This window comes from Trachurus trachurus (genome assembly GCF_905171665.1).
Source record: "Trachurus trachurus genome assembly, chromosome: 12".
Classification (NCBI taxonomy): domain Eukaryota; kingdom Metazoa; phylum Chordata; class Actinopteri; order Carangiformes; family Carangidae; genus Trachurus; species Trachurus trachurus.
In genome coordinates, this window is record NC_139908.1 from 8,757,794 (window position 1) to 8,901,972 (window position 144,179).

General features: G+C 41.4%; 4 protein-coding genes across 5 annotated transcripts; 2 read left to right on the plus strand and 2 right to left on the minus strand.

The window, feature by feature from the left end:
* Positions 1–48,773: 48,773 nt before the first annotated feature.
* On the minus strand, positions 48,774–111,906 carry arhgef28a (Rho guanine nucleotide exchange factor (GEF) 28a). Its single transcript, XM_083984273.1, has 36 exons — positions 111,806–111,906; positions 107,138–107,195; positions 97,608–97,752; positions 96,630–97,034; positions 91,804–91,993; positions 89,528–89,729; positions 88,941–89,010; positions 86,026–86,072; positions 85,747–85,843; positions 80,844–80,950; positions 80,413–80,723; positions 79,131–79,317; positions 78,917–79,028; positions 77,303–77,389; positions 75,514–75,556; positions 73,757–73,858; positions 73,145–73,268; positions 71,812–71,947; positions 70,839–70,894; positions 70,662–70,722; positions 70,392–70,518; positions 69,424–69,539; positions 68,108–68,248; positions 66,939–67,189; positions 66,724–66,849; positions 66,075–66,192; positions 65,720–65,974; positions 65,022–65,098; positions 64,666–64,844; positions 63,816–63,907; positions 63,487–63,672; positions 62,097–62,338; positions 61,268–61,315; positions 59,259–59,762; positions 56,285–56,585; positions 48,774–50,897 (listed from the first exon to the last, which is right to left on the minus strand). Exons 2-36 carry the CDS (start codon positions 107,183–107,185, stop codon positions 50,719–50,721), a joined length of 5,472 nt encoding a protein of 1,823 aa, XP_083840399.1. The 5' UTR covers positions 107,186–107,195; positions 111,806–111,906; the 3' UTR covers positions 48,774–50,718.
* Positions 111,907–114,314: 2,408 nt separating this feature from the next.
* On the plus strand, positions 114,315–119,330 carry ankra2 (ankyrin repeat, family A (RFXANK-like), 2). The gene is made up of 9 exons (XM_083982864.1): positions 114,315–114,394; positions 114,643–114,996; positions 115,952–116,110; positions 116,217–116,282; positions 116,683–116,780; positions 116,873–116,998; positions 117,110–117,176; positions 117,298–117,378; positions 117,818–119,330. Exons 2-9 carry the CDS (start codon positions 114,699–114,701, stop codon positions 117,871–117,873), a joined length of 951 nt encoding a protein of 316 aa, XP_083838990.1. The 5' UTR covers positions 114,315–114,394; positions 114,643–114,698; the 3' UTR covers positions 117,874–119,330.
* Positions 119,331–120,229: 899 nt separating this feature from the next.
* On the minus strand, positions 120,230–126,290 carry btf3 (basic transcription factor 3). Of its 2 annotated transcripts, none has more exons than XM_083984126.1 (6): positions 126,169–126,290; positions 124,379–124,447; positions 123,809–123,922; positions 123,512–123,713; positions 121,816–121,872; positions 120,230–120,787 (listed from the first exon to the last, which is right to left on the minus strand). In XM_083984126.1, the coding sequence occupies exons 2-6, from the start codon at positions 124,445–124,447 to the stop codon at positions 120,741–120,743; spliced, it is 489 nt and encodes a 162-aa protein (XP_083840252.1). In that variant the 5' UTR covers positions 126,169–126,290; the 3' UTR covers positions 120,230–120,740. The 2 variants fall into 2 exon arrangements, with proteins under 2 accessions (XP_083840252.1, XP_083840253.1); XM_083984127.1 differs by having other exon boundaries at positions 126,232–126,285.
* Positions 126,291–133,837: 7,547 nt separating this feature from the next.
* On the plus strand, positions 133,838–134,914 carry foxd1 (forkhead box D1; the record flags this gene model as incomplete). The annotated part of the gene is made up of 1 exon (XM_083983347.1): positions 133,838–134,914. One exon carries the CDS (start codon positions 133,838–133,840, stop codon positions 134,912–134,914), a length of 1,077 nt encoding a protein of 358 aa, XP_083839473.1.
* Positions 134,915–144,179: the final 9,265 nt, after the last annotated feature.

The window sequence follows — 144,179 nt, forward strand, 5'->3', positions numbered from 1 at the left end:
TTATAAGCACATGGCTAATTATCAGCTTTCAACCAATCGCACTGTTTTAATGTGTGTGTGTGAAAGTTATTTTCTTTAGTTCATTTTCGTTTCTTTTGGATTTTTTTTACAACAATGTATCAATATAATATTGTTTTCGTTTCATTTCGTTATAAAAATCAATCCCTTTTCTTTGAAACAATGAGATTGAGCAGCTAAAACTCAATAAACTCAACCATGGCTTGTCTTATTGTTAATCTGAACGCACATGTATAAAGGGCAGAGTCAAGGCAGCAGATAAATCACAAAACATCAACGCGTCCGTGAGCGCAGCGCACCTCCTCTTCTCCTGTGAAGAAGAAGAGAAAAAATAACCCCATGGTCCGACCTGACCCAGTTATTTAATGTTTAGGTTTATTTAGAAGAAGTCTGATTATGACTGCTGTTCTGGATCAGATTATTTGCTCATAATTCGGGTTATTTTCAAACAGTGGCCAAACAACAGATCAATTAATTATTATAGACTATATTTTCCATTTTTGCTAAGCGGTTTGTTCTGAATTAAATAAAAGCCTGTCCCATACAGCCGCGTGTGTTACGCCGTGTTTTGTTGATGCTATCATCTTTGCCTTGCGCAGATGATCCTTCATAATTAAAAATAAAAAGTCCAGGCCGGCTGCATGGCTGACGGTGTCACTTTGTATCGGCCGCGTCTTCTATCGAGGGAAAGTTATTTATCCTATGTTTTATCGCCCAGCCCCAAAGTGACACAGACCCGTTCATTCACAAGAAATCATCCAGCTGCACTCTCAAACAAGGTGCGGAGTGAGAAATCTGCGGCACTACTGCACAGTAGGCTACTGTAGTTGGCTCATTTTAAAAACACATTTTGGAGATGACGAGACAGATGACCGAAAAAAGAGAGTGAGACGTGGGCTATAGTCTACTGTAGCTGCCGTCGTTACATTTTGTCATTGAAAAACTAGGCTACTATATTATTTACTGTCTGCAGCTAGTTCTCCTTTCATCCTCTTGTATTCTGTATCATGAACAGCGCCACTCCTAATCGCGGCGATATGTGATACATAATCATCAAGTCATAAAGCAAGACAGGCTTTATCATATTACAATAGTTTCTGTGATTTAGGCAGTGTATACAGTAGTTAGTTCTAGTTTAATAGCCTAGAGTTTAAGCTGTGGATTACTGCACAGATCACTGAGTCATCCGCCTGTCGTCCTCCGTTCTCACAGATGCCACCTGGCGGTTGTTTTGGCACATTGAGGCTTTTCATTAAAACCTCTTGTCTCGCCAAAGAAAAAAAATGCATGAGTCTTGTGCCGTCTCGCGTGGACCACGCGTGAAGTCCGCAAATTTGAACCAGTAACATCTGTAACTATTGTGTTACTTTTTTTAAATAAAATGCTCAAATATATAAAATTACTTGGACTCGCCCCCCTAACCCCGTTTATCTGGAACTAACCAACTCACTCAGTATTATACGGCTTTTTTCCGACTCATTGATAGACTGAAAAAAATATATAACGAATACTTTAATGGGTAAGGAAAGGCAAGTAACGGCGCATTTTATTGTCAGTAATGGTAATGGCGTTATAACAGGGGGAAAAGTATAACTTTTTTGATTACTCGTTAGTGGAAAAGTGGCGCTGTTAGTAATGGCGTTATTCCCATCACTGATTGGGTTACAGCTTGCCAGTTTATCTTAAAGATGACCAGGGTTGGGGAGTAACGGATTACATGTAACGGCGTTACGTAATTAAATTACAAATTATGAGTAACTGTATTCCGTTATAGTTACAGTTTAAATATGTGTATTTTGATTACAGTTACTTTCTTTAATAACGGATTACTTGCAGGGATTACTTTACTGCATTGAACGCCGGCCGCACGGGCAGCGGGCTGCACTGTGCGGGTGAAGGTGGCACTACGGCACGCGCGCAGGTACGCTGCAAATCAATGCGCGACTCGCGAGCATGCCACACGAGCCGAGATGGCAGAGGACGGGACCGGGGACGGGACACATGAGGCCCAGGAGGGGGACAAAAATGCTTTTGTGGGTTGGAAATTCAAAGAACATTTTGCCTACAAGCCTGGCCAAGACGGCCGAAACATTACAGTGCAGTGCAAACTCTGCCTCCCGTCCACGAAGCTGCTGTCTTTTTCGAGGGACTCCACATCCAATTTGAAAAAGCATCTAGAGGTAAGTTGGCTAATTAGCGTTAGCTACTGTAGTTGGTCGACTGATGTGGCTAAATTTTAACCGTTTGGGTGGGGACTGACAAAACAACGGGCAACTATAAATCGAGCTCCGCTGGTTGAGAGTTCTCACATGCGGAAAGAGAACGTCCTGCTGGCGGGCAGTTTCCGTAAACTCATGGGCTAACATGGCTATCTCTGCTGAAGTCTTCTTCATGTTGGTAGTGGCGCTATCGGGTGTGCGGGGGTCTCTGGCAAACAAAATGAAAGAACTGAGTCATATCACGTTTTTAAAGTGATTATGGTGTCATAATGTTTATTTAATGAGCATGTGGCGTAATAGCAGGGTCACGCTATTACCAAAACGAAACCGACTTCAGCAGTGAGTGAGTTTACATGTACAGTAGTTAAGTCCAAATTTACCTACATATAGTTGTGAATTTAACATTAGCTTTTGTCATTACTTTATTTTCAAAATATCATCCATGTTGCCTCTTTTACATTGGGTATTTTTTACAAGGACGTTCTGCATAAATGTTAGGCCTAGAGGCTGAGAGGCTGTAGTTTGGATATGCAGAGCAGAGAAAGCTGCTCTATTTTAATATAGCCTACTCATTTTATGTACTTAGCTGTTTTTAAAAAAATCATTTAATATATTACTGGGTGATCAATACATTTTTTCTGTGTTGTGACCAATTCAAAGTTAAAACACATATTTATTATGGCCTTACAGACTTTAAAGGAGCCACTGTAGCCTACTCTTAGAGTATAACAAGTGGCAAAATTAATGATGATGAATGATGAGGGAAAGCACATTTGGAAGAATTAAAAACAATCAACTGGTGGTGGAGTTGGACCTCTCCTATTGTACATGCCAGCAGCCTACCATATTGTCCATAAATATATTGGCACCACTAGGTTGGTTCTTACCATATGATATGGCTGATGAACATATTAGGATTAATATCATGTTCATCAGCAGCACTGGGCAAATTATTCAACATTATTATTTCTCAGCCATTAAAATGTACCTTATCAACTGATTATGATTTATTTTTTTCACTTGTGTTATTTATTTGTATTTATTTTCAGAGAAAGCACCCCAAAGCCATGCAGAGGACAGCAGCTAAAAGGACTCCTGATGACAGTGACAAAGGCAGCACCACTGCCAGTACAACTTTTGGACCTCATCAGAAACAAGCAAAGCTCATCACAGCAGCTGCCACCGCTACCCAGAGCAAAGTTAATGCACTGATTTTTGACTTTGTAATTGGCAGTGCACAACCCTTCTCATTAGTAGAGGATCCAGACTTCCGTAGGCTGATAGAAGGAATCAGTGGTGGGAAAACGCCCATGTGTAGGAAGACTTTAATGCAGCACATTGACAAAGCGTTCCAGACCATGAAAGGATCAATAATCAGAAAACTCCATGGGATTCATACAGTATGCACGACAGCAGATATATGGACTGCCCACCATAGGAGTTATTTAGGGATCACTTGTCACTGGATTGAGCCAGAGACATTAGAGAGGAAATCGGCAGCACTGGTATGTGAAAGAATAAGAGGACGCCACACATTTGATGTCATTGCAACAAAAATTAGTGAGGTACATGGTGAGTTTCAAATCCAGGGCAAAGTCTCAGCAACAGTCACTGACAATGGAAGCAATTTTGTCAAAGCTTTCAGAGAATATGGAGCACCGGATGTAGAAGAGGACACAGATGATGTGCAATTTGCAGATGTTGCTGCAATTCTTGATGATGTCCAGGAGGAGCAAGATGTGAACTTTTATTTGCCCCCACACCAGCGATGCGCAGCTCATACTCTTAACCTCATAGCGACAAATGATCTGGATAAGGCTGCATCACAAGGTCCCAGCCGGAAATTGTACAGAAGTGCCATGTCAAAATGTTCTGCTATTTGGAACAAAGCTCACCGCTCACCAGTTGCAGCTGAAGTGATCGAAGACATCGCCAACATGAGGTGTGTTGTCCCCTCGGTGACCAGATGGAGCTCCGAGTATCAAGCTATTGAAAAGGTCATGAGTCTCTCTGAAGCCCAGCTGATTGAAGTCTGTGACCGTCTCAATGTGCCCAAACTACACCCTCAAGAGATTGTGTTTTTGAAGGAGTACAGTGTAGTTCTGAAACCACTTGCCTACTCAATCAACCTTCTCCAGGGCGAAAAGAACTGTTTCCTTGGCTTTTTGATACCCACACTTCTCAGCCTGAAGGGAAAATTAATGGAGAAAGTTACTAGGGGTGTGACTGTGTACACGTGTAAACGTTTACACGGAATGAAACTGTAAACGTTTAGTAAAAAATCCCTAAACGATACACGCAATTATTATTTTTTTTTATTTTTTTACATAGCGTACATTTTGGGGGGCTGGGTGAAAAATAGTCCCTCACACTGTCTTAATTTAGAGAAAACTATGATTTAATAAAAATTATGCTGTGACGCGCTTCCCTCCTCCAGACAAAATGTGCGTGAGTGAGTTTTTTTTTCCTTTCTTTTTTTTTTTTTGCGAGCGAGTGTGATGGCGCCGCCACCGAGTAAACGCCGGGTCAGACATTGCTTTTCTGGTTGCCAAAAAATATTCTATGCAAATATAGCCTCCCTAAACACAAACAAATAACCTTAAAAGAATTGAAAGGGGTGTCTCGAGACATTGAAGACGGCCGAGGACTGTCCATTCCTCTCATCCGCACTTCAGCACCTGTCCTGGGCTGCACAGTGTCGGCTCGGCTCGCTCTTCGTTTTAAATGACTTACTCCTTTTAAAAGTAGCTTAAACAATTTACTGTTCTGATCACTCATACGTGTGTATGGTTAGGCTATACGGTGCATTATTATTAGTTATACTTCAAAAATAAAGGACGGTGGAGCGAGCCAAGCTGTAGCCCAGGACAGGTGCTGAAGTGTGGGAGAGGAGGGAGAGACTGGGCTCCGCGGGGCTCTGGCAACTTGCAGCGGATCAGGAAGGGTGGAGGTCAGCGACACGGGGGGGGGGGGGTACGGGGGTACGGTGGTCGACTCTGAACGCTCACCGGGCAGATATCTCCAGTTACGGTGCGGTGCGTGTCGGGGGGAGGGGGGCGGGACGAATCCGCCGTCCGGTGTAACACCGGCACGGTGGCTGCAGTGTCACCGGCTGCGCATATCAGACTAAACAAAAATAAGGATAGCATTATTTTTGTTTAGTCTGATATGCGCAGCCGGTGACACTGCATAGGTACATTTACCTGGTGGAGAATCCATCATCCTCCACCGCTTGCAACCAATATTTCCGGTGTTATGGCTCAACTGGTTTCTGATTAAAAGCCCCATTTTGTAGTTTTTTGATCTTAAAATAATGTTTCTGAACTCGTTGAAGTGGTAGAAATGTACCTGTAACTTTCCTGTGCGGGAACACCGTCCTGGTACCGCAGCTCCGCTGAGCTCCACAGCTGAGCTCCAGCCCACTGAGCCCAGGCTCCCTGCTCCTCTCACCCACAAACCAGAGCCCTTAGCTGGGCTGCACGGTGACCAGCTGCCCCCCCCTCCCCCCGGAGCTTTGCTACGCACCGCTACCGACGGCAACGATGACGGCGGTCCGATAGCAGCGGGACCCGGCGGCGGCGGCGATGGTAACCCGGCGGGACCGCCGCCACCGGACACGGCAACAGTACCGCCCGCGGCGGCAGCAACACGGTAACGGGGGTCGGGACCGACCGCGACGAGGACGATGTTGTTATTGTATTTTCAGAGTGTTTTCCATTAGTTCGTAACTTTAACATGACAGGCTTTGTCATAGTGTGCAGTGTTGTGCAGAGTGAGAGTAGTGTGGCGCTGACTGTCTGTAGATTGGCGGAACAGGTTCACTCACAGAAGCATATTGGCTGCATGTGAACTGCGGCTTGATTTGTGAATATGTGACAAATCTGCGGACGGAAGTGCAGCACAGCTGTTGTTCGGTACGGTAACCAGTTAAATCAGACACCAGTTGGGCCATAACACCGGTATTTTTGAAGCAGCAGCCAGGGGGGCGTTCCATACGGCCCGTGACGTCACATGAAAGCTATCGGTCCTGAAGCGTGTACACGTGTACACGAAAAAAAATGCACAGTGTACACGTGTACATATTTTCGTACACGTTCACATCCCTAAAAGTTACACAGGCACAGTTCTCTGCACATATAATCACAGCAGTCATCAAAGCCATAGATTCGCGGTTTGGGGAAGTATTTGCTTCACATGATGCAAGAATGGCGGCATCCACCATCCCAAAATTCCGCCTATGGTGGCTTTCTCCTGATGAACAGGAAGTCATGAAGCGGCTACTCATCCAAGAGGCGCGTCTTCTAGAGCCGGTCACTGAGCCGTCTAATGATGCGAGCACCAGAGTGGATGCACCACAGTCTGAATCTGATGATGATGACTTCTTCACTTTTGGGAGCGTTCAAATGAGGAACACCACAGCAGAGAATGAAGTGCAGAAGTACCTCCAGGACCCTGATAAGACTTTGGAGTCATTGAAAGCCTACACAACAGTCAAAGCCCTTTTCCTGAAGTACAACGCCACCCTGCCTTCAAGTGCCCCTGTCGAGAGACTTTTTAGTCAGGGAGGGCTTATTTTCACCCCACATCGCAACCGCATGACTGATGAACACTTTGAACAGACTCTCTTGCTGCGTTACAACCGCCAGTATTTGACTGTAGAGTAATGGATGTTTAGGGGTGGGAGAAAAAATCAATTCACATATCGCTATATCTTTTTTGGCGATATGTGAATCGATTTTTTTTTTTTTATATAATTTTTTTTATTTATTTATTTTTTTTTTTTTTTAAAGCAGAAGTAAGTGATATATTTGTGTTAATATAAGTCTTAAATAGTTATATCTTCCGACAGCAATCACTTACATAGAGTGTTTGGTCTGAAACACGGGTCTGTCAGTCACTCTGCTCTGCTCTGAGCCCAGGAGAAAACTTTTCTCGTATCCTACAGTTTTTATCCAATGAGGAGAGAGAACGGCATGCAGGGCTGTGTGTGCAGCCAAGGGACGCCGTGAATGTGGCGACGTAGGGACGAGGACTGTTATGGTGCGTTCAAGGAAACTCGTATTTTAACACGAGATAAACACTGGTCTTTGAAGTTATCTTTTGAACATGCACAAACCATGTGTTTGCTTTGAGTTCACAAAGTGCATGATTAACCCTATATTGTTCTCAAAGCAATGTATCATTTTTATTTGTTTTTTAAAGCATGTTTTTGCTTTATTATACACGTGCATGTTAAAGCAGGCATGTTGCAATTTAAATTCCCTAATTTCTGAGCTGTGAAAATTAATAAAGGTAAGGGAAATTGAAGACTGTTGACTCTTGGATGCCGTTTTTCTTTAATAGTAGGCTATCAGTTGCAGGACTAACATGCTACATTTGTGTTTTGTTTACTTGCATAACTTTTTCTCTGAAGACAGTATTTTTCTCTAAAGCAAGTGTTAAATACTTTCAGTGTCCCAGATAAGTACGCTCAGCTGGACTATTTTGAAGTAACTTAAAAGTAATCCAAAAGTATTTAGATTACATTACTTTACTTTTGTAATGGGAATACATTACAGATTACATTTTAGGACATGTAATCAGTAATCTGTAAGGGAATACATTTTAAAAGTAACCCTCCCAACACTGAAGATGACACTGGGTTTCTGTTGCTGTCTGGGCCAAAAAATCACGATAAAAATGCACTTCATATTGTTCCATTAACATCTCATTTAAAGACATTTTCCTACTTTCAATATAAGACTGAAACTGGCAAATACATTTTAAATGCGCACACATAATTTGTCTTGCTCCGAAACAATCCAAAGCAAATATATCATTTCTTTCCTCTCTTGACATTAAGTATGAGCTGTAGTGCTTCCAGCAAATTTCCCCCTCTCTCTCTTTTTTTCCTTTCTTTAATTCAGCAGAATTAGATGTAGAGGCTTCTGTAATGGCCCCCCGGAGGCATGAAATTATGAGAGTCAGAGAGAGCAAGGTAATTACCATCAAGACTTTGGGCCTCAACCAAAAGCACATTACCCACTTCAAACGCCGAGAGAGAAATGCAAACACAGGAGCGAGATAGCTACATGGCTGCTCCAGTGAACCCTCTGACCACCCGTTTCTTCCCAGGCCTGTATCTATGGGAAATAATTATTCAAAGAGTTATTTCATTTTTGGTTTAAAGATGCATTTATATGGTGCTTGGACTTGCCGTTTTAATATATCTTATTCATTTATTTTAATCCTCCTGTGAAAAATGTTTTTTAAGACTGAGGTTACAGCAGAGCAGCGAGGTTGGTAGTGAATCTGTAATGGGTCATTACAGCAGCAGAGATGGGGAAGTATTTGGAAATCAACTGCAGATATGTATATTTAAAGGCACAGCTGGCCAGACGAGGGGCAAATATGGCGCCTCTTTATAATTGCAAACCCATTGTTTTGTGCTTGTGCAAACACAGGCTAATCGATTTTTTTTTTTCTTACTGTATCTGGAATCTGTGCTTCCTGCCTTGAAAATGAAGGACTGCTGCATAAAAACTAATAATACCCTCCATCTTTTTGAGCGGCTGTTTAATGGCTTATGTATTTTATGTTTTATTAGTTTTTCTTAAACTATCTGGGCGCCTCATTTGTACAGTTCAGAGTTGGCATTGATTCGGTGATGCAACCATTATGCTCTCGCCAATCAATAGTTATCAAAAAGGCACTAACTAGATGCAGTATATATGGAGATGATCCCCATGACTGGCCTCGGACACCCAGGACAGGCAGATGGGGAGAAAAAAAAATCTATAAACAATACAAACATGCCAAAGAATGATTATGTGAAGACTACTCAATCCTGACCCCAAAGGTATCCATTAAAAATGAAATAGTGCTTTGGTACTCTTAGTAAAACTGCTCTCACAAGGGAGCAGAAATTGTTGTAGTAAATAAAATGGTGCTGGGAGCCTAGAGACTACACACACTGTGGTTATTAGACCGCCTGTGAACGAGAAACCCTTTCCTCTCCTTCACCAATAACTGCAGGTCTTTGTGTGTGTGCACTGAGAAGCTCATTACTGTACTGAGCAGCCTCTACATTTGAATACATATGAATATGGGACCGTGGTGGCGTCTCGAGATGGTCAAAAAGGAGCGAGCGGTCGGTAAGAATCTGCATTTAAAGCACTGACTGAACAGGCTTTAAATTTTTATAAGTAGCAGTTATATAAAATTCACATAAACTGCTGCTGTGTTGTTAATTATGAAAAATGAACCGGTCATATTCAGGAGCAGCTCCTTATATCACGCTGGATGCTGTTTTGTGGGGTGCAGTTTTTTATTTATTTTTTACTGCGGCTGCTAGGGAGCTCGGCGGTCTCTCCTCTCCTGTCTCATCTCATCTGAGGTTGGGAGCCGTTCTGCTCTGAAGATTTAATTTTCAGCAGCGTGAAATTGAACCCCTGTCCACCACCCGCACTCGCGGCGGAGCAGCGCCTTGACCCGCGGTTTTACCCACCGACAACACAAATCTGAGCCAGGGTCACGGAGCGCGGGGGCATAAACAACAGCAAACAGCCCAATCGAGCCCGGAGTGCTCTTAAGAGGCCGACCAAGTGACCCCAGTAAAACCCAGGGGCCGTTTATTGAGATATTGATCTCTTTCTAATATACTTGATTCAGCCACCAGGAAGAAACTTCTATTTCACCCTGCAGGGACAAGCATACTTGAGCAGGTCAGGACCAGGAGGACATAATCAGAACAATGCACCAGTAGGAATAATTGGATAAATGGTGTTGGTGCTTTAGGGGAATATTGTATTATGCATGTTTGTATTGCACAGAAGCAATGGAAACATACTCCTTATATAAAGAGGACTGGTATATATAAAGAGGACTGGTATAAGTTGTCAGGAAATGTCTAAGACTATTTTGTATTGACATTTATTGCCAAAAAAATACTGTAATAGTTGATCCATGCACATAAATAAACATGATTTGTACATTTCTTCAAGTCTAGACAGAATCTAAATAAATGGTCTCAGACTAAAAATGAAAGTACTGTAGTTAAAGTAATACAAGAAACTGAGAGCTTCAGACTTATATAGAAACAGTGGTTTGTGTAGATAATGGGTGAAAGCCCAGAAAAAAAAGAAAGCTATCAAGAGAACTAACGAGCTGACTGATAAGTAAACAGCTCTTAATGTGGATGTGGGCTCTATAGCACAAGCAAAACTTTTGAGAGAATATTTAAATAAGTTTTCTTTTCCATGCACTACTGTAGGAGCAGATCAATAATATTAATTAAAATTTAAATTAGTTTCAAGAGTCAATAAAATATGAGAACGCTGGTGAATTAATAGAGACCTCTGCATAAAGTGGGATGTGTTACGCAAGCAACAGCCTCATGAATCAGGATGCAGCAGGTGAAGAGAGAAAACAACACTTCAAGAATTCCTGCCCATGGTTACTAGACAAAGGTGTCTGTTGAATTGTGTGCCAGCCAAAGTGAAGTTATACATAAGCTTTGTTTTCATCAAAATCAATCCGGTAAATGAAAAGAAGATTTTGATGTTGACTGTTTGTTTGTGTCAACTGGTTTGTCTTCAAAAGATGGAAGATAAAGATAAATCTGAATTTAAAGCAAATACCAAATGCCACATGAAAGAAAAGGAGAACAATGGGTTCAAATTTGTATACCTAACTCTAGACTAGTCCTAATCCTGATCCTAGTTTGACCTTTTGCTTGAGAGAGACATGTAGGTCGGACCGGCAGGAGACCGGTGGGTACAAAAATGAATGTTCATTTATCTGTAATAATGTGGAGGATACTTATGGTCAGGGAGTGGCACAGTTGTCGCTGCCAAAAGACATAAGTGCTATTATTCATCTGCTCGATTTACACACACTTTTAAAGTAATCGCCATTACAAACTTGGCATTTCATAGTCCCCTAATATCAAGGCCACGCCATTAATTTTAGTTGCCTACCTTTTGGCCATCATTTGTGGACATCTGCTGTAAAATAACTAACATAAATTTTAATAAATTAGGCCCCCAAGCCACCGGGGATGTTTTATTTACACAATATACTAAGTGTAACATGAGTTACTATCAGTATCAGCTGAGAATAAATTGCTGTGAACACAGTGATTAAACACTTTGAAACTCCTCGCCAGTTCTGAAAGTAATTGGCCTGAGGGAGCAAAAGCTCTTTGTTTTAATAAAGTAATGCTCCTGAATAATTTGCACTGATGGAGTTTTTGCTCCTGAACATTATTAAATGTCTAGCAGCAGTAGTGCTGCCGGTTATTCCATATGAGAGAAGTTAAAGAAAAAAAGTAAATGTTCGTGCTTCAGTCTCCAAAATCTCACGCCTATTTCCCTTTAATAAGCTCAGTCAAGAAGATGTGGGGCACGTCCTGGGAGAGAGGGTTTTCAGATCATGGGGAAGTAGTTTGGGCGTATGTGTAGTGAGATAATTTATTTGTTCTCTGTCACACCGCGTTTATGGAAACATGAAAGTCGGAAATGACAGGACCTCAGCTCATTTCCATGGAGCTTTCAGGAAGATTATGAACTGAGACGGACAGATTTTCTGACTGATCCTCTGAGAAAGCACTTTACAGAGACGGAGGAGACGGAGCCGGAGCAGCACGACACCGGGCTGCAGGGAGTTCAGTCAGGTTTTCTCCAAATGTAATATGAAAAGTGTCAATCAAAGGTGAAAACAGCAGCTAACACACACACACACACACACAGGTTACTTTCCCAGGTTCCGACTGTACGCCGGTCGCCGGATGAACGTTACTGATATTTAATTCATGGAGGAAGAAAGAAAAAAAAAAGTCCAAACACTTGTATGCCTGGACAGAATTAGTGTATATGGATACTGTGGGATAAAGACAAAGCCCAGGTTTGTTTCTCTTTAGCGCATACTGGTTCCATATGGGATGTTCGTGATGCTTCTAAATTATGTCGAGGAAAAATGGGCTCAGATTTCTGCAGCAGTAATCTCACATCAATAAACAGCTGCTCGCACTGACCTGCTCTGCTTGGGAGGTCAGAGAGGGATCCTTGATTTCTGTTGTCTTTCCCACTTTCATTTCCCACCCTGTGAAGAGCAACACATTCAAACGCGTGTGAACATTACACCGCCTTATCTGCAGCTCCTACAGCGGAGGAAAGAAGTTGAACAATAATAATGGAAGTGACTATACTTTTTTGGCTAATCTGACATTCATAATGAGCGCGTTTCATAATGATATATTTTTGTTATTACTTCTGTTTGTTTGTCAGGTGTTTTGAAGGATTACTTTTCATTCCTTGCTGTGGGCGTCAGGTGATTGACAGTAAACAGAGCGTAACGTATTTGCGTGCAGTGACATGAAAACAGTTCAGGTACGATGAAAACGGTACGAGAGCAGAAATAGAAAGCCCCATTATGGCTTTGTGTTTATTGTGAGGGATTATCTCACTGTGGATGTTGTGCAAAGAGCAGCGAACCCACAGGCCGTGTCCACACTAATGCGGATCAATCTGAGACAAGGTTCTGCTCACACTTCACAGACTTCAGATAAGTTATTTCTAAAAAAGTTCAACATCCGTGATAAATCATCAAAACACAAATCTCTTCTTCTTTTCCAACTAATTTCCACGTGTCAGTGGGACTGATTTAAAGTTCCTCTCAGAGATGTTATAAACATGTAAATATGTGAAAAAAAAAATACATCTGCTACGACTAATGTTTTATTTCATACAATTTCTCGACATAAAAAGTGAAGAAAATGAACACATTCTTACAAATTATTGGACGTTGAAGCTTTATGCCCCGCCCACCACTACTGCTTGCACCAGATTGACGGATGAAAGTGCAGTGTAGGATTGGGAATCACCAGAGGCCCTGCGATACCATATTATAACAATACTTGTGTCTCGATTCATTAGCTTTTTTCAACTGCAAATTTGGTCTCCAAATGAAAACTACTGTAGGTTTACATCTGTTTTTTCTAATAAGATAAACTTCTTACTGTGCTTTCACACCAAAAGCATCCAAAGCTTCAAAAATGCCAGAAGTCATCTATTTACAATGAGAGTCCGGTGACCTGAGTGACCAAAGCATCAACTGCTCCCACCCCTAGTCCAATGCATATCAAGATGATAATGGCTGACATCATCAGCTAGGCTGGGAGAGGTTGTCTACATACTGCTCACTACTACAGATTACACTCTACCCACACGATTGTTTCCATAGTTGTAGAGACAAACTAATTGTCTTTGCAGAGAGACTTACAGAATTTAAATTAAGAGCCTGAGTGCAGCTAGTCCCATCCAGCTGCCCATTAACTCCAATAGAAGTGCCTCTAGTTCATGGTCTCTGATCCACTTACTAAACACTTACTGTGTATTTTCATACATCTAAACATATACATGAGTTGCCACTGATATCGCTTCTTGTTTGTGCTTTTGAACGACTCCAAACACATTAAATAATTTGATTGAGGGTCGTACTATAAATGCTTCCCACTAACTGAGGTTAACAGTAACTCCTGAGCAACTGCACCGAGACCCTTGATCGATAGACGTGCAACGGTCTGCCAGCACGAACATAAAGATATGGCAGAAAATTGGCTTTTTAATGCTGCTGCCACGGGAAAGTATTAGACGGTGTCTGTGAAGATTGGCAATCGTAAGTCAGTGCTGTCAAAATATGATACTGTGAGACCCGGATTTTCAAATTGATCCACTCTTAGAGCTTTTTTTTTCTCTCAAAGAGCTTGTTTTTTTCAGGGATGGAAAATGCTGGTGTTATGTGCACGAAATGGAAAGAAAGAGCATGTTTTCAAATATGACGGCATTCAAATGGAGAATTGGCAGCGATTTATGAAAACATGCTTAAAGCAGATTAAATCATATCTGAGTGGGAGCAAGTCAGGATTCAAATAGAGACTTTAGCATATAGAGGAATTTCAGAAACTCAAGGAGGAAAACAGAGCAGATGTAGGTCAAGGAGGCAAGTCACTGGTGTCCTAACCAAATACGTGCCCAACCTTATGTTATATAGACTATGCAGTCCGTTTCTTTCTTATTACCAGCACCCTGTAATTTACTGTCTCATTAGAAACCACATCTCCCCCTCCAGCTAATTCCCTCTGTGAGTAGCGGGGTACAAGATGCACAGCAGCAGAGAGCTCACAGCCCGAGACTCTTGTTCATATGTTGGATATCGAGGCATAAAATGCCGCTCTGCATTTGCAATTCAAACACAATGATGCTTCCCCTGTTTTATTTATAAATCAATATTTCCTCTCAGCAGCAGTTTTTTGCTGACGAATCAGAAGACAAGATGCTGGACCAAAGCATCAGATAACTGTGCATACACTATCTGTCAGATTAGTTTAAGTGTATTTTGTGCTGTTTCCTGTGATTATTAATATTTACTTGTTCGTTTTTTTTTTTTTTGTTTATTTCCACCTAATCTTCCCACAGTAACTGGAGTGGCTGCTTCCCGAAACAAATGTTTGTTCCCATGGCAACAGCAGCTTAAACATCACATCAGGCCCCTCTCGGCGGTCAGATGATGAGAGTTTTCATCACGCCAACATGGACTCTCCCATGTTTACATCAGGGAAACGTCACATCACACGTCTGTGGTAATGACAGGGAAGCCAGCTCGCTCCTTTTTTATGAGCCACAGCGACAGGCCTGTTACACAGAGCTGCATTAAATGGGACATGAAAATACTTTTTTTTACGGTTTCCTGGCACAAAACAGACACAATGCCTGACAAGCTGGGCCGACCGCATTCACAGGTTGTTTTTACAGAAAATGAATAAACAAGTCAAAATGGATGCTTCTAGTAATTCGATAATACATACGTATATACACATACTTCATTTCTTTTTAAGAGAACTGAGATGTGGCAGGCAACAAATGTGCAACAAAAAAAGAAAATGAAAAACACAGATATATCGAAAAGCAAAAATAAAAGAATATAACAACAAATATTGAATTACTGATAGAGACATTGTTAATAAATCAACACGTAACCATAACTACTTCTATGTCCATTATGTAAACAAATGAAGGCACAACACCTAACAGAGTACTATATCAGAGGCACGGTGAAGTATGAGAGAAGAAATTACATTTTTTTAATCCGAATAATATGAATTTTTCAATAAAAGGTCTCAAACTAAACGAGTGTGTGTGTGCGTGTGTGTGCGTGTGTGTGGAGGTGTGAGCTGCACAAATGGACAGGAAGCAACTGAAGCTAAAAGTAGGGAGGAGGTGTCAAACCCCACAAGTCCGAGACATTCCCGAGGACCAAGCCGGGAGAGTGTGTGTCTTTTTGTGTGTTGGCTTGTTTGTACACATGTTCTTACAAGTGTCTCCAGCCAATTGTGTGTGTGTGTGAGTGAGCAAGTGAATCTTTCTACCCCCCCAGCACTGTGGCATCCTGGGCCGTGTTTGTGTGTTTGGTTGTGTGGGCAGAAAGGAAGAGAGTGAGTGAACACCGAGGGTGTGGGGGTGGGTGTTTGTGTGTGTGGGTTTTGATGGAGGCGTCGAACCACCCAGGGTTTTGCAGCGATCCACCCAGACACCTTGGGGTTGTTTCAGACCAATCCCCAAGGTGGATTACGAGGACGATGAGGATGAGGGGAGATGAGGGAACAACAACTCCATCAAAAGCTGCAGAGGAGATATTTCAGGCTTTCTCAGCATCTTTGTAAAAAAGAAAAGGTAAAAAAAATTTTTTTTAAAAGGCACTAGCCTTGGGTTGACTTCGTCTCCTCTGTGCGATGCACCGGATCATTATCATGTGCCTCCAACTCGTTTCAGGATGAAGTTAAGGAATTCAGAGCCTGGGTGTGATATTTAGTCAGGCCGCGTTAAACCAGCACAAAGTGATTCCCGCAGCACCTACGACAGGATGAGAGCGACCCTTTGATTGAACAGGGCTGGTTTCAATTTGTTTGTTTAATCCTCACAAACATAGATGTTAATTTACATGTTTAAAGACGAACAATGCAAGTCCGGTCACTTTTCAGCTGTTTTGCTAACCCTCCTCTCAGCCATGTGCATTTGTTTACAACAAAGCCGGCGAGAAATCAATAAATAGAACGGTAGATAACGTTATATTATACAATGTTACGATGTGTATATTTGTGTAGTCTTATCCGTCATAAACAAGAGATTACGGGTTACGGAGCGTGTTTGCGTCGCGGTGCGCAGAGACGAGAGCTGCGACAGCTCTGATCTTACAAAACTTGTTTTCAGCCAAGAGACGCTAGGTGGAAGGCAGAGAGCCTCCATTCTCCCTGTAACTAAGTCATTTATTCAACCATCATAATTACTCCAAGCTGTTTAATTAAGGTAAAAATGTAGCATAGTTAAGCTAAAAACCCTGCATAGTTCCTCTTTAAGAGATTTTAGAATAGTTGTTACACTACATATGCTGTAAATTAAAGCCATCAAAATAAAACATGTGCAGGTGGTGAGTTGTGGAGGTGTTGGTAGGTGTGTTTGGAGCCAGGCTAAAACAATGAACACACTTAAAACCTTGTGGTGTGAAGATGGACAAAGCCACTTTGGCGTCATCCATAGGTTACTGAACTCTGCCTATCTCCTAAATCCAAAATAGGCGAAGAGGAACCAAGACTTTGTTGCACACTGGCTTGTGGCATAGACTCCCTCAACTGGCACTCAAAGTGACCCGCCCTTAATTATGCAGAACTTTAAGCCTGAATAAAAGTTAAACGAGTGAGTTATATAGAAATTCAGTCATCAAGAAGGAGGAAATTAACCCTAGAGACCAAAACTGTTTTTGTGCCAGGCTGTAAACATGTTTATTTCTACTGTTAGGTTGGTCATTTTAGCATGGGAGTCAATGGGGGTTGACTCACTTATGGAGCCAGCCTAAAGTGGCCGTTGAAAGACAGCTTGGAGGTTTCTGCCTGCCTCGTACTTATTGCACAGACATCACAGTGGTTTCCATCTTTTCATCTAGGCGAATACTGTATGAGTAAGGCTTACTTCATAAAATGTTAAAACTATTCTTTTAACCATAACTGCATGAGAGATTTTACTATGAACAACACACACACAAAGAGAAATATTCTGGGCTATTATAATTTCAGTGCCATTTCCACTGCATATTTCGCGCAACCACAATCACATCAAACCAGGTTCTGATTTCAGAGACAAAGCCACATCTGACACCAGCTGGTTCAAATCTTTTCCTCAAACTGAGCCACGAATATAACACGTGTGGATGGATGAAAGATAGTGTGCCAGCATCTGTCTGGATGTGTGTGTGTGTGCGGTGGTGACAGCTAAGTTGCAAATGATCATATTACTATATATTCCTCCCCTGACCCCATATTGACATAAACACTGCTTGGATTTTGTTATTGTTGATGTTTTTGGGGGTGATCAATGATGAATTAGTGTGTGCATGTGTCCATAATAAGAGACAGACTTTCACACCAGGCTGTAAACAGGTTGATTAAAACGTGTACACAATCAAAAAAAAAGTGATGCAATGTCTTTAAAAAAAACAGGTCAATGACATTAAGCATAACAGGTCTTCAGATGTGGTGTATAAAGGGCTCAGAAACATTGGTCTTGAGTAAACAAAGGATATTGGTGTCTGCTCTCCAGCTTGGTTAAACGGTTGTAGGCTACTACTTACAAACCCAGTAAACAAACTCCCACTCTCATTTTTCCTAATTTATTTTGCTTTATTTCCCAATCACATAACTGATTGTTATAAGAACAATTACCATTGCCCAGGCTACCTCCCAAGCAGCCGCAGTGCCATGGGCTGCACTAATGAAAGTAATTTAAGTGTTATAGAGGATGGGGTTTCATATTGGTGATGGATGATGGTGTTCAGAGGCCTATTTTGTATGGCAGTAGAGGTGTATTAATCATTATTAAAGACGGCTTAAATGCTTTCCCTATACGCCAAGGTAATTTAGACTCTTGGGTGGACAGTGTGTGTAACACTGAGGGACCTGCTGCCGGTGGTTTCCATAATGAAGCACTTACTCAACCTGCTGCCAAGAGACCGCAAGGTCACGATAAACTGTTACAGTCGGGAGTGCGGCAGTTTACGGGCACGCTCAAGGGCAAACACAAATATACACATCGCTGCATTCACATGCTGGGACATATGACAACAGTGTGACGTGGGAATGTACATAAATATTGTAGAATTAAACAAAACGATGTCTAGATGATGATGATTTATGCAGTGTTTACACACAAAAGTACAGAATGCACAGTGCATGTCGCATTTGTCTGGTGGATAAAGCTCATAAATTAACCTCATCAACATCCATGCAAAAAATAATCTCAACACTGATAATTTGCCCTTTTATGGTTTGTTATTAAGCGCCAACCTGAAAAATTAAGCCAACACAAAAGGCCACCAACCGCACTTCTCTGAATGGTCTCTGGTGGCGAGCTCCAAGAATGAGTCATCCAGATAGAGTGACATGTTAAAATGTCCAATTTTATTGCAGGAAAATTCATGTTAACAGCCTGGGACAAAATGTTTTGGTCCCTGCTTTTAATTCCTCCTTTATCATAGCTCCAGCAGGTGAATTTTAGGAAATGTACCCATTTAAAGTTTGAAATTCTGCATAATTGAAGGTGTCGTCGCATTGACAGACAGGTGTGGGTGGGGGTAAATGTTTGCCATAAACTGGGATGCACTGAGGTCTCTGCCAATTTTTGGATGTAAGAAAGAAGTTGACTCCATTTCCATTGGATCCGTTTCTGCACTGTTCCAACTCTGTTGCGAACGCCAGAGCAATTTGCTCCCATCAAAGTCAATCAGAGCATTTCCACCACTCCAGTGTATTTCTGGTCTGTCACAACTACGGCAGTCCGGCAGAAATACACAACAGGTCTATTTTTGCCTGACGACAGAGCCATCACGCATTAATCCACGTGACAAACTATCCGATCGTAAATCATCACCTTTCAACATTAGTATCACCCACTAGCACAAGCAACAACTCATCAATCAATCCGAGGGACCTAAAGCTCACAGGACGTCATGGATGAAAAAAAATTGAATCATTGAGGTGGAAAACCACAATATTTTACGATACAACACACCCGTTCTACAAGAACACAAACTTCAAGTAAACAAAAATACCACAGAGTACGTAGCCTAACAAAAACTCAACCTCAGAAAGACAAAGGGATCTGTTGTTTACATTTTAATCTCCCTTTATACACGGCTGTTATCATGATAGTTCATAGTTCTCCCGGGATCGCGGGTCTCTAGTTGCTCTGGGCTCCAGAGACGGATTGCAAGACAAGATGCAAGAGTTTGATGTGTCTAACGGAGCTAAACCGTATCGGAGTCAGAACAGAGCGGAGACAGATCCAGTGGAAACTGGGGGTTAGCCACAAAACTGCTCTTCAGTAACCTATGGATGATGCCAAAGTGGCTGTGTCTATCTTTATCTTCAGCCTGTGTATGTTATGTATAAACACTGCACCTGTTTTCCCTGATTTCAATATTGGTACTGGGCTGGGAATCAATTGATAGTTTGTGACACATACAGTTTAATGGTGCTGACTAGAGGGAGATATTGCTGTAATTTTCATGTACTGTGCCTGTTTTTGACATGAGGATTACAGAGGCATTCACAAAGCACTCGCATATAAGACATATTTCCACATGCGGATATGCAGACAGAGCGTGGAAGAGCAAGAGACGCAGTTATCCTAATAAGAAGTTGGTGGAGTCTTCAAAGTGGGCGTTCACACAGACTGTCACTTTATTAGCTTCGCTCAAGTCAACGAAGCACACAGTTTCATGCACGCAGACACAAGCGCTGAACCCGAACACAGCCAGAGGCTTCATGAAAGACCGTTTGATTCGAACCCAATCAACAGACGCATCAGTGACTTCTTCCATCGCTTATCCTTAGCGAGACGATGGTGTGTTTGTGGGGAAAAATGTAATTACCTCCACTTGAAAGGAGTTCCTCTTTACAAGGACCAGCATGGGTTTGGTTTTGAAATGCCAAATCACCGCAGCACCTCTCTAACGTTTTGCATTTTTCATTTCACCTAAGTAGAGACAGACGGAATAAAAAAAAAAAGGAAAATGGAAAAGACAGATTTACAGGTTAGCAGTCACACGCAGGGAAAGAAAAACTTTCAGGATTTAATGATCAGGAGAAAATTTATGTGATTTGGTTGGTTAGCGTTACGCAACCAGAGAGTGGTTGGTTAGGGTTGGTCAAATAGTTTATAGTTGACAATAAATGTTAGATCTAATAATCTGTGATCATATGAGTCAACAGTTGGTGTGTTATTAGTAGAAGAAAAAGCAGATGAATAATAAATACATATAAATCATTGCATACCAATTACATCAATCTTAGGCTTGATACCAGAATTTCAGTAGTCGATACCAATACCAGTGGATTTCCATTATTCTGGATACTCATTCGATACCACCGTGAATAAATACATAAATAGAAAACAGAACCCATGCACAAACCTGTTTCACACAAGTTTCACGTTTTAAAGCTCAACAACTTCTCAAACTGCACAGAAGAAGTGCAAGTTCATTTTTCAGCTCGTACGGTTCGCATTCACAAACGTTTGTTTTCACTCTGGTCCAAATGCCTCACCACTGGCAGAGCGTCATGTTTCCTTGACGACTGACCAGAGAAAGATTGGTGGCTCAAATTTGAGGCATAGCCTACACCAGGCAGTTGGAGCGTACCGAGGTCGAGTCGCGAACCGTGAGCTCAACTGTAGCCAGGCACCGAGCTGCACCGAGACCACGCGTGGCATTGACACGGCCCGCCGAGGGCAAAGTTGTATATCCGGTACTCACGGTACCGAAAAAAAAGACGCCATCTACGTTTTTTGTGTGTTGGCGACTTGGTGGTTGGTTATCGACTTGGTGCCAAAAAATATTGGTTCTTATGATGGCCCTACTCAGTAGCATTCCTAGCTATGAAAGCTAAAGCACACGTACCACTATAATCACAGTACTGCATCATAAACTCTCAACAACAAAGAGGAGTATGTTTGCCGTGACGACCTCCTGTCTACAACTGAAGCTACCTCTGTTCAGTTTGTGTCCAAATTTGTTGATCCTCCATGTTCTGACCTTTGGAGACTTGAGTAGTCTGATTGTCCTTTTTTTTTTTTTCCTTTGCACAAACTTTTCCAGGAACCCATGGAAACAAAAACAGCAAAGTTAAAAAGAGGCGTTTTTAATTCCTGATATCAGCTGCTGAACTGAGTCAACTATTTTGTCAGGCCAGATAAATTTGAGCTGCGTCATCCTGCTATCAGACATGAAGGAGAAATGGGAGAGAAGATAAATGTATCAATAAGAAGGCTGGAAAACATCTTAAGGTGTTAGCAAACTTCACCATCAGGACTGTGTGTGTGTGTGTGAAGATTTGATTGACAGCGACCAAACAACTTGGACAGAGAGGAGTGTGTGTGTGAAAGATCTCATCACTCACAGCAAGAAGCTGATTTAAAGTTTGCAAAAATAATCTATCAAGCATTTATCATCATAGAAGAGACTCTTAATGCAGTGGATGAGGGCAGACAGGGTTTTATACAGCGCTACCAGGAGCAGAGTGTGCTCAGTGTTTAGTGTGTCTCTTTTTATTATGGGAAAAGATGCTTTATTCTGGTTTTTTGTGCACTGAACTCATTCATCACACTAATACATTTCTCCCAGAAGTGACCAAAAGAGAGTAAAGTGGATGCTCTGCTGCGAGGGCTGAGCAGCAGAGCCGAACTGTAATTTGTGATTTTTGTAGACTGGTATTGATTTGAAGCTCCTCTTGTGCACTTTCTGTATTACAAAAACTTGCTATCAACAAATCTTAAAACTTCAGAAACAGATAAATAATCAATAGCAAGATATGAATGTGAGGTTCAGCTCCTTTTTCATGCACTTACTGTGCTATATACTTTGAGTTGCCGTTTTGTCAGCATCGCTGCGGCCCTTCATCCATCAGGCCTCTCTCCCCCCACAACGCTGTGTGCCGCCACCATCTGCCTCCTGAAATGAATTACATTTCCTGATAAACAAAGAGTCTCGGCGTGGAGGGTGGAGACGGCCCCGCGGGTGCATAGCAACAGGGGTGAGAGAGGGGAGACCGATAAATAGCTGTTGCACGTACAGCCACTTCTCGGCGACCCCGGGAGGTCACGGGGCGAGACCCTATTTAACACCGACTGTATTTGGAAATGTTACACTGACTGCGGTGCGCCTTCAGTCAGAGTGGAAGTGGATACCGAGGGCTGATTGAAATGGGAATATAGATTAGGTAGTTAAATTAAAAAAATAAAAAACTGATTTTTCTGAAAGCTGTAACTTGGTGCTCAACAGTACTTACAGCTACCCTGCAGAGCACAGAGCTTTTTTAAGTGAGGGGCTCTTGTTTGGCTTCTATTGTTCAAACACAAAATATATCTATGCTACCAGTTTCATTAAGCTTCAAGCTCGCCAACAGAAGAGGGTAAATACTGGACAATTTCAAGCCTCGAAAACAACACAAAACAGAACAAAGAAAATCTGTTTTTCTAACAATTGAGGAGAAAGGAAATTAATTCAGCGGATTTGTTAGACTGAGGACAAATGACACACACAGCGCACTGAATTTACAACATAATTCTTTCTTTGATTGGAGAAAAATCAACAGGGCGTCTTTCAGGACCTGAAAATGAACAATGGTGTGATCAACTATACAAGGCCACTGAATGCAGGTCCATTCACCACCTACTTTCTACCAAGGGCTTACTATTATTTATAAATTGATTGAGTTGTGGTTCATGTACAATTTCGTAAATCATTACAGACCATTTATCAACTTCCAGGCTGCCAGAAACCTGTCACTCACTCATTTACTCTTTCACTGGCAGCCATTTTCACACCAGTGTGTTGCCAACTTTCTTGCAAAATCTGCCGACTTTCCAAAACACTCTTGGCGACAAGCGACTGGCGACTAGCGACTAGCGATCAACGGTGTTGTTGTTACTGACACTTCTGGTTTGTATCACTGCTGTCTTCAACGAGCTGCCGGAAGCCCCGCCCCCGTCACAAAGCACTCACCGGCGATCAGCAGTGTCACAGAGCGGTCCTAGCTGCAGTCAAAGACCCGTACCACTCCATAAAGGGGGGGTAAATAAGTTATACTTTTATATCTCTCGATCCAAATGCGTTTTTCTGCACTATTTTTGACTATACAAGTCTGATCTTCACAGAGGAGTCGGGCAAGCAGCATAACTTCTCGTCCTTGGCAATCTAAGTTCTCAAATACGAGATACCTCGTCTTTGGCAGTCAAAGAGTTAAACACTGGGTAGGTCTTCATGATGTATTCAGGCCTTTTTTCTTGTTAGTTTTGAAAAAAATATCTGTAAACAAAAGATTTTAGCTCTAAGAAAACTATCTGAAAACCCCCCAACAGCTTTATAAGTCTGGTGTCAATGGTTTGACACTGTTTGGGGAAGAACTTGACCTTCCAGTGGTGTCAGATATCATGTGTTGCTCTGGAGGGTAAATACTTTCTTAATCTCTGGTAACAAATGAAAGCAGCCATGACAGGTGGATCAGGGACGTTATGTTTCACCTTGAGTTGGAGAAGATCAAATTCACCCTGAGAGGTAATAAAGACAAATTCAACAAGGTTTGGATGTCTTTCCTGACTTATTTCAACAACATTACTGATGTGACAAATTGACTAGTAGAGTATATTTCTGCATATTAACTAATTTTTGTATGCGTTTAACTAAAAAATGCCAATAAAGAGATTTTTCAAAAACAAAAAACAAATGAAACGCAGAGGCACAACAAGAGGTCGCCATAGAAAGTTTGTGTAAATCATCAAAATGCATGAAAAGCCAAAACAACAACAACAACATCCTACTGGAAATGTGGATTTTGATTCTGAAACAGTTCAATAATTGAGCTCCTTTGCGTTGTCATGTTGTCCTTTCAAAGTAAAACAGGCTTTGTGTCCCTGACATCTTCCTCCATAAACCTTCAGGATGAGCGGAAAGGTTTCTTCAGCACACATGGGCTATTTATTCATCTCACCTGTCAAACAGAGAAGGTGACCAGGCCCGGCCCTCTATGCCGGCAGTGAAACCACAGACAAAGAAAGGAGATAAAGATGGATGAATGAAGCACGGCACAGCTTGAAGGTCAGTCAGACTCAGCCGGGTCCTTCACTCCCCTCCAGACATCGGCTCTATAGAAAAGGTCATCTCTGTGTCTGAGCCTCCTTATACCTGCAGGTCTTACTCCTCCCCCCGCCTCTCTCTGTTTGAATGACAATCCATTACACAGCTCTCTGCCGTCTTATCATGACCAGCTCCACCTCTGACCCTGGGTTTTTACAAGTTCCCCCGACGCTGAAGGCGCTGATGTGGAAACCCCAACGCCGTCGACATCCATCCATATTTCATGAGACTTTTAGAAGAAGTGCGAAATAAACTCAGAGTATGATTCATTTACTGATTCTGATTCAGCTTCAGCGACTAACTGGCAGCGATAAGTGAGTCACCCCGAGGGAGAGCTGACGGATCTGGTGACATCATGAGCTGACCCGTCAGTTCGAACCCTGCGGTATCTGCTTCGCTCTCTTGTGTAAGTGTGACAGTCTCGCTGGGAACGGTCGACTGTTCACCGCTAATAATCCGGCAGCAAATAAAAGCCATATTGCAGCAAATTACCTCACTGCAGTCAGTGTACACCCTTATTGCTAGAGACCTGATAATGAAGTCATGGGCTAGATCAGTTAGACAGAGCGTGACTGTATTAAAAAAACATTACATCATCAATTAAAGGGCTTGTGGTTGATATTACACACTTTTTCCCCTATAAATGAGTTTGACTAGCTTCTGGCATGTACAGTAAATACAACGGCCCCAACACCTCACATCAAAGTTCACTTGTTTAATGTAATTGCAAACCGAATCTCTAATAAGCGTGAAAAGCTGGATTTGCTGTAAATGCAGCGGGCGGGAGAATTTATATATGTTATTGCAGAGGAGCTTATTTCAGGCAAGTTTCATAGCGCTCAATTTGAAATCCACTCCCTGTGTGAACTGCACACAAGGCTGTTTTATTAGCGAACCGCAGTGACAACCATGATAAATAAAAAAGAACCCACACCGTGGCCCCGTTGGAACATGTGGAACAACCTTCAGAAGAAAACGAGGGGATCATTTCTCGCGCTTTTTCCCGAGACCCCTGGCCACATGGGCAGAATGGAGTTGTCAGGAGCTAATACAAAAGTAGAATTAAATAGATAAATCTCTCGTCTCTGCCATTACTGATCATGCGAGATGCTCCGAGCTGTGCGGCGGCGGAGGTCGATAATAGCCTGAACTACCGCTGCGATACCTCTGCTCCGGAGTGATTGTTGTCTCTCGGAGAGACACAGCTGTGGGTTTTCTGAAAAAGTGCTGTGAAGTTTGTGAAAGCATCATTTTATCCATTTAACCTCCCTCTGGTCACCAAAGCCCCCTTAATGCAATGCACAGGTTTTTTCTTTTTTTTCCTTTTCTCAAAAGCAATTATAACTCCCTCCAAAAAAAAAAAAAAAATTGCTCAAATACATACACAGCCTCTCTACCTCTCTGTCCGTCACTGTGGCTGCAGTGCAGACGCGTGGGCGGTTATTGTTGTTTGATGGAGCTAAATTAAATATGTGGCCGGCTGCTTTTGGATTCATGTAATTTATCCAAACAATAACAGGGAGCATTTGTTTGTGCCTGAGCCAAAATGACTTTGTGCAATCAAACTGACAGGAGACTGTTTGTTTTATGTTGTTTCTCAGCAGATAATGAACATTCAAGACTACAACAAAACCTGTTCCTGCTGAATGCCTACTAATGACCTGCACTGGCTTCCTTCACTGTGAGGCTGCAGACCTACTGTACTGTACAGTACATTACATTGCAGGGTGTAACAGTGTGCTGCATTGTGCTCTCTTGATTAGCCTGGACTTACAAAGCTTTCTGCTGGTTTACTCAAACTGTTGAACAATACAATGACCTGGTTCTTTTGTATTGTACAGCACGGTTTTTGTTTTGTCATTTTGTTTCCTTCTGAGAAACTATTCCACACAGGTGGCGACGGAGAACCTCTTCCAATCCCAGGTCACAAATAAACTTTTATGAGGCGAAATGTTACAGTAAATTGAAACATGGAAATGCAAGGCACACTCTGTTATTGTTGCCGTAATGACCATGTATAATCATAAAACTGCAATATATTTAGTCGACTGTGCACCCTGTGAATCATTAGAACCTGAGAATATTGTTAATGTGGGAAAGTAAACAGCTTATGTAAATGTCTTATGTAAATGTAACATTTAAACTTTATTTGAGATGTACTGTGGTATTCTGTGTGCATCTGTGAGTGTGTGTGTCATTCCTTATCAACAGTCAGGTTAGAAAAGTGGCTGCGTAACATTAGTTAGATGAGTTGGGGAAAACAGTTTTCAGTATTTACACAGGGTTCACACACTATTACAATACCGCCATTAATGCTCTTGTATTGTGCTATTTAGAACAAACACGGGCTCTTGATTGATTGTACGCTGGTTTGATTTAGCCGCTGAAACTGTTTAGGTGGTGATTTCTGCAGATTCTTATTTTTACAAGAAGACACAAGTTTATCAGAGACTTCTGTCAAAGGTGACTTTGCATTTTCCATTTGAGCTCCCAGACTTCAGAGATCAGACGAGCTGAGTCACGGCCCCACTTTAAATCACTGCTCAAAGCTGCTTTAGATTCTTCACTTCAGTGCTTTTATCCTTGGTTTTAACCTACTTTCTTTGTTGTCTGTTTGTTTTATTGAGTGCGGTGTTTTCACATAGACAATTCCCCCTGTCGTATTTGCCTTGCTAATTGACACTTTGTCTTTTTTCCCTTGTGTCTTTCATTGCTTTGTTTTGTTTTGTATGTACAGCCCTTGTTATGAAAAGCACATAGGCGACATGAATAAAGTCATAATTCAGCTGATTGTTTTATCATTTATGACCATATTTATAAGTGATAGAACATCAAAGTATAACGCAATCTGTTTTATCAAAGTTTACTTTACATACATGGAAAAAAGATAATGTACAACTTTGTCTCTAGCTGATGAGAGAGGTGTGTATGTTGTAGTTCGTCTCATATCTGCTGGAGGCGACATGATATGCCACATAATGAATTGTATTATTGGTAATGTAGGAGCCAGGTTTTTAGACGGTAGTTGTGCAATTTCCCTAAAACTAGTTTTTTGTTTGTTTACTCATTGAGTTCTTTCTATCTTATTGATATTACATATTTTAATTGTTTATCTCTTTGTGTGACTGATGTTCATTTGTATGTTCTGTTTTTTTTGGATGACATTTAATTGTTAACCTCTTTGATTTTTTGCCTCTTCCAGCTGTGTAAATTACCAAATTGTTACTTTTAACTGTATTTTTTTAATCAAATCATATATCTAGGTTGCTGCTGCATTGATGTAAGTAGAGAGGTTGTTGCAAAAAAGTGTTAGTGTTGACCTTACTCTCTTATCAAATCTGTAATCAGATGGTGGAACAGGATGCTGGTGTGTAACCATAAAAACGTGACGAAGCACCTGAAACTTGTGAGAAAGTTTATCCCAAAGACGCTTCGATTGACATGTTTGTTGGATATTGATGCCTATCAGCAGCAGCAGGGCCAATCAATCACATGAGTCACTCACGCAGGTACAATCCAGGTGCATTCCTTAACCCGGCGCCATCCGTGTGCCAGCCCAACAGGTTTGACTTTCCTTTCAGCCTTTTCTGAGCAGCAGCAACGGTGGGAGCCATCTGCCCTGGAGGCTTAATGAGAAAGCCCATTATGTTTTATTCAATAGTCAGGTGTATTGTTACAAACTTAGAGAGGGGGGAAAAAAAGTATTACAGTAAACCACGAGGGCTGCTGTGCTATTTGATATAGAGTAGAGCCCTAACATCAGTGCTCTGCTCTTAAGCATGGGGGGGGGGGGTTTACACGATCAGTTGCAGATCACCAGAGCCGGCGTGAGCTTAGTGTGTCTGGTTTCCTGTGTGTGTATTGACTCCTGACCTGCAGACTTGTGTTAGCGTGATTTTTAAATGTGTGTTTTACCGTGTGTGTGCGTGTTTGTTAAGATCATAGATCGGCTTTGATGTTGCTATTTGCCGCCGCATGGATTTGTGTTTCATTTCAATAAAAAAAAAGGAAAAAACGACAAGGGCATCCTTTAAAAGATAAGCCTAACCCAGAGCAGGCATGTGTATACATGTGTGTGTGTTTCAGTGTCAGTTTATGTGTGTGTTAGTACTGTGTGGTGATTTGCACATAAGTATGCAGCTGCAGTCACATGTGCCAGCTTTGTAAAACGGCTGCATAATCAAGTGGAGCCTCACTCACTCACTCACTCGCTGGTTTGGGATCAGAATGAGCTTTGACAGTGAAGCATCTTGTAAACAACAAAGCCTCATATTAATTTGCTAGTGTTTTTTTAATTTATACGCTTAGAAGAAAGAAAAAAAAAAATCTCCACCAAGCACACACACACACACACACACACACAGTCACACATTCAGAGTGAAGGTTAGCCAAGGACTTGGAAGCTATCTGATGCTGTGCTGTGATTTCTCTAACCTCCTTGTTGATTTACAGCAGTTGAAGTGGGCACAAACACTCCTCCACGGAGCGGCGCGATAAACTTATGACCATATCTCATCGCGCCGCCCGGGCTCAGCAAATGAAATGGATTTATCTCTAAATCAGTGACATATACTTCTAATGCATCTTTGTATCGGGCCAAGGCAAAGTATCTCCATCTCATCGCTCATACGTTTATGCAACCTCCCCAGAAGGGCAACGCCAACGGAGAGCAGGAATATTTCAGCTGTTAGGACAAGGACGCGTTGGATCCGAGCTCTGAAAACACTCTCATGCCAGCTAATACTGAGAGTCTATTAGTTTAGCATAGCATCACTTCATGGCTAAAGGCTGCGACACAACAACCCACCAACCAACCAGCCGCTCTGTCGTTACCAGAGTTTCAACTGCAGTTTTGCTCAAAAATATATTCTATATGCACTGACTTGAACTACTGGAAATGGACTTTTCCACGATATTCTAATTTATTCAGATGCACCTGTACATATATATTGTGTTTTGAGGCACACAACCAAACTGTTCTCTAACTGGAAAAGTTTCAGACCTTCCCCATGTTGTGTTTCCTGTCAGGAGTCATATAAGTATAAACAATACATGAGGAAAGTCAGTACAATCCACTAAACACAGCAGTAAAAAATCCAAAATATGAAAACCATCCATCTCTGTCCACAGTATTCGGTCCTGAGATTCTTTTTTTTTTTATCTCCATAAATCAATAATAGAAACAGTTCTCTTCAAAACAATGAAACAATTTGTGCAAATCCTATACAGGTCAAGACAGAAGAAGAAGAAGAAAAAACAAAACACACACTACACGTTTATGTAGCCACGACTGTGGGGCTTCTCACCTGCCTCTGATCAAAACAAGAAAACAGCAGATGGAAAAGGACGGGTGATGGGGTTCAAAAAAGAGAAAGGTCTGTTTCTATGTGAGCAGATGTGTGACAGCTCTGACCCCCCCTCACCACCACCACCACCCACCGCCCAGTGCTGGAGGGACAGGCCTGTTTCTGCAGGACTAAATTGGCTGTCAAAGCTGCCATAGACAAGCCTTCATACAAGCAAGCCTCTCATATTTCTCCTGTAATATGAACCCGGGGGTGGGAGGGGGAAAAGAAATGCAATTACCGCTCCCTTTTTTTCGTATGTCATCTCTGTCATGTATGAAGGTAAAAACACAGACCTGCTCTTGTTATAATGACTCCCCCCAAAACTAATTTTCCACTTCAACAACAGACGCTGGTGTGTGAGTGGGATCCTATTACTTGGACCACATAAGATTGTAAAAAACCACTTCATATTATATGTTATTACTCTCCTCAATACACTGAATATACCACCACAGAGCTTGAATTACACCATGTCCTCTTCTCCAAAGGCTTTTTATATTTCTCTAAGCACAAAATGCTAATGAGTCTTTGCTCTGCTTGTCTAACAAAACAAAACCATAGTCGCCACCTGACAGTGTCATTAAAATAATTTAGCCCAATTCAAAGCGACAGAAATGCACCTCTATAGACTCAAATGGGCCGTCACAGGTCCAAAATGACTGTTTCTTTGTAATGCAAATAACATAATATGAGCCATTACTGTACAAGCCTACGTCGTAGTTCTTCATCACACAAGCTGTAAGGCCTATGATTTTATAAATAGATGATACTAACTGTTCTGTATTTCTCTAAGTGTTAACAAAAACCCAAATGTCTCTGTATCCAATGGGATTTTTACAAGAACAACACTTTTATGAGTTGTTAAGCCTAAATTATCAGAGTTTATGTTAAGCTATAAACAAAACTACGCCACCAACGTTATACAAAATAAAAGGGGACTGGTGAGGACATCAGTTTTGGTGTTCAGCATGTTCTTGTTTAACGTCCCTGACGACCTCTGCTGTCTCATTGTTAGCCCTTTCTTTAAGTGATGAAACATGATAAAAATGAAACATTCCTGCAGGATGCTATAGAGCTGTTCACGCCCATACTGAACCAAACTTGTTTAGAAGAGAAAATGGAAGTAAAGATGACTGAAACTGTCTCTTGTAAATATTCATGACAGTTTACAAGTTCACTTAATGATCATTTGACATACCTGGCGTGTCATTATGAGGGGTGTGTGTGCAATGTTATTACCTGACTTTCATGTGCAGTCTTGTTCAGTTTCGATATCTAGATTCTTTGTTGTTCTTGGCCTGTGTGACGCTGCCATATTCCCTGATCTTATGAGTTACTTTGATGGACATAATGTTACCACAACAAAGTGAACCGAGCCAGAATTGTACACTGTACTTATCTGTTAATGCTCTGCACCTAAATGCATCCTTAAAGGGATAATTCAACATTTTGGCAAATTGGTCCATTGCCATAATCCCTATAGTCTTAGGAGTAGGTTCGTTACCTTTAATTGTCGGTGCAAGCTATTCTTAGAACGGCGGAGCAGAGCCGTGAGCTGCTCAGAGCTATGCTACGGAGGCTAATGGGATTTCTTGGTTTCCCACATCAAACTCATCAAATACACAATCCAACAACTCCACAACACTCTCAAGGACAAGTTGTGACCTGCACATTCACCACGCTATGAGATAATAATGTAACGTTACAAAACAGTGTTGTTTTCGAGGCAAGCGAGCGAAAAACTGCCCCCGACGGGAACACACAATAGCGGTTTTGCATGAATTTACCTAGTTGTTGGATTGTGTATTTGATGAGGGAAACCAAGAAATCCCATTAGCCTCCGTAGCGTAGCTCTGAGCAGCTTGCGGCTCTGCTCTGCTGTTCTAAAAAATAGCTTACACCAACAATTAAAGGTAACGAACCTACTCCTAAAACTATAGGGATTATGGCAATGGGCCAATTTGCCAAATGTTGAACTATCCCTTTAACTTGCCATGGTTGGTGAACACACAGCACACAGTTTAAACCCCGGCCAACGTCTCCTTGTGTGGTTGCGGGTCCTGTGTGATTGTGTCACTGTCTCTTCTATCATTTCCCAAGCTAAAGTATTTCATGATGACATTTTCAATTTTTTCATATCATACTTTTTTACATCATCCTAAATCGCTCTGAATAAGACCGTCTTCTACATACTTGAATCTGAAGTTGATTGACAGTCGCCCACGGTGACAGACTGCAGTCCCCGCCCCTTGTCTGCCCAGATTTCCTCATTAAATGCGCCGCTATGACACAGCAGAGGTGATCGATGGCAATGCTCTCTCATCCTCGTGTGCTCCTGACATGATTTATCATTCACCCTCCCCCCGTTTCCCCTCCATCTCCCGGCTCCATAACCCCTCACACCTCTTCCATCTCATCGCTGTGTGTAAGCTATAGGTCAGAATCACATGTGGGGTGGAAACTGCATGTGGAGATGAGACGTTTTATTAAGCAAACCCAATTTTAAAAGAAGCTCGCTGTGAACATCTGAGGAGGACATTCCCAGACATGACGCGCCATCGTAGTGACTCAATGCTCTTTAGCTCCATCTGACAATCCGATTGGACTCTCGGAGAAGACATTTCCACCAGCTGATAGATCGCAGGCAACGCTCTCTCACACAAATTAAATAGGAGTGCCTTTCTTCTGCTGCTGCTTTTCTTTCTCCCCTGACACGAGAGGAGGTGATTCACCAACTCAGGGGAGGTGGAACGGGCCCTGATGACTTGTATGACACATGAACTTCTCGCACTCTCATTATCCATGATCCATCATCAGCGGCCGGGCCGGCCTATTCTCTTATAGCTGCAGCAGCGTATAGAGAGCCAAGGCTGATGAGTGACCACTGGATGAATCACAATTAAACACTTCCCTTCCCCCCACTTTCCTCCACTGCCGCTGTGGCAGCTATATCACTGAGGGTTATCAGTGCGAGACAAGCCCGGCGTGTGAATTAAATGCAGACAGAGACAGGAGCTGTCAGTCACCTCGTTCAGAGTGAGTATATCCATCTGCGTCTCCTCCGCCGAGCCACAGAGGCACCAAGGACACGAACTGTAGCAGCCTATCACCGTTCAGACGTAGTTCCCATTTCCCCACCTCGTTTCTACTGTCTGACTATTATGTTCTTCATGAATAAATTTGGTTTCGGAGCATCGCTGTGCTGCATACTCCTGGACTCTGTGAAAAAAACAAAACAATCATTAACAGGGACACAGGAATGCACGGCACATACTCAAAACATGCTTTTCAGTGCTGGCAAACAACTGTCTGTTTGCTGTTTTTCTTAACAACCACAAACGGCAGAAACATGTAATGTAATGTGTGCCAGGTGCATGTGCACACACACGCACACAGACACATACACATCCTCTGAGGCACTACTGCTATTGGATTTCCATACCTCCCTCTCATGTAATGAAATGCAGATGCTGTTTTGTGCTCCAGACAACACACAGCTCGCCTCTGCTTTCCAGCACACAATCACAGGATTATACCATGTAGTGCGTGGTGGTGCTGCTGGTGCACAGCGCCGGGTTGAAGGAGTTGAGAGACGAAAATTTCACACAAATTATAACCAGTGTGTGACTCATTATGACACATTTCATGGCTCAAAAAAAGAGTACATTTTCACATTCTTCCTTTTTTTTGGGGTCTAAATCATCACTTGAGCCAATTTTTTTTATTTTTTTTTTAAAGACACTTTTCCTTTTAGTGCCACTTAGTTGGGTTGAGTGATTTTTGGACAGTCCAGTGGTACATCTCTGATTGTCAGTGACTGAGAGAGCGAGAGAGTGATTTATACCATTGTTTGGCCAAGTGTTGGACTTTTCAATCAGGCAGCGTTCACTGCAGATTCACTACAGTTCATTTTCAGATGAAAATATCATGGAGAAAGCACCTGCATGCTGTCACTTTACGAGTGATCACTGTATGAATAGAGCTGAAATAACAGCACAGTCTTTATCTTTACATTTTGTGGTTTGGGGATTTTGCCAGACAACGTTGCGGTGATTAAAAAAAAAAATCAGGCAGCAGAGCAACAGCTGGGAAACAACTGCTGGTTAACAACGTGACACATTTCATTTACTGATTTTTTCCTTTTCCATTGCCTGACAATAGAAAGAGAAAATTGTGTAAATGAGTACAGGTTTATTGAGAATTTGGTCAACATATCAAAAGACTGCAAACATGAACACAGAGACTATAGGAGAGACGCAAACTAATAAAAGGCTGAAACTAGGCAGAATGCCAATACAATAATAATGACATCATGAATGTGCTAATTAGCGTATTATGTAATCTAGCTAAATATAGCAACTCTGCCAGCAGGATTTAACAACTTCCTTTTGAATGAAGTTGTTTACAGCAACTCGTCAATAGTTTGGGTTTTGGTTCTGGCCTAAAGTCGTCTTAAAAGACTTAACGTGACCTTTAAAAAGTAGAAACCAAGTGGGTGTCCATTCGTTAGTGGACATGGATACTTAATTAAGAGAACTTTAATTGGCTGCAACTTTGAGCATCAAAGTTTTTTTTAAAGAGTACTTAAAGAGGATGCAGTGACTGTTCAATCCTTTCCTCTCGTTAAAGGTCACAAAGTTAAGCATGCATGAGTCACGCTGGGAGGGTCTGCATCATGTGGGAGTTCAGGTTCAAGTGTTTCCGGCTTTCTTGTGGTAAACACATGTATTAGGAGTCTTCGCTCACTGCCATTAAAATTTAATAAACACCCGACTTGTGCCTTTTAAAAGACAAATGTAAGTAACAGATACTCATGAAGAGAAACATATTTCTTCATCACACAGTTTAAGTCGTCGGATTAATTATCCAAAGATAGTCTGTTGCAAGCTCTTTCACCTTTGTCACAGCGTCTTGTTAGCACCAAGACGGCCTAGCAGGGATACTCTTCAGTTGCTCTTTCCGCATCTAATTGGGCCTCTGAAACTGCTGCCAGCTTGGTAATTGGGGCATTGTGTCAGAATTTGCACTTCACTGCTTTACCCACTTGTAATTAAAATTCATATGGGGGCTCAGGGGTTAGTGGTGTGTCCATGAGAGTGTGGCTAAGCAAAAAGTAAAATAAAATGTAAAATGAAAACACTATCAGTTTCAATTTGCATAATATTAAATAACACATTTACTTAATATAATTTAGCAAATCGGACCTATAAATCAGCTGAATGCAGCATAAACTAAATCAACAACAATATAAATACATTGGAAAACCTATCAAATCAATTTCTAATTATAGATATTAATGTTTTATGATATCAGTTATGAGTGCAGCTAAACAACTACTGCAAACCAGATGAATGTAAAAATGCATTTAAAATACAATTCTTAGCTTTGATATATGTTTTTAATTTCAGAGAAATAACTTGATTGTGGCCTCAGAGTGCGACGCCGCGACATCAATCATAGAGCTCAGCGTGAACAACAAACAAACAAACAAACCTGGAGCCTCTACAGTAGTTGAGCTGAGAGGGAGGGGAAAGCTAATACAGAGAGAGGCTGTGATTTTGAAGCAATTGTTCTGTGATTGAAGTACTCCACTCCCCAGCCCCGAGCTATCAAATAAAGTCTGATCCCTCTTCCTCTCTATCCTCCAAAATCTTTTAATGAGGCCAAATCCTTTTAACTCGTGCCCTAACTGCCAGAGATATAGCTGTGTATGCGTTTGTCACTGTGTGTGTCGCAGTGAGTGTGTGTGTGTGTGTGTTCGTGTGTGTGTGTGTGTGTGTGTACAAATAAGCTCAGAGCAGTTTTATCATTCTGAAAGGGAAGATCACTAAGTTTCTCTGGAGGAGAAATCACATCAAAGACATCAAAAGACAGAAAACGTGGCACACTAATATCAGGCCAAGTGAGTATCGTCTCACAAAACCAACAGGAGTGTGTAAACCGCAGCCATTGTAACCAAAAAATATATACTGCCTCAGAGATGATTAAGTCTGAACTGCAGCTGAAGTGAAAAAAAATTATATATAAATATATAGCTATATCTTCGTCCAATATATTGCACCTGTCAGAGCTGCAGCTTTCATTAACCAATACCCTGGGAATGGAGTATAAAACTATGTCCACACTGTGACCCTGGATATAAAACTGAAATGAGTTTTAAATTCAGATTTTATATGCAATTAATAACAGGCAATTTCATTTTACCGCAATAGTAAATTGAGTGCTGGCTACAAAAATGATTTATTCTCAGAGGAAGTGGCCGAAATTATTTGATAGGCATCAGTTGCCTTAACATGAACACACACACACACACACGCATGCATACTAGTGTGGGAATGGCCTGTGTTAGGTTAGCCAACAAGTATGGCCTTACGACAAGGAAATGTTTTCGCTTTTCCACACTTCAGGTGCAGAGGGGAATTTTCTGAGGTGCTGTTATCATTCAGTCCAACTGCAAAGTAGAAACGGATGTTTCAGTGGCTCCAGCAATGCACAGTATAAGTTATGCACATGCAGAGATTGGAGCACACCAAGTATGTAAACTTGAAAAAATCACAAACAAATACTGAATGGATTGCTGGGAGATTGTGTAGTGACATTTTGAGTGAGTGGAAGTATCCTGTGGTATCACTGTGGAAATGCTCTACAACTTTTCGTGTGGAGCCAACAGGAGGTTGACATTCAAGGTTCAGAGTGAAGTATCCTCACAACTATTGGGTGGAGGACCGTAGAGGATCAGCTCTTGTGATCCTCTACGATAGAGGTGCATGATATATTTCGCCTATAGTAAATGTTGTTTTGACAATGTGTAATTTTACATCATCACAAACAGAATAAGGCAAATAAATGGTAAAGGAGGGGTGCATTAAAGTCCTCACTTGGCGAATTCGTGCCTCAGAAGCCAATCAGAGGGCCGGATTCGGTCACGTGAGAACGTGATCTCCCACAATAGTCCAGGCAAAATAGCGTTTTACGACAGACTAATTGTCACAGAAGGTTTTTCACCATAAATCATTTCTATGAGGTGTCTAGAACAACATACTAAAAGTCCTAAGAAATCCTAGTTGGGGAAATATGTTTAATTCGCATCATTAATTACTCTATAAAGTCTATGGTGCCGACTACAATACACCCCAATGGGGCTATTTTTTCCCTTTACTCCTATCACAATGAAACTTTACATGATGAAAGTATCCATGAAATGTAACATTTTTTGTATTACAAGTTTCTTTGAAAATGAATTTGAATATGCAAATGAGCCTCACACTAATCAAATATGCCCAAAATACACCCGAATAGGCTTCTTTTTTTCCTTTACTCCTACCACAATGAAACTTTACACAATGAAAATAGACATTAGAAGTAACATTTTTTGTATTACAAGTTTCTTGGAAAATGAATTTGAATATGCAAATGAGCAACACACTAATGGAATATGCCCAAAATACACCTGAATAGGCTTATTTTCTTCCTTTACTCCTACCACAATCACACTTCACACAATAAAAGTATACATGAAAAGTAACATTTCTGTATTTCAAGTTTCTTGGAAAATTAATTTTAAATATGTAAATGAGCTCAACACTAATTGACTTATGGTCAAGAAGCCATAAAGCCACAAGCAGCAACAGGGGCCAAATAACTAACACATTCATGTCCATTCAATAAGTTAACCTATGCACTGAGTGCTGTCACTTGCCACACTTGACTTATGCATACACACATGTCACTTGCCACACTTAAAAGACCTACTGTATATTGACCTTAAAGCAGATATCAGTGGAATGTTTTTGTTAATATAAGTCCTAAATAGTCCTATTTTCCGTCAGCAATCACTTACATGAAGTATTTCAGCCTAAACACGAGTCTCTCCGTCACTCTGCTCTGCTGTAACCCGAGGAGAAAATTTTCCTTGTGGGATACAAGTGTTATCCAATGAGGAGAGAGAACGGCATGAAGGGCTGTGTGTGCAGCCAAGGGATGCGCGTGAATGTGGTGACGTAGCACGAGGACCAATTGATGCCTGACAAGGGCGGGGGCTGCTAACTCATGGTGCGTTCAAAGAAACTCGTACTTTGTGTTTTTCCTTCCTGTGAAGTCATACCAGTTCGATCTGGTACGAGTTCACGGGTCGGAAGTTACGAGTGGCCGTTATAGGGAACTTTCACAGACAACAGGATGGTAAAAACATGAGCTACGGGTTACCTGGAACGCTACCAAGTCGTAGTTGTGACTTGAAGCTGTAACTTACGGTTTCAAAAGCCTGCCTTGAACGCAGCATTAGCCGAAACGGCCGTGAAGCTGATATCTGCTTTAAGAATTAATTGCACAGTCTTGTCTCCGGTTGCTTTCTAAATTCTTTTTTTTTTATTAGCAAACAAGCCTTACCTAACGACTTTCCTCCCAGTTTGCAGAGAACATCAGATGAAAGTCAGAATTCATCAAAGTCGTTTCAACGACTGTGTGTGATGTTATATTAAATATGCTGTTATGTTCAACAACATATGAGCGGGACTAAGAACTAAGTTATTTGGCCCCTGTTTTTGCTGCTTGCGGCTTTATGGCTTCTTGACCATAAGTCAATTAGTGTTGAGCTCATTTACATATTAAAAAAATTATAATTTTCCAAGAAACTTGAAATACAGAAATGTTACTTTTCATGTATACTTTTATTGTGTGAGTAAGTTTTATAAGTGTGATTGTGGTAGGAGTAAAGGAAGAAAATGAGCCTATTCGGGTGTATTTTGGGCATATTTGATTAGTGTAAGGCTCATTTGCATATTCAAATTCATTTTCAAAGAAACTTGTAATACAAAAAATGTTACATTTCATGGATACTTTAATCATGTAAAGTTTCATTGTGATAGGAGTAAAGGAAAAAATAGCCTCATTGGGGTGTATTGTTGTCGGCACCATAGACTTTATAGAGTAAATAATGATGCAAATTAATCATATTTCCCCAACTAGGATTTCTTAGGACTTTTAGTATGTTGTTCTAGACACCTCATAGAAATTATGTATGGTGAAAAACCTTCTGTGACAATTAGTTCTATTTTGGGGTCCAAAATGAGCTAAATTGCCTGGACTACAAGCAGTCTTGGCAGCAACCATAACAAAACATCGTCTCTGAGGCTCAGAGCAGAGAACCTGAATGAAATAAAAAAAAAATCACATAAAAGGATATCGTCAGATTATCATTACCGGAAAATAAAAATAAAAAATCAAGATTTTTGTGGTTCTGAGGTAATTCATTCTTACGACAAACACTTTGGGTGTTTTCCTTGTGTTATTTTTTTAATGAGTGTCTTGTTGACAGTTAGTTAAGATTATCATAACACTGACACATTAGATGCTCATGGCCCCCAGAGGATGAACAGTAATAGCTTTGCTCCTCTGCAAGTGTCTTGTTTTTATCAACATGAAACAGCATTTCCTTGAAAGATTACAGACATCAATTCAGGTTTCAAAGCCAAACTAACCAGCAGCACAAGAGCTGTGCATCTTAATTCCTCGTAAGAGTATTATTTGCTTAAACACAGCGCATTACATCATTCAACTTCATTTGCAATACAAACTTTATGCAAGTCATCCATTTAGCACTGGCTTTAAAATGAAAAGTAGTGATTTCTCTGCCTCCTGTGGTGAAACCTATTAAAGGCTTTTAGAGCTGAAGGGTCTGTGTGTGCCTTGACTTCCTGCTGTGAGTCTTTTGTTTGGAGCTGATGTCGATGAACAGCACATGCAGCTAAAGATAAAACACCATCATCATCATCCTCCAAGAGCCGCGCTGCATCTCAAAGGTGAGGTTCACTTCCAGGCAAATTCAACCTGGGGCTACAGTTTCCTAACATTTTAGGTCTAAAAGAATGAATCTGAATATTTTCTTTTTAAAGGTCCAGTGTGTAAAATGGGGACTGGAAGTATTTCAGGAGCATGGAGCGATGAGGTGAAGATCTAAACTATTTTACGATATGTCTGCTGTTTCCTACTCCTTCTTCTTATTTGGTTTATTTCTGCACGTGAAACTTGCTAAATGTGCTCTCTGGGCGGCTGGTTTTCCGGTCAGGCTGCCGTACATGGCGACGCAAGATGGCGACACTCTCTAATGGCAATTTTGGGCCATCACAGATGGAAGATGACCATCGTAGGAGAATCGTGGAGAAATCTTTCTCTGTATTACAGCTGTGTTTACAAACATGTCGACTTTCTTGAAGTAAACAAATCCCTCGGTGTATGATTGAAAAGCCATCTGACGTTGTCCGTGAAAAAAAAAGCAGTTTTGTGGGATGAAAACAGCCTAAACAGCCTAAGATCCGTCCGCTATTATATGCTGCTGTGGCAAAGCGGGGACAGACAGAACTACTGCATAATTAAAAAGAAAATCTTCAGATTCATTCTTTTAGATCTAAAATATTAGGAAACTACAGCCCCCGGTTGAATTCGCCTGGAATTGTCCTTTAAGGTGCGCACGCCTTACATATGATCATTATGTGAGATGCAAGCAGGGCTGTCGATAGATACCTACATCTCTAATAACAGCCATTATTTCCTTGTCAGTGGTGTCAGACGAAGATTGATGTTCTTCCTTTGACTAGTGGGTCAAAGTAGATGCATGATGATGACCCACTTTAGCCCCCGGGTTTCTAACCTGTTTAATATGCTATGGCCTAAATAGCTGGTGTACAGACCATCACTAATTCAACCTTCTCAGCCGATCACAAAGCTGCCGTGCCCATGACTAACAGTAAATGACCCCTGAAAGCTATAATTGTCGGTTCCTCTTTGTGCACGGGCGGATGGAGGTGTGGACTGACCTTGTTTTCACCTGTTATAATGGCTGAGTGTTCGTCTGTGGAGACGGCCTTACACGCTACCTATCTGTTAACCGATGCCGCCTCTGATCCTGAGAAGGACGTTATCAAAGGGAAGCAGAGTGAAAGACTGACATTAGAGGGCTCACGATCCAATGAGCAGGAAGGGATGCTCATTTAGAGATTGAAGAGAAACTGTATTTGAATTCAGATGAGCCAATTTAAAGGGTCATTCCAATTTATTTCAACTTGGATTCACATCAACTTCCAAGTTCTAACTGAGAGAAACTCTGATTTATCTCTGGTGTATCCGATCCAGATGCTTGAAAACCCAACATCAACCAGATACTGCCATTAAATGTAATTAAACACAAATAGATACAGTGTTATATGGTCAATTCACTATAATTTCCTCTCCACATGACCAACACTGTAATCCCACATCCTTGTGATGAAATATTTCCTCTACCATCCCTTCACTTAAACGCAGCATGTTGTGTGTGCACTCAGATACAGTTTAACTACAAAACAAGACATTATTATGTCACTTTAACTCAAAGTCAACTTGATTTAGATGAACTACTGATGATTAAGACTTGTTTTGATCTAGCAACTGAAATTTTCAATGCATATTTGTTATAACATGTGACAAATATAAAAAAAAGAAAAGAAAAAAAAAGGCCTAGAGACATGAATGATAGTCCAATAGATTCTGTCTTTGTGGTACTTGAAAAAATGGGATTAATGGAGGACAAGCTGAGACCAAGACATAAAGTAAACAGTAGTAAAATGGAGGGAGTTGACCTTCAATACCAAGTTATAACTCCCCCAACAGTGTCATGTCTGTCCGATCCACTTAATAAACATCTGATCATATCTTAACTAGGGCTGGGTTTTTAAAAAACGATTTTTCCGATTCATATCGATCTTCATTTAAAAGATCTGACATTGATTCATAAAATTATTCGATCGATCTTTAAATTTATGCCAAGTCTTCTTTCCTCTGTTAGATCTGCATGATTATCACCCACTGTACTGAAGAGTTACACTGTTTAATTCTGTAGTGGGTCATATTAAATAAATGTGCATTAATGTAACTGCTTTTGGGTCACTGATATTTTTGATAATGCACCAGGTTAGAGAGTTTCATCTTCTGTGAAAATCTCTTTCATAACTGAGCAAAATTGGTATTAAAACTGAAATATGTCTAAATAAATCAATATCAAATCAAACTGAATCGGGAAATCAGTAGCAATACCTAGCCCTAATCTTAACCTCAGTTTTCTTCAAAATTTTCAACACAGAACTTAACTAGCATCACTACACCAATAAATATATAAAAAATATAGTATAGAAATCCAGAGGTTCTCAGTGCATAAGAAACATTTTGAGATTATAGAGTGTCCTCTATAATTCAGAGAGCAGACATTAAGTTGCATTACCTTATCCTATATAACTGCCACACAACATCGTACCCATCCATTATCCATTACCCAACCCCTGCACCTCCCCTCGCTCACACGCAAGGCACACGGACACCACACAGACCACTATAATTAGGAGGACAAAGCAGGAAAATGAGGGTCCCATTGAGAAGCAGGTGGGTGAGTTGAACTAATGAGTGAGCCTATTGTTGAGGATTTACCCCACTGTCACGGTGCAGGATCAGAGTGAACAGCTCATCCCCACACTCTCACGAAACACCATCACACGCCATGTCACACACACACACACACCCCTCAAGTGCTGACAGGTACAGGTATCAGTATGCCTGAAAGAAGACCACTCGCTTTAGCCCCAGGGGCAAAAAAAAAAACACCAAGACAGCAATTAAAAGAAGACATTTAAAGATGGCCTCCCTCTGTAAGGTTACCATTGGAAAAACATCCTCTCTCTCCCTCCCTTCACCGAAAACACTCAGCAGGCAGCTGATGGTCTATGACTAAACCACACACACACACACATGATTAAACAGACTTTTTCCCCTCTTCGCATACAGACTAACACACCCATACACATGCTCCTGTAATGCTGTTGTGCCAACAACATCACAGGAACAACTGATGGCGCTGATGACAGAAAGAGGGGAGCAGTGCTGACAGGACGACAGGCGGTGAACACGCTTCCACAGAAACAACATGTCAGGAAAAATGATACATGCTTCGCAAACACCTCCAACAGGTGGTTACAACAGAAACTATGCATTCACTGCATCTTAATAAAGGACAAAGGAGTGGGCAAAGCATGACACAAGCAGATATTTGTGTAGAGAGGAGGTAGTAGACAGGAAAAGCAGTGTCGACATGGATCATTTTTGTATTGATCCGTGCAGAGGAGGTGTTTGTAAGCTACTGGAAGTCCATGAATTATCAGCTCCAGCCTGCTCTGACACATCCTGGCTCATAATATTATTAATATACAGCGTTTCTCAACCAAGAGTAAATAGGATAAATGTTTGCGCTTGTGGCTGTGTTTTACAGTGAGAGCGGGGGGATACATGTTTGCATTTAGTCCGTGTCTGCTTGCAGTTAAACCATGTGTCATATCATCTTCACCCATGCAGCTTCATCTGTAGCGACGCCTCCAGCTGCTTCTTATCAGTGTTTCTGTTAATGATTTATGAGACAAACACTGCCATTTACAGTACATGCATATACTGTAAATGTAGGACTGTGTTAATGTGGTTACCTCAGATATAGAAGATAAGAGCCTTATCAGTATTTCTGTTAATTATTACCACACTATTCAATATCTAAGGTATATGAAGTCATTTATTTAACTTAATTCAATCGCCAATGAATGAAATGTCAGAGAATGCAGCAGTACTTAGCTACTTACTGTAACATAGGCTGGTAGAAATTTGCAAAGCAGTCTCATAATAACAATGATGGCAAGCCAATTAATTCTGTATTAACGTCACACGGAAGGAACATATTTGCCATTTTCCAGCCTATAAAACCAACATCCAAGTCATAACTCTTACCAACCGATGGAAGTGTTTTCCCAAAGCGCTGATATAGCCAACTTGGCTTTGTACAATATGGAAATGTCTGAAAAGCAAACAAACAGTCATGGCTTGCGTGGACCATTAAAAAAGGTATATAAATCCGAGTTTGAATCTATTTTCACCATGCACGTTATTATTTACTTCCACGCAATCAGTGGTGACTATCCCGCTGTGGCCTGTTGCTGGATAACTATCAGGTTCTGTTTCTGGGCTAATTTAAATTTATATGCCTCTTGATGTTCTGACAAAAGGAAAAGCAGCCAAACTGTTGTTATTCTTACGCAGGAGTCTGCTTATAATATCATTTTTGAGCCAACTGGAAATACAAAACACTCATGAGCAAGGAAATTATAGATTTAATTTTCCAAAGTATAATAAAGGACGTTTAGAAACGGTGTTAACTTTTGCTGCTTTTGCCTACGGTGATGTTATAAAACACTGGCGTACCTGACCTGCACGCCGTCTCTCTGAGGGGCACTCAGATTTGTGGATGTGACACTGAAGCGGGGCGACCGTCTGAGTGCTGTAATTAGCATTTATTTTGGGGTAAACAGCATTGCACTTGGTCTTGACACAGCTGCAGGAGGTGGCCGCGACTTTAAAGGGGACGTGATGAGTGAGACCAATTAAAAAGCGGGGTCAAAAGCAAAGATCAAAGGATGTGTGACTGAAAATGTCACTTCAAAAATAAGGCTGCATTCTTCACAAAGAGTGCAAAGGCTGCAGAGACATTTACACTGAAATATGTAGCATACTTATTGAGAAATAGGGGGGAAAAAAACAAAGTCTACCCATAGTACTGAAAGTCAAACAAATTCACAGTAAGTTGTTACAGTTATCGTAGATCTCCTCCTCTCGGAGCGTCTGTATATATACACTGAGTCCAGCCTGTCACTATATTTCTCCCCAAGAGGAATCTAATAACCTGTATATGTGCTGTATATTGTTCAGGTTTCTCATGAAAGCATTCCTCTCTGGGATAAGCTTTAATGGCTATTATTTATATTTGGGCCAGGCAGGTTTATTCTGTGCGCCTACAGAAATCATTACACTTCCCCTTGGGAGAGGGGCTGCTATAGCAATGTGTGTTTCACCCTGGCAGATGACTCAGCGATAATATGTTTCCCCCTTTATCGGTTTTTCCTTTGGTGTTATTGGTCACCTTCCACAGGTCATTAAAAAACAACTAGTGGAGACAGACAGGGACCACATACATTACTGAGGGTCCTTTGCGGTGTAATGAGAAAGGGGCAACTTCTGATTATTGGATCTGCACAGACTAAAGTCGAGGGAGACTTAAAGGGATACTTCACCCAAAATCGATAATTCACCAATTTTCTACTCACCGTCATGCGAAGGGTTCGGAGAACTTTCGGAGTCATCAAAACGCGTTCCATGGGGGGTTCGGCTGGCAACGGATTTTCATATAATGGCGGTGGATAGTGCTCACTTTTGAATCGTCCAAAACACACACTATGACACATCCAAATACCTCCATACTGAACATCTGTACTGACCCAAGTGTCCTGCATGAGATTTGCTGCAAGGTGTTCTTCCGTGTTTAGCCTACATTATACATCCAATGGTATGACGAACGAACATGTCGCAGCAAATCTTGCTCATGCACACAAACATCAACAGAGCCACTGGGAGCTACTACTACAACAAGACTAAAAACAGAGATCAAATTATTTTTTTCAGAACATCTTTTTCATGTGGCAGCTTCAGGACACTTGGGTCAGTACAGACAGGCAGTATGGAGGTATTTGGATGTGTCATTGTGTGTGTTTTGGACGATTTAAAAGTGAACTCTATCCGCCGCCATTATATGAAAATCCGTTACCAGTCGGACCCCCCCTGGAACTCCAAAAGCGTTTTGATAACTCCGAAAGTTCTCCAAACCCTTCCATGGCATGACGGTGAGTGGAAAATTGTCAATTTTAGGTGAAGTATCGCTTTCAATATTCATTGTTTCGGTTGAAATGTGCCCTATGTAGGATTGACTAAAAGGGCGGAAGAATCATACACTAGCATTTACACTTTTGGCTCCATTATGCACAGTCTGCAAAGAGATCTGAATCAATAACTTAGTGAAGTTAGCAGGAAATGAAAAGCCTTTGTGATGTTATCATGGTTTGACATCAGACTCTGCCAACTCAACTGGAAATAGATGGCTGACAGCCATTTATATAGTACGAGCGGCAGCATATGCAACAACACCTGTCAGACACAAAAGGGGACAGGTACATCCACAGACACATCTCCATGACATGCATACAAAAAGCTTGTGTTACACTAAAATGCTCCCCTCTCTTTCCACACCTTTTTACCAGCGCTCTTTGTCACACACACACACACACACACACACACACACACACACACACACACACACACACACACACACACACACACACACACACACAACAAAGCTGTTTGTTTCCTTTGGCAAGCCTTCCTTCAACCAGAGCTCCTCTGATGCACATGAAACACAGGAGCATTAGGATTACATGAATCTTATGAGGTCTGTGATGAAAGGGCTGGAAAACCCATGCAGAAATGTATGCCCCTCTATCAACAGTGATGTTGTCATGTATTACTATCACATATAGGCTACATCCTCTGGATATATATTTTACCCATTGTAAAATCTGCATATGTAAATAAAGAAAAAATATCTCATACATTTTTATTTGGTACAAGATGTTGCAACTATATATGGCAATGGAATCTATCTCGTTTAAAACTGCATAGTCTACATATCACAATATTGGGAAGTTGACTTCCCAATATTGTTGACTTAGAAGCCACAGTGTATAATATCAACACAGACAGACAGGCTTTGGGGGGGGCATGAATATCTAAGCAGAAATACATAACCAGATATATGATGTGTCAATATATGAAGTTGTCTTTAAAACTGGTTGTGTGTGAGAGAGAGTTTTTTTTTTTTTTCCAAAACAGGCTCAAAGCGACCTGATAGGAAAGAGTGTAATCTCCATTTTAACAGTTTTGGTGACCAGTGAAATGAATCCTTCAAATGCTAAAACCACAGGTACAAAGAGGATCAATCTGGCAACACACAGTGCAGTATAGTCATAAAGCTGGTGGGCCATACACTGGGCCCAAAACAAATACCGCACAGCACATTAAAATGATACTCTACCAGGAGACCTCATGGATGTATTATATTACGACCTATATTAAGACCTACGTTACTGTAGCATGGTGATGTTGGACCATCTGTTGTCAGAGTCCAAAATTCCCGCCTCCCAGTTGTTGTCACCTAGCTACACATTCTCTCTCACGTTCTGCTAACGGCTAACTTCAGACTAGCAACAACATGAAGTAGTTGTAACTAAACACATTAGCGCAAACAGCATTGACTTACCTTGTTGAAGAGAGTAGTTCCTGTGCTCCAGTTGAAAGTAATTCCATCAGAAAGAGTGAACAACATAACAGAAAACATTTGACTTCAGTCAGTAAAAAAATGGCAGCCAAAGCGAAGTAAAAAGCTAATGCTAACGTCTTGAACGTGACTTCAGGCCCCGCCCCCTTAGTTACAGTTGCTACGTTACTGCCCTACGTTCTGAAATGGCACCCAGGCAGTTCACAACACAACAGCAAGTTTACTGCTTCAAGTTGTTTATAAAAATAAAAAAAATAAAAAAAGTTGTTGATAATCTAATGAATCAATGGGTCTTATGACAAAGAAAAAAGTTTTCTATTATTTTAGATTAAAGAGAGAAAATTAACTATAGCCTAAATAAAAATAAGTAGGTATTTTACTTTTTTAAATGATAGATAAATTCGTTTTGGCTTTCCTTTTTTTTCTGTTGTGTTATAGGTTCATAACATTTACATTTTTTATTATATAGCCCAATATTAGGCATAAAAATCATAGTGTGTGGTTTTTCCATTGCAAAAATAGCCCCCAACACTGGAGTGGTAAAGGAAAAAAAAAATAGACGAGATTAGACTGGAAGCAGACCACAGATCTGCTATGTTTGTTCCAGATTTGTGGTTGCCGAGAAGCAACTGCTGCTTCACTATATATATTGGTTTAAACTTTGTAGGCAGGTCATCCCAGATGACCTGAGATGCCTTTAGGTTACAGTAGTCAAGCTTACCAACATAAATTCATGGAAAAGTTTTACTTTTCATTAGCAGCATATTTCTAAGAGTTAAGAGATATTCTGAGGGGTTCTATTTTATCTATATATAACAACAGCAAATCCATATGAAAAGAATAAAAACAAGTATGGGTGAGTCCATCTGTCAATACGGATCTGCGCCTCAAATCCCTTGTTTTTCTTATTAAAGACCTAAATCTCACAATAAGGTTTGGTAGATAAATTTTTCAGGAACTAATTAGACTTAAACAGGTGGGCTTCACAGTTTCCAACAGGGGTACAATAAATGCATTTGCTGGGTAGTAGCTAGTTTGAGGATAATTTTGCCTGTGAATACTTAGCTATACAATGTAGGAGTTAAAACACACATTTTACTGCTCAATGTAAGTTATTACTGTAAGACACAAGAGCATAGCTAACAAGGACTAGAGTGGGTGTTTGCATATGGCAATATTGTGTTTATAACAGGCACCTTGTTATCTGAGGCATCTGCTGTTCTGTCTGAAAGGTAAAGTGCAACATACACGCCACACGCAGGTGGAGCATATGAGACATGTTACTGCTGTCAGGAAGAGACTGACAGCTCCAGTTGAGGAGTTAGTTACTGTAGGAGAGAGTGTCGCCTTCACTTTGTACGTATAGGCTATGCATAAAAATTTGCAAATTTGCTGCAGCCGCCAATTTTTTAGGTTGTTTGTTTCCTCACAACAAATTGCTCACATTCAGTGCTGTTTTTGTGTGTCTACTCTGCACAACAGAGCTGCAGTGACACAGGAAATCACAGACATCCAGACACCTGGTCAACCACCTGTCACTGCTGGCAAAACTGTACGTGCGGCTCACTCTCACATCTGTTGACGCTGCTTCACATTCAGACCAGGGGACGGAGAGGTGGAAAAAAACTGAAGTGATATTTGTACCCAAGCTGAACATTGTGTTTGTTGTTCAGCCAGTTTGCTGTTTTATTGGATCAGCGCCCTCACAAAGCCCCATGAAAAAGCCTGAAGAAAAACAGAGCCCTCTTTCAAGTTCAATAAAAGTAATTTTATCAATACAGCTGCGTATGAATATACAACACAATAAAACACACCTGCTCATCAGTTTGCACAGGTACACTTCAATTTACAAGACAACCCTTCACAAAGCACTGTTGAACATTAAAATTCTTTTGTACTGTAATAAATAAATAAAAGCACAAACATACAGTATATACATGGTACTAAGAATCAACTCAAAATACTGCCACTGCTTTATCACCCAATAAGGAGACTGCAACAGTAATTAAACCAATTAATCTATTATAGTGTCTGTAAAAACATCAAGAAGACACCTAAAGCGTTGGCACAGGGACCGCTTTACACAACAATGCCCATGAGATATAATAAGTAAATATAGGCCACAGCATGAATAATCAAGTGTAGTAGTTAAGTGTAAAGCAGAACAGCTACATCATATCGTCATGGGCACTTGCGAAGATAATTTCAGGATAATATCTTCCACCCATTACAGGGGTGTAAAGCTGCAGCAGAGAGGAACAGGTTAAGATCCTACAGCCATGCGACTGTACAGTACGTATTGTAGCAGGTCTGTGAGGTTGTACTAAGGCACAATTTCAGAGCTAAATGCTAATGTCAGCATGGTAACATAATCCAACATTCACTGTCTTTGTTTAGCATGTTACAGCATGCAAATGTCTCATGGTCAGCATTAACACATAGTTTAGTTAATGCTGATAATGTCAGTTTTCGCAGGTGATTTGAAAAAGCATTGGACACAATAAAAGTTATATAAACTTGTAGTGGAGCTGGAAAAAAAAAAAAACATGGGATCACTGGGATAATAGGAATTCAACCTCTGGGAACTATGAATGTCTGTATGAAATTTATTGTCAATCCATCTGGTGGTAATGAAAGATAATGAAAGAAAACAAGAATGTCACCAGAGATTTGTGATTATAATTGTTGTAATTGCATTAGAGCTTAATTTAGCTCGGCCCAGCGTGTCTTTTCTTATGCTTCTTCTTCTTCCTGCACCACGACTTCCTTGTACATTTTCCAGGGACAGATGCGCTCCAAAGATGCTTTCTCAGGCTTTCGTGATAGAATTGTTACGCTCTGATAAAACTGACATATTAGCACAGCTGCAACATCTTTTTTAAACCCACAACATCGGTGCTTATTTCTCCTTAACAAGAAAAACGTGGCTGAGATAAAAAGAAATAAATGATGGCTACAGGCAGCGGGTCGGAAAAAACGTGGGACTGACGCTGTCGCACCTCATCTTTCAATCCTAATGTTTCGTGCTGCCACGTTATGCTCGGCTTGTACATAAACACAGCCTGTCTGATGAATGAAAAAGGGGCAGTTTACTCTGTAGCAAGACAATCACCCACTAGAGAGAGGCAGCGTGACGTTTCGCTGATATTGGATATACACTTTCTCTCGCTCTGTGGTAAATTTAATAAATATAGAGCTCAGGAGATGAGATGTGTGGGACCTGAGGAAGGAAGGCGGTGAGGGAAGGACAGCAGGAAGAAGAGAGGGGGAGAGGGGGAAAGGTGTGGCTGCAGGGGCCCAGGCAGACAATAAAGACCACACACACACACTCACACATACAAAAAGAAAGAAAGAAAGAAAGAAAACAGAAAATAAGAGACACTGAACATCCCGTGGTGCCTCGAGCTAAGGTGCATGACACATGCGAGATTGAGTCTGTAACAACCTCAGTTTCGTTATCTCCACTTCTCTTTCTGTGTTTCCAGTAACTCACCACTGCACAATAAAAGACAAAAAAAAAAAAAACACACAACAACAATCTTTCAAATATACAAAAAAACAACTTTTTTTTTTTTTTACAGGGGATTATTTCCTGAAGCCGTCCTGATCCGGTCGTGGGCTCTGATGCTTCACGAATGTCTCCCTCCAAGTGCTGGGTTGGCCTTTTTAGTGTCTGATATTTTGTCGATATTCAGAGGTACACAATGGTTTCCTCCCTGCCCTCCTCCTCCCCGCCGCTGTCCGTCTCCAAGGAAACCAGTGCACTGAGGTCCAGCTGAGGGTCACTCGAATGCGGCAGCTCCGGATATGGATCAGCTCCGCTTGCTGTCGACGACCATGTCTCTGCGATGTAGCCGTGACTGTTATGATCTGAGCAAAAAAACCCAACAAAAAACACATTATTAGTGAAATAAAATGCAGCAATTGGCACTGAGAATAGATTGACCAAATTAAAACTAAAGAGACTTCATTATTTAGTAACAACTGATAAATAATCACCAGGATGGGACAAGTAGCCAGGGTTTAATGAGCTCAGTCTAATTGTTTAGCTCACTCATCTAATCACCAACAGCCTATAGATCAGCCGCAGCTGCCGCAGCTCAGCCCGCCGCCGGCTCCGCAGCGCTGACTGGAGTGAAAGCGAAAACAATACCATTTTCACGACATCCATCATTCTCACAGGTGCCACTTTTATCATTATCTGTGCCAAACCAATCAATCGTCATGGTCGGGATTCCATGACACCTGCCTACGCACACTTCACGGCTGACGAGAAGAAATGAGAAACCACAGACCGGAAATGAGGGAGGTGGGGGTGGTGGGTGGGTGGGTTGGTGGTGGTGGTGGTGGGGCGAGCAAGTGTTATTATATCTGCAGCTTCAGGAGTCCTCTTTATGGATCAATAACATTATTATTGAAGTAATTGAGGTCTGAGAGACAATGTGCTTCCGTGGGTGGTATCCAGCTCGTAATGTGCCCCCGTGCAAGCTTGCACTCTTGCATTTGTGTGCATGGCGGGTGCTGTCTAGCATTAGGGCAGGTGCGCTGTCATGGAAACAGATGGCGTGAACTATAAATTGCCTCATTGTGTCCCTGTAGGAAAAGTGTCTCTGTTTGATTAATTATATAAGGGGTCTGTTAGAGTAGCTCTGTTAGCCACCATATAGGCCTGGCCTCTGATAGATGAGACATCAGTGTGCAGCCAGATGATAAAAACCCATGAAGTGGGATTTTAGCATTATTAATATGTTCCAGCTCAGACAGCAAGTGGATGCTATTTAAAGAAAGCAACCGCAAACTGTTTAGAGTTGCATAACATCTATTTAAGTCAGGACATTGATGACTATATGAAACCTGGATATATAACAGTGGTGCATGGAGGCTAACCATGTAGGGTTAGTCCTTACAGCAGTGGCCCAATTTTGAGTCTACCCTGTGGCCTTTTGTTGCATGTCATCCCCTCTCTCTCTTACCCCAACCTGTCTCTCTCTGACTATAAGGTAAAAACTAACAAAGCCTTAAATAATGGTGGTTTATTTCAACTGGGAATCAGAACTTGAATTCCCACTGGAGTCAAATTTCCAACTCTGAAAGTCAGAGGAACTTTACCAACTAAACTTCAAAATCCAAGATGGCTGCTCTGGCAATCAACAGATGGCTGTACTGTAGGTAGTTAGTAATTTACTATTAATTAGCACCTTTGTCTAACAAACAACACCGTCCAACTTCTATTGGCGGACATGATGAATGCACAGTGTTTTGCCATCAACTTGTATTGCTAACAGTGACGATGACAAGGAACAGAAACAAGCTTCAGAAGTAAATGGAGATATCATCTTTCTTTTCTTTTGGACATGTTCATTTTTCTTGTAAAAAACAAAACAAAAAATGGTGCGTCTATTACCCACAATGCAACTGCAACACTGATAAATGTTCTGATATTTAAGTATGTTAGCCTAATGTAGCCTCCAGCTGCTAGCCTGAAGCTACGATCTGCTGAGCTCACTTCTTTTTCAACTCCACACACCCACTTCTTCTTTTGTTAAAAAAAAAACAACAACCTTGCAGCCTGAACTGACTTCAGTGACACAACCTGAGGCAGTTCATCCCTCTGGAGCCTCAAAACACTTAACACAACTTTTTCCACAGTTCACAAGACCTGCAAACAGACTTTGACATGTTAAAATCTCTGTTCTCTTCCAGGCTCTGCATCTAAGAACATTAAAAAGACACTGAACCCAATAACATCTGAGTCTGGTGAATGAAAACAAGTCTGAACATCCTGTAGATCTTCCAGGTCTTCCACAATAAGATGTCCCTGTGTATCAATGGTATATTTCTGATTATATGTGATGTGATTTTCTATTATTTCCTCTGCCTATTTTGAGTTTATCGTCTTGACTGCTCTGACGAAGATGCATTTTCCCACCATAGTGGAACAAAGACATTCCAGTCGAGTTCTCAGAAGGGCAAAAATAATGATTAGTGTCATTAAGTCATTACTGTGCCAGCCAGATGTCTTTGTTACATCGCCACAAAACATGTTTGCGAGTCACGCAGCACGTTATACAAGGTGTGAATTCATCCACAGGCTGTAAAGCAGCACCAGTTACATCTCTCTCTCTCTTCTTCCTCAACACACTCATGATGCTCTCATCCTTTTGTACAAGATGGACGAGCAACAAAAACCCGATACGACTCATCAGATGAGTCGACATTTCAAGGAAATTCCATCCAACTGGTTCCCCGAGATTACACCGAGCAGGTGCAAATTATGGAAATCCATCGTATGACAAAAAAAAGGGTGTGTGTGTGTGTGAGTGAATGTGCATGAGAAAAAAAATATTCACAAGCTCAGGTGAGGATGAGAAGTGAGATCATATTTTGATCCATGTGACTAGCGGCACACAAAGGACGATTTGCATTTGAAAGGGATTCCTATTCTCTACTTTTTTCACGGGAATAAAGAGGCACCAGGTTCCTCCACATACCACACAGCACGTCATCCGCCGTGTGGCCACAGAGGAGCTCTTAAAGCCTGGATCGCACATAAAAACACTAAAACGACTCCTCACAGAGGTCTAAATCTAACAGGGAATCATGGGAAGATTGGGGGATTTTATTCACTGCGTACGATTCGTTTCACTGCAGCTTCTCATGGGATCCACTGAGAAATGGATTGTGGGTAGATGTCAGCCCAAAGCCCCCCCCCCCCCCCCCCCCCCCCCCTCCGCGAGCCGTGGTGGACTGCGACCGAGTATACACCCCGCGGCTTGTTAACAAGTGACTCAGGTTTCACAGGGGGCTTGTGTGTGCTCAATAATGAGGAAAGGTTAATAAGCTGATCAATGAGCAGGAGATTGTGCAGCGGCGGCGGCGGCGGCTGGTAAACAAAACCAGGGAAGTCCAAGTCAGCTGCAGTTAACACTGACCCCATTTTTTACAAGGGCCGAGGGACGAGTCACACATAACCTGTAATTTTCCCAACGCTTGTCGTGAATAAAAGAACGAGCGTGTGTGTGTGTGTGTGTGTGTGAATGCATTAGGAATGGGGATGGGCAAAAAAACATGAGCGCGTAGCTGACGCCTCCCGACTGAAACACAGATTAATACTCTCATCTCTCATTCCTCTCCTTTCACCAGCCGCCCCCCCCCCCCCCCCCCCCTTCTTGCCCCCTACCACTGCCTCCCCGCCCCTCCACCTTAGCCCCGATGCGATGACACGTCATGCTGTAATGAGTTTTGTAAAGATTTTTTCAGATCGATGTCCCAATCAGTCAGCCATCGCCTGTGAACTGTGATTCACATGCTGTTGTCTGCCCCACCAGTCGATAGATAGAGAAACCATTGATTTTCTTTTTCCTTTGGCAGGCGAGGTGGGGGGGGGGGGGTTGGGGGGATCACTGGTGGGCGCAGGTGGAGGTGGAGGAGGTGGGGGTTGGTTTCTTTGTCGTGGAGAGACACTGATTAACTGAGAGGAAGGACGGACAAGGCCTCACCAGGGAAACAGCCTTAACAGCAGCGTGTGTGTGTGTGTGTGTGTGTGTGTATCACATACAGGAGGCAGAGGGTTTGTTTACATTCTCACAGGTAGCAGATTTCTCAATTAGGTTGCGCAGCAGCAGCAATGGCGTGATAACAGCGAGGCGAACCACTGTCCGATACGGGAGCCGAACTTAAGTGCTGGCCGAAACTGCACCATTAGCACAAAGATACAGGATATTAAACATAACCACTGATGAAAATGAGTAATTAAGCCACTTGATGCATTCATTAGTGGATATTCCCATGCCAACTTATGTCCCATCACTGGCGGTATCTGAAAGTCAAGATAACAGTTAAAAAAAAAGCGGGGTTTTTTACTCATTAATATGGAAATTAATGTGGCTACGTGCTCCACATCTGATCACTTCCTCTGAAGCTTTTAATGTAGGGTTTAAAAACTGTCTCTAAACTAAGCCGTGTTTGGAGAGGGGAGCAGTAATTACTCTCTGTACTTTCCTTCCAGACTTTTATGTGACAATTTGCTGCTTTTCTTTATTCCCATCACAGCGTATTACCTCGTCTCCGAGACCCTTTAAATGGGTTATAAGTTCTGCTTCACTGTTTTTACCCTAATCTCCAATATTCACAAAATAAAACCTGCAGATGATTCTTAATTTTAATAAAAATGCACATGTATTATACAAGTCTGGGAAATAACCTGTGTGTCCATTGTAAACCCTTATGACTATTTTGTGTTGTGTTTGTTTATTTCTTTCCACAGGTCTCTCTTGAAAATGTAAATGTGGGGAAATGTTTATATGTATATAGTGCAGGTTTTTGTTGGTATGTAAATGCAGGAATGTACTGTATGTACAAGTAAAGTTGAGGACACACGTCTGTGTTTGTAAAATGATGTATTTCTCAAGGCTGTATGGCAGGTGGAAACAATTATCCTGAATAGGACAATAAAAATCTAAAATCTAAATCTAAAAAGAGACTGTGAACTCAATATAACTCAACTCAATTCATTAAAATACTGTTCAGTACTGATGAAATACTGTAAATTTCCTATACTTCTGACACCTGAGATTCTGCATCACAACAAGATGCTGATTTATTTCTGGAGGTCATGAGCTATAAAGGTTGAATTCACAGATGCACAAAGAAGGTGTTTGAGTTTCAGATTTCAGGAACCTGCACCAGACATTTCCTCTTTTTTTCCTGACATTAAAGCAGAAGTAAGCGATCCGGTCGTTTTGGCTAATGCTGCGTTCCAGGCAGGCTTTTGAAATCGTAAATTACAGCTTCAAGTCACAACTTACGACTTTTGTAGCGTTCCAGGCAACCCACTCGTGTTTTTCCGACCTGTTTTACCTGTGAAAGTCACTATAACGGCCACTCGTAACTTCCGTCCGGTGAACTCGTACCAGATCGAACTGGTACGACTTCACAGGTCAGAAAAACACGAGTTACGAGTTTCCTTGAACGCACCATAACAGTCCTCGTCCCTACGTCACCACATTCACGGCGTCCCTTGGCTGCACACACAGCCCTGCATGCCGTTCTCTCTCCTCATTGGATAAAAACTGTAGGATACGAGAAAAGTTTTCTCCTCGGCTCAGAGCAGAGCAGAGTGACTGAGAGACCCGTGTTTCAGACCAAACACTCTATGTAAGTGATTGCTGTCGGAAGATATAACTATTTAAGACTTATATTAACACAAATATATCACTTACTTCTGCTTTAAATATGAACTGGATGTTTATTCTTACCAGCAGGTGCGTGCTGCAGTCCCAGCCTTCCTGCAGCGGCGGGGCGGTAGAGGTAACCCGTCCCCCAGCCCATGGAGTCTGCGTGTGGGTGACGGGGAGTCTTGGCTTTGGGCGGCTGTCGGCTGTTGGATCGGGCCAGCAGGCTGTTGAGACAGTTGTGCGCGCTGGGGTCGTTTCTTTTGTGGTGGACGTGGCGGTTGTTGATGTTGATGCCGATGCTGCCGCCGCCGGCGAACGCAGCCTCGTTCACAAACATGGAGCCGTTGCCGGCGTGGCCTCTGGACTGAGTCAGTGTCGGGTCCTGAGGGGGAACGGGGGGAAATGTCACGGTCACGTTCAGAAACACAACTGAAAGGTGAAAAACAAACAGTGTGGAAATGACTTTCTACACCTGTGAAGCCTTCAAACAATGAACCTTTGAAATCCTCATTTGCATCTTGCTCTTTATGAAAACCATTCACCTGTTTTTGTATGTAGTCAAACTGATCATTTTGCTTTTGTTTGCCCAGGTTTTTAGACTTAATCCGTATCTGACAGTAGAAGTGGCAGTGGGATTTTGTTAGTGCTGCTCACAGCCTCTATAAATGTCACCGTGGAGCTTTATATAAGAACAATTTCTTCTTTAGAAAGCAGATCCCACAAAATCTGAACATCCTGAGAGCAATGCAAATCATGTTTTGGAAAAAGATACTTTTTCATTGCCCTGAGCAACACACACGCAAACCTCCACTGGATGGGTCTCGAGGCGAAGCATTAAGATGGATATCTCTGACCTTAGGGAAATTAAACTAAAAATGCACGGCTTAGTACGACCAGAGGTAAAATGGGGAAAATGCTTAGTCATTTGGATGAAGTGACCCTTTAATGTCTGGTGAAAGGTAACCTCTCTCCTCTCTCCTCTCCTCTCCCATCTTCACATGTACGTGGCCTTTCCATCGCTGAGCCGAGGCAGCACAGCTAATTAGAGAGGACCTGAGAGCCGGTGTGTGTGTGTGTGCATGTGTATGTGTGTCATTCAATCTGTCTCTGACCCTGTGAACTGCTGCCTCTGGCTAAAACATTAAGAGGGGAACATTAGGACCTCAACTGCCTCTGCACGCCTTTGTCAGACCTCTGCTTTTAATGCAGCGTCTGCACCGACTGAAGCAGATGAATGGAAATAAATAAGTGCAAAAAGAAAAAAAAAGAGCCAGTGGAGCCTCATCACGTCGTCCAGCCTCAGCCTGTAGGGGCCCGGGCTGGTGCGTAAATTAACGAGGGAGGGAGGGAGTTTGGTAACACGAGTCTGCTCATTTGTCTGTCCGTTCGGGCGCTCTGCGTGTGTCTTTTGAACGCTCACACCTGCTGCACTGAGCGGCACGACGCCTCCAGCGGAAGGCTAAACGTGTGCTTTATGCTTTTCACCGCCGCCGCTGCTGCTGCTTTCCCCCATTTGAAGTACATTTTAGACTTAAAGGGCACAGAGAACAGCGCAGCCTTTATCCCCCTCCATGCCTTCCAGCTGCGGGGGACATTTCACTGTAGTGCTCCTCAAACAAAGTGTCAAAGATTTAAGCCCCTTTGGACACGATTGATTGGTTTCCGGGTGCTGCGTGCCTCTGGTTTTAATTATTTTGTCGGGAGCTTTTATTTGCAACGGTTTAATTATCATCAATCATTAACATGTTTATTGGTGAGCGGAGCTGCTGGAGCACCAAGACAAATGATGCTGAAATTGCTCTCATTATCGCAGGTCGTACATCAAGAGGGGATTGAGCTGCTCTGTGTAAATGAGTGAACCGGCGTAACTCAGGGTGATAAGCTGTCTGAGGAAAGCTCATTAATGACTTTAGCCCAGAAATACTCCATAAACACTGTATATCTGAACATCAGCCTGGTGTCAGGGTCAAGAGCTCTGGTCAGATTACAGTTAACGGTGTTCAAAAATGGCCGTTTGTCGTGCAGAGTTTACCCGAGTAAAGGAAAACGAATTTGATTGGTCGTTATCGAGCGGGAGGGATATTCAATGTTTGGGAGACTGAGCTCTGTGTGTGTGTCTCAGACGTTTGATTGACGGATGACGGATCCAATATCAGTGGCTGGCGAATCGTGAGCAGGCTGACGTATAATTTGTGCGCCTGTATTATCCAATGCGGAAAAAAATACCACACTTTCATCCCAGATTTACTCGAAAATAGAATTTTGCACAAAGTTTGGCCTCCATATCGTCTGATAGATGAGTTATTACACTAATGTTAAGACCCACAGTGGGCTCAAATTCAGTTTTTCTTTTCTGTACAGCTTTAACGCAGCTCTCTCTTGTTTGCATCAGCAGCAAGCACCCGTTGCGTCCTCCTACCTCGTAAAAAGTTTCATCCCATATGCCATAACAGAACTAAATGAGAAAATGAGGAGAATATAATCATGGGGAATGCATATGTAAATGTGGAAAACTAGGCAGGGTGTGGGGTTTTATGTTTTATGTTTTATGTATTTGTGGGGGTATGAAAGGTGGGAAGGCATGTAAATGTATGTAATATGGTCAAGGATACACTCCTGTGGTCCTTTTCCTACTGTAACTGTTTGCACTTCTCGAGGCTGTATGTATGGAATGGTAAAAACAATGTTCCTGTAAAGGACAAATAAATCCATCTATCTATCTACTAGGGGTGGGAGAAAAAATCGATTCACATAAATATCGTGATATCTTTTTTGACGATTTTTAAATGGTTTTCTTTTTTAAAAAAAAATCGATTTTTTTTATTTTGTAAAATATTGTGCAATGTGCATTTGTTTGCCTTTTTTACATACAGAGAGTACAGGTTTTGAAAAGGGTTTAAGTTCACTTTATAATGGAGTATGTTAATTTCTAGGCTCTTACAGTATTTGTGTGCAGATAAATGTTAAAAATGCAGACTAAAAATCGAGAAAATCGGCAATATCGTAGAAGAATCGAATCGGGAGAAAAGCATATCGTCCCAGCCCTACTATCTACCTGCTGCCCGTCTAGCGGTATGACGGTGGGCAGGCTCCTCTGCCGGCCGTGCCTCCAGGTCTGGAGCAGCTTCTGCTGGTTCTCCAGGCGCTCGCGATCCCTCTCCACGCTCCTCTGGCCCTCCCGGAGCCGCTCCAGGCTCTGCTGGTATTCCTCCAGCTGCTCGTCCAGCTCTTCCCTCTCGCGCCGCAGCTTCTCCGCCTCCAGGTGGCACTGCTTCTCCCTCTCGTCCAGCCGGCTCTCCTGCGCCCCCTGCTGGCTCTCCCGGGCGTGGCACGCCCTCTCCCAGCGCTCCTTCTCCTGGCGCAGCCGGTCCTGCAGCCGCTGCGTCGCCACCACCTCCTCCTTCTGCTTCTCCAGGTTGCGCTGCTTCTCCTGCTCCTGGAGCGTGTTGCCGCGGACGCTCGGGAGGTGCGGTCGCTGAGCGCGGGGCGAGGGGCGCCCGCTCTCTCGGAGGAGGAGCCTCTGGACCTCGTAGCAGCTGTCCTGGATGGTCACTGCAGCCTGGAGCGCACACACAGGGAAGGGCACAGTCACGAAAATGCACAGGCCGCCAACCACCACTTTAAAGGGATACGCCAACATTTTCCATGTCTTGCCTCACTCCCGAGTCCATGACAAGCAGATAGACACCATCTTTTCGACTGTGCGTCCAGTAACAAGGGCGATACGGGCAGAGCTGGCGCACCGCTAATTAGCTCAAACGCTGGAAGTGCATAGGTAATGGTAGCCTGCCTCCACCTAAAGTCATCAGAGAAACTCTTCAGCAACTCTAAACAGAAACCGGCGGGCCGATCTTCATCTCAGAGCTGACAAAACTCTCCGGTAAGGCATCTTGAGCGGTCAAATGCCGGTAACGGGACGAGATCGGTCAAAACGAAGGGTTCAAGAAGACGGTTTATTTTGGTTCAAGCTAGCTACATCGAGGGTAGGTTAGCTTCCTATTTCAAAGTAAAAGCACAAATTCTATCGTCATGGTTTTCTGTATGTAAAGGGCAACGGGTGTTTTATTTTGTGAAAGTAACCGGAAGTACGTTGGTTACAATGGCTAGCTTGAGTAGCGCCAAATTTGTCCGAACAAAATTGTAAACAGCTGGTATTTAGACAAATTAACGACACACTGCTGATCTAAACGGCTACTTTCTCGCCTAAAAAATGTTTGAAATGTCGATAAAGAGTTTAGAGCTAAAATGAAATCAGCTTCTGACTGCTGGTTTCGGCTCAGGTAGTAGGCAGGCTAACACTACCTATGCACTTCCAGCGTTTGAGCTAAGCTAATTAGCGGTGCGCCAGCTCTGCCCGTATCTCCCTTGTTACTGCACGCACAGTCGAAAGGATGGTGTCTATCTGCTGGTCATGGACTCGGGAGTGAGGCAAGACACGAACATTTTTTTGGCGTATCCCTTTAACCACATGTTCATCCTCAAATGAACAACAGGCAAGAAAGGCTGATTTGAATGGCAAAATGTGGGCTGGCTGCTCTGACTGTTTAATGTGTGAAGGGAAACAGCAGCTCTCTACTGGCTGAACTGTGGTTTTTCAGACACATGCGCATGAACAGGACTTTGAATATTATGAAAATGGCCTTTGAGATCAAAACCATCAAACCTACACAGATTGCGCGTGCACTCATGTCCATACGCAAATACACACAGACGATCTCTCTACACAAATTTACATTTTATACTAACGAGGAGTGTGTGTGTGTGTACAGAAACAAAAGACCATTCGATGTCTCTCAGCAGAAACAAGATCAGTGGGATCCTCTCTCTCCTGCAGCTCGCTCCCTTTGGCTTCAAACAGCTGAGAGGTGTGTCGTCGTGTTTACTGAAGCTGCTGTGTGTGTGTGTGTGTGTGTGTGTAGAGAGAGACTCTAGGGCCTTCATCTTTACCGAGTGAGACACTAACATAGCATGTGTCTGTTCACAGTGAAAACATAAAGGGGCTTTGCTTGTTTGGAAACCTGCTCAGGTAGATGAGCCTCTGTGTATCAGAGTTAATCCACTCACCTGCAGACTGTAGAGTAACTGAGTCAGGCTCTGGACACTTTGAGAAACCTGTTAATGGGTGAAATCAAACAAACAAACACGCGGATTACTGTGCGTTACATGCATTCGCTCTAAGATTTCCTCGTACTGTCTAATGTTGTGCTAATTAATGAGCTTCACGGGGACATACTGTAAGAGGAGTCTCCTGTCATGAAAAGTTAGTGGAGAGACTAAATCTGAAGCTACATTCGTGCAGCATTTGCGCCCTCTGGAGGCCACATGGTTTTTCTACCAAACTCATTCGGGGGGTTTAGATTATCACACAGCCGAGGATAAGAAAATGATTCCTCTCTTATCAGAGTCATTTACCTCACAGTTCACAAAAAAACCTGCCAACGGTAGCACAACTGTGGCAGGGTAATTGGAATAAGTCTCCATATCCATTTTTAATGACACAATACCTCTGGGAATTAAATGGACTTCTGCCTTTATTATAAGCTTATCAATGATTCATCGCATTAAGACTGAAATGTAATTGTAATAGACCGCACTGAATTATTAAAACAACTGCTGGCAATCTCGAACCACACATCTGCGGAGAGATGGAAAGAGGTGAAGCTCGGTTGCGGGCTGTAAGAGGATGTAATGACCTATAATAACCTCTGTAATACCACTGTAACTCCACCATCGCAACTACAGTAATGGGGGAAAAAACATTACATCATATTGCTGCATCAATATTTAACTCATGCAACCTATCTAATTTTCTCTTTCGGTTTAAATCACGAGGTCAAACAAGCATCGCTATGAGCTAAATGCATTTTTTACACATCAAGCATCAGTGTTGTACCTTGAGGTCAATGTCGTCAGAGTAGGTTTTTTGTGAGAGAGCTGGGGACTGAAAAACAAGGGCGTCGGTCCAGCTCCCCTCTCTGGCCTCGGGGGCTTCAGGCGAGGGCTCGGAAGAATCTGAGGAGGTAAGTTCGGTGAGTGGAGCGGGGCTGACGGGAAACACAGAGTCGATGTCAGAGTCCGCGCTCTGACTGGATGGAGAACGGGCCTTGGATGTGAGCACGGCTTTTAGATTTTCAGCTGGAAAACAAAAAAACAGCGTATAAAAACCAAGTTACAGGGTTCACATTCTTTTCTTGAAATCATTTTCCATGACTTTTTCAGCTGCTACAGTTGCAACAGACATGTTACCACACCATACACTAATACAACCCAGTCCCATCCATGCTTTAGAGAAGTGGTCCTTTCGACAGCTGCATCTTATTTTATACTTGATTTTTTCTGTTTATTCCTCTCTCACCCCCAGAAGTCTGATTTAAAGATGGGATGTCTATGGCTCTAACTTATCTATGGAAAAAAGGAGAGAACTTGCCACACTGTATACTCCCGAAGCAGAAAACTATTTACTGTATTAGAGGGTTACATGATAAAAGGACTAATTTATCTATGAAATAAACCCTTACATGCTTAGAAATTATGACAAATCTATGATAGAACGACGCAAACATGTTGTTTTTGTTTTTAAACCACGCCCACTACAGCTCTCTGCTGCTCCTCTATCGGTCACTCAGCAGAGGAGACAAGGAGAGAAAACCCTCATGCTCGCGGTCCAATAATGGAAACACTATCAACTCAAAGTCTCTAGTTTTCTCGCTAGGCACTTCTTTGAAAAATAAATAATTAGCGGGGTCTGAAAAAGTCAAATAGAGCTCTGGTAGCTGATTAAGCTGTTAAGATGTGATAAATAATTTTCCAAGACAACCCAAGTTTTCCCAGGACATTTAATGAGTAGAAAAACTCTCCTTTTTTTTTTTTTTTTTAAACTGTTATCTTGACTTTCAGATACCGCCAGTGGTGGGACATAAGTTGGCATGGGAATATCCACTAATGAATGCATCAAGTGGCTTCATTCCTCATTATCATTAGTGGTTTTGTTTAATATCCTGTATCTTTGTGCTAATGGTGCAGTTTTTGCAGCACTTACAGTAAGTTCAGCTTTTATATCGGACAGTTGTTTTGCTTCGCTGTTATCACACCGTCACTGCTGTGCAACCTAATTGAGAAACCTGCTACCTGCGAGAATGTAAACAAACCCTCTGCCTCCTGTATGTAATATGGTTTTCCAGGTTTTCCAGGATGCGTGGGAACCCTCAAGTAGCTGCAACTGAGGCTTGTCAGGTTTGTGTGGGCTGCACTGTTTGTACAGGGTTGTGTCAAAGACGTCTCACCCTCTTGCAGAGCGGCGGCCAGCAGCACGGCGGCCTGCGGCGGCTCCTCTGAGTGCGGCTGGACCAGCAGCCTCGGCTCGACCACTGGAGGCTCCGTCCTCCCGTTCAGAGCGTGGAGCTCCGTGTAGATCTGCAGCTTCTCCTCCAGGCTGGAGCAGATCAGCTGGTCCTGGCTCATCAGACTCTCTGGTAAACACAAGGTCATGCGATTCAAGGATTATAGAGTAGACTACCGTGTGGTTTTAACTCTAGAGGGGGATTAATATTCAAGATTGTGGAGAGAGAGAGAGAGAAAAAAAAGAGAAATAAATGATGAAATTTCCAAGGACCTTGTAACTTATGGATCTTCTGAATGCGAGCCTCCGCAGCTCGCTTCTCCTCCTCTGATTCGCTCGTGTCTTCCTCCTCTTCCTCCGGACAGCTGAGCAGAGGCAACAGAAGGCAAAGGTCAGATCAGATCTTAAAGGGATACTTCACCCAAAATCGATAATTCACCAATTTTCTGGTCACCGTCATGCCAAGGAAGGGTCCGGAGAACTTTGGGAGTTATCAAAACGCTTTTAGAGTTCCAGGGGGGGTTCGGCTGGCAACGGATTTTCATATAATGGCGGCGGTTAGAGTTCACTTTTGAATCGTCCAAAACACACACTATGAAACATCCAAATACCTCCATACTGCTCGTCTGTACTGACCCAAGTGTCCTGCGTGGGATTTGCTGAGATGTTCTTCTGTGTTTACATCGTACATCCAATGGTTTACAACGACGAACGAACATCTCACAGCAAATCTCGCGCATGCACACAAACATCAACAGAGCCACTGGGAGCTTCTGCTACAACAAGGCTAAAAACAGAGATCAAATTATTTTTTTCTGAACAACTTTTTCATGTCCCGGCTTCAGGACACTTGGGTCAGTACAGACGAGCAGTATGGAGGTATTTGGATGTTTCATAGTGTGTGTTTTGGATGATTCAAAAGTGAACTCTATCCGCCGCCATTATATGAAAACCTCCCCTGGAACTCCAAAAGCGTTTTAATATCTCTGAAAGTTCTCTGAACACTTCCTTATCATGACGGTGAGTAGAAAACTGGTGAATTATTGATTTTGGGTGAAGTATCCCTTTAATGTTCAGTTTCTCTTTCCTAAGTTCACACACACACACACCGACATTAACAAACCTCTCCACAGCTTCTCTAATGAGCCTCATCCACGTGTTCCTCTCCTCTTTGGACGCCGTATGGACCTCGTACATCTCCGGCCCGGCGGCTGATGCGCTGATCAGAAACATCCCTCTCTCTTCATTTGCTACTTCTCGCACTATTAACTTCTGCAGCGCGATGACTGGAGGTTTCTGGTCCTGGAGTGTATTAAAAAGAAGAAAAAAAAAAGGAAGGAAGGGAAATGTATTATTTTTTTTTACAAGAGATGATAATGGGCCCTGGATAAAATAATTCACTCTGTGTGAGCAGGTAATAGGGTGTAACGCTGCAGCTGGGTGTTTGTCAACCCCACGCTGCTATGAATGTGTGCGTACCACAGTGGCGAACGTGTACTTCTGGTCTTTCTCCTGTAGGAAGATGAGTGTGTCTGTGAGAAGCAGAGCCATGATATCTGTAGGAGAAAGGAAAACACAGTCATGTCACTTTGTTTATAAAATACATATACTGTAAATTAGGGATGTCACGATTGTACATTTTCTTGGTACGATTATTGTCAGATTAATTAATTAATTTCACAACACTTTGAATGTGTAAAATCAAATATAGTCAAAATACTGTATAATTACATCACTCATTGTTTACACAAAATATTTCAAGTATCTATTAATATATGACCAATTCTTAACCCCCCAGGGGAAGTGTTTGAAATATTCAGGTCATAAATTGTCATCTATACCAAATGCTTGTGTTATTTTAATCGTTTTTTGTTTTGATTTGCTATTTTTTTTATTAAAAATGACACGCTAACATTTAAATTCCTACCAATTCAATGTTACGTTAGTTAAATGGACCAGTATCTGTGCATTTACCTTTGTTTTTGCACACATCTGCCAATAAGGTTCCAACAATTTTTGTGAAAGTGTGAAACGGTATATAGGAATCTTTACGATCAATTAATTGTGGCGTTTAATACCACGATTAAATTGTGAAAACAAGTAATCGTGACATCCCTAATATAAATGTTAATAAAAACAAGAGTATACATACAATACACACTGTAGGTCAGTCTCACCTTTTAGTCGACCCGTGGCCGTCTTCCACAGGAGCAGCCCCTGGTGTTTCAGCGTCTGTCCCCGTCCCATCATGTCCTGCTTGCGGAAGGCGTGTCCGTTCTTCAGCTTGGCCGAGCTGCGGTTCTCCATGCGGTTCCACACTTCCTGTAACCGCTGATGCCGCTCGTACTCGCTGACGCTCAGGTCCACGGCTGCGATCACCTCCCGGATCTGAGCCAGAGCTTTGGAGAGGTCGACGTGCTCCTCTGTTTCCTCTGGAAGGACAAACACACACCATGCTTTGGCTGCAACTATGTATTTCTTTGGCTCATCATTTGGCCTTTGGTGACCAGCAGGTGGCAGCAGATGACTTACCTTGAGTGTATTGTAGGATCCTCTCTAGGAGCACTGGGTACTTTGTTATCCTTTGGGTCACCAGCAAGATGCACTCTGGGATCTCTCTCCGTCGCACCAGAGAATTGTTTCCTTGTTGCTTTAAAAAAAAAAGAAAAAAAGAAAAAAGGGGGAGATGACATCAGGAGTTGCACTACATCTAAAGGTAGATTTTTCCCCAATTCTATCATGCACCATTACTTTTTAATTTATATATCTGTTTTGTTTTAATTTTATTATGTAAGTGATGCATGTAATATATGTAAATATGTGGTTGTATGCAGGATCAATCAATGTTTATGTTTGTATTATTTCTATTTATTTATGCTTCTGAATGTATGTACTTCGCACACTCTCTACTCTCTGCACTACATCTACTGATGCTTTAGTTTTGAAACTGGTTGAAAAGTGAAAAAGGCCACTGCTCATCCGTCGGCAAAATACTTCAAAGAGGCACTGGAGCTGAACTTTGAAACTTAGAAAACAACAAAAAAAAGCAACCGCACACTCAAAACACAGTGCATGTGTCAATTTATTGATATATTATTAATAAATACCGGTATATTGATAGATTTATTGATTGATTGGTATTTTGAAACTGGTTAAAAGTGAGGCAAATGCTTTTAAATACCTTGATGAAGTTCTGAAATCTCTTGTTATGCTGCTGGAGCTCTTTGAAGAAGCTGACTGCTTCATTGTGACGACTGCAGAATTCACCGTACACCTGCTTCATCTTCTCCCCATTTTCTTCTGAAAACTGCCCCAAAACACACAGACAGTGAGTCACATCAGTACCAGTTTCCATTCATTACACCTGAGATACAGCTATAGTCTCCGAGGACCAACCTGGTGGAGCAGGACGTCTCCTATTCGCTGGATGAGGTAGTTCCTGTGTCCCTGCGGCTGGGCCGAGCCGTGGCGCCGCTCCTTCATGGCGGCGAAGAGGGCGTGGTGGAAGAGGAGCAGCTGGTCCAGACAGGGGAAGACCCGCTTCACCGCCTCCGTATCGAGCTGCACTTCCTCCTTCATGCCTCTCCGGAAAACCTCGGCCATGATGTGGAGCGTCTGGAGGTGGTGGAGCTCTGTCTGCATCAGCTCTGCAACACAAGACACACTCAGTATGTGTGTGTGTGTGTGTGGTGCTGGTGTTGCATCACTCCAAAAAGCTGAGTCTGTTCCTTTAAAAGGATACGCCGCTAATTAGCTTAGCTCAAACGCTGGAAGTGTATAGGTAGTGTTAGCCTGCCTCCTACCCGAGCCGAACTCAGCAGTCAGAAGCTGATTTCAATTTAGCCCTAAACTCTGTAAATATATCACTTTATCGACATTTCAAACATTTTTAGGCGAGAAAGTAGCCGTTTAGATCAGCAGTGTGTCATTAATTTGTCTAAATACCAGCTGTTTACAATTTTGTTCGGACGAATTTGGCGCTACTCAAGCTAGCAGTTGTGACCAACGCACTTCCGGTTACTTTCACAAAATAAAACACCTGTTGCCCTTTACTGTACATACAGAAAACAAAATACAGAATTTGTGCTTTTACTTTGAATAGGAAGCTAACCTACCCTTGATGTAGCTAGCTTGAACCAAAATAAACCGTCTTTGCTTGAACCCTCCGTTTTGACCGATCTCGTCGCGTTACCGGCATTTGACCGCTCAAGATGCCTTACCGGAGAGTTTTGTCAACTCTGAGACGAAGATCGGCCCGCCGGTTTCCGTTTAGAGTCGCTGAAGAGTTTCTCTGATGACTTTAGGTGGAGGCAGGCTAACACTACCTATACACTTCCAGCGTTTGAGCTAAGCTAATTAGCGTATCTCCCTTGTTACTGCACAGTACGCACAGTAGTGTCTATCTGCTTGTCATGGACTTGGGAGTGAGGCAAGACACAAAATTTTAAAAAATGTTGGCGTATCCCTTTAAACAACTATATGCAGTTACAGCAAATGTTGCAGATGATATATAGTGCCACTGGCAGAAAACAGCACATTCCAGCGGCGTCCTGACATCTGCTCACCATAGATAACGTCCTGCCGCTTGACAGCTCGTTTCTCCTGCTTCTTGCAGAACTTGTGCTCGACTGTCAGACTCCACGACTCCGCCTCGTAATCCACAGCGTCAGCCGAGATGTCACTTTGGATATATGTGTCCACACAGTCTATGGATACAAAAAAAACAGAACAGAATGAATAAAGTCTCAGGGTTCGTTTTAAGCACTTATTGTTCAACAGGTTCAGAAAACTCTGACTCTCATCTCAGTTCACTGTTTGGAGAGAAGTTAGTTAACACTGGTGACAACAAACGACTGCTGCATGAGTCAGATTTCAGTGTTCATGTTGAAAATGTGGATATGAAGTCCAGTCTCTGATGTCCAAATGCATGTTGCATTTAAAGGGATAGTTCAACATTGTGGCAAATTGGCCCATCGCCAAAATCCCTATAGTTTTAAATAAGTAATAAGTAGTAATAAAACGGCGGAGCAGAGCCGTGAGCTGCTCAGAGCTACGCTACGGAGGCTCATGGGATTTCTTGGTTTCCCTCATCAAACTCATCAAATACACAATCCAACAACTCCAAAACGCTCTGGTGGACAAGTTGTGACCTGCACATTCACCACGCTATGAGATAATAACTGAACGTTATGAGACGGAGTTGTTTTCTATGTAAATTCATTCATCTGCTCCGCTGTTCTAAAAATAGCTTGCACCGACAATTAAAGGTAACAAACCTACTGCTATGACTATAGGGATTAAGGCAATGGGCCAATTTGCCAAAATGTTGAACTATCCCTTTAAGTACTGGTGGAAAACACAGGGACATCTATTTCTTTTACTACTGCAATCAAGATTAATAATTATGAAGAAGGAGACACGTGTTTTTCCCAAAACATCCAACAACTCATCATATTTTATCCAAAAATATTACTCTGTAAAGAAATACTCCAGAGTCATATGACTGTTTTTGTTATTTGTCCCCAGGAGACAATTTTTTCTCCCTATATTTGTGTTTGTTTTACTTGAATACTGAAACCAGGTGCACTACTATTTTAAAAACACACATTTCGAATGCAGTGGTTTGTTTTGTCTTGTTTGTTCAGACTGTGACACATCGCCAACAGCTCATTTCCATTTTCTCCCTATTGTTTTCCTTCCTTCCCATTTACTGGAAGATTTTTTGAGTTATGCTGTGTTTGGGTGCACGGGGACATGAAATCCACATAAAAAAAACAAACCTGAAAACCAAACAGTTTATTTTTGGGGTGTTTTTTTATGGAAATGTGTGAAAACCCTAAAAAATAGAAAAACAGTGAGTTGTATCATATTCATGTCGTACCTTCTCCGAAGTACGAGTCTGTGGAGGTGGAGGAGGTCGGCGTCGGCAGCAGCTCCTCCGAGAGGCTGCTCACCCTCACGGCATCAGACTCTGTCTCTGAACTCTCACTGAGCCGACTGCACACACACACACACACACACACACACACACACACACACACACACACACACACACACACACACACACACACACACACACACACACACACACACACACACACACACACACACACACACACACACACACACACACACACACAAAGGAACATGGATGAGCATTATTATGCGATTTTTTTTTTGGTAACACTTTAAATTAGGGAACACATTCACCATTAACTAGGTGCTTAATAATATGCATATAAGTAGTTTACTAGCTCCTTATTAGTAATTATTATGCATGTACTAACACCTTATTCTACATAGCCTTATTCTACCTCTATTACACCATGAATCCTAATTATCGCTTATTCATTGCAAATTAATGCATTGTTGTTTCTGAATAATGATGTGAACATTGCACAGGGAGTACAGCAGTAGCATAAGAACAGTAATTCTTCCTTTATCACTCTGAATTAGTATAGCATTGATGCATTAATTTACAATGAATAAGCGATAATTAGGAGTTAATATCAGGAAAAATCTTAATTCATGGTGTAATAGAGGTAGAAGAAGGCTATGTAGAATAAGGTGTTAATATGTGCTTAATAATTACTAATAAGGAGCTATAAGCTACTTATATGCATATTAAAAGGTCTGCGGTGGAGTTTTCATTACAGCATGCCTACTTTTCGTTATATTAAGGACGCCGTTCATGTGTTATTGATTTGGGACGCCGGCGTCCCAACCACTAGGGGACCTAGTTACTGGTGAATATGTGTCCCCTAATCTAAAGTGTTACCTCTTTTTTTTTTTTTTTTACTAATATTGCATCATATTCTATCTATCTATGAAATCTGAGAGTTTAACGACCTGTCACTGTTTCCTGTGAGGGGGCTCAGCTGTGCCGCTGTGTCCTTCTTCTCCTTCGGGGAGTTGACGGGTAGCGATGTAGAGATGGGGGAGACACACTGAGGAGGGCTGTCTCTCACTGTGAAGTCTGTCAGAGAGGATTCAAACCCACAGCGACTCCACATTAGCGCCACGAGAGGAAAATTTCATGCACAACGTGGTTTTAAAAAAAAAGACTCAACAACAAAAACAGTTTGTGACCATTGACCCCCTTGTTTCTTGTAAACTCACTCTGTGGGAGGGATGCTGTCCTGTTCTTCACCATGGAAACGGCATTTTTATCTTGAAGTTTCTGAGTGATACAAATGAGAGCGTCTCGTCAGACAAGGGGGTAAACAACAATTGATACATGGACCACGGGCTCCAGCAGAGACCAGCAGATAAAACCCATTTCAGGACAACGCCCACCTTCAAACACGGGGGGACCGAGTCCTTGCAGCCCTTATGGACGATGGCGGTGCAGCCTAGGACAGAGACATTTGTATGGATGTGAGTTCTTTGCTAAGAAAATATAAATCTAAACTTGTGGTGGATTAATAGAAGTGAAAAAAATCAAAAAAACTCCCAGCGCACACTAGAGCGGATTGACAAATGTATTTATTAACAAAAGTTAAAAGCAGCAAACAATAAAATGTATGTATTTCTATTCTTGTTATTACTTTTTCTATTACTCACTGTATACATACTCTCTTCTTTTATACATTTTATACATGAGTTGGTACAGTTGAATTAGATTGTGTATTCTTATCTCATTGTTGTAATGGGTCCTAATTATACTTCTTTATTATATTCCCTTTTTTTTTCTTTTTTTTTAGATTTTTCTGACATTTAGTAGATGGATTCCTATTTATGGTATTTGTATGCCTTTGAATAAGCTTGAATGTGTATTTCACAGAATGATTGTCAGGTTGTTAAGATTAGGATGTAATTCACCTAGTCTACTTAAGCAGTGGTTCTCAAAGTGGGGTCTTTATTTTTAAAGGAAATATTACATTTTTTTACAGAAATTTCTCTAAATATTTTTTCAAAATTTCACGCCACTGGCCCTAATTTGAACGTACATTAACTTTAAAAAAAGGAACAATATTCACTCTCAGAACAAATATTTGTGTCTTTTTGGTGTTTGTTTCAAAATTTGGTCCAATGGGGGGTCCGTGGTCTAATTTGTGTCAGTTTAGGGGTCCTTGATCTAAAAAAGTTTGAGAACCACTGTACTTAAGCATGCACCTGATGACAATCAACAGTGAACCTATCGAAGCAACAGGCGAAACGCGTTGTTCGCTGCTTTTAACTTTTGTTAATAAATACATTTGTCAATCGGCTCTAGTGTTTTTTGATTTTTTCATACGTCTAAACTTCTTGGAGTCAAAGTTTTACTCACTGGGGCAGTGCAGCAGCTCCTTTGCAGATGCCGGTTTGTCACACACCACACACACAGTGGGGCCCAAACAGGCGCCTGTGGAAAAGCGATGTCCATTCAGCTGCCGATCCTTCGCGTCTCTGTCCTTCCCCTTCCCCTTAGAAAACCATGTCAGAGACATCGGTGTAAACAAACACGCCACATAGACGGAGAAAAGGCCCTGATTGACAAAGCACACCTATGAACTCATATACACTCTGTAATATACACCGCAGGCTGGAGATCCCTGTCAAGTCTCTGTTTGCAGAGTGAACTCGTCCACACGTGAGTAGACAAAAAAGAGCCTGGGAGGAATGCCCGCCTTTCTTTTTTTTTTTTCCGAAACCGTAAGAAAGTGCACTGACAAGGAAACGAGGCACGGCATAAACAACAGATGCAGGTCGGAGGGGGCTTCCAGTTTCTGTGCTGACTCAACAACAGGGGATTAATCATTAAAAGGAAAGCGGCTGAGGACACCATGTTTGGTCTGTCACTCTGACCTTGAGTGAGTCCCGGAAACATTTCCTGGTTCTGTCTCCCACAGAGTCACAATTTCCATACCTGAGTGTCGACGCTGGTCTTAACTGAGCTCTAAAAACACTTTAAAACACTTGTATAACTCAATGTGCACAGGTCAGACCACTGCAAATACTCTGTGTCTTATTAAGCTATTATATAAACATATAAATATATAAATATATAGCATAGCATTAAAGCTGACTGTGCACCAAAGGCAGGCAGATGTATTTCTGTGACCAAAATATCCAGCTATAGTTCGCATCAAAACATGTTTTTCTTTTCACAAATCTATAGCAGGAAATTCAATATAAACACAACCCGGTAATCATAATAACCACCACTTTATACGATCTCTTTTATAATAATAAAAATAAAAAAAGGTCAGAGCAACAACAGCAATGGTACTTTCAGTTAACCGTAAATGAAACAGTTGATGTTTATGGAGTAAACACAGACAGTAATTGTTTTGCTCAAAGCAAAAATGAGCTACTGCAACAATAACTGACATCTGTAAAATAACATCTGGCCAATTTTATGACAAACTGTTTTATTATGTATCAGTTTTATTCTTAAAAGAAGTCAAATACTAGAAGAAACACAACTATGACGGCCCATATTATCTAGTTCTGTAAAACAATGTCTAAATGAATCTATTTGTTGTCCTCCACTCTACATTAAAAGTGAGTTTAAGTGTTGTCTAGTTATCCTGAACAGTCTTGTTTCAATAGACAGATGAATAGCAGATTGGGTGTGAACTGTCAGTGGGCGTGGGCTGTTTGTGGCCCTTGTTGTTTACCTTGGTCTTGTTGCGTGTGCTGGACATCCTGCTCTTCAGGAAACTAAAAGTACGAATGACTTTGTATTTCTCCGACTCCGTCTTGGTTGGGATGTTGTACTTATCCAGCTCCTCCTCTTCAATCCTGAGGAAAAGTTGGAAAAAAACATCAGTGAAATTCATTAATTTGAGCTTCTGCTCTGTGATTAAAACCATAAACTACGTCACTTTGTTGTGTTAGTTTAAGTGCACGAGGCAACAAAACAAAAGCAAGTGAGACAAGCTTATTCTTATAATGCACATGCATACGACTGCTTCATGAGCTGTGGTTAGTTCAAAACTGCAGCTGTTCATCAAAGCGTTATTTCATTGTGCCGCCTGTGGAAAAATAAATGTTAGGCGAAGCAGCAAACTGTGTTTCCATCCTCTGCAATGCTCAGCTGTGAAAGTAAGTTGTTAGAAACATGCAGAATGACAATAGTGCACACGTATTGTCATTGGGTGGCGAGTGCGTCAGACTGTGAGTTGAGTTTTGGGGGGGGTTTTTGGAGGTTAGTTAGTTGTTTTTATATCGCGGCGGTTTAAAGGAGGTTCAAACAGACGGAAAGGAGGGTCGACCCCTCCCTCACATACTCTTTGAGGAACTCGGACAATGTGAGGTGTTGGAGGGACTCGGCCAGCTCCATGCTGCCCTCGTCGTCGGCAGACTGGGCTCGTTTACGGAACCTAATCTCCCTGTGAAGAACATCGCACACACACACACACACACAGAGGAAAACTCAGGAACGTTTCAATGAAGACGAAGGACGGCCACTGATACACACTGCTAACGAGTATAAAGGACGCAAGCCGGGTTGTTTTCATAAGAATAAGTAATTCTCATTTAAACTAATAGTTTCAGAATCGATATAAAATGTCCCAAAATCGATAAAAATAAAAAAAATGAAACAAATCTGCTGGCTGTCGGCCTCCATTTCCTTAGAATTTAAAAGGCAGCATGTTTAACTGCCTTATTTTTTTTTTAAATAAAGAGGCACTTTTAATTTTGTTACTTAATTAGGCTAATATGTGATATTGCTTTTATGCAACAGTTTCAACAATTCCATCTAAGCATGGATAAATGTTTAAAACTCAATAAATGTAAAAAGACAGTTTAGTCATTCTGTCTTGCAAAGCAGACTGGAGTAGATCATGAGGATCCTTTGCACACTGATGAATCAAATCGTTTTGAATCGAAAATCGATTTTGAATCGAATCGTAGCCCCAAGAATCAGAATCTAATCAAATTGTGAGATAGTAAAAGATTCCCACTCCTAATTATCACAAATTTTATGAATAATCAATTAATTGGTTGTAATATCAAGTTTATTTTATCTGCAAATATTCAGGTTATCATGATGTTAGTGCAATAAAAGCACAGATGTTTTGTCACATTTGAGAATAGGAACCATGATGTGTTCAAAATGTGACTTAAATGATTTAATGATTAAGAAAATAGTTACCAAATAATTTTATATTTGATTGATTACGTGAGTAAATGTTCAAACACAACAAATTTAGCATGAAATCATCTTTTATAAATCTCATTGGTACTTTTCTTTAATGCCTGAGTCTTTTCTGTGTCTTCCACTAGGGGGAGCTACTCAGGTGTTGCAGTTTTATCACAGTATTTATACACGAAGTGGTGGAGGAAATATCCATTGGCATTAATCCTAATGGAACAGCAGTGCAATGAAAATAAGGAAAGAAGTGGAAGAGGATGTTCTTTATTTAACTCAGTGCCGCTCCTCTGGGAACCGACAGAGGCCATTAAAAAAAGATTTAACACCTTTTGGAATCATTATTTTCCACTAGATTGTGCAGTTTTTTTCCATTCATAAAGCACGATTTGCATGTGCATACACACTACATTTATTATCAGGGCAAGATGACACAGTCTGTAAGAGAACCACGGATGAAAAACAGAAGCGAAGGCATTGTGCTTTCTAAAAACACACCGAGCCGAGAGCGGCGGCGGCGGCTCAGGGTCAGGTCTGATATCTCTACGTCACTGCCTCTATTCAGAAGATCAAAAACACCAGTAACACACATAATACCAGCTCTGCTCTCAAAGGAAACAAAAGAGCCTCATGGAAAAGACGTCAGCAAACTTCAGAGTCACCACCGATCAAACCCAGCGGTCGTTATGGTTACACACATATGTTGCTGCTCCCGGGACTGCAGGATTACATACAGTTATCTGGGTCTTTTCTAATTAAGCGCCAAACAAACCCCAGTGAGTGAAGCCGATGTGAAAGAAAAGCTGAGTCATTTTAAGTGTCAGAGCTGCATCTCAACAACACGCCAGTGATTCAAATAAGTGAATTAAAAAGGTTTAGAAGCATAAATACCTTTTCTCATGCGACTGCTCTGAAATACTGGAGGCTCGTTGCTCTGTGAACACGAAGAGTGGGAAGGAGTTATTAGTACAGCATGATCCAAGGCTCTGAAAACAACAAACTTTACAACAACAGTGTGCTTAGAAAACAACTTATTTGCTTATGTAAAGACACAAGAAGAGGAATCGTAAAGAGTAAAGAGAGAGAGAGAAAGTCACACCCCCGCGTCTGTGTGAGGTGTGATCTCAGTTACTCTTCTTAGTTTTTTTGGAGCTGGTCTGATTTTGCACGTGCAGGTTCGTGCATGTGAGTCTCACCTGTTGTTCAACGGTCTTCCCCTGTGTTTATTTACACATGCAACGCCCACAGGCAACATGGCACAGTGAACTAGTTTTTATCAACTTCATCATTGTTTTTCATGTGCGATAAGAGTATTAAGGTAATAAATAAAGTCATAATATTGAAAATAAATAAATAAAAAGAACAAAGATATCCATAAAAGTCATACGATAACAAAATAGCATTCAGTAAGAATAAAAAACAGATATTTATCTTATCTTTAAAGTTAATTTAGATGCCAGAGAAGCCATTCATTACCAGAACGGGTTTAGATGAGAGCATTTGAATGCAACACAACACAACTCATATGAAATGACAGACAGTGAAGCTTGTATTGTAAGCAGGACAGAGGAGCGCTACATTTATAAAAAAAAGTTGCAGCACAAGCGGATGCAGATGTGCTGCTGACCAGTCAAGAGTCTCCACACACACACACAAACACACACACACACACACACTCCGTCTCACCAGGCTGCAAAGCAATCAGTTATCTTTTCATTTCATCACAGCCAGCCAAGTCACATTTGTTCCAGCGCTCCCGTTCTGATTAAAGTCGGGGTGTGTCGTCGTGATTAGGCAAAGCCAGACACCAACCAACACAGATCTTGCTCAGCTTCAGACCGACACACGTGCAAAACGCAGGCCGAGGTTATTACAGTTTTCATGATCTCACTTTTAGTTCTCACTGAGATTGTAGTTTCAGTTCCCCTCAAATCATTTTCACTTGTTTTCTGTGGGTTTTCACTTCAGTATGAGCTAAATATTCACAGAATTCATGTTTAAAAGTTGATATCACAGCTTCACTGCATGCTCAAGGGAGTTACCATTTTTGTGGTTTCCAGTATTGATGGCGAAATAACCATAAATCCAATCAGCGGTTGGGAGCTAGGATGGAAATCATTGTTTCCTCTCTTTCAACACACTGGATCAAAACAAAACTTCATGATCAAGTTTCTTTTACTTTAGGTTTACTTAACATGTATTATGCAATTTTGGAGTTTCTGGTTGTGGATGTCCAATATTCATTTCCTTTTTTAGCTTTTTAGTTTTGGAGGTAAAATCTGCAGCAGCTGTTCGGTGTTGTTCAGGTTCAGGCGCGCTGTCGATTTATCTGAGCGTTTTCAGTGAAAACAGCTGCCTGCATCTGGATGTGAACCGAACAATAAAGCTTTGCAGGCCACAAATCCCCCAAAACTGATGAACTGAAATGTGCTGCGAGGCTTTTTGTGTAGATCTGACAGGAAATGCAGCGTTGAGTGATATTTCTCTGGGAGGGTTCATAATATATCTTAAAGCTTTCAGTTTACAGTAATAACCTCGGCTTCCCCCTCTCCACACAAACACACACACACACACACACATACAGTACACACACGTAGACATAAGCACTGACACTGACAGCGACATGCCGGCTACACGGGGCCTTGGCGCAGTGTGACGGCTGCAGGTGTCCAGTACTTACTACCAGGGTGGAGCAGAGACAGAGATTTAGACAGAGAGAGGGCCTGAAGGAGAGATCGGCTGTGGCTGACACTGTGGAGCGCGGCATCTACGGGCACAGTGGACAGATGGGGCTCACACATCAACTACAGAGGGTTGCAAACTATCACCACGTACAGTAAACTCCGCCCTGAGGGCTCTTACAGCGCCGCGTCATGCAGCGGTGTGTTGTGAATAATTACATTTTTGGCAAATTGGCCCATTGCCATAATCCCTATAGTCATAGCAGTAGGTTTGTTACCTTTAATTGTCGGTGCAAGCTATTTTTAGAACGGCGGAGCAGAGCCGCAAGCTGCTCAGAGCTACGCTACAGAGGCTCATGGGATTTCTTGGTTTCCCTCATCAAACTCATCAAATACACAATCCAACAACTCCAAAACGCTCTCGTGGACAAGTTGTGACCTGCACATTCACCACGCTATGAGATAATAACAAAACGTCACGAGACAGAGTTGTTTTAGAGGCAAATGCAGAGACTGCTTGCTGAAAAAGTGCCTCCAACGGGAACGTGCATCAGTGGTTTTGCATGAATTTCCCTCGAAAACAACTCTGTCTCGTAACGTTCTGTTATTATCTCATAGCGTGGTGAATGTGCAGGTCACAACTTGTCCACGAGAACATTTTGGAGTTGTTGGATTGTGTATTTGATGAGTTTGACGAGGGAAACCAAGAAATCCTACTGTATTAGCCTCCGTAGCGTAGCTCTGAGCAGCTATGATTATAGCAATGGGCCAATTTACCAAAATGTTGAACTATCCCTTTAGGGAATAGTGTGGCATTTTTGGAAAGGATTTAGTCTTTGTTTTCTTACTGAGAGTGGGATGTAAAGGTTGATATGAGTCTTTTATAATCTGTGCTTTCAATAGGAAGTTGGCGCTAGTTAGCTTAGTTTAGCATTAAGACAGGAAGCAGCTAGTCTGGCTCTGTTTGAAGGTAATGAAATCTGCCTATTGTCACTTCTAAAAGCACAGAGATTAACGCACTATATCTCATTTGTTTAACCCGCACAAAACAACAGATAAGTTGTGGCTTTCTGGTGGAGTGGCCTACGTGCCAGACTCTTTCTTGGCCAACATCCTGCAAACTGACAAGAGGCCTGTGCTCCTGGCCAAGGACTGATCTGACACTTAACCCCCCCACACAGAGCTTAGCCACAACATGTTATTTCAACTCCTCAGCTTTTGTGCGGATTAAAAAAAGCAAGATAAAATGTGTTAATCGAGGTTTAGAGATGCTTTTGTTATCTCTGGACGGAGCCAGACTTGCCATTTCCAGTCTTAATCCTGAGCTAAGTAAGCTAGTTTGTCTTTTCACGGTTAGCTTCACGTTTAAGTGGATTGAACACTTCTTCTCCAAAACTCTGCAAGAAAACAAATAAGCTCTTTTCCAAAAATGCAAAACTATTGCTTCATTCACAAGGAGTTTACTGTACTTTATATTAGTAGAGGGTATTTATTCACAGTTTTAAAAGAGAAACCATGTTAGTTCATGGAAACACTGTTAGTTGTGAGCATTTTGTTAGATTGTGTTCACGACTTTGTGAGGCAGGTACAGTAACAGTCCATTCGTCACTGACCAGGAGAGACGTCGGGAGTGTGATTTTCCCGGGAGAATCGAACAGGTCGCAGAGTGATTTTGGGGGAGGAGTAGGAGTAGGAGCGCAGTCGAATCCCCTGGTCGACCGAGTCCTAACACAAGGATAAAGAATAAATCACAGCAAAAACATTAGGACAACATGAGGAGGAGTGGAAAAGTTGTTTGACGAGCGATGAGGTGGTGTTTTTATTTACCTTTGTGGTGGGTTCAAATGCCGAGGAGGCCGACTGGCTGCGGGTGCAGGTGAGGTCAGGCGAGGGACGAAAGGACGCCTCTGTTTTGTCTTCGCTCTTCTCAACGTCCGACGAGAGCGGGGAAAGCGGAGACTTTGGCTCGGTGCTGTCCTCCTCGCTGTCCACCTCCAGGGCCACGAGACTGGGGCTGCAGAGATACATGTTACTGTAAAGTTACACACCAGAGAGGCAGCAGCGATTAACTGGGTTTCAATAATAACCACCACGCTTTAAAACATCACGGTCGGTTACATAACGATAAAGGCTCAGTTACAGCCAGTGGGTTTCTGCTTTCACTTGAAAAAAAAAAAGAAAAAAGGGGGACATTGTGCCGTTGCGTTATTTTTGGCACACCTGCATGAAGCGAAGAAAAACAACTTAGATCAGTGGTGCACCACCTTAAAGAGCCACGCTTTATCAAAAGAAGCACCATGCAGCAGCGAGGGAGCATTTCAGGTTCAGCAAGAAAGAGAGTTATCTCTAATCTTATCTCTAAAGAAGGATCATGTCACTTAACACATCAGTTGCTATACTTTATCTTTATGCATTAATTATATTTACCTCTTTATCCTAATTTATTTGTATGTGTGTATGCATGTGTGTGTGTGTATGTTTATGTGTGGATGTGTGTGTGTTGTTTTATTACCTATTTTTATTTTTTACATTCATTTATTATTTAATTGACTCATTTATTTATTTAATCCATTTAGTTCTCTTACCACCACTGGTGTGAATGTGTATGAATTAATAATGGTTTCTATAACACACTTTGGGTATCGGGGGTCAATAAAAAAGTGCTGCATAAATGTAAGCCATTAGTAGTAGTAGAAGTAGTTTAAGTAGTTTAAATTCCTATTTTCATTTCCCCCCATTTTTTTACAAAAAAAATAACGTTTTAGTTTCAGGGACAATTTGGCCATAAAAGTACAAGATTTGTGATGTTTGTTAAACCAATTATCCTCTTCAATCAAGCAAACGAAACTAGAGCACGTATGATAGATAGATAGATAGATAGATAGATAGATAGATAGATAGATAGATAGATAGATAGATAGATAGATAGATAGATAGATAGATAGATAGATACATAGAGAGCAATTAATGTATAAGAATTGTAAAACTGTAAAACTTATTCCTGAGACTATAATCTTTGCATACCTATCAAAAACACACAGAGAGAAGCACACGCAAATCAACAAGCAAACCTCTGATTGGACAGGAGAAAACACAATATTGACGTTACCTGAGGTCGCAGGTGTCCATGGGCGGACTGTCTCTTTCATTGGTCGGCTCGAAGCAGATGGGACGGTTCAGCCTGGCCAGGGCCTGGTCAGGAGGCGACAGAGGGAGAGAGAGCGGTACGGAGTCGGGGTAGCAGTTTTCTGAATAGGCCGGAGGAGGAGGAGGAGGAGGAGGAGGAGGAGGAGGAGGAGGAGGAGCGTCGGTGGCGAGCAGGAGATCGTCCACAGTGTCCCATAACCCGCTGTCTGTCCCCGTGCTGTCCCTCGTCACTCCGCTGATGCTGCACTTGAGGTCAACATCATCATCATCATCCTGGGGAGAAAAAAAAAGGTGGAGGAGGTAGGAGGGGAAAAAATGCATGAGAAAGATGCAATAAATTAACAAAAGGAGGAAAACATTGAAGTCTGTCTTTGCGAGCGGATGATGTACAACCTGTGTCTGGTGCGCGACGGTCTGATCGTTGCTGTCGATGATGGAGAGCAGACTGTCTGGAGCGCGCTGGCTCTGGACTCCGCCGGTCTTCATGGGATGGCCATTCACTGTGATAAACACACAGAACATCCTCAGCAATAATAATAATGAGACCGGCCACTCTAGCAGATGTCTTCGAGACATTTGTTTTCATCTTGCTGAGCGATTAACTGACACAGAAGAGGGTGAAAAGCCACTCTGCATCGCTGCAGTTCATCATCCCCACTGTCAGCCAGATGTCTAAATGTCTGCTTGAATAAAGAGAGAAGCTCGCAGAGTAATAAAAACTCCCAAATATTTTTAACCTTACAACAGGTTACATTGTCTGACACCAGACAAAAAACACATCAAAAGAGGAAAAGAAAACAGATCACCGAACACATGATATCAGACTTTTGGGTTCATATTTTCTCCAGTTCTAATAAACCCTTCTTTGGTTTATTCTGGTTATTTGGGATCGTTTTTTTTTTATTTTTTTTTTTACCATGATTCATTGATCTTTCATTACTTAAAATGTCAGGGCTTAGAGTGAAGAAAGGAAAATATGATGAGATAGTGCATACCAACTCCCTGTTTGACCTTTAAAGGTTTGTTTTCATAGAAACCTCCACGTGTCATCCTCACCCACTGCACTGCCTGGATGATTGTCTTGCATTGAGTCATACTGTCTTTTAACCCTCAGTGGTGTTGAACTCCATTACAGTATGTGCCATTGTTTACCATTTACGTGTATCACTATCACTGACATATGAAAAATATTTTTAGCCACATTAGCCGTGCATTTTTAAAATATTTTAACTTGTCCAATAACTTTACTGACGACAAAACACGTCACAAAACTAATGACACTCCCTTGGCCCAGAGTTATACTTCCTGTTTATCTTTAATACAATGGATATTCATTTGGAGGGAGAAGTATTTATTCATTCAATGACATTTTAATAATACTGTAGGTGGTTGAGCAGGAGCTTACTACAATGATTAATCAACTACCTATCAAAAGATATTCAGGCTACTGCTATGTGTAGACAAATCAAATCAAGTAATTAAAGAAATTGTTGTCAGATTAGTAAATAAAGAAAATAATTATACTAACTTTATGCTGTTGAGTTTTACATCCATAAGAATGCATAGTAAAGATTATTCCGATTTTATTTAAAATCTTTAAGTTATCGTCGCTGCCAAATAAATATAGTAGAGCTGCAACAATTAATCGATTAATCGAACAATAATCGATTATTGAAATAAACGTCAACTATTTTGATAATTGTATAATCGGTTTGAGTAGTTTTTTTAAGAAAAGAAGCCCAAATTCTCTGATTTCAGCTTCTTAAATGTGAATATTTCTGGTTTCTTTGTTCCTTTCTGAGACAACAAGACATTTGAGGACGTCATCTTGTAGTTTGGGAAACACTGATTGGCATTTTTCAACATTTTTTAATATTTTATTGACCAAACACCTAATCGATTAATCGACAGTGAAAATAATTGTTAGTTGCAGCCCTAATATAGAGTTAAAAAGTAGAAATACAAGTAGTGTAAAGTAGAGCCCCTCAAAATGTACTTTTGAAAGTACATTCCCTCAGTGAATGGGAGTGGGTGCATGTGTGTGTGTGTGTGCATGTGTGTACTTTGTAGCTCTGCTGACATGAGTGCAGGCCTGCAGAGCTGTGGACCGTATTCCCACTATAACAATGTGGAAAATTACCTCTTGATGAGATGCCATTTTCATCGCACTCTGTGCACTTTCCAGCCAGACTTTGATGTCTGGATCAGCCGAGCCTGCACTAATGTAAGGGAAATCCTGGGCATCACAGAGGCATTTCCTCTCTCGCTGCTCCCACACAGTGCAGACACTGGCATGGGGCTCCAACATACTGTAAAAAATAAAAACCCCACTGACTTCTGACTTATATCCATGCATTGCATTGATCCGACCCTGTGCCTGTTTATTCTAGTTGCTTAAATCAAAACCGAAGAAACTCTCCTCTCTGTTTTAATTTAAAGGACGGTGACAGATTGAAGCAGCGCTGGTCTCAGCTGGTAGACTAATTGTCCAACTGGCCCGCTCCAACAATAACTGACACTGCTGAGTTATGTCAGTGAAACTAGAGAAGCCCTTTACGATGGTTTCGACAGATTCGGAAAAAAGCAATAACTCCAGGATGACAACTTTGTACCATAGCAGCCCCCGTCACCACAACAAAACACTCCACGTCGAGTTCGATGACTCGAGAAACACAAGAGAAATCGGCTAAAGTGGAGGAAACGTCGAGATCACTGCCCTCGTGTTGTCACTCCGGTTGCCAGCGCTTTGCAAACACAAATCATCACACACACACATGCAACATGTTTCAGCGTTCCCACTCTTTTCCTGAAATCATTTTCCAGGACTTTTCCAGGTTATTTTCAGCTGCTGCAGTCTGACAGACATGTTATATCACACTAATACATCCCACAGTTGTACCTTATTTTGTACATTTAACCAGTTTGTTTCTATGTGTATTCCTCTTTCTCTCATTCTCTCTCCCAATGTGCAATCAATGGCTCTGACTAATGACATAATATCTTACATGTTTAGAAATTAAGACTAATTTATCATAGAACATCGCAAAAATATGTTGTTTTTGTTTTTAAATCATGTCGTCCAGTACAGCTCTGTCACTGTCTATCTGTCACTCAGCAGAGGAGACAATAGACCTGTAACAAAGCACACACTTTATTGCTCTGCTGCCTCTCTTGCACTGACCGTTTGCCATTTTTGTGAATGTATTGTTTTTAAGTGTCTGTCCATAGAAACGTCTGTTTTTAGATTGTGCCTGTTCTTAGTTTTTAATATTTGTTTACTTATTATCTGGGACACTGAGTACAAATTTCGTTCCGTCATGTCTAACATGAAGTGGAATGACAATAAATGACTTTGAACTTTGAATAGGTTCAATACTGGAAACACTCATCAACCCAATGGAAAATAAATCCTTGGTGGGGTCTGAAACAGTCACATAGAGCTCTGGTAGCTGACGTCACAATGCGATTAATAATTTTCCAGGGAAACTCAAGGTTTTCCAGGACATTCAATTCAATTTCCATGTGTTTTCCATGACTGGAAAACTGGTCAACCATTTTCCAGGTTTTTTCCAGAATGCATGGTCAAAGTTTACAGGCTGCTCTTTGGTGTTTACAGCAAACTTTATATTCCTCCACCACCACAACAACAGCGGCAACAACAAAAACACAAAAACACAGGAAATTGACATTCAAAGTAACCGTGGCAACACCTGAAACCTCCGAGCATCCTCCTCCTCCTCCTCCTCCAGTCAGTGAGTGAGTGAGTGTTTGCGCTGGCGAGGCTTTTTTGTGTGTTTAAAGAGAGAACTCAAGGTTAATATGCGTGGTTCACCTAAAATGTCAGCTTTTGTGAGCCAAGCTTGTTAACATTCCCCCCTCTCTCGCTCCAAGCACACAGCTCCAGTGTCTGACCGAGTAAAGGGGAGGAGGGGGGGGGGCAAGTAGAGGGAGTAGGGGGCATCTCCCAGCTCACAGACAGAGCTGGAGTGGGACAAGCCTGACCCCATTCCTGTCTTTGTCCCGGTGACAGGGCAGATTCCTGGGCTCGCAGACTCAGATCCGAGTCAGCGTGGAGGGAAAAAAGACCAAACCTCCATAATACTGCACCGTCTAAAGAAAAAAAAAAGGCCGAAACCAGGAGGATAATGCATCTATTTAATCAAAACTAACTGCTCCTGATGGGAAAAAGAGTTAAATATTGTAGTATCAGAGGACATGTGGTTAAACGCTTGGAAAACACAGTCATCCTCTACCAACTCCTGGACTTGGAGAGACTTCTGTTGGAAAAGTTTAATTTGTTTCTTTATAACTCCCGAGCAGAAGTCCAAACAGACTGCTACACAACTGTCTTGCCCCTCCATTCAGTTTTTTTGGAGAGAAGTGACAAACATTATTTCAAAGGTTCTATGTTTTAATATCAATGTATTATTCACAACTCTCTATCTTGGGAATATGTCAGATGGGTTGAGTAAAGCTGATCGGTACCTACTTAGGGTCTTGCTGGCTGCAAGTAAAAAAGGCCATCACAAAACGTTGGCTCCAGAAAAATGCCCCCACTACAGATTCTTTTGTTAATATTGTAAAACAACTAGGCTACATGTACTAGAGCAAATGACATACTCAGTCAGACTCCAAAAAGATCTAGGTGAAAAACGGTGGCAGGAATGGCAAGCCTACCTGGTCAATGAATGAGACTGTACAGTATGCACGTACTGGATATGATACTTTGTCTTTTGGATTTATTGATCACCCCCGGACCTTGAATATGGGTAATTGTTCAATGTTTTGTATTTGTCTTTTGTTTTGTACTAAAAGATAAAAATGATCTATAAATAAAGAGTTTTTAAAAAAACTAACTGCTCCTCAAGCCCCCAGATTAAAAACAAAACACAACAAAACAAAAAGTCCATACCTGTCTGTGCCTGTAAAGCAGCAAAGTGTATTGATTTCCTATGATGTGATTCAAAACAGAGCTCTCTGCATCCTGTGCCAGCTCCACGAGAGAAATAAAAGGATTCCAGCCAGGGCTTCTCAACCAGCTTATTATGCATTGTTCCCACAGCCTGCAGTTCAGTGCAGCCACAAATATGTTGTTGTGTTTTTTATGGATTGCTCTTTCATCATTTAAGCCAGATACCACAGTGTTGTTGCCATAATATTAAAATGAAAAGAGTTTTTTTTTTTGTCAGGAGAAAGTAAAACTTTCATCCATCGTAAATTCACCAGGTGGATAAATAGATCGGTGTGGATGGATTGATGGATTGAGAGAAATGAAATGAAATGAAAAGACGATTACCAGATACAGAGGATGGGTATTCTCCTTCTCCATCTTCTTCTTCATCATCAACATCGTCGTCGTCATCCAAAGACAGAACAAGCTGTTCTTCAAAAACCTTTAAAACAAACAAAAGAGAGGAAGCACAACTTTTAGGAAAAATTCAAGAACTGCACTTGACAACACGAAAACAGTTGCATGAAACCAACTTGAGAGAAAAAAATCTGTAAACAGTGACAGCACACGATGCAACTCTGCACACACTATATACAACAATATATTTTTGTAACCACAACTCACATTGTCCACCAGCACGTGCTCGACCACTCGGAGCTGCTCGCTGACGCCTGTGCAAAATAAAAATATTTAAGTAGAAGTTGATGCATGGTGCACTTAACTCCTCCTCCTCCTCCTCCCTCCTTCTCCAAAGAGAAGGCGTGTGGACGGACGGCTCAGCAGCATCAGCTCCTCTGGATATGACTGTACTATCCAGGAATGGGGGGAAAACTGGCCAATGAGATGTTGTGCTCATCCAAAGCAGCGGGTCCAGAGGAAGAGCACATACTCCCGACTGCGCGGCTGTTATTTCGAGAGGATTAATGGACGGCTGCTGAAGTCGGGGGCAGGGTGAAGGTCAATACTGAGGCACACTTCCTGCTTCTCTTTTCTGTCTTTTTTTTAACGAGTCGATACTGCCATCTGCCATCTCTATGGTTACCAAAAGCAGCGGCAGGCAGGCAGGAAGGCAGCCACACACACAGGTTAAAGGGATAGTTCAACATTTTTGGCAAATTGGCCCATTGCCATAATCCCTATAGTCATAGCAGTAGGTTTGTTACCTTTATTTGTCGGCGCAAGCTGTTTTTAGAACGGCAGAGCAGAGCCGTGAGCTGCTCAGAGCTACGCTACGGAGGCTAATGGGATTACTTGGTTTCCCTCATCAAACTCATCAAATACACAATCCAACAACTCCACAACGCTCTGGTGGACAAGTTGTGACCTGCACATTCACCACACTATGAGATAATAACAGAACGTTACCAGGCAGAGTTGTTTTCGAGGTAAATTCATGCAAAACCGCTGATGCACGTTCCCGTCGGCGGCAGTTTTTCAGCAAGCAGTCTCTGCATTTGCCTCGAAAACAACTCCGTCCGTTATTATCTCATAGCGTGGTGAATGTGCAGATCACAACTTGTCCACCAGAGCGTTGTGGAGTTGTTGGATTGTGTATTTGATGAGTTTGATGAGGGAAACCAAGAAATTCCATGAGCCTCCGTAGCGTAGCTCTGAACAGCTCACAGCTCTGCTCCACCGCTCTAAAAATAGCTTGCACCGACAATTAAAGGTAACGAACCTACTGCTATGCCTATAGCAATTATGGCAATGGGCCAATTTGCCAAAATGTTGAACTATCCCTTCAAGTTAAGTGAGAGCTACAGTATCAAACACGAGCGTATGACAAAGACGACGGGGGAAAGCCGGAAAAATAAGAGTTAGTGGCAGCAGGCGTTTGTTTGGAAATCAGAAAGGATCTTCTTCTATGTGTGTGGTTGCATGCCAGCCTGAGAATGTCACCCCAGGGCGAAAAAAACTGGGAAAAAAAGAAAAACAATCTGCCGCCCCCCCTCTGTGAGTTTTCTCTGTAATCTCAGAGGAAGAACAAACACATGTGCAGAGAGGAGAGTGTGCCTTTTATGGCGTCTCTTGGAAGTGTTTTCTTAGTCTCTTCAAGTTGTAAGTGATGGATGTCTGAACGTACAAATGTTTGCTCATGTCAGTCTGCGGCGGTTCGTTTTTCCATCGCTCTCCCAGTAAAAGTCTCTGCACTCACATACCAACACACACACACACAGAGCAAATATACAAGCTGCTGGTGCAAGTAGAGACAGTTATAGTGATAGCATTGCTATGGCTGAGACTTATAATTACTTATTATGACTCTTTAATCTCTTGATTATCAGCTTTGATGCCTCAAATATAATCATTCATTCTCTGAAATGATAGAAAATAATAAGATAAAAAAATTTCCCGCAAATTCGGAAACGCCTTTAAATCATAAACTAATCCTCTCAGTGCTGTACTTTTACAGTCGTGAAGTCTTATGCTTTTACAGGCAGGTTACTGTGTACGTGTGTATGTGGCTTTGTGTACACAGCTCTTATTTTTTTCCACAGCTCATGTTACACAGCTGTGACAGGTAACGTGTGGCACATGAGGGAGAACACAGGTAACACACATGTCTGGATAAAGCTCATGTATCATTAGTAACTTAGACACGTGGTTCTCAAACTTTTTCACATCAAGGACCCAAACCCTAACCCTAAAAATGACACAAATTAGACCACAGACCCCCATTGGACAAAATTTTGAAGCAAATACCAGAAACACACAAAAATTGGTTCTTACTTTTTTAGGTAATGTACGTTCAAATTAGGACCAATGGCATGAATTTTTTGAAAAAACCGTTAAACATTTCTAGAAAAAAAGTGGTAAAAATTCTCAAAAAAAAAGTTATTTAAAAAAATTTCTCATAAGAAATAATAAATAATAAATACCAGTTACAATTTTTCTAGAAAAAAGTGGTGAAAATTCTCAAAAAAAGTTTAAAAATTCTAGAAAAAGTGGCAAAATGTCAAAAAAAAATTAACTTAAAAAATTGTCCAAAAAAAATGGTAAAAGTGTCTTTAAAAAAATTCTCCAAAAATATTAAAAAATTAATTAAATTTAAAAATTCTCCCAAAAAAATGGTAAAAGTGTCTTTAAAAAATTCTCCAAAAAAATAAAAATAAATAAATAAAATTTAAAAATTCTCAAAAAAAAAGTGGTAAAATGTCTTTAAAAAATTCTCAAAAAAATAAATTAAGTTTAAAATTTCTAGAAAAAAGTGGCAAATTTTCAAGAAAAAGTTGGGGACCCTTGGGAGTCCCCGGACCCCACTTTGAGAACCACTGGACTAGACACCTGATTACATGTACTATATACTTAATGTGTATGACATGTATGCTTATTCAAAAACCACTATCTCTAACCACAAAGTCTTAACGCAGTGTTTCACTTCATAGTAATTACTTTCTCATGCAGGGATCGTAATGATAAAAAGCATCTTGTGATTTGTCGCTGGGAACCAAACCTTGTTATCAGATGACTAATAAATGGCCTTTATACACAGAAATGCAATACTTTGTATCAGAGTTTTGTTTAATAAGTCACCGTACCTTCATCATTAGAAAGGCCTTCGTCTTTGTTCCTCTTGTCTACTTCAGTTTCAGCTCTGAGCGCATTTATCTGGAACAAAAGCAAGACACTATATCAACACAGGTTCATTAAGAATTAGACAAAAGGATCAAAACATGAGGTAATGATACAGCATAAATCTGTTATTTAGTCATAATGCTGCAACAATGAGCTAGTCTCAACAGTGTAAATCCTTCAGCAGATGCTAATGCTAATATCACCACCACCTGACCTGCTATGTGTGTCCTTTTAGAGTCAGTACTTGCCCTCTGATTTATAAGCTGCAATAGATGCAGTGTTTTGTTTACTGTTACTTACTCAGCTCTTATCAAAATGTCAGATTGTATGTTTCAGGGTGTGAGAGTCAAGGGCTTTGCTGTTTACACAAGTCCAAACAAAACCCACGCAACAACCGGCCCTTATCTTGGCATCAGCGGCACATTACATTACATCATGTGCAGGAGCCGAGATCCATGGGAATTTTTTTATTTTTTATTATTAGACGCGACTATGCACCAGATTTGAAATGAAATGAAAGGTTTTCCCAGCGGTCCGATCTGAGCCGTACCAGTTTGAGGATGCCGCGGTCCGCCAGTCTGTCTCGCAGGAACATGATGCCGTCCTGGGGGGGGCAGCGGCCGCCGCCGGGAGTCTGTCGTCGCACCGTCAGGGTCAGAGAGTTTGTCCCGGGACAAAACCTCAGCGTGCTAGAGCCGTCGGACCACACGCTGCACACCCCCGGGGCAGGGCCCACCGCGGGACCCGGAGGACTGATGAGGAGAGAGAGAGAAAGAAGCAAAAACACACACTCACCGTCAGTTAGAGCGGAGATTATCAGGAGTGAAGTTAAAGGGATAGTTCACCCAAAGTTGAAATTTCACTCATTATCTACTCACCCTCATGTCGACTAAGGGCTGGGAGAAGTTTCAGAGTCCTCCGTGGCTTCTCTGAGTTACAGGGGGTCTCGGTGTAGCAGTGCATGTCCATATAACGGTTGCAAATGGATACCAACTGTCTTCGTAACAAAAAAACACACCAAAAAACATCCAAATACCTCCATGCTGCTCGTATGTAATGTCCGTCTTGTATTGAAGCCCCGAAATGTGAAATTGTCCCGAAAAAAATTAAATAAGTCTATATTTCAAGCTCGTTTTGTAGCAGAAGCTTCTCGAAGCTCCTCTTCCCAGTTCGTCCAAATTTGACGAACTGGGAAGAGGAGCTTTTTGGTGTGTCTTTTTGTTACAAAGACAGTTGGTATCCATTTGCAACCGTCATATGGACATGCACTGCTACGCCGAGACCCCCTGCAACTCAGAGAAGCCACGGAGGACTCTGAAACTTCTCCCAGCCCTTAGTCCACATGAGGGTGAGTAGAAATTTCAATTTTGGGTGAACTATCCCTTTAATGAGAAGAGAAAGGTGCCTCCCCTCCTATGAATAAACCTTCATCGGTCATCATCGGCTCTCATTGCTGTATCGTTTCCACTGACAAGCTCTCAGGTTGTTATCTGTTCAACACTATCTCTGCAGGCGGAAATGTTGAGTTAATATAACCTCTTATCAGACCTGAAGCAGCTCCACTGTGCTGTCTGTAAACAGCACCATTTTCATTTCACCCCTAGAGTAGATTTCAGTTCCTTTAAACTCTGAGTTTCATGTTTTTCTTCTTTTTTTTCACTTTATATACACAGGTGCATCTCAATAAGCTAGAATATCATGGAAAAATCTATTTCCAGTTCAAGTCAAATAACCCCAACCAAGTATTGAGTGCATATAGATGGACATAATTTTCAGAAGGCCAGCATTTCCATATTAAAAATACTTTTTGTTTAATTGGTCTTTTGTAATATTCAAATATTTTGAGATACTGAATTTTAGGTCTTCATTAAATGTGAAGCCATAATCATTACAATTAAAATAAATTAAAGAGACCCCGATGGGCCCATTTTCGATAAATATATCGCTTTGTCTTTATAGTTATTTTGATATTATTATTTAGAGGTCAGCTCGCCCAGCATTTCCTACTTTCGGTTTCCTTGGAATAATGAATCGCCGTTTATGGTCGGAACTACGACGGTATCTGATCGTCTTCTAACCTCCGACTTTCATTCTTGATTTATGAAAACATTCTTGGCAAATGTTTTCGCTTTTGTCTGTCTTGCGCCGTAATAAATTTTATTCATTTCAAAACAATACAACATTTACACATAATTAAAAGAAGTGAACAACACAAAAGGCAACAATAACAATAAAAAACACATTGAGAGACACAAGTTATAATATACATACAGGTAATTTACAAAGTGACTGTGAATAACAAAGTAGTCCACAGGGGCCATAAGAGTTTGGTTTTGGGTAATAAAGTGCATAAGTTTAAGTGCATAAATAAAGGATGGATCATCCGACATAAATAAACTTTTCCATGATATTGTAATTTATTGAGATGTACTTGTGATTTACTTAGATGTTGCTCTGATCAGCTCATGAGGAGGAAGTTTATGTTTGATGTTGACAGCTGTGGCGTGTATCCCAGAGCTGATAATAATAATAATAATGTCTGAGTAACGACTCAACATGGTCTTAGATCATGTGCTGTTTCTATCTGCTTTCTAATATAATAACAAAGTAACAGCATGACATTTACTTTTGATAAAACAAAGGGATCCAGACAGCCTTTAAACTCCTTGAATAGTTCCTTTAAAAAAAAAAAAAAGGCTCCTGGAAGCAATTAAAGGTGTTTATCTGAGAGGCCGAGAGAGAAGAACATACCATCTCATGTACTTGTGTGTTACAGTCTTAACTAAATAAAAATTGTTTTGTCTCAGGATTGGACAAAAGACTTACGCTGCCAGCGCCCTGAACATGGCGTGTTGTCCATCCCTCTGAGCCAGCTGGAGGGGCGTGTCTCCGTCCTGATTGGGCGAGGTCAGCGCCCTTTGGCCTCTCGGCTGGTGGATCAAGAAACGCGAGAGATGGACCAAACCCAAACGCACGGCCAGATGAAGCAGGGTTTCTTTGGGCTGAAGCTCTGCAGCTGGACAGATAAACATAAAGAAACGGAGGATATGAGCAGAGAAAAAGTGTAAAGTAACTGACATTAAACACAAAACAGGTTAAAATGAAGACATGTAGAGTAGTTCATACTGAACATACCGTTCTGTGGTCCCCTATAGACCCCTACTTCACTCACTACGTACAGAAAACCTTCACTCTACGCACATGATGCACAGGTCATGTCCTATCTATGTGAGGAATGTGTGACAGTAGCAGTAGTAGCAGAAGGAGAATTGAAAGGCTCACAGTTCACAGTTTAACAGTAATATTACGACCTGGACAAACTGGATGTTTCACTCGGCCGACACCTGCAGTGAGAGTAAGGGAGGCTAAACAGAAAGCGTGGGGGGTTATACTGCACTTAACACTCTCTGCACACTCGGCAACTGATTGGTATCTTTATGCTGGTTGGTTGGTTGCAAAATATACAACACATCCCGAGTATAGGATGAAAAATCTCATCTCTAGGCTTTTCTTTAAAGGGATGGTTCAACATTTTGGCAAATTCACCTATTGCCATAATCCCTATAGTCATAGCAGTATAGGTTAATTACCTTTAATTATCAGTGCATGTTGATTTGAGATCGGCGGGGCAGAGATGTGAGCTGCTCCTCATTAAAATCATCAAATACACAATCCGACAACTCCAAAACACTATGAAATAATAATGTAACTTCAAGAGACAGAGTTGTTTTTGAGGCAAATGCGTAGCCGGAACTACATTACAGACACGGCTGCTGGGCGGAGTGATTTCAAAAGCGCGAGTAGTTCAGAGTATTTTCTTCATGTGTCGTAATGTTACATAATTATACATGATTATTTCATAGCATGGTGAATGTGTCGGTCACAACTTCTCCACCAGAGCGTTTTGGAGTTGTTGGATTGATGAGTTTGATGAAGGACAGGGGACCTGTACCGTTCACCTCCACTGTGTTCGCTGAGCAGCTCGCGTCTCTGTCCCGCAGATCTCAAAACAACATGCACCGATAATTAAAGGTAATGAACCTACTGCTATGACTATAGGGATTATGGCAATATGCGAATTTGCCAAAATGTTGAACTATCCCTTGAAAAGATTTGTTGAGTGGGTGAAGGTTCAAGGTCGCGATGTGCTGAAGAATTAAACTCTTGTCCCTCTATTGTCTCTCTACTCTCCCTCCGATTCACGGCCGTGGCCCCGACATGAACTGAAATGCCCCCGGCCGTCACCTCCAGAGCGGCGCTGCTTAATTGTGACCCAGTTTTCCATCCAGTGGCTCAGAGAGGAGCGAGCGAATACTGAACATGCTCTTCATGCAATAACGCCGTTCAGCAAACAAGAACGTCATTGTCAAGTTGACCAGTAAACAAACACTGAAGCAGTGAAGGGACCAGGCAGTTTGCTGCTTTGCATTTTGCACCACACCCATGATGTTTTGCATGCACACACTGCCATGTTCATCCTGTTTGTCTAATGAGAGGACACTCACTTATTAGACTCTAAATGGGATTCAGCAGAGGACAGAACAGGACATGTCAATTGTCGTGGGCTCCGGTCTGTCTATAGACTCTGCTTGGGCATGTGATCTCGCCTTAACCCTCTTTAAATCCCATTTAAAACACAACGATTTATGTTCAACACGCATTTTTGAATAAAGCTTTGATATAATGAGGCATCACGAATAACAAAAACTCTGAGGCCAGATGCCAGAGACAATTCTGGCACAGTTGTGGTGTAAAGGAGTGAGGGAGTGCTGTGCAGAGGAGGATTGTGGGAGTTGATTTAATAGACACAGAGGTCTGCAAGACAACCCTAATCTGACTGAGGAGGAATAATGGCAGTAATTGCTCCGTCTTTGGAGCACACTGGCCTCTGCCTGGCTTGGCTTGGCTTGGCTGGCTGGTTCCTGCACATCATGTGATAGAGGAGTCGGGCTGCACAGTCGGATCTCATGTTGGGTCTAAAACCCCAGTGGAGAGCGGATCACTACAGCGACCATACCGACCTGAAGGGCTAACAGTGTTTATGTTGAAGGGTTGGTTCCTCGAAAATGATTAAACAAAGTAGTAGCTGTCCTCTAGTGAGGTTAAAGAAGATGATTTTGGTTTTAAGATATCTACAGTAAGGTTGTTAGATTTCCTATTATCACTTGTTGTACTTGACCACATCAGACCTGTTATTTGCATCACCCACCACCATTTTAAGCTATAGGCTACAGTACAGTCTATGATTACCATTCTCTAAGAAAGCAAAACAATTCTGTATTTAAGGTGTAGCTACCAGTATAGTTATTTTACCTCAGAAAACGTTATATCATCCATTAACTATTTAATTATGTGCAATTACTGTGTAGGTAACTACAAAGTTGCTAGCTACCATTGGCTTGCAAGCTAATGTTGCTGTAATTGTGGATGAACCATTGCGATAGCTAAAGATGTTCAGTGGTATAATTTAGAGAGACTTAAAGCAGAAGTAAGTGGAATATTTGTGTTAATATAAGTCTTAAATAGTTATATCTTCCGACGGCAATCACTTATATAGAGTGTTTGGTCTGAAACACGGGTCCGTCAGTCACTCTGCTCTGCTGTAAGCCGAGGAGAAAACTTTCCTTGTATCCTACAACCTTTATCCAATGAGGAGAGAGACAGGCTGACAAGAAGTTAGCCAAAACGGCTGGATCGCTTACATCTGCTATAATATGATTATGAAAATGTGAAATAATTCTAGTGTGAGTATTATTAATTTGAACAAAATACTAAAAAAATAGTATAATGTGACTGTAGTTAGTTACTCCCTTTGAAAGCAGGAAAAGAGGATGAAATAACTTAAAAGCCTGTAGCTATGGGTGGACTCCACTTGAGCTAAACAATGTTTAGCAGCATCAAAATAGCAACCACAACAAAATAAACATGCATCGCCTAGTTATGTAAGAACTGCAGATGTTTTGCAACTCATTTTAAGAGCTTCCCCATTTTCTGCTGAGCGGAGGGGGATCCTTGACCTTTGACCTCTGAGGGTGGTCCAGGATGCAGCGGAGCAAAAACCAGGACGTGAGGATAAAGGCTGCTCAGATTTGAGGCTTGCACTGTTGAAAGTGCATACAAGTGGATGTGCCTTACTTCATCTGAGTTAAACAACACAATAAGTGCGTTTACATGGACTTGAGTTCATGGACCTTAAGCTACGCTTCTTCTCACTCCTTTTCAAATTTATTTTTTCTGTGTTTTATTATTTTGTGTTCTTCTCAATAATCATTTCTATATCATGTTGTGCAAAGAATTTGTTCAGTAGCAATTGGGAAGCCTTGTACTATTTTCATATTCAGAATAAACAGTACAGTACAAGTATCCTGGAGTATCATGTTTTTGTGTTTGTGCATGTAAACATCATATCCTGATTTAAGAAACCCGCCAGTATCCCGGTTTTGCTACCTGGAGAACTTAGAAAGAAAACGGGATACTGTGGCATGACGTATCAGCAAAACAAACATGGCGGCAGCAAAGCATTCATGCTTTTGGAGCTTTGTCTTTCAATAATGACAGAATTAAACATCATTCAATGTTTAGATGGAAAAAAGCATTGAAACATTTAACTGTTTAAAGGGATAGTTCAACATTTTGACAAATTGGCCCATTGCCATAATCCCTACAGTTTTAGCAGTAGGTTCGTTACCTTTAATTGTCGGTGCAAGCTGTTTTTAGATCGGCGGAGCAGAGCCGAGAGCTGCTCAGAGCTACGCTACGGAGGCTAATGGGATTTCTTGGTTTCCCTCAGATAATAACAGAACGTTATGAGACAGAGTTGTTTTAGAGGTAAATACAGAGACTGCTTGCTGAAAAACTGACCCAGACGGGAACGCGCATCAGCAGTTTTGCACAAATTTACCTCTAAAACAACTCTGTCTGGTAACATTCCGTTATTATCTCATAGCGTGGTGAATGTGCAGGTCACAACTTGTCCACAAGAGTGTTTTGGAGTTGTTGGATTGTGTATTTGATGAGTTTGATGAGGGAAACAAAGAAATCCCATGAGCCTCCGTAGCGTAGCTCTGAGCAGCTCGCGGCTCTGCTCCGCCGTTCTAAAAATAGCTTGCACCAACAATTAAAGCAGAAGTAAGCGGAATATTTGTGTTAATATAAGTCTTAAATAGTTATATCTTCCGATGGCAATCACTTATATAGAGTGTTTGGTCTGAAACACGGGTCTGTCAGTCACTCTGCTCTGCTGTAAGCCGAGGAGAAAACTTTCCTTGTATCCTACAACCTTTATCCAATGAGGAGAGAGAACGGCATGAAGGGCTGTGTGTGCAGCCAAGGGATGCGCGTGAATGTGGTGACGTAGGGACGAGGGTGGGGACTGCTAACTCCATCGGCTGACAAGAAGTTAGCCAAAACGACCGGATCGCTTACTTCTGCTTTAAAGGTAAGGAACTTACTCCTGCGCAAATAAGATGCAATTGTCAGAAACCGGGAAACTGGTATTTATCATGTAATAACCAGGTTTCTCTCTGTTCATGTAAACGCAGCATCCCCCGAATATGATCATAACTGGGATACTCAAGTAAACGCACTGAATAACGGTGCGTCTGTGCTTTCAGAGGTGAGGGGTTTAACACTTTCAGTATCTAGTTCATTACCTTCCCTGGGCTGGCTGTCTGTATTTTTCCACTGCTGAGGGTAATCCATGTTGGCCAGAGCCTGCGTGATCTTCTCATCCAGCTGCCTCAGTCCACCTCTGTCGCCTCCATTTTCTCTTAATCGCTCGTCCTCATCATCATCATCATCATCATCATCACCTAGACGCTCCGACCCTCCATCAGGGAGCTCCTCGTCAGCTGCCTCCGCCCACGTGGGAAACCTCTTCAGGACCTCTAGGTAGCTCTGGGGGCCGAGCAGCTCCCTGTGCGCACTCAGATACTCCGCTGCTTCCTGGGCAACGTCCCTGAGATATTCAAGAGATGCTTCTTCGCCTTCGCACGGCTCGAGTTGATCCCCCGCGTAGAAGTAGGATGTGACGGAGACGACTTCCACAAGGTCATGGCCTGGAGGAGGAGAGAAAGAGAAAACCATAACAGATCTTTGGAGATTACAACATGGTCTTCATATTGAGACAGGCAGATATGTTGGCACAGCAGAAGACGATAGATAGAATTTGTAATTTATGTGACATCCAAGAGGTGGAGAATGAAATTCATTTTGTGTTCTACTGTCCTTTTTATGACTCTATAAGACAAACATTTTTTAGTAAGGTTTATCCAAATAACGAATTTGTGTGGTTAGACGATGCTGAGAAGCTAAAACATCTTTTTCAGTTGAATATATTTGCATTTTCTATATTTCTTGAAAAGGCTTGGGCAATGAGACGAAGAGCGATATATAGTTGAATACTGAAAGTAATCTTAAATTGTTTATTTCTGTCACACCTGTGTGGCAGGTAACACCAACAGGAAGGACTGTCCAGTCTTTTTTTCTTCTTGTATTTGTCATTATTAAATGTGTTTTGTAATCCTATATGGGATGGGCCACAGTGGTGGAATGGCACAAAAATAAAACATTCATTCATTCATACAACAATCAGTGAGGGAAATGAAAGCGGTCGTGATTGAGGGACCTACCGGGAACTGTGAAGCAAAGCGTCAGCCCGTCATCTCTTCTTTTGGCTGCGGTCACATGCACAAGTCTTGAACCTTGTACGACGACGAAAAACTCGGCATCTTCAGGAACGCCGGCCTGTAACCTGACATTGGCCTCCACCTGTCCCTGAGATGAAATGAGAAAAAAAAAAGAAAATCCCTCCATTTAACTTCTGTTACAAGACAACAAAAGCAAATGACTGTTTGGTTTTCAATTCGTCAAAGCCCCAGTTTAAGGCAGAAACCAGTTACGAGACTTGACTAATCTGTCTTTCAGGGGGAAATGATCTTTTCTGATCAATCTGCCGACACATTAAATCTCCTTCAGTCAGTTGTACAAAGTTCACAGTACACTTTGTGCAGATGGATGGATGGATGGAGGAAAAATGGGGCGGCAGGGAAAAAAAGACGAAAGAAAAGACACCAGTTATTCTCTCACAATGGGAGAGAGCTGCACCCTACTGAGCGTCTACTTCATGATCCACCTTCATAATGAGATTCATTATTTCTGTTACATGATTGACCTTGTTTTTTTATTGACCTCATATAAACTCTGTTTTTCCCTACCTCCAAAACCCCCCTCAGCTATCTATCATGAGTAAGAATTTGAGTTTTAGACAGAGGATAACTGGGATTGTAAAACTTAATATTTTTCACACATTTTGTTTATTCTGGGTTTTTATATATATATATATATATATATATATAGATAGAATAACAAACACAAAACAACACATATTCAACATAAAAGTGCAACAAAAAATAACATATTCAACAACATACATCCACAACAAAACATAAATTTAATGGCATAGAAATAGATCAAAACATATAAACAGTATGTGCATACTACATATTATCTCTCACTTTTAATACACGCACCAATTCATATCATAACTCAAATAAATAAATGATTAAGTAATTCACTCTATGGCATCCAAAGTTTTTGTTATTGCCAAAACTTCCCATCTTTTTGTCTCTGCACTATTTTTCTTTTTTTTTTGGCAGCATCTTTGTTAAATACTGTTCATCAAACATCATTATTTGCTACCTCAGATTAAGCTGTCCTTGACTTTAAAATATGAAGGTTGTTTATTCTGTTTAATAGGGTTTGTGTTTTTGCTGTTTTGTGAGTTATGTCAGTTTTGTTGGGTTTTTTACTATTAATTACTGCTGTTTTTAGACTTTGTGTTCCCTCTGGGATCAACTGTTATCTGTAGATAAGGGCTACAAACTGCACATAGCATATTTACTGGTTTATTTCTAACAATAAAAAACACAAAAAAACGTAAAAGAAGCAGAAAGATTTGATTGTGTAGAAGAAGGCAGCTCATGATCTGTGTACACAAACCGACAGACAAAAATCAACAGGATGTCTCTCTATCACTCACATTATAGCCAGTCAGTCTGTCTGATAAGCATTTTGAAGAAGTCAGTTACCAATGTGACATGCTGGAGGAGCGACTGGTGTGCCTCTTCATTCATTAACAAAACAAAGTAGGCTAAACGTTATTTGTCCTCATTATTAATTCATTACAGATAACCAAACAATAGAAACCGCAGAGTTTAGCTCCGCTCCTCGGTGCTGTTTTCCCTCCAGCTCTGACCTTTACGAGAGGTTTAGCTCAGGGTGCATCGTTCAAGTTCAAGAGGGATCGCATACTTGAAGTTCCTCGCTTGTGCAATATCTTATCTTGTGTTTTCTTGAGCTCAGCTTTGGGTTTTTATCTTGTGATTTATGGGCCACCCCTAATCGGTCCTTATTGTTAATACTCCAAGTTAAAACATCCATCATGTTTAAATGTATTTTTAGTATCTACATCATCTTAACATTTGTGGCCTCTCCATGCATCATCATCATCATCATCATTCAGAGTCTTATTTCCTGTAACATCGTAGCAGGGGCTCACTAAATACAAATGACAAAGGCTTACACAGTTGACAGTTTCAACTATATAATGTATATTGTCATGTATAAGAGGACAAAGAGTATATCCAGAGACTGTATATGATGTGTTGTGTATGGTATTTTGTCTTTTGGATATAGCTACGCATCACCCCTGGACCTTGAATTTGTGTAATTGTTCAGTGCTTTGTATTTGTTTCTCATTTTACCTTTTCAATCTTTGTACTAAAATGTGTAAATGATCTATAAATAATGTATGTATCCATCCCAGCAGCTCAGTGAGGCATAAAGCAAAGCACTTCTTTGGGCTAAATGCTAATGTCAACAAAGAAAATGCTGATGTTTAGCATCTCACATCTTTGTTTTAGCTGCTAGCCTGGATAAAAACCTTATTTTTTTAGCTGCTAGTCTGGCTAAGAGGCTACTTTTTAGCCACTAGTCTTGCAGTTTGACTGGCAAATATGGAAATAAGTTTAGTTAGGTTAAGTATATTCACACTTAGGTATGTGGGACTTTCATTGCTTTTCCTGGCACTTCATTTCTGACATGGCTAGAAAAGAAAATCGCCTATTACATTTCCTGGTATGGATTACCTGTCAGAACATATCTTGTCAATGAAATCACAGGGGAAACAATTTTCATATGTTCCTGGCCGGCCAGTCAATCATAGCGCTAATGTTGAGTCACCAACTCTGACTGAACATTCAAAGTGATATAATCAGTCAGATATAATCAGTCACGTCTTAGTCGCTTATTTGTCCCCGAAACTCCTGGGAGCTTTTTCCAACAGCTGCTACTTGATCTCAGTGCACAGTGGTTATTGGTCCAGAGGTAGAAATGAGACTGACTGACTGACTGACTGGCTGACTGACCTCATGAGTAAGCAGGGTATTTTGCTTTGACTGATAATAGTGGTCTGACTCAAACTGCACTCTCCGAGCTCGTTGTGCGCACTAAGTGCTTAGCTGTAGCACCACTTAGTGCACACTTACCACTGTTCATGTTATCGCTGATTGTTTTTCCACATAAGATTAGATGTCGACCGGCGGTTTGTGCAGCCATCTAGACACAAGACATCACTTATCATTCAGAAAAGTGGAATAATGATTTGAAAATCTGTCTTTTCTGCTATTTTTTTTGCATTTATTTAGACTTAGATGCATCAGTTATCCAAATTATTGTCACTGGAATAGAAGAAGCTGCATCTGTTCTCTCTCCTTGGTATTTTATTCTTCCCACATAGTCTCTCTGAGCCCATTATATTTAAATGGAACATATGTGAGCATTTCTTTGTAATATCTTCTGATTGTGTTTGCAGTCCTCCGAGGAGGCTGCAGTTCTCGCTTAATTGCCTCAAAACAATCTGCACCGGCCTCAGATGATATTGCTTTTACACCAGCACAATCCGATCAGAGGGAATTTGCTTGATCCTAACTGCATCTCCTGCGCCTCAGGGAAGAGGAAGGAGGACGGTCGGCTGGTGATAAGACGTCAGACGTATGTGATCTATGGCCGCGGCGTTATCATGACACAGGCCGATCCAGTAACAATGAAATATTCAACACCTTGTCTTGTGGGTTTTTCACCTCATGCCTCCCATACGGGCAGTTTTCAGGTCAGGCATGAGGTTTTAATTATGGAACATAAACATGAGGAGGTTTTTTTCCACATATAGGGAATAGAAAAAGTTAAAAGGCAACTGTAGCATCACTTTAACCCTCCTGTTGTTCTCCTGGGTCAAGGAAGGAAGGAAGGAAGAAAAGAAAGAAGGAAGGAAGGAAGGACAAAGGGAAAGATGGGAGGAAAGAGGAAGGGAGGACGAAGGGAAGGAAGGAAGGAAAGAAAGAGGGAAGGAAGGAAGGATGAAGGGAAAGAAGGAAGGACAAAGGGAAAGATGGGAGGAAAGAGGAAGGGAGGATGAAGGGAAGGAAGGAAGGAAAGAAAGAGGGAACGAAGGAAGGAAGGAAGGAAGGAAGGAAGGAAGGAAGGAAGGATGAAGGGAAAGAAGGAAGGACAAAGGGAAAGATGGGAGGAAAGAGGAAGGGAGGACGAAGGGAAGGGAGGAAAGAAAGAGGGGAGGAAGGAAGGACAAAGGGAAAGATGGGAGGAAAGAGGAAGGGAGGACGAAGGGAAGGAAGGAAGGGAAGAAAGAGGGAAGGAAGGAAGGAAGGAAAGAAGGAAGGAAGGATGAAGGGAAAGAAGGAAGGACAAAGGGAAAGATGGGAGGAAAGAGGAAGGGAAGGAAGGAAGGAAGGAAGGAAGGAAGGAAGGATGAAGGGAAAGATGGGAGGAAAGAGGAAGGGAGGACGAAGGGAAGGAAATAAGGAAAGAAAGAGGGAGGGAAGGAAGGAAGGAAGGAAGGAAGGAAGGAAGGATGAAGGGAAAGAAGGAAGGACCAAGGGAAAGATGGGAGGAAAGGGGAAGGAGAAAAGGAAGGAAAGATAGAAGGAGGGAGGGAAGAGATTGGGTCAATTGGGTCAAAAAGGAAAGAAGAAGTAAGGACAAAGGGAAAGAAGGAAGGGAAACGGGAAGGGGAAAAGGATGGAAAGAAAGATGGAAGGAGGGAACAGATCAGGTCAATTGGATCAAACAAGGAAGTAAGAAGAAATGAGGACAAAGGGAAGGAAGGAAAGAAGATTGTGGAAAGAAGGAAGGATGGAGGAAGGGAACAGATTGGGTCAATTTGACCCAGAAGGACGACAGGAGGGTTTTAATACAACGTTTTAATTGTTAGATATTTGTAAACACCACATATCCAGTGTTACTGACTTTGTAAATCCCCTCGTGTTGTTGTCTCTCACTCTGAGTAGTGGCGGGGGAAAAACAACACCAGATCTGCTGCTGCCCGTGGTCTCCAGGAAACCAGCAAGTCATCGGCTCCGCGGCCTCTTTGCCATGATCTCCTGAGTGCAACACGTAGGTGACGTCAGCCTGGGGAGCGAGATCACTGCCACCGCAACAACAAAAACAGCTCCAATAACAGTCAGTTCTGAGAGTGAGAGGACAGCCTGACGTCAGCACGGGGGGAGTATTTTCTGCTTTAAATATTAACCATTTATCACGGTGTAGTATTTCAGATCAGAAGTCGACTAAACACAGTGATGCTGAAATGCACAAAGTGTATGAAATTAAAAAGAAAAAGAGACTCCTTTAAGAGTTAGCTACTATAGCTTTGATCACAAACACAGAAATGATTTGTTAGAATGGTTATACATACTCTGAGCCACTTGCAAGTTCAGGTCCTCTGTTTCAAAAACTTAATTTCTTGAATGTTTATGATATCAATGTGTATCAGATCTGTTTATTTGTGTTTCAGCATAGAATTAATATTTTACCTCGTAGTTTCTCTCATATATTTATGTCCAACAACAACCAAGTCCATAGCTACCAGACACGAAACTCTTCCAACCTCCACACTGCACTGCCTTCTTTAGAACTGCTCTTGGGCCATTTTCAATTCGTTATCAAGGTCCACATCTCTGGAATCAGCTACCTGACTATTATCTGAAAAAAAAAATTCATTTAACATAATTTAAAAAGGCTCTCAAAAAGTACCTCATCAGTCAAACCATGTACCATCAAACATAAGACAATTATTGTCATGTTTTTCTTCTGTCTCTCTCTCTCTCACTTCTTATTCTTTCCTCATCATCTCATTCATTATTATTATTGTTTTGTATTATTCATTCATGTATGTATTTTTCCTTACTTCCTTATATTTACTGTTTAATCACTTACTTTTCTACTTATTTTTCATTATTGTTTAATAATTTTCCTATGTTATTGTTTTTAAACTGTAACAAATTTGGTCTTTGAATATGTGGGTGAGGTTTTTATATAAGCCCTTTTGGGTTTCATACCTCCCCTTTGCACATCCCAGTCATGTTGATTGTCCATGCTGTTTTTATATGATGTTGTTTGTGCTAAAAATTAAATTTAAAAAACCAACAGAGGGCTGAGAAAAGGCACATGTTTGGATTATTCTGCCAACGTCTACATGCTCCGCAGTCAATTTCACAACCAAGTTAATACAACAAGCAAAGCCTTTTTACTAACTAAAATGTCTATTACACATGTCCTCAAAGTGGCACAATACCACAGTGACACATCTGAGCTCTGGGAGAGTCAGTGGACCAGAATCTCATCGGAGTCTTGAGGGTGACAGCCGGCTCGGCACTGTAGAGCCTGTTCTCATACCCAGCTGAAACACATACCTCTGATTTAATCTGCTGTGCAAATGAGATACTAATAACTGGTCTGCATGTCAGAAACGGCTGTCAGTGAAAGCAGCGCGGTGTTATAAACATTTCACTTCAAAAGAACAGGGCAGCCAAGTACAGACTCATAGTGACATAATAATAATACCAGGCAAGAGTGAGTACCGAAGCCTGAAATACCTGGAGGACGGGGGGAACATACCGTAATTTTGTTTCAGCTCAGTTTTCCTTCTTTTTACGATCAATCTATCAGTCAGTCAATAAACAGCAAGAGGAGGTTTTCATGAGAAAAAAAGCAGCGCAAATCATAAACCACAGAGATTTAGCCCAAAGACAGAGTGATAACTGCAACTGAGCAAACACCGGTACAGCAGGGATGTGGCTAATCTACCTCTATTTATGAACATGTGCTGAGATAACAGCTGCGATAAAGGAATAAGACAGACTAGCAGCTGTGGGAGACTGTACTCAGGTATATCGCTGCTCCAAGTGAATGCTAACATGATGCTAACATGACAACATGTTCATTAGGGCTGCAACTAACGATTATTTTCATTATCGATTAATCTGTTGATTATTTAAATGATTAATCGATTAGTTGTTTGGTCAATAAAATGTTAAAAAATGTCAATCTCAAACCACAAGATGTCCTCAAATGTCTTGTTTTGTCCACAAACCAAAGAGAGACTCAGTTTATTGTCATAAAGGAATAAAGAAACCAGAAATGTTCACATTTAAGAAGCTGAAATAAGAGATTTTCTGACTTTTTTTTCTTCAAAAAAATTACTCAAAGCGAAAAATAGTTGACGATTAATTTAATAATCGATTAATCGATTGATTGTTGCGGCTCTAATGTTCATGTTGAGCAGGTGAAACACTCTCTTTCTTACTGAGCCACGTTGGTAAATGGTAAATGGACTTGCACTTTATAAAGCGCTTTTCTAGTCACTTGGACCACTCACAACTCTTTACACCGTTTCGTCACATTCACCCTTTCACACACACACACATTCATACAGCTCTGCTTGCAGACAGGCTTTTGGGGGCTAATCATTCACACACATTCATACATCCAATGATACATCGCAGGGTTCAGTGTCTTGCCCAAGGACACATCGACAAAAAGTTATTGTCCTCCTCATGCAATCCATGCAGTAGTTGTTTAAATCCACCCCGTCCCTGACCAAGCAGTTCTGAGAGTGAGAGGACAGCCTGACGTCAGCGGGGGGAGGATGGAGTAGGCTATTTCCTGCTTTTAATATAACCATTTATCACTGTGTAGTATTTCAGATCAGAAGTCTACTAAACAGTGATGCATGCACAAAGTGTATGGAATTAAAACGAAAAAGAGACTCCTAATGAGTTTAGCTCTGATCACAAACCAACAGGCACGTGTTTGGATTATTCTACCAACATCAACATGCTCCTGAGTCCATTTTAAAAGTATAAAACAAGCAAATACAACAAGCAAAGCCTTTTTTACTAACTAAAATGTCTGTTACTAATGTCCCAAAGTTATATCAATCCTGTCCCCCTTGTTCCCTCTCTGCAAAAATATCAACCTCCTGGTGGTAGATAAAGGTCAGGGGGTCAGCAGGATATATGTATACCATCTTGGACAACTGACAGGTGCAGCTTTTCATTGTAAAGCAGCAAAACACCAAAACAAATTTCTTATATGTGAAAATCTTCAACAAAAAAAGAAAGAAAAAGTAGACAGAAAACTTTAACCCACTGGTGGTGCTGCTAGAGGGGCGAGTCAGTGGATCAACAGAGTCATTAGAGTTCAATCCACTGGGAACCATGAAAGTCTGTTAAAAAAAAGAAATGTTGTTCCCATCTATCAGCTTGTTGTTTGTTGAGACATTTCATTAAAGCTCAAAAAAAAAAAAGTCAACCTCAGGGTGGTGCTGGAGGAAAACACAACAAAATCAGTTTTCCTCTCTCGACGTCTCACAATTCAGCTAAAAAAACCAACACAGTCCTCTTGTTGGGAGGTGGTGGGGAGGGGGATCAGTTTCCCTCACACATACACACCTGGACAACAAAATCGCTTCGACATGAACCCTGCACCCGACCTCAATAAAATAAAAACCTCCCTCCAACACAGGAACTCCCACACTTCTCTGTCTGCAATTGAATGCAGCCATTTATACCATTGATCTGGCCAAACTGTATTTACTGTGTAGCTCTGGCACTGTGTTGCATGTGTGTGGAGGTGCACCATAAAACTTTACTGGGCGTGTTACAATAACAGCCTTTATATCACAGCAGTGTGCCGTGGCTTGCCCACACAAAGCCCCGCATTGAAATCTGGACCTCATTCAGCAGCAGTGAGAGTTTAGTCGCTCCTGTTGAGCTGTGACCTTAGAGGGTGGAGACGCCACTTCCTCCTAATGGAGAGAGGTGTATGTGTTAAAAAAAAGAAAAAAAAAGAAAAAGAAAAAGAGGTAGAGAGCCCGTAATGATTCACATGCCAGGAGTTTTTCGGAGCAGCTCCTCAATCGGCCTCTATATGAAGCTACAGTCGAAGCGTCGAAGGTTTTTTTGGGAGCGAGAACTCCCGCCCCCATGTCTGAAACTGGTGACACAGCAAAACAAGCAGACACTCTGCTTACCAGAAATCTGGCAACGCTTCACTGACTGGCCCACCCAGGCTTCCACACAGCCCGGAGAATAGTGGGGGGGAGAGAGTAGGGAGAGAGAGAGAGATGGGGGCTATGTGTGGAGGACTGAAGGGGAAAAGGAAGACAGATGGAAGAAATAAAGTAACAGCAAAAAAAAGGTTTAAAACAATAATTCAAACACACCTGCACCCGAACATGTGTCCTAAAAGAAAAATGTGTATTTATGTAATTCATAAAATTGGGTGTGTATTGTAATATACTCCTTAAGGGAAAAAAAAGAAGAAACAAATGGGCATATTCTCTTTTCCTGGCTCCAATGTTCACTGCATAAACCAGGTTTTTCAGAGGGAGAGAGGTAGTGTAGTAGCTTGTCAGTTGGTGAACAGGCTGTGTAAAGCCTGGCTTCCCCGGGGACTGGCTTGGGTTTCACCTGCGACACAAGGCTTGCCAGTCAACCACAGCACAGACAGAGAGTCAGGACCGAGAGAGAGAGAGAGAGAGAGAGAGAAAGAGAGAGTGGAGGGGAAAGACTAGAGTGCTCTAATTCTGGTGAGAACAAAAACAGGATTGGGTCTAAATGTGGGAGACTAATCCAGAGGAACAGTCAGAGTTCATGCATGTGTTCGCACAACCACTCCCAAAAATACCGAAACACAGACCGACCGACCGACCGACCCCCCCTCTCCTCCCTCTTTTTCTGCCACCACACCGACGGCGGCGCATCATCATCAGACAGACACAAATCATGATGTCGGCACTTACATACAGAGGCACCTCTCTTCTGTTCACCTCCATCTTCTCCCCATCCATCCACCTCGGCCTGGAGAAGAAACAAGAAACAATGTTACTGTGATGAACAACACAATATTTTTGTTTTTTTTAAACCCTAAGCCCTATTATTTTGCAGTATGGTGCAAGGCCGTAATTACCGTATACATTGGGGGGGGACACATCCCTCCCCAATATTCAGATATGCTCAAAATCCCCCCCCCCCCCCCCCCCCCCCAATATATGCCTAGCTGATTAAAGCAGAAGTAAGCGATATATTTGTGTTAATATAAGTCTTAAATAGTTATATCTTCCGACAGCAATCACTTACATAGAGTGTTTGGACTGAAACACGGGTCTGTCAGTCACTCTGCTCTGCTCTGAGCCGAGGAGAAAACATTTATCGTATCCTACAGTTTTTATCCAATGAGGAGAGAGAACGGCATGCAGGGCTGTGTGTGCAGCCAAGGGACGCCGTGAAGGTGGTGACGTAGGGACGAGGACTGTTATGGTGCGTTCAAGGCAGCCCGTAACTCGTGTTTTTCCGACCTGTGAAGTCGTACCAGTTCGATCTGGTACGAGTTCACAGGTCGGAAGTTACGAGTGGCCGTTATAGTGACTTTCACAGGTAAAACAGGTCGGAAAAACACGAGTGGGTTGCCTGGAACGCTACAAAATCGTAAGTTGTGACATGAAGCTGTAATTTACGGTTTCAAAAGCCTGCCTGGAACGCAGCATTAGCCAAAACGACCGGATCGCTTACTTCTGCTTTAAAAAATAAAAAAGTATCCCATGTGTTAGCGAACTTACCGTACTTTCCGCACCAGCTAAATTTTAAAAGAAAATACATATATAGGCCGCACTTGAATATAAAAAAAACCCAAAACACTGGACACACTGAGGAAGACATTGTCAAAACCGGTCTGTGTGTTTTCGCGCCGACGCAGTTTGCAATAAAAAAACTATGAGAAGGACACGAGTGCTGCTGGCCTTTCTTCTTTTTCTGTAAGTGCAACTTTTGGCCGTGCACCTCTTCAGTTTTGTTCCTGAAAGTTTTTTGGAGAGTGCGTGTTTTTCCTTGTTTCGCACTTGAATATAAGCCGCAGGTTTTCATGCTGTAACATGAGATATTTACACAGAAAGACAGTAGGGAACTATGCAAATCCGCTCGCTTTTCCGCTGTTTTGGTTACGCTCCTCTCGCCCATGTGCATTTGTTTACAACGAAGCCGGCGAAAAATCAATAAATGGAGCGGTGGATAATGTTACATAAAATATACTATGTTACAGCGTGTGAGTTTGTGTAGTCTTAAAGCAGAAGTAAGCGATCCGGTCGTTTTGGCTAATGCTGCGTTCCAGGCAGGCTTTTGAAACCGTAAATTACAGCTTCAAGTCACAACTTACGACTCTGTAGTAGGGCTGTCAGTTTTTAGAAAAATGACATTCGAACGATTATTGAATGACCCGTAATTCGTTCGGACATATTCGATTAGAGATAGACGGTAAATAGAGTATCTTTGCTGCAGCCTGCATATCGAGCAGGTCATTAATGCTCGAATACGAACTTTTCCCCCCACATTCGAACGAATATTCGAATGTCGAATAAAAAGTGACAGCCCTACTCTGTAGCGTTCCAGGCAACCCACTCGTGTTTTTCCGACCTGTTTTACCGGTGAAAGTCACTATAACGGCCACTCGTAACTTCCGACCGGTGAACTCGTACCAGATCGAACTGGTACAACTTCACAGAGAAAAACACGAGTTTTTCCTTGAACGCACCATAACAGTCCTCGTCCCTACGTCACCACATTCACGGCGTCCCTTGGCTGCACACACAGCCCTGCATGCCGTTCTCTCTCCTCATTGGATAAAAACTGTAGGATACGATAAATGTTTTCTCCTCGGCTCAGAGCAGAGCAGAGGGACTGACAGACCCGTGATTCAGACCAAACACTCTATGTAAGTGATTGCTGTCGGAAGATATAACTATTTAAGACTTATATTAACACAAATATATCACTTACTTCTGCTTTAATTAACCGTCATAAACAAAAGATTACAGGTTACGGAGCGCGTTTGTGTTGCGGTGTGCAGAGAAGAGAGCTGGGACACCGGGGCTGGAAAAAAAGTAGCTTATAGTCCGGAAAGTACGGTATATATACAGTATATATATATATACATAGAAAGAGAGAGATTTGGTCTGCCCCAATGTTGACTGCATGGTTACGGCCTTGGTATAATGTAATGTAACCTTTAGGAAAAGATGATGCACACACGATGTTGTGTTTATAGAGCTCTGAGGTCACCAGAGGTCAGCAGCCACCGGTGTGGATGAAGCTACAGACGCTACAGCACTGACACGGTCTTTTAGGCAGGAAACTGTAACTGTATCATCACCTACACACACACACACACACACACACACACCTGATCCTCTGTGTGACTTCACTCTCAGCTGTGTGAATAGTGCATCACTTCAAAGCTGCACAGTGGTGTCGGCTCTGCAGGCTGCACTTAGTCCAGAGACGCTCAGACGACAAACCAAAACAAGTCATCATGAGTGTGTTGTTTGCACATCATATACACTAGTGTACACACTCTATAAGCTGTGTATGCGCACAACAAACACACTCTCTGTATCTCATTAGAGCTGCAGCTATAGCGTCTGTTTGATTTCTTCATGAAATGATTGATAATCTGCTCTATTGCATTTCAGGAGAAAAAAAACGCAAATCACATGTTTGCAGAACAAATGACTTGTTTTGTTTGATCTCAAATGTAAAAAAAAAAAAAACTCAAAGACTCTCCCTTTACACAAGCAAAACAAGATAATCCTCACACCCAGTGGCTTTAACTAGATAATTACCTCCATTATAAAAACAGTTTCAGATAATTTTCCAGTCAGGCTCCTTTCAATTAATCAACTACTCATCATCTCAATTACACATTTAAAGCAAAACAACTAATTCCTTTTGCTCCAAAGTTGAAACTTACTTTACTTATCTAAAAATAAACATTATAAAGCAGATTAACATGAAATCATAACAGTGATGGTTTGAGGTGCCAGGCTCTGAATCTAGGTCAAACCCAAGGTTATATTATGTTATGAAAATAAACCCATAGAGTGACACAGCAGAACAACAACAACAGGATCCAGTGTCTTAACAACAGCAGTGCAGTTACATTATACTGTAATATACTAACTGACTATACTGACTGACCTTGGGCTTTATCTAACAATAATATCACTCTTACATTTGCATAGTGTAATGATGTGCCCAGTAGTCTTATCAAAAGAGAAGGCAATGCCACAGGCCTGGGAGGAGGAAGCTCTCTCCCTTTTATTTTAAATCCTGCTCATGTCAATGGGAGCTACTCTTACAGTAAAGTGGAAGTGGAGAAGGTTTATGTGTCATACTGTAGGATAAACTTAATCCCTTCCTGGTTTTTTACAGGTTGCACCCTATTAGATCAACAAAAGGGATGAATCCTAGGTTGCACGGGCTTAAGAGTCCAGTTTTTCGAGTTTGCACAGAAATTTGTGTCAGTCTTTCATTGTCCTCAGTCTGACTTCAGCCTCTGACATGTTCAGTGTGAATAAGAAACCTGACCTGGCTCGTGGCCACGCACGCACCCCCGGCCAGGGCCGAGCGTGAGAAAGGACGAGTGCAAACGTACGCTGTCATTCATTTCAGAAATTCATTTCGACTGGTGTGATTGTGGTGCAAATATTTTTCATACATGAACAAGTCGATCCTGCTGTCCTTAGATTTCTTTTCTTTTCAGCTGATGCATGATTGAATAATCTAATTCCTCTCACATGACAAGCTGCTATCATTTATCAGGCTGTGTGTGTGTGTGTGAAGAAGGAAAAAAATAAAGTGCGTTGTTCTGCTTTCAGCTTCTGGTAATTGCACATTCATTGGCTACACCCTCTCATCCTTTGGTACATGGAGGTAAATGTTATTTATCATTTCTCATAATGAAGTGCTGCTCAGTGTAATAATAACACAACTACAATTATCACTCCTCAGTGCAGTTGTGACTTCATGTGATGCTACTTCACTTCTCAGTGGTCATATACAGTTGCCTAAACACAAAGATGACTCATTATTATGGGTTGGCTATTATCAACAGAGTGTAAACAGACTCCAAACACCTGATTTAGTACTTTTTCAATGGTGTAAAAAAAAAAAAAAAAAAAAGGGAAGTTAAGCCACTGGATGGACTGGTCGATGAACTCTGGCACAAAGAAGTGAAAACAGTCTTTGTATAATTACACACACCATCAGCACTCAAACACATCCTCCAGGAACAATTAATGACCTATTGCTTTCACTTGGGAACTGAAACTCCTGCTTACAACAATGGGGGAAAAACGGTCAGTAAATGCATCGTTGCAAAAAAAATCAGGGAAAAAATGAATAGAAGTTATAGGGAACTGGTCCCACTGAAGCCAAACGAGCCACGCCACGCTTTTTTTTTAACGTTTTACCTGTGAACGCACCAGCAGTCTGATCACCTACAGTACAAATCAATGAGCCCACAGATAGATACCCAACAGTGTTAACACACAGCAACACCACAGACTCACTGCACAACGGCTTCATGCACTGACTCTGTGTTAAGATGAAGTTTTCTAATGACTGTGTGTTGTCTTTACCTGGTGTCGCCTCTCTCTCTCTCTCTCTCTCTCTTTCTCTCTGTCTCAGCTCTCCACGGTCCGTGTCTGCCGTGGACTCGGACGGTCGGCTGTGCTGTGGCACGACTTTCTTTCTGCCCTGGAAAAAAAAACTTTCTCTCCTGCTCGATTCTCTTCTTGGTTAAAGACCCAGAGGTGGAAAAACAAAAAAACAAAACACTTTTCTCTCTCTCCTTTTAGTTTCCACCTCGCCTCGTTCAGCCCCTCTGCTGCTCGTTGCAGGAGGGAGTCGGTTGGGAGTTTGTTTGCAGGTGTCGCGGACTTGTTTCTCCCCCACGGCAGCCTGCTGCTCCTCTGGTCCAGCCCCCTCACACACACACACACACACGCACGCACACAAGCACACAACACACACTCCCCATGAATTTGACAACAAATAATACATTGAGAATTTACATTATTAGTGAATTGATAATGCATTTTAATTGGCTACAACAGAGAATAAACTTTTTTTTGCATTTGCATTTGCATTTGCAGGTTCCAGGTTGATTTCAATTTCCTCCAATCAGAAACTAGCTGGAGTGACGTCACCGTCATTAACGATGCACTCTGTTCACGGTGGAAAATTAGTGATTAAAAGTCTACATTTAAATTTGCACTGATGATACTAATAGGAGTAAGCCTACTCCACAACTTTTATTTTAATTATGAACATAACATTTTTCTTTTTTTAATATAGGCTATTTGTTAATGTTTTAATATTCCCTGTCTTTTTACACTTTATTTAAAGAGGGTGTATTGATGTTGGTGTCAGATTGTTTTTTTAGTAGGAGTGTGTGTATAGGCTAACAACTGTGTAGCTGAATATGTGTTTTGTCAATCTTAATGTCCTCTGAAGAAGTTGCAGAATAAATGTTGATGTATTTTCACATAGCCTACAGTAATAATGAAGACATGTTATTCTAGCAATAAAATTGCATTTTAAAATAATAATCCAGTCTAAAATTTGAAAAAAAAAATAATGACATTGTATGGACTACGCTCTGCATAACAAATATAAAATGAGTCCCAGCTTAAACAGCTGGGAGATAAAAACATGTCCCAGCTCTCAGTTGGTTGTGACCATAATCATAGACAGAAGACACTGACATATAGGCTACACGTGACATGAACAGGAAGTGAGAGGACAGCTTTCCCACCCTTCCTGCTCCCACACTTATCCCACTGACTGATAATGAGCAACAGATTAAATGTCTTTAAGTGGTTTTAGAAGTGACAGGCTGTAATGGTGCTGTCTAGCTTTCAACACTGTCAGCAGTTTGACTTAATTTAACTAAACTCTTTCCATCAGGACAGTGTTGACTTGCGTAATTGGGGGGGATGAGAGGATTATGGGTGGTTTGGGAGAAGAGGAAAACCCACAAACTCCATCATCAGGACTGTATTTTATAACCTGTGAAGCTGTGGTGCCATCTGGTGGCAGAAGAATAAAAGTGAGTAAAAAGTCAGAAACCTCACAGTCCTGCCATCTTGTGGTAGATTTCTAAACAACTTTCCCCCAAAACTAATTTTTAATCTCTTCTAAACTTGTCAAAATGCACCACCACTAAAAAGTGACATCCACACATAAGGTGTAAGAAATATGGTCATCATGTTTTCTGATGCTGTGACCAGGTGTACTGCACATGTTGAGGGCAGCACGCAGTGTATAAATAAGGCAGCAGGACAGACATCCTATCCTTGTCTCTTTCCACAGTGCAGCATTACGTTCAGAGGAAACAAAACCACTAATCTGCAATATACAGGCCTACAATACAATCCGAATGATCTTTTGTATTTTTCTTTTTTTTTGGGTAGCCTATACCTATATAAAGGTGTCTATTTGTATAAATTAGGACATTTTAGCAATAAAAATATCTCTCATATTTAAGATGTATGTTGAATAATTAGTCGTTTAGTCATTTACAAGATGCAGAAGGCTATGTTTACAGTAGGCTACACATTGACAGACTAATTTTGTGTAATTTTCTTGATGTGTTCCAGGATTGTGGCTTTGTCAAAATTGTGTAACATTTGTTTTTCAGCATCACCTACATTTTTCAGTTTGTGCAAGCCCTGTGACAAGGTTTAATAACATTATCAATACAATGTATTAAGTGGTGTGTTACTACACATATAGATAGATAGATAGATAGATGGATGGATGGATGGATGGATGGATGGATGGATGGATGGATGGATGGATGGATGGATGGATGGATGGATGGATAGATAGATAGATAGATAGATAGATAGATAGATAGATAGATAGATAGATAGATAGATAGATAGATAGATAGATAGATAGATAGATAGATAGATAGATAGATAGATAGATAGATAGATAGATAGATAGATAGATAGATAGATAGATGGATGGATGGATAGTCAAAGATCAAAGTGATGGAAAGCAGCCGGAACCAAAGAAAGAAGAAACGGGGGGACGTTAATAGTGGTTGCACGCCTTTGTGGACGCGACGGGTTGCGCATGCGCAGATTCATCAAAACACCGACAGGAGAGAGGGAGAGATGTGTGCATGAGGATATCTGATATAAACAATGACCTATCGAGTGAGATATTTCTTCTTTCTTTTTAGGAAAAAAAATGCATTTGTTGACGTTTACGCCTAACGTGTTTCCATGGTAACGTGGGCGAGCTAATGGAAGGTTACGATAGCAACAGCTAGCATGCTAACTGGTAGCTAACAGGAGATGTTTTTTTTTTTTTTACCGGATGAGTAAAGTATGACGGGAAATAAGACAAATGGTTGTTTGTTTTTCTATTTTTAACATTAAAACAACGTGTATCCGTGTTTCAGGCGGGTTGTGGTCTCAGTTGAATCTCAGTGTGACGGCTCGGTGAGTGACCAGGGGGATGGACAGCGGCGCCGCCGGCGTGTCAGCCTCGGACGGGACGGGGTCCGAGGAGATGGAGGGGATCTGCGTGATGCCGGACCTGGGCGCCATCAAGACCGAGCAGTCGGTGGGTGCGAGTCCAGATGACACCGGCACCGGCACCCAAAACGTGGCCATGGGCATCAAGTTCATCCTGCCCAACCGCTTCGACATGAACGTCTGCTCGAGATTTGTCAAGTCGCTCAACGAGGAGGACAGCAAGAACATCCAGGACCAGGTCAACTCCGACCTGGAGGTGGCTTCCGTTTTATTCAAAGGTAAGGAGGAAGTGGAGGCTTTGTTCATCTGTTCTTAAAGGGATCAGTCCTGTGATCATGTGATGCAGACATGTCCAAACTATCACAGGAAGAGCCGGTGGGGCTGCAGGTTTTTGTCCCAACCAGGCTTCCCTCCTGTTGTCCTTCTGGGTCAAATTGACCCAATCTGTTCCCTTCCTCCATCCTTCCTTTCTTCCTTCCTTCTTCCCACAATCCTTTTTTCCTTCTTTCCTTCCCTTCGTCCTTACTTCTTCTTCCTTGCTCTTTTGATCCAATTGACCTGATCTATTCCCTCACTCCATCTTCCTTCCCCTCCTTCTTTCCTCCCTTCTTTCTTCCTTCCTTGAAAAAATCTGTTCCCTCCCTCCATCTTTCTTTCCTTCCCCTTTCCCTTCTTCCTTCCCTCTTCCTTCCTTGAACGAATCGGTTCCCTCCCCCATCTTTCTTTCCTTCCCTTTTCCCTACCTTCTTTCCACAATCCCTTTTCCCTCCCTTCATTCCTTCCTTCCTTCTTTTCCTTCATCCTTACTTCTTCCTTCCTTTTTGACCCAGTTGACCCAATCTGTTCCCTCCCTCCTTCTGTCTTTCCTCCCATCTTTCCCTTTGTCCTTCCTTCCTTGACGCAGGAGGACAACAGCAGGGTTAAGAGAGTTGATAGATAGATAGATAGATAGATAGATAGATAGATAGATAGATAGATAGATAAATAGATAGATAGATAGATAGATAGATAGATAGATAGATAGATAGATAGATAGATAGATAGATAGATAGATAGATAGTGGCTGAGGCAATTTAGTATATAAAATAAGGTCAGTGGCCGCAGTCTGCCACTGAACATGCTCCTTTGAGAGCGGATGGCAGAGTGGATAGGGCGACTTTGAGGGATTGTTTGGACATGCCTGATGTAATGAAACTATTGTGAGCCACTAAACGTCTCCTTGTTTTGTTTCAGCCGAGTGTAACATCCAGACATCCCCCTCCCCGGGCATACAGGTGCGCCATGTTTACACGCCATCCACCACCAAACACTTCTCCCCCATCAAACAGTCCACCACGCTCACCAATAAACACCGTGGCAACGAGGTTTCTTCCACACCTCTTCTGGTGCATTGTAAGTAACGCAGCTGTGTTTAACTTCATTTATTAACATGTTTCCACTTTCAGTCTAAAATGCTAATCTGCACCTGCATGTTATTATTATTATTTTTTCTTTTCAGCTCTGTCCATTCACCAGCTGGCAGCCCAGGGAGAAATGGTGTTTCTGGCCAGCAGGATCGAACAAGGTAGGCGTGGACATTTTCCATCACCATGCAGTGGTGAAATAATCTGAAATCTTCCTGACAATAAATTGCCAGATAATTGTGAAAAGCTGTCTTCAAGTATCTTGTATTTGTTGCAATCCAAAAACCAAAGACGTTTTATCTCTGACGTTTAAGAAGCTGGAACTGAAGCCTATTATGTCCAAGGAGGAACAAGTATTTTTCCATGGCTCCAGTGCTATGTAAATTAAAATACTATATCTATTGTATTTGAAATGGTTTATTAACCATTGGGTTGCTCCCAGTGTCAGATAGGATAGGCTCCAGCCCCCTCAATGTACAATAAATAAGTGGTTATAGATAATGGATGAATATGTGTAATGCAGTGTATGTTGTGACCATGTGTTATGTGTCTTATTAACAGAGACGGTGATCAACCTCCAGGACGAGGAAGGCTTCACTCCCCTGATGTGGGCTGCTGCACATGGACAGATCGCTGTTGTAGAGTTTCTTCTCCAAAATGTACGGAAAAATTAACAATTATATGAATCAGATTTTCATGATTAGAGCATGTCCTTTTATATATATTAACTGTATTACCTTCTTCACTGTAGGGTGCCGACCCAAACCTCCTGGCCAAAGGCAGAGAAAGTGCTTTGTCCTTGGCCTGCAGTAAGGGATACACTGACATTGTGAAGATGCTCATCGACTGTGGTGTTGATGTCAACGAATATGACTGGGTAAGAATTTAAGAATCGAGGTTTTGGTTAAATAAAATATGACAATAAAGGTGTTAAACGTTACATCAGATGCACAGGCTTCAGTTGTGATGTTTCCTCTGCGGGTTTCAGAATGGAGGAGCCCCTCTGCTGTACGCTGTCCACGGGAACCACGTGCGCTGTGTCGAAATCTTGTTAGGTGAGCTGACAAATCTTCTACTGAGCCTCAAAAACACCTGTCTGTTCTGTGTTTAAGGAAATATTGTGAAAGAGAATTAACATGCATAGTCATCTTTACGTTGTATTTGTGTGTCTCCCAGAGAGTGGAGCTGATCCCACCATAGAGTCAGACTCTGGGTTCAATGCAATGGACATGGCCGTGGCAATGGGACACCGGAATGGTATGTCAAAAAATACATACACAATACATACAGTCAGATAGATGGATAATAGATAATATTGATTTGATTTGAACTCACTGCAAAAAAAAAAGGCGAAAATTCTTACACTTGATATTTGAAGTATAATTGTTTTACTGATATTTATATTAAAAGCACAATAAACTAAACAAGAAAGCAAAAATACATCGTATAGTTTTCTGCTAAATAAATAAAATTATCTTTTAGAGGAGGTAAATATGATTAAAGCTCTGGTTTGTCTTTACTTTGATCTTAGCAGGAAATAACCTGTTGATGCTGCTTAAAGAGAGAGTAGATGATGCTCCTAAGATAAACAAAGACACTAGTCACATGAATAGTGAAACTAAATATATGGTATGTATTGACTTTTAAATGCCACTCAGCTCTGTTGAATAAAATCCTCTGTGTTTTCTCGGTGCAGTTCAACAGGTGATGGAGGCTCACTTACTGAAGTTGCTGATGGGAATCAGAGAATGAACTGTGACACTTGAGGAAAAAGAAATACTTGAGTTGCAGCACTGGGCTCTGGACAATCACATAACAATACGCCCAGGCTGTCGGCCAACAGGAAGAATTAGTTATAGTACCATTAACTGATGTTTCAACAGCCTCGCCATCATGTCAACATTACTTTGTGGGTGTGATGCACATGAAGGTTTGTGTGCTTGCGCGCATGAGTGTGTGAATTTTCAATTTAATGCTTCTTTCAAACTATTTTACTCTGCACATTTTCACATCCAACCTGGAGTAGCAGATTTTTTATCAGGACACACTGACAGGTTTCATAACGTCGCTCTCTTCACTACAACCCAGCATGCACTGCACACCTGTCGTCCGCTACCACGAGTGGTGCAGGCGCAGGCTTTTATTTAGCTTTTTAAGCATTGATTCTCCATTTCCACTTCCTCCTTATACCATATAATGCATTACAAACTGTCATTACAATCAATTGCAACTGTTTTTTTTATAAACTAAGTTATTAACTGTAAACAAGTTTTTAACAGAAGAGAATTTAATTGTAGTCCGTTCATTGGTTTCTGTTCGTACTGTCTGGTTTTCATATTAGGCACATTTTAAGCTGAAGACGACTGTGGGTGGATTTAAAAAGTGAATGCACGAGGTACAGAGTGCGTGTGCTATAGTGACGCTGCCAAGCCGTGTGTTGACTGAAGGTCTTTGTGTCAATTGTACTCTGTTTATTTATTTGAATAGTTTAGACATTGTGTTGTTATAATGTGATAAAACAAAAAATCCCCATATTGATGTAACTGGTTTTGTTTTTCTGTATAGTGATGCTAATGTCCAGATGTGTTGTTTATTTTATAATGACCTCACACCTCATGGAAAAGGTTACAGAGGCGCTGTTTGCCGCTGTGTGACGGAGCTTGTGTTTTACACCAGTCCTAACAAGTGGTGTAAACAAGACATAACATGTATTGACCTCAGTATCAGCCATCGTTCTGTACAGATATTTATCTCATTTCAAGTCATAACGGTCAAACCACTGTTTATAACCAACGAAAATGAAGCTGTTATTTAATTAAAAGATCTTTTTAAACTGCAAACAGACTCACAGTCATGGGCAGAACAAAAACACTTGGGAGCTGTTGAACTGTAGGAGTCTAATTACTACACTACTAAAGCAGCAGTGATTAAGAGTGTGTTTTAATGAAAAATATATCATGGATAGTGAAATCTAAAAATGTTATTTCTTTTTGCTTCTTTTTATAATACTTCATTGCAAAAATTGGTTTATTTTTAATTCAGGCTGAGCTTTAAAAGGCCATTTTTAAAGAAAAGCTGCTGAAAAACAACAGCAAGAGACTGTTCACGTGAAGAAATGAATGATGAAATAATGTTTTATAATGCAGAGCTACCATTAACTGTATGGCTGGCATTGCTTGTGACGTAACACCATAGACCATCTGATGGAAAAACACAGAGTTTTCAATAAAATGATGGAAAGATTGTGTTATATATCTAGTTTTAAATAGTGTTCATTTAGCCTTGGTGATTATATGTCCTGTCTTGCAGGAGAGTTATGTGAGAAGTCTCAGTTTAGTTTGAATTTGCAAAGCAGCCTTGAAGATAGTGGAGGTATGCAGACGGCTCTGAGAAGCAAAGATTTGAAAACATCTTCCTTGCAGCATAAGAGATAACGTTGCCGTTGCTAGGCAATACGTGTCGTCGTGTCCCATGAGTACCCTGTATTGTGCTTAAATACTGATGAATTGCGCTCCTCTCCCATGACCCCACTGTGCGAGTTTCTTACAGAGGTGGATAATAACAAAGTAGATGTACTTTGTTACACTACCTAAGTTGTTTTTTTGAGGATCTGTACTTGAGTTTTTTTTTTAAATCAGGACTTTTACTCTATTACATTTAAAAGTTTAAACATATATTTTTACTCACAGGAGGCACTTTTTTGTGTTCTTAGGCAGACAGACGCTTTATTTATAGTTACTGTATGTTCTCAGGCAAACACGAGACATTTGATTCCCTCACTCTACATGTTTACTCAGGTGTTTTTTTTTGTTTATCATACCACATCTATTTCATTCACCTGAAAGTGACATAAAGAGAGCAAGGGGAGAACCGTTTTTGGTTGCTTTGCTTCTTTTTATGCTCACTATAAAAATACATTGTACTTTACTTGTACTTTTGATACTCAAGTTATGGGTGACTTTAACTTTTACCAAAGTCATTTTCAGTTATGGTATTTGTACTTTTACTTAGTTATTTTTTCAAGTACTTTATACACCTCTGGTTTGTTTTTTTTGTGAAATGCTCCTTTAATGAAACTGCACAATCTACAAAGGCCATAAAAAAACAGCACTTTTTGACAGTAGCAAAGGTTTATTCCAGAATTGGTGGGGTTTTGTTTTAGCGAGGCCACAAAGAATTAAGGTTCAGTAACATGGAGGAAACAGATTTACAGCAGGAGCCTGAAACACCACATTTTTTAAAACACAATCTCTCACTCTAACGGGAACAGAGAGCACAACAAGCATTTGGAAGAGTCTGGTGGCAAAGAAGAGGCGGAATGAGTACTAGAATACCTTTACGCTTAAATACTGCTACCCCGGTTTTTGTTTTTTTTAATACTTTCGAGTACTATTCTAGAAAATTACTCAAAAAATAATTCACTTAAAGAGTATGCAAGTATTTTTTTTGATCAGGTGTTGCACATACCACAGAATGCTCACAGCCAAAAGTTGACAGATTATCCATCTTTTTCCTTGTACTTAAACAAATAAATTTCCACCTCTCAGACTAGACAATTAAAACACATTGTGCCCCACATGGTCCTGTCAAGGTTTGACACTCCGGGAGTCCAATTTCCTCTAGTTAGCCTCATCCTTGGATGCTTCATCAAAATTCTCCACCAGATCTGAAACGACAAAAAAAAAGAAAAAAGATTCAGCTGTGAATTGGGCTGAAGAAAAAAAAAAGAAAAAGGCACAAGGAGGCATCGGCGCAAATTACTCTCAGAAGGTGCCGGAAAAGTGTGTTTATCTGAAACGTGATACTAGATGTAACGCAGCCTCCTTTTTGCTCATCTTTCCCGCTCCTATACGGACTGCAATGTGCTCGGCATATGAAGCAGAGGCCCTCACAGTCGCAACTACTGAGAGCAGCTGTAAAAATTATGGCGTAACGCACCCAAAACGTTGGCTTCAATTACCCCATGAAATGTGAGAAATCTGCGTCTCCACCAGGTTTTTGGCTCAAAAGGGGGGGTTGAGGAGGTGGGGGGGTTAAAATGGAAACAATTCGAAAGGTCTGAGTAAACATGTTCCTTCAGTGGGAGAACAAAAAGGGAAACTTAACTCCAATAACAGCGTGATGGCGATGGCTGTTAACCCTGTGCCATTAGGGCTTCAACCGCCTCCTATTGCTGAAGAATACATGTGTAATCGTTTGTTACATTAGTGAGAACTCTGGTTACAGAGCGAGCGAGGGGGAGGTGGGGGTAGGGGGGAGAAGTCCTGGGAAAAGCGAGAGATTACTGTAATGGCAACCTCATGTGTTTGGTCAATTTCCCTGACAAAGAAAAGCAAACCGAATCTTAAGATCTTATAAACAATGAACATGAGATTCAAACACAAGACGCTGCATTGCACCATGGTCTAAAAGTAACTGATGAATCCCCTTGGCGTGACCCCTTTCATGAGCCAGAAGAAAAGCAAACCTGCCACGGTTATTTAACACAGAGGGAGGAGAGAGGGAGAGAAGGAGAGAAGAAACCTGCTGCAGTAACGGACAAGTGTGAAGGAGCATTTCAAAATAAAATAAGACCACCAAACAGTTTGATGTCTGACACACAGAGCAGATCTGACTCTGAACAGATTCTGCACACGACGAGCCGCTGAATGGAAAACAATGAACAACAAATGTTCCTTTTCCTCCGACACTCACCTGGAACGTCGTCGTCTTCTTCTTCTACTGTTGCAATCGGCGCTTTTCCATCTGCAGCTGTAAGAACAGAAAATTATGAGTCAAGAGGCTGGAATTTTTTTTTTTTTTTAAAGGTCCAACACCTGAAAGCAAAACTCTTTTCTCTAACCAAGTCTGACCAAACAGCAAATACAGACATGAACCGAGTGTAAAAACAGAGAGGCCAGTGTGTCTATGACTGGGAAATCTTTAAATCTTTACCGCAGTGATGTGTGCTACAGCTTAAAGGGATAGTTCAACATCTTGGTAAATTCGCCTATTGCCATAATCCTTATAGTCATAGGAGTAGATTCATTAGCTTTAATTGGCTTTATGCACAGCTCCACTACTTCCTGATCTCAAGCCAGCTCCTTTATTTTCTGTCTTACATTATTGGACAAACTGATTAATCCAGGTGTGTCTGACCATTGTTGTGAGGTCAGACACACCTGGATTAGTCGGTTTGTCCAATAATGTAAGACAGAAAATAAAGGAGCTGGCTAAAGTTCAGGAAGTAGTGGAGCTGTGCATAAAGCCTATTATTGGTGCACGTTGTTTTGAGGTCAGCGGGGCAGAGATGTGAGCTGCTCAGCGAACACAGTTGCGGTGAACGGTACTGGTCCCCTGCCCCTCATCAAACTCATCAAATATACAATCCAATGACTCCAAAACACTCTTGTTGAAGAAGAGAGAGAAGTTGTGACCTGCACATTCACCAGGCTATGAAATAATCATGTAAAATTATGTAACATTAGCAACACATGAAGCAAAACACTGGAACTAGATGCGCTATTGAAATCCCTCCGCCCAGCAGCGGTGTCTGGAATGTAGTTCCCGCTATGCATTTGCCTCAAAAACGACTCTGTCTTGTAACATTACATGATTATTTCATAGTGTGGTGAATGTGCAGGTCACAACTTCTTCACGAGAGCGTTTTGGAGTCGTTGGATTGTGTATTTGATGAGTTTAATGCGGGACATGGGACCTGTACCGTTCACCTCCATTGTGTTCACTGAGCAGCTCACGTCTCTGCAAAACAACATGCACCGATAATTAAAGCAGAAGTGAGTGATATATTTGTGTTAATATAAGTCTTAAATAGTTATATCTTCCGACAGCAATCACTTACATAGAGTGTTTGGACCGAAACACGGGTCTGTCAGTCACTCTGCTCTGCTCTGAGCCGAAGAGAAAACATTTATCGTATCCTACAGTTTTTATCCAATGAGGAGAGAGAACGGCATGCAGGGCTGTGTGTGCAGCCAAGGGACGCCGTGAATGTGGCGACGTAGGGACGAGGACTGTTATGGTGCGTTCAAGGAAACTCGTATTTTTCCGACCGTGAAGTGGTACCAGTTCGATCTGGTACGAGTTCACCGGTCGGAAGTTACGAGTGGCCGTTATAGTGACTTTCACCGGTAAAACAGGTCGGAAAAACACGAGTGGGTTGCCTGGAACGCTACAAAGTCGTAAGTTGTGACTTGAAGCTGTAATTTACGATTTCAAAAGCCTGCCTGGAACGCAGCATTAGCGAAAACGACCGGACCACTTACTTCTGCTTTAAAGGTAATGAACCTATTGCTATGACTATAGGGATTATGGCAATAGGTGAATTTGCCAAACCATCCCTTTAATTTAACGTGTTGTGTGATGGGTTTTAGTAAGGTAGAGCACTGACCCTGTTTGGGCAGAGCCTCGGCGAGTCTCCTGAGGCTCGTCAGGCTGTCGGCTCCCAGCTGGTTGAGGATGCCCGGCAGCATCTCGGTCAGCTGCTTGGTCTCAGCGTGGCCGGTGATGGTGAAGGTGTTGGCGGCGAGGGAGGCCTGCACTTTGGGATTGTTGAAGTGGATGACTGTTCCTTGATTTGTAAACATGTTGACCTGTGACAGAACAAAACAAACACGTCGTTTCAACAGATTCAGCTCGGACCACGGTGGGACACAGATCTCAGAGGGAACGGGTTTCTTCAGCGTACCTCTTCAATGCCAGAGATGTTGTTGACGCCAAGTTTCTTTAAGGAGAACTGGAGCTTCTTGTCATCTGCGGTTGCTGTTCTGTGTACGACCTTCTTCTTTCTGCGGGCACTTCCCTACGGGCGCAGTCAAACAAACATGACTCTTAATGCTCTGTTAATACATCATCTATTCAATTTAACATAACATGACATGTGTGGTTCATTTCTGGCCCAAAGTTGCCAGCTGCTTGTAGTCTATTTATTGCAGTTTGCTGCTGTGTGGCCCACAATACACTGTTTGTTTGCCAAAAAAAATTGCTGCAATGAAGTAAAACTATATATAAAAATGCTGGTTGTCATAGAAACAGGGCAGAAACTTCTCCAAAGTTTAACTTTCACAAAGCAGCTTTGCCTGAGCTTAACGTCTTATGTCACCAGATTAATATTGAAGTTTTCTCTTGTCAGTTTTCTGCAGCTTTTTATTTCAGTCTACTAATCTCTGGCAGGGTTTTAAAGTAGTAAGAAATGTCATTACTGCTCAATAAAGGTTCTGCAACCTGTGATAATCCTTATAACTTTTATTGGTTTTACCTTTCCGCCGATGCGGACTTGTGCCTGCAGTTTAGCAAGTTTTTCTTGATTCATTATAGCTTCTTTCATCTGCAAGAAAGAACACACATCACACATAATTAGGTTAATTGTTTAGGTTGTTCAAATTATGGCACAAGGCAGGTTTAGATTCCCAGACACACAGCACACACCATGCAGGAGGGGGGATAAGGCAATCAGACTGCAATGCAACAAAGATGATGACAGCAGCATCAAAACTGAAAACACAAACTGAAACCGAGCAATAGAGTGTTTTTGAATTAGTTCCTGAAACCAGTTTAGTTTTCTCTTTATTTTGTCTTGATGCTGGATCTACAAACGAGTCGGCATGTATATGTGATAACATCTATGAAGACTATGCATAGCCTAACTGTAGTGTTACACCCTGGTATTAACCTGCTATTACACACAGGGTCAGGGATAGTTCACTGAAACCTTTGCAGCTCTTCAGCTCACCTGCCATTTACTTAATTAACACATACCTCACTGGAGGCGTGTGTGTGCATTTAGTGATTCGCACATGTTTGGTACGACCTGTTTCATTCATGTGCTGATTTCCAGCTCTGATCTCAGCAACTCAAACCAACTAGCTTATTAGTAGAAGGACGATAAAGAAAAGAGAAATAGGATGATCGCGCAGTGTGACAGGTATCCTGGTCAAACTGTTCTGACATGACACTGAAGGCAACACAACCAACCACACCTGGGTGAGAAAAAATGTGACACGCTGAGTCTGACACCTGTGAGCAGATTGTTTTTACAGTGGCTGGAGCAAAAAAAGATAAAGAAACAAACTCCTTCCCACTCTTTCTATGATACAAAAAACAATTCAGATATTTATATTCTGTGCAATATAGCCTATTGTATATTTTTCTAAGCAGCTTTAGTTAAACAACATTTCTCCCTGTGGAAATTTTGCTGCAGTAGTGAAAAGCTATTTTCTGCTTCTCTATCTTTATATACACATGTATTGAGTTTAATAATGACTGAATATTGTTCTTTTCGGGGGCTTTTGACAAACTTGTACTTGCATGGATCATTTTAGTACATTGTCTTTGTATTAGGGTTATTATGTGTGTATCCTGGCTTAAAACTTGCCAAATCTTACTGATACCCAAAGAAACCGACAGCCGTATACTATAATACTAGTAGTTTTGCAAGGTGTAAACAGATGAAGAGAAATTTGTAAAAGAAAAAAAAATCTTCTTGAACGACTCACACATGTCAACACACACTCACACACACACACGAGGGGAGCGGAGGCTTTAGTGTGGGTGTGGTAGTCTGAGCTGGTGCAGATAAAGGAGAGGCAAGTGGACTTTTTTTTTCTTCTTTTTTTTTTAAGAGAGTAAGGAGCTGTCAGATTCACATGAGTCACGTGCGCTGTTAGTTTAATTAATGGTTTCTCTCATCTGTCTGTTATGAACAAGCGAGCAGCACTAAACAACAAAAGGCTGTGGTAGTTAAGGCCAGACTAAATAAACCCCAAAAGAAAACACTACACATAACGTCAGGGTTGGTTTTAAGCTAGCGTTTGCTGACAATTTCGATTAGTCACTGCACCGAAACAAGGTGTGGTTTTTAGCTTTTTTGTGTGTGTGAGACTTGCATGCTAACTCCAGCTAGCATCGTTAGCTAAGTTAGCTAACTGGTGGTACTGACTGTGGTGGAGTGGGTGGTCGGCCCTGTCACTTCACACAACAACCGTCAGCAACATTAGCTTCAAACCTCGGCGGATTTCAGCCATCTAGTGAGAAAAGGCTTTCGTTTACCTCTTGCCGTCGGATCGGGGGGAAACAGTGCAGGGAAGAAGGTATTTAAAGCTCCTCACTGACCTGTAAACTAACAGCAGACACATGCGGGGAGCAAGATGGAAGCGAGAGAGGAGGGAGGAAGTGACGTAGGCGCGGAGAAAGTAAAGCGCAATGTACCGTGGGGGTTTGCTGCCCTGAGTTTAGCCTTCAGGCAACATCAGCACAGACTTAACAGGCTTTTTAACTTTATACCAACTTTCTAATTTGTCACAATGGATGCTAAAATGTCCACAAAACACTGTAGATAAAGTAAGGTCACATAAAATGACAGAAACATTTGATTATTTTAAATCTTTATCATATTTGTATTTCATTAATTTCAGGGAACTTTGTATAAAAGATAAGATAAGATAAGATAAAATAAGATAAGATAAGATAAGATAAAATAAGATAAGATAAGATAAGATAAGATAAGATAAGGTAAGATAAGATAAGATTATCCTTTATTTGTCCCACAGTGGGGAAATTTACAATGTTGCAGCAGCAGACAACAGCGATGAAATGTATAGCACAGATACTAAATAGCAAATGGCATTGGCAATATTGTAATAGAATATGATTAATGATGAATAATAGTAAGAAGAAAGAAAATATATACATTCCAATCCAATCATGTTTTACTGTATGCTGAGAACAGCTCTTGTTGTGGGGAGGAAAGTATACCAACCGGCAAAACCATTCGTTGTTGTTTTTTGTTATATATTTTATTGTAATACCTCCAATTATTGTGAAATGATATATATATAAAAAATAAAGTACTATTGTTGTCTTTGTTTTCTTTCATTTGTTCAATGCAAATATGAACTTTGAAGACCATGAGAAATCTGTGAATGTTGAGTTTTACTTGTTGAACCTTGAAGTATGAAACTCTGAAACTTATAAATGTTATAAAACATCACTTTTTGGGGGTGAGTGAGTGAACTTCTGACAAAAAAAAGGCCATGACACTGTATCACAGCCTGTAGATGATGAGGCACCTCTAGCCTGTAGAGGGAGCTGTGCCCCACATGTTGTACCACATTGAACAAGTGAGGGGGGGGGGGGGGGGGGGGGGGGGTCAGCCTCAACCTGTGGAGCCCAGACTCAGCAAAGCACCCTTTGATTGATATCAGAGTAATCAATGTCCATGAATGTGCTCATACTTTGATATTTGCTCACTAAAGTTAGATGGCAAGTAATATGTTGACAGTGATGCAATTAAGTATAAATAAAATGATTTAAAGTATTTGAATAGCCCCATTCATGTCATTGAACGCTATACAGACAATTATATTTTCCACATCCCAAATCACTGTGCGTGCATGTCTGTTTCCCCCATAATTTTTCTTCCTCAAACAGCTTTTTTATTACATTTTTCAATCAATAACAGTACAATTTAGTACAATCTATCTATTGTCCAGTTCACCATACAACACCAACAGACTGAAATGAAATACAAAAAGTGAAAAGGTAGCAAGGGTGCAGAGCTCTATAAAAGTAATGGAAAGAGAAAAGGGAATCCATCTCAGTTCAATTGTATTTTCACTTGTGGCCACACACATTTTTTGTGCATCATCACGATGATTGTAGGAAAGGCCAAGGGTTCCCAAACTTTTCCCAAACAGCATTAGCTTCTGGCCGGGGACCCATTTTGCAAACCCACCGAGATTTAGGCTTGATGTCAGGCACAAACTACCTGGTCAACACAGTTTATTATGTCATGAATGATATTTTGACTGGCAAGCAAGATGAGCATGATGGTAAATAAGGTTTCAAGCCTGACAAGCCAGACTATATCATATTTGCTGCCGCTAGGGTGCGTCTAAATTTCTAGACTAGTTTCAATATGTTATATTACTATAAATTATATTTCAAAATAATTCTCAAAATATAATCATTTTATTTTATTTAGTTATTTGCATTGTTTCTCATGTTCACTCCTATTTGCTGGGGATCCCCTAGCACTCCCACTTGCTGTCTATGGCACGTTCACGCCGTACGCGCCCTAAAAAAAAACGTAAATACGTACGTAATACGGAAGTGCGAAAACATGCAGTTCCTCGACAGGACACTCAAGGCCGCCGTTCGGTTTATTCTCATGAAAACTCGGTGTAAATGTTAGAGAAATACAGAAATACACCAGTTTACGGTCTCTACAGTCAAAATCAATCAATCAAACCTTAAAGTTGTGCATTTGAACGTATCAGTTTAGATAACCGCAGGTTGTTGCCAGTGGTTACAGTTCGTTAGATTCTGCTAACAGCCGCCTGAGCTAACTTCAGCAACTGAACGTGACCTTCCGTTTATTATTTATTTGTGCCTTTCGGAGGATTTTATCAAGCAAATATTGGACAATTGTGGCATTCAGTGTGGAGGGGAATCGACGACCAGAACATGAGGACGCCTTTGCTGCCGTATTTTGAGGTGAGTGAAAAAAGTAGCACTTGGTTAGCCACCCTATCAAGAAAACTAGCCAAACACCCAGCTGTGGTAATGATGCCAACGGGAGTATGTGTGTGTGTTTGCCATAATTATTTTTAGGCCGACTTGCAAACTTCACATATTATGTACCACTTTTTTTCTATTTCGGATTATCCGGGAATTAACTGTTGCCAGGCAACACCACTGTATCCTACGGCCCAAAAAAAATGGCTCCTCAGAAACGTATGGGTGACGTGACGGAGGATGCGACGATGTTTATTTAGGCCTATTTATTTATTTGTTTGTTAAATTTATTTTACCTCAAAGTGGTCTGTGGACACATTCGAGTAGGATGATCAAATGAAAAACTATTTGTGTCCTGTTCGTTTGGAATAACGCCTCCATCTGGTTCGTTTAGAAAATATGAGAATCAGAAAAACTTTATTGATCCCCTGCGGTAATAACCAAATGACTCCCCAACCGACTTGGGGCGCATATCTGTAATTGGGTATGCGAGATGGTTATCGAAACATAGATTCTGTAAACTTTAAATTAATAGGCTATAATTTTGCGGGTGATGTTGAATTTTGACATAAAACTCTGCAACTTGCTTTGAGGAAGTTCCCTGTGTTGGCTCCAGAAGAAATCTCAACTTTGCATGATCTGGCTAATGTTTTTTTATCATGTCTCTTCCAGCCTACAGTACTGTATATAGGCCATGCATGCCTCAAACATAGGTCAACTTGTTTGTGTGTGTTGTTTGGTCAGTGGTGGTGAGGGAATAGGCGACAGTAGCCTAACCTACAAGAGGCTCAGGCTACAGCTCAGTGCTTCCTTTGGATGGTTTGTTTTGTTATGGACACTAGACACACTTAAGCCAGTGTGTGATCTGTTCACCTGCTGCCATTCAGTCTGAACGTCTGGATGAAAGGACCATTGGCTCTCTGTAAAGTTTTTGGATGATCTAAGAGTGAATTTGGGATCGTGTGTGTGCGCCTATCTGTGTTTGTTAGGACAAGTTTGACATTTTTGGTCCAGACTGCACAACTTGAAAAAGCTGTTTGCAGGTTAAGACTTTTGGGTCACTGTAAAGGTTGGGGGTTATGGATTAGTTGTGATGGATGAAATGAGGGCAAAGGGGGTGAGGAAATGTCAACAAGTTATAGGAAAGTGAAGAAAAGGTAAAACTTGGGTCCCTTATTCAACGTGTCCCTTTCAACGAGTGTGTCTCTGTAGATGTGTGTGTATGTGCTGCTGCTCAGCATGAAGAACTGTCACTGATGTAGCTACAAATATCTTGTCATGAGGTTAAAACAAAAGACAAAATATATTTCCATCTTGAAATGACACACATTCAGGCAGCTATCCGCTCTGAATTATTTTCTCCAAATATTTTCTGCAGCCTAAACGCCAGGTAAACATGAACACAGATAAGGAATAAATTAGCACTGCGCTCGAGCTCCATTGCGAGATTATAGCAGGAACAATGGTGATGGTGTTTTGTATGGCATTTTTATATACGAACATGGATATGAAGCAAATATTGACAACACCTAGGCTACACCTGAACAGTATCTACTTGCTAATAGCGAATTGATTTACGTAACGACATTCATATTCAATAATATTATTGATCGCATTATAGTGATCACAAATATGTGTCATTTTCTGCCACGACTTCTCCAGCTGCACAAATCGTGTACCTGAGGATGCTTTTAGGGGTCGTCGGACATGGGTTAAGTTAATTATTTTTCTTTTAACTTGAAAAAAACATCCCTGTTATAGCTCAGAAACTATGATCGATTGATTCGAGTGAAGATCTGAAAATAGGAGTTAGAAAGTCATTAATAAAAGTAGAATAAAGCTGGTTCCTCACGGTTATCAGGATTTGGAGATGGCATTTAAATGCAAGAATATAAATAATAACATTTATGTTGCACGTGTTTCTAAATGTATTTAAAAGCTGATCCTATGTCAGTTTGGATGTCCTCTCTTTATAGCTACCTATTAGTTGGTATCGTCTCTGCTTTTCTGCACACGATTCACACTCATTTCTCGCCTCAAACGCCCCCTCTGAGACGAACTGGTTTTGTGGCACTTTTTTTTCTCCTTTTGATGCCATACCCAGAGGTAGACAGGCAGCTAGGGAGACAACCAGGCAGCCGGGCGGGCGGGCAGGCGGGCGGGGATTGCCTCTACAGCAGCGAGGTGCTCTACCCAGTGGCACGGAAACGCCCTCGGATCACAGAGGGGGAATTTAGAAACACTTTAGAAGTGGTTTATAACTAGTGCTGCTGTTGTAAAAAAAGAGAGTCCAGTCGTGATTCATGATGACCTAATGCTTTTTTTTTTTTTTTTACCCTCTTGATGATCAGAGCAATCACATAAATGTGTAGGTCTCCATGTACGGCTGCAGTTATCTGTACTTTATGAAACTTAAGTTTTTTAAAGCCCATAACTCGTGCTATAGACTATTTTTTTTAATGTAAAAATGTTAGTAATTTTCCATTCATAGTTTTAAATGCTAACTTTACTTTTTTTTTTTTTTTTTTTTTTTTTTACAGAGAGATGACTAATGCATATAACTATTTAATGTAGGCTACACTAAGATGGTGTGGCTTTATAACAGGAAATACCAATATATTTCTTTGATACGTGAGGAGCGATTCCAACAACACCACTGTTGAAAATCAAAACTTAACAATAGCTTCTTCAATAAGAAATGTTTTTTTGTCCCCCATTAAAAGTTAATTAGCATCCATAATGATCAATGGCAGACGTGACCGTAACTATTCGTTCATAAATGTCTGATATGATCAACGATCAAGTTTTTATAGTTTCCTTCTCCTCACCATTTATGAACACAACCAAAACTGAAATAACACACAAACTACAGCGTGGGTGTGGAGTGCCTGTATGACTTGCTCTCCTCTTTCTGTATTTTTTTGTTCTTGTTTTCAAATTAAAAGTCAGAAATAAGTATCACGAGTTTATTACAGTCCCACGTGTGAAGTCTGCCGTGAAGTGACAGAACTAGCCTACCAAATAACATTCAAGAGGTTGTTATCAATAAATTGCCAACAGTGCAGACTAACAAAAAAAGAGATTAGTGTTACTGTATTTTACTGTAGCAACCTGACGCTTTTATCTATATATAAATTATTTATATGCGCTATTGTAAAGTTTCACATCAGGATAATAATACGTTTTTTCTGTAGTAAACTCTATAATACAAAAACTGTGAGTGTGAAGGTGAGTTATGTGTAAACTTCTGGTTGTTAAATCTTCCAGCTGTGAGTGCTTTAAAAAAAAAAAATCTTTTATGAGCCTGAAGTGTTTTATTAATTGTGAGAGATGTTCACCACTAGATGGCGCCGGTCAGATGGGAACCCTCTGAAAAGTTACACAGCACCTGAATGTAACATCTGACAGTTTGAGTTTTTACACTGGTGACAGTCATAGCTATGGATAAAAAAAATATATATATATTATTATTATTATTTGTGATTTACGTCTAAATGCGCTTTGGAGTCAGTTGCATTTAGGGAAAAAAATGCCCCATAACTTCTAATTGTCTTACAGAAAGGATGAGAAGTAAAAATCTATGCGAAAGAAGTTGTTTTCCTTTTAATAATGTGATCAAATTAAGCAGAGCGTAGTATTCAGATGAATGTACTCCCGTTTGTTTTTATTTATGTAGCAAAAATTGCAGTGTTTCTGGGGTTTCCTCAGAAATGGAGTAAACTTATTTTTCAGTCTCCCGTCGAAACAGTCACATTTATAGAGAAGGGTGAACAGCAGCAGGATGACATGAGAAAACATCTGTACTCACACTTTACTATTGTTAACCTACTCATAATTAAGTTCGTAAAGACTATAAAACATTGAATGATGACATAGCCTACTTCATATATATGAGTATAGTGTAAAATCAACAAACATTAATGTATGCAAGGATCAAATTTTAATATACAATCCACATCATATATAAATGAATATTGTGTTTAATCATGTTCTTAATAGGCTCACACATTACAGTGCACACCTGCAGTGGCCAAACTTTCTTGACACTTTCCCCCCTATAGCCTAACGTTATTATTATATTGCTTCGTTAGACACAAAGAAACATGAAAAAAGAAAAAAATTGAAATAAAAATAAAATTAGATGGAGATCCCCACACATGCAGAAGCAGCAGCAGCAGCAGCAGCAGCAGCAGCACCATGCTCCTGCAGACGCACGGCACACACAGGCCTTATATCTGGGGCTTGCATGCTCTGCGTGACCCGTGACTGATTCGAGTTAACAGCTGACTCTTTTCCATTACAAATGGCTCGCGGATAATCTAGATAACTACCGGATCACGCAAACTGAGCTCGCCTGTATGTGGTGCACCATGACTCTCCGCCACTATATCATAAGGTATTCATATCACACATATACAGTGTTCAGCTATTAGCCTATTGGGGCCATAATAGGCTATATTATAAAAGGTGCTATTTGTTAAAATTAATAAAAGCTAAATGTCTCTTATGTAGCCTATCATAGGCCCACTGATCATTAAACAATTCAATAATTAAATAAATAAAAAATGTCAATATTTATCTCGATCTCACCAAAGACAACACCAGTAATCAGACTTTCCACATCTGTTTCGTGTTTTTATATATTTTTTTGCGTAAAACACTGTAGAGCTCCATGAGTCATATAGGCCACCAGGAATAACCACTAAGGCCACACCAAACTTTTTTTTGTATTTTTTTTAACAATAAATAAATAAATAAAAAACACTCAAGTTAATTTTCAGAGACCCTTTTTTGTTATTTAATTTCTCGCTCTCTCTCTCTCTTTGGTGACGTTTCCCCACCATGTGACCAGGGCAGCGGTATAAATAACAAGCGAAGATCCACCCCCTCTGTGATTCAGGTTTGGCCCTTTTGCAGGTTTCCCGGAACATTTCTGTGCCTGGCATCGACGGGGATCGTTCGTTATAGTCGGCGGCGACAAAATAATAATAATAAAAAGAACCCTGCAAACATATGGAAATAGCGAGAAAACAGGGGGGCATCTCTCACCGGCGGCGACACGTGCTCCTCTCCTCTCTCCCCTCTCCTCATATGAGTTTTTGAAGAGGGAGGGCAAGCAGGGGCGGCTTGTGCATCTCTTCGTCTTCCTCATCTGGCGGCCGAGCGAGGAGGGCACAGGCGGTGTGTGCGCGCGTCGTGAGCCATGACTCTGAGCTCAGAGATGTCGGATGCCTCCATCCTTTCGGAAGAGACCGACATAGACGTGGTCGGCGAGGGGGAGGACGGGGACAACAACCAGACGCGCTCCTTCGTGGACGAGGTGGCGCAGATGCACGACGCCGCCGGGATCCTCCTGGCCGGCTCTCCTCCTCCGTGCCTGGACAGCTCCAGCTCCTCCTCCAGGGATGCCTACAAGCCGGCGGGCAAGAACAGCCTGGTGAAGCCTCCTTACTCCTACATCGCCTTAATCACCATGGCCATCCTGCAGAGCCCCAAGAAGAGGCTCACCCTCAGCGAGATCTGCGACTTCATCAGCAACCGCTTCCCTTACTACAGGGAGAAGTTCCCGGCCTGGCAGAACTCCATCAGACACAACTTATCCCTGAATGACTGCTTCGTCAAGATACCGAGGGAGCCCGGGAACCCCGGGAAGGGCAACTACTGGACCTTGGACCCGGAGTCGGCTGATATGTTTGACAACGGGAGCTTTCTGCGGCGGAGGAAACGCTTCAAGCGGCAGCAGACGCAGGACTTGCTGCGGGAACACAACACTTTTATCCCCGCGGCTGCTGCGTATGGCTACGGACCGTACGGCTGCGGGGGATACGGCATCCAGCTCCAGTCCTACCACACACACTCTGCGCTCTTTGCTTTCCAGCAGCAGCAGCAGCAACAGCAACAACAACAGCAGCACTCCAGGCATTCACATTCACACACGGGAACCATTATCCCTGCACCGTCTTTGATGCCCACCACCACGGACTTAGCCAGGAGTAGGTTTTACCCCCAGCTCAGCGCCAGCCTGGGTTCAGCCAGCGTGCAGGCTGCTGCCCCGGTGCAGAAGTCCAGCTCTCCGGTGCAGCGGTCTCCCTTCTCCATAGAGAGTATCATAGGAGGGTCGCTGAGCCCCTCCAGGACTTCTCCGGTCCTAGTCCCGGTCTTACCCTCCTCTCTGGGGCCTCCGGCGGCCACACAGCCCCAGACCGTCCATCCCGGAACCGTTTTACACGCGGGTGAAAACTTTCCCAGCAGAGTGGTCAGCGGCACGAGCGGCTGCTAAAAAAAATGTCTTAAAAACTACAAACTTTTTCCAAGAAACTCTTTAAAAAAACAGAAACTGCAACAAAAACAAAAAAACGCCCCCCTCTTTGAAGGTAGGATTATTTTTGTATGTTTATTTGATAGCACGCAGCTGAATGACGGACATGATAACACTGTTTGTGCCTAATATTCATGCTGTTTTTTTTTGTTTTTTAAAAAAAAGATATATTTATGTTCATGTCTTTTTTTCTCAGACTGTTGACCACGAACTCTCCTTGTATTTTCCATGAAGTGATTCGTTTCAGTCACTGTTTATAGGGCGTCTCAGGATAATGACTTAATGAACAGGTTATGAATGATCACATGTTTAAAAAAGAATAGGCTAATAATGTATTTGTGTCAAACACGTCCATGTTTTTTTTTCCATTAGTTTCTCAAATCAAAACGTTTTTTCTAAAGTTTTGATTTGAACTTTGTATTAAAAAAGACACAGAGAGCAAAGTCATACATTTATAATAATAATAATAATATGCAGTGTGTTGTTTATTTCAGTAATAAAACATTGTACATTTTTTTTGGCAAGTATTGTGTAATTGAAGTGTGATATTTTTACACAGTTTGTTTTAAACAAGAATAAATTTCGTTTTGCAAAAAAAAAAAAAAAAAAAGTTAATTTGTTTGGAAGTAAATTTATTAAATAATCTAAAACTTCATGGGGCCATAGTGGTATCCAGGTGGTATACTAAAGAAATAACGTCGCTATCGCATTAAGTAGGAGGTGTGAAGTGAATGAGTGTTTACATGTGATTGTGTGTATTAATCAACTATAACAACTGAGTGGCTTTGGCTCAGGGGTAAAAAAAAAAAAAGTGTTTCCTCCATTTCACAAAGTGTGCGTGCGAGTCAGGGGACATTAAAAATGTAATATAACCTTTGGATTATTAAGTTTACACTAAAGTAGTTTGTTGTAGATGTTGGCACACTTCTGTGATGCCAGTGCTGCACACTTTTGTTTTGGATCATGCGCACTCCGGGCCTGCGTGTCCATCTGACCTCTCTCACACTCATCCTCCGTAATTACGGTGAGCGGACAGGAAGGTGTCAGCGGGGTGAGACGGCCTGTATTTTTTGCCTGCTCCAGGCCGGTGATTATACCGGTGCTGATGTCGACAGCTGGCCACGCTCTTGAGAAAACACTCCTCGTTCAGTATTTCATTATCTGCTCTTATTTGACACAGTTTTTTTTTCCTCCAGAGAAAATGAAATGTTGCACCCGAAGTCTCGCTATGCTGTGGCACCGGGGTCCAACGGAGGAGGAAGGGAGGGGGTGGGGGGTGTTTTTGGAGGTTAAAACCACCTTAATCCACTCATTTTTACTCACTTCTATTTTGGCCTTTTGTTTGCCCCGCACAGAAAATAGCATGTCAAGCAGCCGCTGACACAACAAGCCAAACAAAGTGCAAAACGCGCAGAGAAATGTGCAGATAATTAACAAAACATAAAAAAAAAACCTGCAAAGTGGACTCACCTCCAATTCCAAAAGTGCATTTGGCTGCAGGAGCAGGTGCTGAAGCTCGAGGCTGCAGCAGCAGCAGCAGCAGCAGCACCTGTGCTACCGTGATGCTGCATGATGTGTCTGACCTCTTACATTGAATTTTTCATGACTTCTGTATGTAGCCTTTACTGTACATGCAGCCTTCTGCTGCTGCTGCTGCTGCTGCTGCTTCCGTGACTGGATGTGTGCGCCCGGCGACTGCGCGTGTGTGTCTGCCTGATTCAAAGCAACGTGTGTGTAGTAGATGGCTAAATTGGTGCAGCGCTTCGAGCCAGTTCACTAGGCCACGGGAGGACAGCTATTGCGTGATGATGTAACACGCAACGAGAGACAGACACACTCACACACGCACGCACACACATATACACACATTCAAATACACACACTCACAGTGAGAGCAGCAGGGAAGGAGGTCAGTTGTACTGTATGGATTTGTTTACAAATAGAGAGGAGCTTTACAGGGGGATAATTAATGCAATAAGACGTTATAATAATGTAATAACGTGTATAGTCGCGTGAGCTTTGTCCAGTCTGCCACAATAAGAGTCCTTCAGAGGTTTACAGTGTGTGTTTGTGTGTGTGTGTAGTCGATGGTGACGTGTAAATTATGGTATCTATTATAATCAAGCAATTTGCTACACTAATGCTGTGTATTATTGTTTTATGTAATAGCTTCGTGATCATTACCGTGACCCTCGCATAGGCCTCTATCTTTTGCTATCAGGCCCATGTGGAGCATTGTCTCCGTAACACACGGCCGATAGTGTGATAGTAGTGATATTGATTTTTCCACTCAATTTATAGTCAATTTCGCCTCTTTTCCAATGGTGTCTGTATAATTGCTTTGCTAATAGCTTATTTGATAAATATTTGTGTTGCTAATGGCTGAGGGTCGTGTATCCTAAGATGCACACGTATCCGGAATAGGCCTACACACCACGAGTTTTGCACCATGCACACATACACACCCATCCACCTACACACACACACACACACACACTTGGACCCACGCGGCCTCCAGCAAACGCCTCAACGCCATATTCAAAGCAAATAAACGCCCAAACGTTCACGTCCCAGTGATGTAGTCTGTGGAATTGTGCTAAATGCTACGTGCAAATATTGTGATTTATTATTATGGGCCATTATATGACTCCGCGTTACTGTAGCTCCCTCATGACGCCATTTTTGACCAGGACTAGGCTGTAAAAGAAAGCTCGTGCCTAACTTAAGGTTTAAAAAGACACAAGGGGAAAAGACAATGCGTGTAGAATTAAATCTATCTATCTATCTATCTATCTATCTATCTATCTATCTATCTATCTATCTATCTATCTATCTATCTATCTATCTATCTATCTATCTATCTATCTATCTATCTATCTATCTATCTATCTATTACGTGCTCTGGTTTCGTCTTCTTGATTGAAGAGGATAATTGATTGAACAAACACAAATCCTTTACTTTTATGGTCAAATTGTCCCTGAAACTAAAACTTTTCACCTAAATGGTTTTCAGATTTTTCCTTCATTAGGGTTCAGTATTAGAGCTACTAATAGTATTGATAATAGTTAATATTGCATATCCTTAATATTTTCTTCATAATGCTTTATACAAACCACTCTGAAGAGGAAAATATTACATAGACAGACAACCACAAAACAAATTACCTTATATTTAAAATATCATTTATAAGTCATTAAAACAAAGAGTATTGATATTTGATTTAGTTGAATTCACCTGGTAGAAAAAAACACACACACACACACACACACACGTGGTATTTCTAAACCGCATTTTAAAATGACTGTAATGACCAGGTACTAAATCCAAATTAGGTTCATTAAGTGTTTTGTTGTGAGCTGTGTATATAGCAACAGCAGCAGAACATACATGGGTATAGTCCTGCAGTTTAAAAAAAAGGGGGGGCTTTTCATGAAATGTCACGGATCATGTGGGCAGCAGCCCTCCTCGAGCATGACTGAAGCTCAGTTAGCAGTTTATCCTGCTGGGTCACAGGTCATGAGGAGAGGGGATAAAGCACAACACTCAGCCCCATAAAAGACACCGGCCTCTGGGTAAATGTGTTGGGGCATTCAAGGCGGAGAGAATAATGTATATTTCGAGGAAAAGTCATAAAGACCTGGCAACCGAGATTTAAGAGGCACAGCAGTAGGCAGGTTATTATTATTATTATTTTTTTGACAAGATCTCACACTGACCTCATCATCTTTAACACAACAAATGAACTGCGTTTTAAGCTATACAACAGTAACTTTGAATGAATTTACTGATTACATTAAAAGTGTAATAAAAACATAATGTTGGAAAATGCGATATATAACACTTTTGTATCTTAAAATATGTTCATCTACAAAATAAAACATAAAAACAAATGTTTGTAAAGAGGAAAAAACATATTTTCTGACATTTGATACACAGCAGTGTTCATTTTTAGGCTTCTGTTTTGATGAGCTATAATTTTTCAGCCTCCACACAATCTAATGTTATGACGCTGGTGTGTAACCAGATTTGTACTGAAACTCTTTTTCTTCTAATACGAATGTAAGAATATTTTAAGGTATATAAAATGACACACACACTGATCCACATTCACCTTTTTACTGATAAATAATGAATGGAGATTGTGGGATTATCAAAACCTATTTATTTGTTTTTTTTTCCTCAATAAAAATGTATTATGTAACTATTTATCAAACATGCTATATATTTGGTCTGATAATTTATAATAATGTAAGAACCCAGGTGCACTCCATTAAATCCTCAGTGAGGTTAGCCAAATTGTTTATAGCTCTAAGTTTTTATGGCTCCATATAGAATAACATCAATTTCCAATATCATAATCATAAATAAACCTTTTATAGCACAAATCAAACAAAGTAATGTGGTAAAATGTACCTCAATTTAGCTGAAAAGTGAATATTTACATGTTTGGTACATGTGAAAACTTTTTTTAAATCACTGATAATGCTGAAGAACAAATTAATGAACTAGCACAGATGTTTTTAAAGAACATGTATTTATGTGAATCTGCATTTAATTATATTTCAAATTTAGGTAGATATATTAGTTTTTGTTAGTTACTTCACCTAAAAAGTTTTGGCAAAACCTATAAGTTGAGAAAAAATAAAAAATAAAAATAAGATTTTTGAGTTTTGAGAGATTTTTATGTATATTGAGTATATCTTTTAGTTTTTACAGGACAATGCACATTCATCTACTCAACTGTGAACCTCAATATATAAGTTGAATCACCTTATCTAAGTTTTAGGCAGGAAAAAAGAAAAAGAAAATCAGCGTTTCCACCTTAAAAGATGAGATAGAGGTGAAATGTGTGGAAAACAGAGGAAAAAGAGAGCAATTGGCGACGTGGAGAGTAGAAGGAATGAAATTAAAAAGAAGAATAAAAAACAGAGTGAATACCTCCCAGGGAGGTGCAGAATCTCTCCATCTGCTATTCAGTGTATGGAACAGTCACTACACTTATCCCCTCTCTCTAAAAGGAGCTCCGCTTTCCACCCCATTAAAAAGTTTGGGAACTAATGCCACCCCTGAATACTACCCTAATTAGAGGCTGCTCAGAACTGCAAGGACCTGCTACACAAGAGTGGCTTTGGGATAGATTCTGCTTTTCCCCTTTTGTAATGCCATCGTTTTGCTCTTTCTTTTTCTCTCCCATTACCTCTTCTTTCTTTCTTTCTTTCTTTCTTTCTTTCTTTCTTTCTTTCTTTCTTTCTTTCTTTCTTTCTGTTTCTCACTGCAGCTTTCTAACAAAAAAAAGAAGCAGAACAAAGCTTTTTAGCACTTTTGATCCAGCAGCAGCAGCAGCAGCAGCAGAGAGAGAGAGACAGGGTGTTGGGTGAAAGTACAGTGCCTGAGTGTACATGATGTGATGAGTACACATGATGAGACTTACAGTTACTGTAACAGCTGTAGAGATGCATGAAGTGCTGTTTGACAGAGGAATTAAAGACGCTGGCTCGGGGCCACCTCGTCCCAGACCCAGGGCCAGGGAGAAACACTGAGCTTTCACCACTTCATGAAGTGCAAGCGTACGCATCCTTGCACATAATTTATTTAGCTGAAGACTTTCAGGGGTGTTTTTATTTGTTCTACATCTTGCCTGTCTCACCTCGGTGTGAACCCACAGATCTGGGATCTGCTGCAGAATTATGTTGCTGCCTCTCACTGCATTTTTCACTTTTTTAGCCTCGCACGTGTTTGCTTTGGCATGCTATCCGCTCATACAAACAACTGGGGCCCATAGCTTATCCATCACGCTTGTGCAGAATGTGATGATAAAATAACAGGCGGCTTGAAACAAACCATTTGTTACAGCAGAATTTATTATTCTGTCCACTTGAAACAAAGTACAGAGGTTACCTAGACATCTCCTACTTAGGTTACAACAATAAATAGAACAGAAATTGGCTGCACGTAGCCAGGTCGTCTAAGCCCGGTTTGGAAAGTCCCGCTAAGTCCAGCAGCTGTGTGATGTCACCGCAACATCCGCTGACCGCTTGCATCCTACACATCATTAAGCATCATTGTGTTATACCTTTCAGAAGGAGGTCTCTGCCAAGGAAGCACTGCTCGCTCGCTCGCGACTACTACTACACAGCTTCGGGGGCCTGATTAGTTACATGCAACAACGCCTTTCGGTCATAAACACTTCATTGAGCCCCAGCAGCCCGTTCATCATCGTGACACCCGCAGGTAATCCACACCAACGGCTGCAGCTGACACAAGGCAGGACCCAAACATTTCCTCCTGAGTGGGGGGACCCCGCTTCTAAACACAGACCGCCAGCAATCTGCACAGCAAACACAGAGCGTCGTCACAACGCCTGTAAAATGTAGTTGGATATCTGCAAACCTGTAAACGTGTGGCACATTTCTCTCTCTATATGTCTGTGTGTGTGTGTGTGTGTGTGTGTGTGTGTGTTAATGGGTGATGGAGGTAGGGGGTCAAACTCTGACTTCCTCGCACAGCTTCCAAGTTTAACATTTCAGTCTGCATCCTCTGCGTTATGTCATTGATTTCTCAGTGACGACGGCCTTGTCACTCAAAAGGGGCTAAAAGAAAAAAGTAAAAAAAAAAAAAAATACAAAGAAAACATCAACACTGGAAGCCACCCATGTAGGCTCATTCACTCCTCACTTTTCCTTCCCTAAATATCCTTCCCCTCTCCTCCCCCGAACATTCCCTTCTGTTTGTATATTTCTTTCCTTCCATCCTCCTCTCTCTCTCTCTCTCTCTTTCTCTCTCTCTCTCCAGCTCTCCGCCTCATTGACTCAACCACAAAGTGTCTATGGCAGATGACTCGGGTCTCTGAAAAGGAACGGAGAGAGAGAGAGAGAGAAAGAGAGAGAGACGCTGGAGCCGAGCGTTTAAGTGGTGGGATCGAGCCACCCCACCTCTCTCCTCTCTCCCTCTCTGTGTCGCTGTGCCTTCTCAGGCTTTTGGACGTTTGCCCAAGTCTGTCTTCCCCCCCGTTTGACAGACGTGCTCCTCTCACACACACACACATAGACACACAGCAACAGATTGACCCACAATTAGATCCAGAGATTTTTTAAGGCCGCCAAACTCTCGGATAAAGCCTTTTGCCAAAATGTAGAGCCACATAAAAGACAAAAACCATGACCCTCTGCAACATATTAAGGATGTGAGCTTTGATTTCCTGATCACACGCTGCATGGTTATGTATGACATTGTCGAGGTGAGGAAATTCCCTTCGAAAGACACGTTCTTAAATTGTCAGCTTCCCTCTGAGTCATGGCTCGGTGATGCCTGGAAAAAGGATACATGACTGGGTTTGTGAGAGCAAAAAGAGTGAGAGGAAATACAGTAAATGTGACTATTAGAGTTCATTTCCCAACATCTACTGTAGCATGTCTGCATGCTCCGAGGAGTTTGACAGAAGGATGTCTTTTTTTTTTACCAAACCCCACTCTGTTCCCGTCTTTTTCCTCCACAGGTATTGAAGGAAAACATACACCAAAGTGTGCAACAACAATGTTGACTCTCTCAAAGGGAGGAAAGAAACTGTAAAAACACTGTATATCCTTGCACAGTCTTTCTGAAAGCCTCCTTTTGTCTGGAGTGTGCGAAAAATCACTAGTATTGAAAACATCTAACTGGCAAGATCTCACGGAAGTAGGGGGGAAAAAAAGATGCTGTTTTATTTGATACTTCCTCCCAAGGCAGTAGGCACTTCCTGTTCCCCGTCAAAACATCTTCAGTGGCCTCAATCAAAGTATAACTTCGTCGTAGGGGGCGTCCAGCGGCCCCCGTGCTTCAGGGTGGCCAAGCCCGCCATTTCTGAGCCGACTTCTGTCGGATACGTGCAGTCGCTCCGCTGGCAGGTAACTGGATACATATCCAGGGACACAGCAGGGCGCTGAAACGCAGCCCAACTCTTGTGTTAGCACAGGCTAGATTTACCGGCTGAATTTTAATATAATTCCTCTGCTAACATAAGTGTATATACCTGATCAGGACCAAAAAGCTCAATTTGCACAAAGTGCATCAGTTCACAAAGCGCTAAAGAGGTCCATCTTGTGTGTTTACTGAATTATCATCATCTGAACCTCGTTTCATGTGTTGCAGTTGAATCCTCTCCGGTTAGGGAGGGAGGGGTTCACATGTTTTATCTCCAATGCTTAGAGTGCCTCACTTATGCTTCCATTTTGCCCTCTTGTACACGGCAAAGCTGGAAAAGAGGCTTTTACACACCCACATACCCTCAGTACACACATACTGTTAAATGCGAACACCAAGACTAATTACCACCATCCAATAGTGGTAATTCAGTGCGATCATTATGCAGGCTGACTTCTCCAAACAGCAAAATATCTGTTTTAGCACGAATCAGAGCTGTTAACTCGGACGAGGAACTGAAAAACCAGAATGTTTAATTTCATTTCATACTTACACTGTAGACCCTACAGGATTATTATCAACTCTTTGAACAACGTAGGAGTTTCACCATAGGGTACTTCAACTTAAATTACACACAGTAAGTTTAGAAAGATGACATTTTTGAGTAAATATCTTAACATTTCATAGTTTTCTTCTATCTACACTAATTAAACCTACTGTTATAATAGTATGCATGCTGTTTAAATTCTATATAGAAAATGTTTAATGCCTGTTTTCATTTGTGCTCTATGTCACTTATTTCTGTTATATGAATATCAGAAAGTCACTTTGGCTTTGCAGGAATTCAGTGTTACATGACATAGAATGGATGAAGGCAAAGTGAAATAAATAAGTATTTCGTATTTCTCCTCTCAGATTTGCAGCCTAGACAGTGTGGAGGCGGTTTAGGAACGACAGCATTTATGGAGATTAAATTAAGTGAATTATTGTAAAAACGGGTGAGGGTTTTGGTAGCCAGACAAAAAAATTTCCTTTGTGAGTGGGTTGGCACTGGGAGAATTTGACTATATGACCTGAGTATTTCTAGAAAACTAGGCGACAGCCTCATGTTAGTCTGTTGAAACAGGCCTGTTCAGAGACTAAGCACCTGGTGTGTATATATACGTAGAATGAAAGATAATGCAATAAGTCCAGAGGTCAACTTCCGGCCTTTTTATGTGCAGTGTTTGGTCAGGTGTTCCCTGTGGGCTCTTGCGCATGCGGCTCTACTGTATTTTCCCTCGTTCCTTCTCAATTAAGCAACTAAACCAAACAAAATGTTTTTAA

Coding starts and splice junctions, on each gene's coding strand:
- btf3 (XM_083984126.1), bottom strand. CDS start 124,447: ATGAAAGAAGCTATAATGAATCAAGAAAAACTTGCTAAACTGCAGGCA. Junction 123,714..123,808: donor ACATCTCTGGCATTGAAGAG/GTACGCTGAAGA, acceptor GTTCTGTCACAG/GTCAACATGTTTACAAATCA. Junction 120,788..121,815: donor AGAAGACGACGACGTTCCAG/GTGAGTGTCGGA, acceptor TTGTCGTTTCAG/ATCTGGTGGAGAATTTTGAT.
- arhgef28a (XM_083984273.1), bottom strand. CDS start 107,185: ATGGATGGGGAGAAGATGGAGGTGAACAGAAGAGAGGTGCCTCTGTAT. Junction 73,859..75,513: donor GAGCAGTCGCATGAGAAAAG/GTATTTATGCTT, acceptor TGTTCTTCACAG/GGAGATTAGGTTCCGTAAAC. Junction 66,850..66,938: donor GAGACGTCCTGCTCCACCAG/GTTGGTCCTCGG, acceptor GTTTTGGGGCAG/TTTTCAGAAGAAAATGGGGA.
- ankra2 (XM_083982864.1), top strand. CDS start 114,699: ATGGACAGCGGCGCCGCCGGCGTGTCAGCCTCGGACGGGACGGGGTCC. Junction 114,997..115,951: donor GGCTTCCGTTTTATTCAAAG/GTAAGGAGGAAG, acceptor GTTTTGTTTCAG/CCGAGTGTAACATCCAGACA. Junction 117,379..117,817: donor GGCAATGGGACACCGGAATG/GTATGTCAAAAA, acceptor TTCTCGGTGCAG/TTCAACAGGTGATGGAGGCT.